The sequence below is a fragment of the Larimichthys crocea genome, chromosome VI, assembly GCF_000972845.2.
Source record: "Larimichthys crocea isolate SSNF chromosome VI, L_crocea_2.0, whole genome shotgun sequence".
Taxonomy (NCBI): Eukaryota; Metazoa; Chordata; class Actinopteri; family Sciaenidae; genus Larimichthys; species Larimichthys crocea.
In genome coordinates, this window is record NC_040016.1 from 5510616 (window position 1) to 5647116 (window position 136501).

Here is a 136501-nt window from a genome sequence, read left to right on the forward strand (position 1 = left end):
GGCGCATAGTGTCATCATAATTACGGAGATAGAAAAATCATGATTAAGAAGCAGTCAAATTGTGCATTTAAATATGTTTAAATATGTGTAAACATGTTTACGTCTATTGACTGAATTGCCATTGAATTTTGTACAGACATTCAAGGTGCCAATCATGATCAGCAAGAATTTAAAAGGAGGACTACTCCATGGACTGGCAAAAATGTGATATGTGGTTCCCAGATAATACGGATATCTTGATATAGGTAATACCTTGGGTCTGTAAAGTGAAAGTAAACACACTAAGAAATGAGAAGTAATAAAAACAGCTGCTAGATTAAAACTGAATACTTTTGTCAGTGCTAATATATATATTTTTACAAAACGTTCACGTTGCAAAAGTGAAAGTCCTTTATATGTGCCACTAAAATTGTAATATTCAGCTGGTGTGGACCAGTTTATGGCACGTGTGTGAGGCGTGGGAAGTTTGGAAAAAACACATCCACGGCCAAAAGCTGAATGTTCTTTTATTTTGACATTTACCGGATGTTGCGGGTTACGTCATTGGGTGCGCATGTCAACCACACACGTGAAAGGACGACTTGAGTGAAGTTATGTCGAAAGCAAGTATGTATTTTGTCGCTATTGACTGAATGTAGTCACTCACTAACAAAACTGTGCAGGACTTGAAATTAATTTTTCTCACATTTTACATTTTACAGAACAAAAACGAGCCAAACGTCTCGGCTTCCTCGGAAAAAGTAAGGTGAGCGCTATGCAGCTAGTGTTGTCTGTGGCTAACTCTTCGTGCTGGAGCTACTGATGGTGAACAGCTCGGTTGTCACTTGCGTGTAACAGTTGCCAAAACGTCCCTTAACAATCATTTAAATGTGGCTAGTGCCCCCTTTTCCTTCAATAACAAACCCAAATCCAAATAACAGCTGTATTTTCCAGCCCACTGTTTACCTTCGTGTAAACAAACCAAATAACTGCTGAGCTTCAGACATGTGGATTAGAGTTTGTATTGCTTGCCCAGTAACCTGACACGTTTTTCTGTCTGCAGGCTACAGATGGAGGAAGGGGTGACGCCTCAGGACTGACAAAGAATTCAGAGCAGTCATCTGTGCAACATGTCAAAGCCCACAGAAATCCAGAAGAAATCAGGAAGCAGAGGGTGAACATTTACAAAGTCGTCTTAAGTCAAATTTGAGATTATAGTGCTGATATTTCCTTTTAGGTTAACCCATGTACCAATTTGTGTTTTCCCCAACTAGCTTCAGGAACTCCAGGAAAAGCAGAAAATCTCTCGAGAACGAGAGATGATGAAGAGGAGGAATTTGCAAAGTTTCCAGAATGACATCCTGCAGCGTCAAAGAGAGTTTGAGCACAGGGTAAATGTCAGCATGAAATCAGCTGAAATGGACTCTGACTATGATCACAAATTTCTACTGTAGCGAATTCTGTTTCCTTTTTTGTGTTGTCAGGAGACGGAGATGCAGAGTTTGGAGAAGAACGTCAATTTTGAAAATGAGAATTCAAGAAAAGCATATTACAGAGAATTTAAAAAGGTATGTCCTTGCTGCGTACATGCCACACACAGTCTGATGCAGATTTTCTGCCTTCAAATCAAATTTTATTTGTATAGCCCAAAGTCACAAAGTACATTTGCCTCGGACGGCTTTACAATCTGTACAGAGTGACACCCTCTGTCCTTGGACTCTTGCTTCAAGTGAGGAAAAACTTGCCACAAAAAACCTTTTAACAGGGAAAAAAGGTGGAAGAAACTTCAGGAAGAGCTACAGAGGAGGGATCCCTCTTCCAGGACAGACAGACATGCAATAGATTTGACGTGTACAGAACAAATCAACACAAACATTGTACAATTACAATGAATGATAAAATGATTACAGTAGCAGTGGAACCTGTGATAGAGAGACACAGATGCACAGCGGCAGCAGCAAGTCATTAACTAATTATAAACTGTAGATATGGTGATATGGTAGCAATAATGAATGACAGTAATAATATATGTAGTGGACGTCGTGCAGGACCACAGCAGCAGCCACGATCCATGAGAAACTGCTGGACAAGAGAGCACAGAAACTCCAGGGAAGAAGTTTAGTTAGTAACATGCATTAATGAGACATGTTTGTTTACAGATGCCTTATAAATCACACCATTGCTTCAGCTATGATAGAAACATAACTTACAGGATTTTTGAACATGAAAATGTTTTTTTTTTTTTTTTTTTAAAGGTAGTGGAGGCCTCAGATGTGATTTTGGAGGTATTGGATGCACGTGACCCTCTTGGCTGCAGATGTCCTCAAGTGGAGCAGGCAGTCATTCAAAGTGGAACCAACAAGAAGATAGTTTTAGTGCTTAATAAAATTGGTAAGTTACGTCAATAAGTTCCGAAACGTATATCTTTTAGAAATGGTCTATATTTGCATAAATGTCATTGTGTGAAATATTCAATGAATGACTTTTGCTTTGATCATAGATTTGGTGTCAAAGGAAATTGTAGAAAAGTGGATCAAGTATCTCCGTAATGAGTTCCCTACAGTAGCTTTCAAAGCATCTACTCAGCAACAGACCAAGAACTTGGTATGCAGTTAAATATTTATATTTGGATCATCTAAAAATGCATTCAATTAATTAAAGCTATAGAATAACTTAATTTTACATCAATACTAAACAGTTTTTCCCACCGTCTCGTGCCATTTACAGAAACGCAGTAACATACCAGTGACACAAGCCACCACTGAGCTTCTTAGTACCAGTGCTTGTATTGGTGCGGATTGCTTGATGAAGCTACTCGGCAACTATTGCCGTAACCAAGACATAAAGACGGCCATCAGTGTAGGTGTTGTAGGTAAGCAGCACATCCTGTAATAACATCAGGTTCTTTCTGTGTTTAACGCAAGCTTGTCCAAAGTGAAGACATTTTGCCGCTCCTGTTTTGTAGGTTTTCCTAATGTGGGAAAGAGTAGTTTGATCAACAGTTTGAAACGGGCACGAGCGTGTAATGTTGGAGCCACTCCTGGTGTCACCAAGTGAGTGTACATTAAGTTACTGATCCTGTTCTCTTGTGAAACCCTGCTTATTTCCTGCTAGTCTTGCTGATGGCTTTGATCGATTTCAGGTGCCTTCAACAAGTGCATTTGGACAAGCACATTAAGCTTCTAGATTGCCCGGGCATTGTCATGGCAACTTCAACAACTGATGCAGCAATGATTCTTCGTAACTGTGTGAAAATCGAGCAGCTCGTAGATCCCCTTCCTCCTGTTGAAGCCATCCTTCGACGCTGCAACAAGGCACAGGTATGTCATGTCGTCGATGCAACCTTTTTGTACATTGCTTGATTGTCATACGTGCATTACAGGTGATTTATTTTTATTCCTATGGATGTACAGATCATGGAGCACTATGGGGTCCCAGACTTTCACACAGCTCTGGAGTTCTTGTCATTGCTTGCACGACGTCAGGGCAAACTAAGAAAGGGCGGACTGCCTGACACTGACAAAGCAGCTAAGAGTGTGTTAATGGACTGGACAGGGTGGGTAAAACTTAAGATTTCAAAAGTTTTACAAATGACAATCAACCAGTGTTCATTTCAGCATGTTTGTTATTTAGAGGAAGGATAAGCTACTTCACACACCCCCCGGAGACACACACTCTTCCCACGCACGTCAGTGCTGAGATTGTTACAGAAATGGGTAAAGCTTTTGACTGGGATGAGCTGGAAAAGGGAAATCAAGAGGTCCTTGCAGGTAAAAACAAAGCGTCCTTTCTCCCAAATCACTAAAAACAGATTGAACTTTGACATTTTATTACCTTGTTCCTGTCAGATTATCTGGAAACTATGCAAAAAAAAAGAAAAAAGCAGTAGTTTCTCCAAAGGTGGACTTTTCACTCTGTTTCAGAGTCTTCTTGTCGAGATGTTCAAATGGGATTCTGCATGGAAACCACTGGAATGACACAAGGCGGCCAGGGTGAACCACCTTCTGACCTGGCAATGGTGGAAGAGTCCGTGGAGGAGCCAGAACTTAAAGACGAAACTGAATCAATGGAGGATGATCAAGACCCAGAGGTGTGGGGGATGTTTACCTAATTGTGCACTTAGTATTTCTAATATGTGGTCCATTTAACTTAACTTTTTGTCTTGCTCAAAATAGTTTGGACCAATGACAGTGGAGATAAAATCTCAGAAGTCAAAGACTGACTTGGTTGCAAACGATGCTGCATCCAAGGCTCCGGGTTTGAAGGATATCTTGAATGTAGATCCTCTACAGCAAGGCCAGGCACTGCAGGCTGCCAGCAAGAAGAGGAAAAAGCAACAGAAAAGAGCTGGTTTGTATAAAATATTGGTTTCAGTTCAACATCATTTTGTCTGTGGTGAGATAATGCTTCTCATCGTAAATAAATCAACCTCTATTAAATCTGGCCTGAGAGAAACTGGTTCTGTTGCTCTGTGGTTTTTGTTTTGGTAACCTGATTTAACACAGTCAAAAGCATGTAATAGACATATACACACACACAGACAGGCATCTGTAAGGAGTAATGTGCCGCCTCTATACCTGACATGGATTTTATTTAATCATTTGAATAAAACTTTTTTTTTTTCTCCTGTTTTTCCTCTGCAGACAAAATTGCCACCAAACTGTCAGACACCTTGACATCTGCAATGGACTTTTCATTTTTTGATTTAAAAAAAAAAGAAGAAGATTGAAATAAACAAACAAAAGAATGAATTGTTTGTGGTTTGTCTTTCTAGTTTCAGGTTTATTTGTCATGTGCAAGTTAACACAGGCTCAACAATACAATGAAGTGTTGCTGAACTGGTCAGCTCAGCAACACTAAGTGTGTAACAACATTACACATGAAGAATAGAAATAAGCTACTGTAAAAACACAAAATGTACTAAACTAAAATCGATGGATGTGAAACTGTTGTTGTTATAAAACCTGAGCTCCTTCAGCCTTTTATTTGCAGTTTTTGCTTTTAGTACTAATTAGGTTGTTTGCTTTTTTTTAGTTTGTAGATATAAACTATAAAATGACACATTAATGCACCTGCACATGTACACTGTGTTTTAATAATACTCCATGAAGGCCGTTTTGAAAATGTAGGAACCTTCGCAGCTGTCAACCAGTTCCGGGTGACATGCGTCGGATGACCTCAGCAGCAGATAAACAACACTGTTACGCGCCGTAGCTAGCGGCTGTCAGAAGCTTGTCTCCATCGACTTGTAAAATGGAAAAGAAAACGTAGGACATCGGAGATTTATGGCCGTGACTACGTCAAACAAAACTATTGCCACAGTACGTTTTCATCCTAACTCTATAACACATCATTTAGCGTTAGCTTTTGGGATATGTAGCGACTGCTAGCCTGGCGAGCTAAGTGTTAAGCCGCAACTTCCTATTTTGACTTTGACGCGCAGGTACGCTGAAACACCGCCGTGTTCAGCAGAGATAACTATTGACAAATAACCATTTGTGTAACATGCCTGCGGTGTAAATAAAACTATCTTTGGCTACGCTGGATGTGTGTCGACACTTGGCGTGTTGGTGTGGGCCCGTTAGCGGCACCGAGCTGTCAAGTTAACACGCCGAAAATAGAGATTACGAAAACATCTCAAAGTAAAAGCCAGATGAGCAGCTGCTGTAACCTCATATATATCCGAGTGGCTCCTGAAACTAATCACACATGTGGCGTGTAGTGACCTGAAGTAATTCATGCTTGTTACGGTCTGCTGCTGTTAGTGTCATCCTCATAAGAGACAGCGACCCCTGCACACCGACATCACGGCGCTGTCAGCCTGTTTTCACGTCTGTGACCGGTGGTATGAAGCAATACTGACGGCCAGATATGTGCACAACATGTAGCGACGTGTTTGGAGTTGTTGTGGTGAAGGGGGCATAGTGCATTCATCCATTTTACAACCAGGAGTGACGTCGTACAAAGACTAAAAGTTACACAGACACTAAAAGAAATGCTAAATTGTTGAAGGCAAGCCTGTACAGGTTGAGGTGTTTAAGGTGGACGGAGGCGTGTGGAGGTAACAGCTCCTGGTTAAAGTTTCTGAACATTGGTTTTGTAACAGGAGGAGAGAGCATGTGTATGTATTTATCAGTCAGTATTATTTCAGTGACAGCTCAGTACTTTTGTATTTTTCTGCTGCAGTTTGATGCAAATCTGTGTTAATGTTGTCAGTTGTCAGTTACCAGGATCATTTGGACAACAGTCTATTAGATTATGCAGTGATATGAGACTTTTATATAACAGGAAATGTTTTTTTTCTCTCCCACAATTGGCATCTGAGGAAGCGTCAGCCGGAAGTGGAGCAGGCTTTATAGGCTGAGTAAGATGTTTTGGCTGTGCTGGTCGGCAGACAATTAAGAACGGTCTCTAGCCTGATATATGCAATAAATAAATCAAAGTTTAAACAATAAATAATGAAACTGTAGTTTATTGGATGTTTATCTGTGTTCAGTTATGCTGCACCTGGCTGCATTTGGACTAAAGTTGAATTTTAATATGTGAATTGTCCAGAGTAGCAGCAGCAGCAGTAGTAGATTACATGTTAAAATAATAACTCGGCCATCTGAATGACTGACATAGTGTCACTTTGATTTGAAAGGGACAGCAGGATGAGCCATGTAAGTCATATGGACCCATTAATGTTGGTGATAACATACACTAGGATACTTGAGCAGCTGGAGTCAGGTTCCTGGAGGATTAGTAGAGGAGTAAAAAAAACAAACATTTTTTTTAATTGCAGGCTGTTGATCTGTGATGTGGTTAGTTTAACACAGTGTCACACTTTCAGAAGACTCAAATCCAGAGAACTGTCTTGGTTTTACAGCGAATACAGACTGTAAATCCGGAAGTGAAAGTCAACATTTTTGAGCTAGTGGTTTCCAAATAATTTCCCCAAAGGTTCAACATTTCTAATCAGCTGTAGTAATCTCTTCTGCATTTCTTTTCCAGCTCCATCCCTAGATCTGGATATCTCTGCTCAGCCATGTCGTCACGTGTGTTGCTGCGGCAGCAGCTGATGCGAGAACAAGCCCAGGAGCAGGAGAGACGTGAGGCCCAGCAGCAGGCCTCTGCCTCTCAGCTCCGGGCCTCTGACTCCACACCAGCCATCTCTGTCACAATGCCCCCAAATGCTGCCCGTCCCCCTCCAGCACAGGTGCCTGTGGAGGTGCTGAAAGTAAGAGTGTCCTGTTTATATGTTCAGCACTTGTGTTCCCTATTCAGTGATGTCTGAGTATGTCATAACATTAGTCCTTAACAAATCATTAAATGGCCAGGTGCAGACCCACTTGGAGAACCCCACCAAGTACCACATCCAGCAGGCACAGAGGCAGCAGGTGAAGCAGTACCTCTCCACCACTCTTGGTAACATGGCAGTTACTCAGACCATGGGTGTGTCCCCTGTGCCGCAGTCCAGCTCTGCCCCTGAAGTTGCTCCCACTGCCAGCAGCGCCCCGAACAGTCCTATGGCTCTGCTTAACATCGGATCCAACAAGGAGGAAGTAAAGGAAATTCCTGCTTTGTTACCAGTGGTTTAACGTGTCAGATTTAGTTTGCTGTTACAGCATATTACACAACCATACCAAGAGTTGCCTTTCTGCAAATTTCCAGTGCATTTTTGGAGAAGTTAAAATGTCCTACCCTCTGCTCACTTCTAGCTCAATTACTTTTTGTTTGCTCTGCAATGATGTGGCTGCAGGTCCCACCGTGATGATGCATGCCTTTTGTCATCATACCCTTGTCGGCCTGTTGTCACAATAAGATGTTAAATACTGCACCTGAAGTTGAGCCATGCCAGCACTTCTCTGTCTTTGAAATCAGGCCATTCAAACTGTTAACATGGTTTAAATCTTTAGTGCGTGTGACTACTTCCACACGTTTTTTTCACTGACTTACTACCGCTGGTGTTTTCTCCTATCTGCTTTATCTAGATTGACGACGTGATCGACGACATCATTAGTCTTGAATCCAGTTTTAATGACGACATCATCACGTTGATTGACTCAGGACTTCAATTGCCGAGCACGGTATGAAGAACAATGTATTGTTTTAATCATGAATACTTCCTCTTTTTACAGTTCACGTTTGAAATGTAGATGAACGTTAACAGTAGATTTCAGGCAGGTCTTACTCACTAACTTTATATACCCAAAGTGAGGTCTGTGAATGGACGGTCTCTTTTATGTGTGGAATTCTGAAGTCGTAGGAGTAAATATACACTTTTGGCACTCGGATACTATTTGTCACAAAAGTGCTGCCTGGGCGGGGCAAAGATATCAGAAGATACAAGACCAGGAGAAGCCAGACTAAGTGGTTTGTGGTCATAAAACAAGTATATTGTAGCTGCTGGGTTAACAACGAATTTGTCAGATAAAGAGCTTGCCAAAATTTGGCTAGAAAACATAAAATGAGGATTATGGGGATGCTGTTGGAGGAAAAGAAAAAGAAGCACAGTGAGGTAAAAGCCTTTTGTGATTTTTTTTATTTATTTATTTTTTAAATAGCACTATTGTTGTTGACCTCTTTAATATGCAACAATAAAGTATTGGATTTTGTGCTTTGGCCTTAAACAGCATCTGGTATGTTTCACTGACACAGAAACCAGCTTTAATTCTGTTTTGAATTCGAGGAACTGGTCGCTCTTCACGTTTAAGCAGAAATGGGAAGATGTAATTTTGAATGAACAATGTATTTATTTAACCATGACTGAGCCGTTTCGGTGATCATTTATGAAATGACGTGTTTTATTCCTGTAGCTGCCAGGAAATCTGTTGGATGTCTACCACAGCCCTGGGATGGCAGCACCTACTCTAACTGTTAGCAACTCCTGCCCCGCTGATCTTCCAAAAATTAAAAGGGAAATTACTGGTACAGTAACCTTTTTAAGCATGTGTCATGACTGTTCAGAAGAACCGTTATTTCAATTCTAAATTTGAATAGTTTCATAGCTTGAAACACTCTTCATTTGTCTTCCAGATTCAGATGCCAAAGCACTAATGAAAGAAAGGCAGAAGAAAGACAACCATAACCTCAGTAAGTCGAGCTTTATTCCAAACAGTTTGAGCATTTGCGTGTCTTTGTTGCATGTGATTACAGTAACGTCAACGTTAACATGGATAAAATGTGACGTGCGATGCAAACTCAAACTCTGTTGTTCGCGCTCTTTTGCCTTTTGTTTCAAGACATCCCGTTTGAGGTCCGCCTATGTCCATGTGTATCAAATAATACTTTCTAAGTGACACCTGATAGTAGTAGAAGGTAAACTTAAGTGTTTTGTTTGTTTTCTGTCATTCTTGCTTCTAAAGTTGAGAGGAGACGGAGATTCAACATCAATGACCGTATAAAGGAGCTGGGTACTCTGATACCCAAGTCAAGTGACCCGTAAGTCATTTTAGAACACACATTTTCTTTTGCTAAATCTCTGCATAAATATGAAATTACACCATTTGAGTTTTAGTTTTTTGCACAATAAAAAATGTATCTTGTTTTCCGTTTATTGTTTCCTTTCTTCCACCACCACCTCTGCAATGTATATATTCGCTGACATCAAACGATGACAGTGAGATGCGTTGGAATAAGGGCACCATACTGAAAGCTTCTGTAGACTACATCAGGAAGCTACAGAAGGAGCAGCAGAGAGCCAAGGATGTGGAGATGCGTCAGAAAAAGCTGGAGCAGGCTAACCACAGTCTGATGTTACGCATCCAGGTCAGTATAAAGCGTAAAGTTGCCTGTCTCCATGCACACTTTACATGTTTTGATCCTAAAATATGTAGTAGTTAACAGTTTGTTCATTCTTAAAAGTCTAGAATTAAAAAAAGGTCATGTTTATTGTAGGAAGTTACTTTTCACATGCAAAATGCAACAGCTGCTTTAAAATAACACCAGTTATTCCAGGATATAATGTCTGAATGTAAATGTGTTGCTGTTCTTTTTAAGGAGCTGGAAATGCAGGCACGGGTCCACGGCCTCTCCTCCTCCAGCAGCATCTCATCTGGTCTTAGCTCCGATCCCTCCCTGCTCCAGCAGCAGCTAGTCCCACAGAGCGGCCAGTCTCTGCCTCCCAATGCAGGAGGAGCATCCTCCCAAAACCTCCTCGGTCTGGGTGCGGCGGGCATTGGACAGTCTCTGCAAGCCTCCTTCCTGTCCCCGTCCTCCTCGAACTCCCCAGCAGGAGTCACCATCAGCAGCCCCCTGGACCTGGGAAGCCTGAGCTTTGCCGAGCTCGACGACACCTCAGCTTCAGCACTCTACCCCGACGTGGGCTTGGGAGACATTCTTATGGACGACGGGTGCGCCCTGTCTCCGGACAGGGTGGCTGAGCCGCTGTTTTCTCCTTTATCACCAGGTGCCTCTAAAACCAGCAGTCGTAGGAGCAGCCTTGAAATGGATGAGGACTTGTGATGAGCTCCGTGTGGTGATCAAAGACTTTGTGTAGGGGCAAAAGTATCAGGAAGTGCAGTCTCTCCTTAAATAACGCAAGTCTATTTATAGGACTGTAGAACTGAACTTAGCAAAAATAGCTAACATTAAGATCAAAACTAACATAAACGTTGTATCTTGAATTTGTTTGCCATACAGACCTAATAATTACTGTTCCTTTTTGGAGCAGGTTAGATGATTATGTCTGGGTTTATAAATGCAATCTTATTAAAATGGAATATTGTATAATAGGGGCATGGACTTAGAATTAAGAAATTATACATTCTTAAGTAGTTCTTAAGATTTACTTCAGAGAATTAAGAGGGAATTTTTTGCTCATTTATAGGGACGAAAGCTGTGAGGTTTATTTTTCACCACATTGGCATAACAAACTGATTAAGAGATGCCAACACACACACACACACATTGTTTTTGTTTTTTTGACTGGAATCAGGGTTTGTTAATAGCAGTTGCATGCTCATCCATGTTGAGTTATTTCACCAGCAGCTACAGAAGGGATCGTTGTAAAGTGAATTGGCACATTGTGAGATATTTACTGCAAATTGTATATAAGAATATTTTATTTTGAGCAATTTTATTGCACCTTATTTTATGGCAGTCTATGCATTTTACGAGAGCTTTTGTCTGTTTTTTATTATTATTACACACAGTGGACAGCTAATGCCCAGGATGCATGTATTTGTAATAAACCTTAAAAGCAGTGGAAAATCACTTGCTGCTGCAGCTAGTTAGCCAAAGCAGGACTTCTTCCAGAGTAGCTACAAATTACAAATCAGCATTTTATTTTTGAATATATTCTCTCGGTCAACGGAAATGCAGAACAATTTTATCCTTTTACTGTAGTTAATTTTTTTGATACCTGAATAATAGTGAGTGTAATAATGAGTAGTTTCTCCTGACTAATATCTGTGTTGTCAGTGATTGTTTGTGTCTGTTAACCTCGGTGGTCACTGAGTGATTTTGCCGTTAGCATGATCTACCAAGATTGTTGCTTTTTTCGTTCTTTTTTTGGGGGGGCTGATCAAAAGACATTTATCTAATAACACATCATTGCTCATTGTAGAATGAATTTGGGCTTTGACCTCCTTTTTAAACCAACCACTAGCCACACCTCTATAACAATAAGATATAATTATTTGTTGTGTGAAACTTGCAATGCAATTATTATTCCATAAAATAGCCACAAACTTTACAAAGGCGTTTAATTTGTCAGATGCTTAATGCAACTTTATGTACAGTTAATGAATGTGTGTCTGGAAAGCACCTGCGTAAGTGTAGTTTCTTTGTTCTTTCAACACTGGCCTACTGTTTTTTTTTTTTTTTTTTTTACAACCTGCAGTTTATTGACATACTTCAATTTTTAACTATTCTTCAAGCCGTGCTAGCATAAAAACAAAATGAGTTAAAGCAGCCAAAAACGTCTCTACGTTTTGGTGGTTTAGTGTTTACAACAGTTGTAAGGTGCCCTCTCTTCTTAAACCTACTTTGTCTTTCAATAGCTCAATGCTGCTGATTGGTTTTGTTCCTGGTCTCATCAAATTAAGTATCTGTGGTCAGCTGTTTCCACTCATGCACAATATTAACCATGTTTTACCCTGACATATATTTGCGTGCTAACATTGACTGTTAACCATAAACCGGTAGCATTTGTGTCTTGTTCCTACAAGTTGGCTTTCGGAACATTTTAACAAATAAATGATTCCCATTGGATCATGTCTGGATGTGGTTATTTACATGCAGCCAGCATTAGTGGTAAAGCATTTGAGAGATTTCCATAGCAAGATCCAGGCACTCTGTAGCCTGAAGGCAGATGTCGCAGACAGGACAGTCACACAGGAAGCAGCGAACGCCCAGACACCCACAGAGGTCACAGTGTGGGGTGATGTTCAGAAGAGGCTGCACGGTGGTGGGCTCGCAGCCACACAGGGACGAACACAGCGACGAACACAGCGACCAAACGCACTCGTTACACCCTCTCATTGTGGCCAGTAAACAGTCGAGTGGATGACAGAAAAGACAGGCCAAAAGGATTGCAGCGCAAAGATCTCAGGAAAGGGAGGTGAGGTGAGAGAAGAAAGCTTTAATTCAAGGGAAAAGCATTTAAGAAGCAGAAGATTAAGAAGGAATACACATAAGTTTTATATTCTTACCTGCACCATCTGTCTCAGTGTTGATCCGAGGAGTTTTAAGGCTTTCTTGACTCCTGCTGACTGATGTGACTGATTTACTCGCTTCATAGACTGTGCAAGCCTCCACAGAGGATGGCAGCAGGGCATGCAGAGGCTTTGGCTGCTCTTTCTCCACAGAGCATGAACTACAGATGGATACTGTTCTGGTCATTCCACCTTTTGGATTATTATGCAAGTTGGTTGGACCAGAGGATTCTGCACCGGACATACAAATGAACAAATTGTCATGAAAACTACATTTAGATGAACTAGCTTTTAGTATATATGTTCATAATTTCCCATCTTTATGTGTCAGCCCTGTGATGAACTGGCGACTTGTCCGGGGTGTACCCCACCTTTCAAATTCCAATGCCAGCCTGCCGCAACCCTGATAAGGATAAATTGTGACAGGAAATGGATGGATATATTCAGAAATATTCAGATTAAGGTACCCATTGTTTTGTTTGGGAAAACACTCATGGAGATGTCAGTTGAAGATACTTCAGTGTCCTCAGTGGAGATCTGCTCTGAACAACTCGTGACTTCAGCCAAAGATCCTGTAAAACAAGAAAGAAGAAAGTTAATCTTTTCTAGATTTCAGTTCATGAGTTACAATAAAGCCTGTTCCCTGTAAACATACCTGTTTGACCTGCGGCGGGTACAGTGGGCGACTTTGAAGTGGCGTTTAGTGAGTCATGTGACTTTGGTTCATTGTCATTTCCATCATCCATCTTTTCATTCACATCTGTAGAATTCAGCTTGGCATCCATCTTGGCATCCACTTAAAGATGCTTCATGCTTCAATCTCTTGAAAAACTGAAAGACATGCAGTTACAAGGGAGGTTAAAAGAAACTAAAATAGTAAATATAAAGTCACCATAAGAACCTTTGTAACAATTTAATTTTACATTTTTTTCTTTTAACTGACATAAGTTATTTACTGATAGTGTAATGTAAAAGGCGCAGATCCAGTGTCAGATCTGTAGCTAAGGTTTTGTGGCTGTTAGTGATGAGTGGACATCTTGGAAATTGCAGAGCAGTTAATCTATTATTAATCACCGTTTTGGAAACATTTCTAATGTAGATGAAAGGCAGCATGCAGATATCCTGACAGCTCTATGAGACTCTATCTTGATTTTGCTTTTCATTAATAATTCATGCCTTACACTTACCTTATGTGGCATGTGGGCAGAGTTTTTTTTCCGATGCAGAGGAAAACACATTTAGTTCAGCAATCTTAAGTATTTTATACAATTTTATGAGCTTATTACCTATTTGTAAAAGGTTAGGTATACTGTAATCAGTTATAGGTTATAGGGAATTCAATGGATGTAGCGTAATGTACTATTGTGTCAAACAAGTCAACTTTAATTCAGTTCATCTAATGAATGAAGCCACAATCATGTATTCAGTTTTTATTATTTTATTCATAACTGGAATCCACAAAGCTTACTGTGTTCATCTCTCCTTATTGTTAGGTTAAAGGTTTTGTAAGAAACATATTGTACTCACTGATCATGACACATTTTAAAAGTAGTCGATCCAGCATGCCTCCTTAATCACAGACGCATCTTTCCTGTCAGCTGTCAGCAATGGAGATATAATACATAACCTAGCTGCAGCTCACAGGCTCTGTCATAGTCTCTCTCTCTCTCTCTCTCTCTCTCTCTCTCTCTCTCTCTCTCTCTGTGTGTGTGTGTGTGTGTGTGTGTGTGTGTGTGTAGGTCTGTATCCGTACATGCATGTGTATGTGTAAAAAGAAGAACAAAAAATAGCTGTATTATTAGATATGTGTTTTGTCCGCCAAGGTAGAGCCAAGTAATAGTGACGTCCAAGACAGACATAACAATACATTAAGCAATATAATTGTATATTGTATTATATTATATACAGCCTATCCCAGCTGATATTGGGCGAGAGGCGAAGTACACCCTGGACAAGTCGCCTGTTCATTACAGGGCAATTCATACAGGCAATTTACAGTCTATATTATATTATATTATATTATATTATATTATATTATATTATATTATACATATTGCTTTGTATGACAATCTAACATTGAATCCCCCTGAGCCTGAATAATAGTCACACGGAGTTGAATGGTATTTTCCGACAGGTGGCGACATTGCACCATTGGATGACAGTTAGGCACCAGAGAAGAAGAACACTGACCAATCACCGGCGACATTGTGTCCACCTTAGCATAGCGCTAGCCGTGAGCTAACAGACTCGGTGTTTCGCGCTGTATTTGTTGACTTACATTTTGTCGCAGAACGACCAAAGTCGGTACAGATTTCACATAATGGTAAGTATTAAAAACAGATATGTTTTTTTTACTTCTGGGAAATTTACCATTCGATAAACTTGGCAAATTAAATTTGGCCGTAACTTTAGGTTACATCGACCTGAGCGTGTTGTGAACTTCAGTCCGCTCGCAGTGATAGTCTGATGTGTTGGTGTAGTCACTGTACGTCCTGCTGTGGAGAAGCTAAAGCCTCGAGTTTAAATGAGTTTCACGTATCACAGCAGAGTAAGCTAGCTGGCAAACGTCACCTGCAAATGCAAATGTAGCTGATGCTAAGTGACGATGCTAAGTGAGGCACATAGGTTACAGCAGCTCGGCTCGGCTGTGTGTAAACAAAGCAGCTGGTAACATGTTCCCTCTGTCTTCACAAGCTGATGATGACACACCGTAAATACCATAATATAATATCACGGTGTGAGGTAACCACGTAGTTATAACCTCTGCTGCTTTAGGGCTTTGCTTCTTATAGTGTCACTAACATGTTCATATTTCCACAATCATTTATGAGCGGGAGAGGTGAGAGTATAATTTGAAGCATGGTCTGTTTCAGTGTAGTGATTAAGCATTGTTAAGCTATTTGTGGCGGCAGGAGCTCAGTCTGTAGGGACTTGGCTTGGGAACCGGAGAGTGGCCGGCTCGAGTCCAGTATGGACCAAAGTATGGGAGGTGGAGAGGTGCCAGTTCACCCCCTGGACCATGCCGAGGTGCCCTTGGGCAAGGCATCGAAATCCACCCACCCACGTGTGGTTGTATTTTGGGGTATATAAAAAAATAATTTCCCCTCGAGGAATTAAACTTGTATGTTGGGGAACTGCAGTGACCAAGGTAGGTAACAGTTCCCACATATGGTTGATGTGGAGCCACTTTAGACGAACATAAAATCTTCTGTTCGTCCTGCAGCTCAGCAGTCAGTGTGTTAAGTGTGATTCCATTAGTTGTACTATGGTTTGTGATGTTTGTGTTACCTTTCAGGACAGTGAGATGTCTGACGTTGACCCTGTACCAGGGCCCGAGACCAGCAGCATGGAGGGAGAGAATGCACCCCTGTACTGCATCTGTCGGAAACCAGACATCAACTGCTTCATGATGTACGTTCACAGCACCAGCGCTGTTGTTTCAATTACTTACATTGCTGCAAATGGATGGACTGATGCTCATATATGATTGTATTTGTTTGCTTCTCCCACTAACAGCGGCTGTGATAACTGCAATGAGTGGTTCCATGGCCACTGCATTAACATCACAGAGAAGACTGCGAAGGCCATCCGAGAGTGGTACTGCATGAGATGCAGAGGTGATGGAAAATAATCTTGGTTTATCGCAGTGTTTAAGCCACATTGATCATGAATCTAATCAGAAAACATCACAGCAAACATTGTTGCTTTATTCTCTCTATCACCAGATAAAAACCCCTTGCTGGAAATAAAGTATAGATCAAAGAAAAACCGAGAGAAGGATGCTGAGCCTGACCGATCTGAAAAACAGTACAGCACCCCGAGTACTCCTGACTATAAGAGTGAAAGGCGACGTGGATCCAAAGTAAGCTGTACTTTTGACCTTAATATTAAAATATCTTAAATTCAGTTTTTCTTGACCATTTTACACATGAAAACATTTAAAATAAAAGTGATAGGAAATGTTACTCTTTGTCATAGCAATGCCTTCCCATTCTCAAAACTTATAAGTTCATCGTTTGATTTTTCTCAGGTGAAGCGCTCAGTTCGAATGTGTGGAGAATGTGAGCCGTGCAGAAGAACTGAGGACTGTGCTCAATGTGACTTCTGCAAGGACATGAAGAAGTTTGGAGGCCCCAACAAAATCAGACAGAAGTGCAGGTTCAGACAGTGTGAGGTTCGAGCCAGGGTAGGTCACTTTGTCTCTGTTTTGTTTTCGAATAAGATTATGCCAAAGTTTAGAAGAATGTAAAACTGAGTTTAAATTATTTAGAATGTAAAAAATGAACTTAAAACTTTTATTTTTGGGCGATTAGTTCTCCCTGATCTCTGACTTGTTTGTGCATTCCCTTGTGGTCATTTTGGAAATCTGTTTTTTTGTTTTGTACAGAAAATGCTGCGTGTGAAGGATGAGGAACTCTCTTTGCAAGAAAGGAGGGACAATTCCTACCACAGACGAAGACGGTACTCTGATGACTACGACAGTGAGGCGGATCTGTACCAGCAGTACAAGGCAGCAGGACTTGACAGCAGCATGGTAACACAACATTTAACGCCATATTGTTGTAGCGTATAGATCTTGTTATACTATATTATTTTTCTTATACTCAATTAGCAGCTGAAACATTTGATCAGGTAGGTTTTAATTTGTTTGCTTCCCTCATCTAGGCATGGGGTAGTGATGACGATGATGAGCAGCCTTTCAGTCCGATCATGCGTAAGAAAGCTGTGAAGGTGAAGCACGTCAAGAGACGGGAAAAGAAGTTTGACAAGAAAGTAAGACTTGTTTCCTCATAAAAATGATTATGATGTATTTAAAGTGGTGCCATGCGTCAACATGGTAAATGGTAATATCACACATGGTAATCTACCATCCTGTTTTGTACTGTTTATCCAGAAAGAGTCACGGCGCCACAAACAGAAGCAGAAGCACAAAGACAGAACCAGATACACTGAGAAGGGCGACCTCCGGGACAACACAGGGCAGCGTCAGTGTCTGGGGCCGAGCTGTGTGGAGGTAGCTCGACCCAACTCCAAATACTGCTCTGAGGACTGTGGCATGAAGTTAGCTGCCAAGTAAGAACACTTTCACCTTTATTAGCAAACATCTCAAGTTAATTTAAATAGAAGTTTTATCTCTTTGCTGTTTTTTTTTTTTTTTCCCGAATGGCCATGGTCAAAAGTTGTTACCTATATTTGTAATCGAATTATAGCACTATGGCACCACCTAGTGTTTAGATGAATGTGATGCTGGTAAAATGCCGCAGGTTTATCTATTTATTAGTATTACATTAGTGTCTGGAAACTTATGAACATGAACCAGTTTTTAAACTCACAATTTGATTAGATTTGTCACCAAACATCAGTATCATAAGTGTCCTAACATCTAACAAAGTTCCAGTCAAAAGGGAAATCCTGATCACTTCGTTAGCGTGACTCTGTGTGCATTTTGATCCACAGCCGAATCTACGAGATCCTTCCTCAGCGTATCCAGCAGTGGCAGCAGAGTCCCTGCATCGCAGAGGAGCACGGGAAGAAGCACCTGGAGCGTATCCGTCGAGAACAGCAGAATGCCAGGCTACGCCTCACAGAGATGGAGCGGCGCTTCCACGAACTAGAAGGCATCATCGCCAAGGCCAAGCAGCAGGCGGTTCAGCAGGACGAGGAGGTGAGCCGGCAGCGCCTTTTGAAATTGCAATCTCATCCATTCTTTGTTCATTCGAAGCTGCTGAAGAAAAACAGAAGTCACTCATTTGATGAAATACTTTGGTTCTGTTTGCAGGTGAATGAAGGTGATAGCGAGGACACAGACCTGCAGATTTTCTGTGTATCTTGTAGTCATCCCGTCAATCCAAAAGTGGCACTGAGACACATGGAGAGATGTTACGCAAAGGTGATTTGTTTTTATTTTTTTAAATCTCTGCTTGTAATCATCCGTTATAAACAAACAAAAGCATGTGGGCTACTCGTTAAATTTCCTTTCTTCATGATTATGTCAACAGTATGAGAGTCAGACCTCCTTTGGTTCCATGTACCCTACAAGAATAGAAGGGTAAGTAAACAAAATACTCTTAAAGTGTATAGCAACATTCCCTCATTCATTTGCTTTACCGACAATTTATTTGTTTCTACAGAGCAACCAGACTCTTCTGTGACGTGTATAATCCTCAAAGCAAAACATATTGCAAGAGGCTGCAAGTTCTGTGTCCAGAACATTCCAGAGATCCTAAGGTCAGTGAAAACCCCTCAACAAAATGTCCTGCATGGTTTCCATGATTCACTAAAAACTGTCCACTTAAACGTAAAGTAATGTTTATGTTGATATATTATTTTTTTTGTCCTTTTGTTTGGTGACTAGATCCCAGTGGATGAGGTGTGTGGGTGTCCTCTGGTGAAGAATGTGTTTGAGCTGACAGGAGATTACTGCAGGGTCTCCAAAAGGAAATGCAACAAACATTACAACTGGGAAAAGCTCAGGAGAGCAGAGGTGGACTTGGAGCGAGTCAGAGTGGTGAGTGAAACTTGGTGACTGTTGTTTGGTTTTAGAATGATCAATACTTATTGGAAATTCTGCCATTTTTCAATTGTAAAAGTCAAAGATAGTCGTACTTTGTGTTTATCATAACTTCAAGTTGTGTCTGTTCAACAGTGAGTGAAGTGATAATCTTACCCGGTTCTTTCTTCACACACAGTGGTACAAACTGGACGAACTTTTTGAACAGGAGCGTAACGTCAGGACCGCTATGACCAACAGGGCCGGTCTGCTCGCACTGATGTTGCACCAAACTATTCAGCATGACCCCTTGACAACAGATCTCCGTAGCAACAAGGATAGGTAGTCAGCTACTCATCTGCTTTTGGGTCTGTGGATTAGTGTACATAACATGAGATTTGAGTGTTGAGGATTCAAACTTGTAAAACAATAACTACCATTTGGATGAACTGATTTTCTAACTAGATGATTATTTTAAGATCTTTGTATTATTATTATTATTGTTATTATTTTTAAGATGTAAATTGATATATTTTTCCTGACTGGTAGATGAACTACTGCTCATTGAAAAACTGCTGTTTTTGGTATGATCGCCCTGAATAAACCGTATGTTTGCTCCAGGATAGCTTTTTGTGTGCGAGTGATGTTATTCGTTGCACCATTTTGAGTAGCTTATCTACACACAGTGTACATAGGATACTTTGTTTATTATGAATGTTGTAACTTAGTATATGTCCTGGTGACACACATTCAGTTTGTATTGGCTCATCTTTAAGTACAACAAGGTTAGAAGGACGATTATAACGCAGCAGAACAATTGCTGCTATCTGCAAAGAGACATATGTTTGCATCAGTAGTATATGCTCACTTCACTTCAATACGCTGGTACAATCTAATGTGATCCGACACAACAGTGTTGTCATGGATTCTACTTATAAGAAGCTCATCATTTTGACAAAAATATTAAAAGATATTTTTTCACTCCAGTGTGTAACATATATGGGTATCTTTTGACAGAAATGGAATATAATATTCATAACTTTATTTTCATTAGTGCATATCACCTGAAAATACGAACTGTTTATTACTTTAGAATGAGCCAATCTGAAACTTCACCCTTAAATGTTCATGGTGGTGGTGACTGACATTTATGAGCGCAGCATTTCTACAATCTCCAGTGGTTTACGGCCGTACTATTTTATTTTAGTTGCCTTACACCAGTATACATTTATAATTAATTCCGTGGGTCTAGTTTTGAAGGAAACTTTGATGAAATAATGATCACCTGGATTAAAAACAGATATTCCCGGTGCACACTCCGAAGCAGCAGGGGGCGCTGAAGAGCGCTGCGAGTATTACAGGTTCACGTGAGTCACAGCACGGACGTGCGCGGTGCTCAGTTTAATGTTTGACGTCTGTCAGAAGAACGCTGCGTTTCATTTCAAAGCAGAATGAGTTTGGACGCAGTTTCTGAGTCGAGGTTTGGGATTTGATTGATGATGGCGGTGAACTGGGCCGAGAGGATCTCTGCTTTCTCCCGCAGCCCGTCTCGCTTCCTCTCCGGAACAACAGCTGAGGCTTTCCTGGCGGAGCTGCTCCGAGAGCTGCGAGATGACAGAGCCACGTACAGCGTCAAGGTACAAAAACAACAACAGACTGTACATATGTGGTGGTTTTTGGTGCATAAAGTGAATCTCTTTGAGTTTTGGACAGTTGGTCAAATGAAATAAACAATTTGAAAAATATCAACTTGGCAATAAATGGCTGTTATTTTTAATTTCTGCTTTTCACAGGGTGTGTGTAATTACTTGTATTAAGGACTTGGTATTATATTTGCTATTTTCTATTTTCCTGTTGTGTCTTTAATGTGTGTATAACTGTATTTTGTGTCCTCAGGTCCTCCTCTTGTCCCCACTATGTGAGCACCCGGCTCTGCTGTGTCCCTCAGACTCAGTGGGCGAGGAGACGGCCCTGGAGCTCATGTCAGTGTTCGCCCAGTGTCCTCCTAAGTCTGTCCAGTTTCGCTGTCACCTCCTCCTGGCCCTCACCTCTGTGCTCGTCTGCACTTCCTGCGTGAGCGGCCGTTCCCGTGCATCTCAAGACTTCCTGGACCTGCTCCTTCAGATAGCCGAAGACACCATAGACCTCCACGGTGATGGTGCTGCTCGTTCTGTGCGGGCCACGGCTTGTGACTGCCTGCGGGAGCTGGAGGCCTGCTCTCCGGGACTTCTCTCCCAGCGCCTCGAGCTCCTGGGTGGTCTCCGGCAGAGAGAAGCCTCCCGGATCCACCAGGCCTACGCAGCACTTCATACTCTGGTGTTGAGAAACGCCGTGTATCAGCTCACCCAGCAAACTGGAGCTGGTGCTGAGCATCTTAAGGCTCTTCTTGGAGGAAATACATCAGTTGCTTGGGAAGCAGAGCAGGACTGCAGCCTGATGAACGACAAAGACTCAGCCATCCTGTCTTCTCTCATCCTTGGACCTATGGGTACAGTGCCGACCCTCCAGACTGGACCTGACTGTAAGGAGTTGCGTTCAGTCCTGTCCTCCCTCCTGGAGGATTCCTACCTCCTGACCCCACTGTGTCAGGCTGCACTGCTTCACAGATTGACGGAGGTGGTTTCCATGGTGCCTGGTGTTCCTCCAGCAGTATTTAGAGCTCAGCTGCTGCGACTGCTGGGCACGAGCGAGGTTTGTGTCTTACTCATTGTTGCTGTTTACAAGTATTTTTTCTCTCTCTCTCATCTTTCATAGTAGATTTCCACTCACTGTGGCTGCTCCTGACTAACAACAAAAAAACACAGTGTGCCTAGGAGTTTCTTTTCCTTTTGGTATCGACAGAGGTATCAAGTATCATTTTGTTTTATAAAATTCTGCTATCTAGTTTTATATTTAGTGTTTACTGGACTTTCCCTTGGGATCTATCTATCAGACCAGATGTAAGAGTGGTATCAAACTCATTGAACTAATGTTAAGACATATTTCCAAAATGCTAAACTTACTTTAGATCCTTTATGTGAGCTTCAGAAGTCTCTCCCACAGTCAGACACTGAAAGAAAGGAACTTTGAATTATCAAATATTTCCTTAAACAAAAGTTTTCATTATCACACTGGCACAGATGATAAGAATTCATATCTCACAGTGACTTTGTTCTCCCTTTCCTCCAGGTCTGCCTCCTCCACACCACCCTGCTGATGAAGTGTGCCTTCACAGACAGCCTGTTCAGCGCCGAAGACGAAGCTTTCATCCTCAAGCGGCTGGTTGTGCTGTCCCAGCATCCGCTCCTGAGTACACCCGAGAAGCTTTTCTACATGGACTGCATCCTGCACTTTCCCGAGAACCGGCCAATCAGCTGCGGCGATGGCGACGAGACCCTCCCTGTTCTGCTGACTCCGCGTCTCGCATCGGCTCTGGTGCCCACCGTGTTCAACGACAGCGCCACAATGCTGGCCCGCTTCAACCTGCTCTCTCTGGTCTACCTGGAGGATGAAGTGGAGGGGGAGGGGGAGGGGGAGGGGAGCAGGGGGCTGGCGTACCTCTATGAACATCTCACCTCGCTGTTAGACATTGTGCAAAGCGGAGGCAGCCGCGAGATCATCGTCACCTTCTTCAGAGCCGCCTTCCTCTTCCTGTTCTACTTCTGTCAAGTGGAGCGCTACTCCAGCGGCCTGACGGAGAAGCTATGTAAGCTGTACCTATGCCACACCTACCTGGCTCCGCACCTCATCAACCTGGCCGACCAGACCCAGGACAGGCTCACTGAGTCCAGTTGGGCTGTGGGGCTCCTGAAGGCCCTCCAGGTAGTCATCACCAAAGCCCCGCTAGCCCAGCTCACCTTACAAGACCTCAGCCAGCACCTCAAGATGCTGACTCGGGTGGCGGAGGAGGGAGAAATCCCCCAGACCAACACCCTCAACTTCCTGTCCAGCATCATCACACCGTCTTCCTCCTCTCTGAGTGGAGACTGGCGTCTTGGCAACAGCCTGCTGGGTGTTTGCCGCCGCCTCCTCGTCCACCCCAGCCTGGACTCGCTGCTCCTTCCCCTGGCTGACATCCTGCAGCATCTCACCTGCCACTACGGAAACACAGACATCCAGGACCACGCCCGCCTCTACTACACCCTCCTGACCACGCTGTCCCGGGAGAAGCTGGCCGGAGTTTTGGCGCAGGGTTTGACTGAGGGAGGACGGCAGGTCAAGAAGCGATCTCTGTCCTCCATCATGGCTGAAGGTGAGGGGCTCACAAGCATGCTAACCATTCACCGGGTGGAGAAGGCGATATTCAGGCTGATTGAGGCCGGTTGTGAGCCCAGAGGAGAACCACAAACAGAGAAAGGAAGTGACCTAACCCTGAATGAGACAGAGAGTAGCCCAGGAGAGGCAAATGTGGTACTGGAAACCTACAGAGCTCAGTTCGAAGACCCTAACTTTGCCTCAGAAGTCATCTTAGACTACCAGCTGACTCATATGGAAGCCATCGACCCCCACTTTAGTCAGCTGTTCAGCGTCCGCCTCCACTTCAACCTCACTGACAACCACTATGAAGAACTGAGTGACATCAGTGTTCCGTGTCTGTTCAGAGAGAGGCAGCCACCCAAGGTGAGGCTGAGGCTGAAGCCCAGGCGGCCTTACCCCACCACCCTCCACGCCAGCGCCATCTTCACCACCCAGGACGGCCTCTCCTGGCACACCGTCCTGCCAGACATTCACGTGGCTTTCCAGCAGGCCTTCATGTCTCCCCCAGCTCCCCCAGCCTGGGGACGAGGGGGCAAACAGTGTCTGTTTGAGGGTTTGTGGGACGAAATCAGCTCTGAGGGTGGGCTAAATGACCCGGCAGACTGTGCCACCAGCCTGTTCTGCTGCCAGCTGAAGGAGGCAGCTCTGATCGCCTTGGTGGAAAAACACTTCCTCCCCTACCTGATATCAGATCTGTCTGATGAAGAAGAGTTCAAAGTGCTTTTCTTCCTCCCGCCACTGTCTCACATCCTGCTGAAGATCAGGACGGAGGAAGACGCCGTGCACTTCAACATCGCCACAGATAACTGGCAGCTCCTGCCTCACATAAGTTCTTATCTGCTGACAATCACTTCGTTACAGGAAGATGCTGACGGCTAACTGTGATGCATCTTTACTTGTTTTTTTAAAAAAAGAAGCTGATTTTAACCAAATCTCTAAAATTGTCAACACTTTAATAACTTGTACTTAAAATGAAATGACTCAAGACTGATTTGAAATAAAGTTATTGCACTTTAATTACCTGACATTGAACAAATGTGTAAAATTAAATATTTTGTAATTCACATCTCATTGGTTACAGTCTATACATGAAAGACAAAATAAATAATTTATTTGATGACCGTTATACAGACCAAATCAGCAGTTGGGGTGAAGCGCTTGGATTGTTTGATTGGCCAACGCAGCATCACCTCTGGTTCATCTCTGGCTCAACATTTGGCTGCAGGTCGTTGTGTTTTATTTATTTCAGCATACAAAAACCTGCATTTTCACTACGGTGTCTAATTTGGTCTGAATAGAGCCATAGACGGCTCCACTATATTTCCCCGCTATAGAAAAATCAAAGTTAGCCCATGAACAACACTTCATGTAGGCTGTAGGACACATTAAAAAAGGTACTCTGTGAAGTTTTTCCACTACTAGCAGTAAAATGTTAAAATCATATGATTCACATCCTGCTGTTGTTTTAACTCTATTCTGCAGTGGTTGGTGGTAACAACAGCAGGAAACGCGGACATTAAAAAGAAATGTTTCAAAGCTTTGCAGAAAATGCTTTTGTTGCGTCTGCTGAGCAGACAAGATGCCTTGTGGTGAGAAACGCTGAATATAGACAGAACTTCACGGGGGAGCTTTAAATTTCATCCTGGTGATGAATGAGAAGCAAACATTTTAAACTATGTGGTCAGTAAAACAGTAAGTTATAGTGATGTAATCTGCAGTCTGTCAGTGTGTGAAAGACTCTCTGTGACTGACGCTTTGATATCAGGGATTCCAATCCACTTCACTAAACATTGATGTCCATTAATACTACATTTGGCATCCACTCTGTGTCCTTTTGAAATCCCAGTCCTTTTATGCAGTCCAGTTCCTTTAGTCAGAGAGACCCTTGAAGTTGGGTCCTGTGAAAGGCGGTAAGGCATTCTGCTGGCAGAGAAGTTTGTCCATGATGGCCATCTCTGAGTCCCTCTTCTCCACTTCATCCATGGGGGTCCAGGACATGTCGTGTTGAAGTTTGAATGCGCCAACAAAAGAGTGAGGGCAACTCGGACCCCATTCCTTCAGAGGAGAGGACAGAGAAAGTAATGTTGTGACATGTGAAGCACTTGGAAGTCAAAAGTCTGAACTTTTTTTATTCATCAGTTTAATACAAGTTTACTGAGCTACAACCCACTACCATAACATTTTGGTTTGTGTTCAAGAACTAAAATGATTAAGAATCTATCCAGAGAAATAATGTTTCAATAGTCAATCAGCAGTTGCTTATGATCTGTATTCCAAGTTTAGTTCTAGAGAAACATCTAAACTTCACTTGAAGCCATTCATTCCCCAACAATGCATTAAGCTCCATCTCGATTACGATAACTGAAAATCTCTTGACGTTCCATAAATCCCATCGCGAAGCTTAGAAACCCTGTCAGGACCTTCAAAACTCAACTCACGCAGCTACAACAGCAACCGGTCAATTCCAACCTGAGCCGCCTGTGTTTTGTCCTCCGACTCACTATCAGCTGGTTTACATGAACTTTGAACACTTCCAACTTTTAGCATTATACACATGCTCGCAGGTGTTTGGTTAGGCATTCACATCTTTGCAGAGGGATGTTAAGGTAACAGGCTGTGTGTTTTATAACACACAGGATGACATAACATTGAATTTGATGTCAGTATGTTTCAGTCAAACAGACCTTAGGAGAAATGATGGAGAAGTATTTCTGTCCAGACGGCCGCTCGTAGAGGTAATACATGGTTCCTGGTTTTTTCACAATGTTACAGGCAGCGTGGTGGAGGTCAGCATCTCTTTTAGCTTCTTCTAGAACCTGGAAAGAGAGAGAAAAAAGTATTGTGTTTTGATATGTGACGCTCAAACACTAACATGACATTTTATCTCTTTACTACTGTCCCATTTTCAAATACGCCGTGGTTATGTCATTATTTTGCTCGAATTAGGATCCTGCAACCATAACCTACAGCGGGCCAGGTGCGTTAAACAAAGTGCAAATCCAAAACACTTTGCAAATTTTAAAAACACAAGTGCATTAATGAAAAACCCACCCCGCAACGCATGTCAGCAATATGCCATTTGGCTGAAATCTAGAAAGTGAGTTAAGTGAAAACTAGTTTGTTGAGTTAACCTCTAGCTCAGGAATCCACCCTCTTCTTTGTCAACTTCCATTCTTGTGTTGTGGCTTTTGCACTTGTGTTTAATTAATGCGTTTATGTTTTTGAGTTTGCAGGGTTTTTGTTTTTTTTGACACATCTGGGCCACCGTAGTGAGCACCTCAGCTCTTGTTTAACAGATCACAATCTATAAAAATCCACTGTGAATGCTATAAACTAAACTTGTACAGTTTACAGCTGGAGTAAAAGTCAAAAGACAAGAGTGAGTGTAGCATGTGTACATGCATGAGTAGAACAGTTCATTCGGTGTGTACTGGGGTTTTTGACGCTCTCACCTTTCTCGCCTGTTCCTGCAGGTATCTGATCTGGTCTGCGATGACTGTCAGTTTGTTGCAAGCGTTGGCTTTAATGAAATCATCTCCCTAAACATACAAAGGTAAAACATTTTCACCACTTTCGCTGTGTACAACTTGACAGTTTGTAATATAACAAATATTATATATATATATTTCTCAGTCCACACCTTCTGAACTTGTGCTGCCAGAGCCACCAGGTCCATGGGGTCTCCCACTCTGTTGGTCTGATAGGAGCTGACCAGTTCCAGCCCGCTGGGGGCGCTGCTGCTCTCGACCAGAGTCACTGCACAAAACAAGTTAAACAAGTGTGATGTAATGCTCTAATCATATACACGTTCAGTCTTTTTAACTGAGCACTCGCCTCTTTGAGCTTGTACAGTAAATCCCCATGTAACGCAGATATTACTCGGGTGAATCGCACTCTGCTATTCACTTGTAATTAAATGTGGACTACACGTCTGGTGTTGGATTACAGCTGCTCGAGCAGTCACACATGGCACGCTGGTTTGTCGTATACTGTTAGGTACTGATATAATAGAAATAAGCCCATATTAAGATCTGACGCTGTGCTTTAGATAACTTTAAGAGTTCTCAGGGCGGTGGAAACAAACACACACAGCAAGTCACTGTGTAGTTCAGTCTCTGTTACCTGTGGTGGTTTTGTCGGGCTGGTTGGGTAGACTGACCGTCCTGTCCATGTTCATGTTGTCTGTGTACTTCTCTTTACTACGAGCTCCTCTCCCGGCTGGTTGTAGTCAACTTAAACCTCTCTGTCTGTCTGTCTGTCTGTCTGTCCACCTCCTGCTTTTGTAACCAGCTAATGTTTGACCAAGAGGATAGTGGTGTGTCTGTGGTGAACGCATCGTCAATACGAACTAATCTTTTATATGACTCGGGAGTAATGAGTAGTCTCAGTGAGTGATTCGTTCATTTTGATGCAATACGTTCCCTCGCCACAAGGCAAGCTGCATGGCCGCTCAGGCTGTGCGCCTGAGTAACAGTAGTAACTGTAGTAACAGTACGTTCATTTGTCACATTTGCATCGGCCACAAGAGGGCTACAGCGTGGCACTAGTGAATGAACGAAATGAAAAAAAAGAGAGTTGGTTCAATTTACCGTCCGAGAGTAAGTGATACGAATCAGTAAAAAGACTCGAACTTCCCAACACTACCAGAGGAAGCTCCTCGGGTCCTAAATCTTCTCCTTATTTGCCTAAATGTTAGTCCTGATTAGTGCCTGCATAAAAAAGGCAAGTTTAAATAATAATAAATAATACTTTTAAAATGCTTTTTAAAAACATATTTAACATAAAAAACTTTCATCTTCATTGATATTAAATATCAACTATGTAATGTAACTTGGCTTTGTTTTCAGGCACTTCAAAAACAGCTATATAAGAAGTCGCTGTCGAGAAACCAGCAAAAGTTAGAAGATGCTGCACGTGCCACATGAACTGCTGAGGTTCAGGTTTATTAGATTTTAGTCTTACCTTGTCTTACTTTGCGATGTGGTCCATGATCCATTGCATTCATAAAACGTGTAAAACATGACAATACTAAGAGTTTCTTAATTCTTGTATAGGTTTTCATATGTGGATGTGTTGTTTAATATAGTACTATAGTATAAATTGCTGCCGTTATGAGAGAATGTGTTTATTTTCATATGAACAAGAACAAAACAGAAATATTTATATTTAATCAAAACAATAACATTACCATTTAATACAACATATCTCATACAAACAATAAACTGTTCTTATTAGATAAATGTTTTATCATTTAACAATAAGTCATAATGACAGTTTGACTCCCACGTGATCCACTGAGGTTTATTCTGCCAGTGAATGATCTGCCAATTTTCTTTTCCATTTGTGCATGAAGTGAAACGTGAAATAGTTAAAGTCAAACAGTGTGCCTCTGTCTTTTGAAGATGGAATTTCTTTGTGCTCCATAGTAGTCGAAAACATAACTATAACAAGATAACTATGTCTTCATAATAAAAAGGAGTTTTTAAACCCTGTACTTCAGTATAAAACCAAACTGTGAACACACTACACAACGAGTTCAGCATTCAAAACCTTAAGTAAAAGAATGTAAATATTATCAGCACAACTAAGTGTACTCAAGTATGAAAATGTTTAATTAAGTATATGTAAAAGTATTCATTGTACAGTAAAATGTCCCCCCTCAGTGTTTTCTTAATGTACTGTTGCGATGTTATGAATATTACTGCTACATTAATGTGTATGTTTTATTTTACTGCCATGGATGTTTAAAATTGAGATCATTTGAACTACTTTATATACTGTCAGCTAGTTTAATCTGCAGCAATGCATCATGGTCTATAACATCATTATATTTTGTGTAGCATTGCTGTCAACAAAGGTCAACTTTTCATAATTTCATAACTAACCCTAACTCTAACACCAACAGCCACGTTTTTCACCATCTATTCCAACATTGCAGTGTCGTTTAGTGAATTGAAGTTAATGTCTGAAATGTGTGAAAACAGACACTTCCTTTTCAGGTGACATGCAAACTGCTGTTATTTTGAGTTTGACATGTTATGTGTTATTAAATTCAACATGTCAGACCACAAAACTATGAAGAATTCCTACTACTTACTCCAAACAAGTGACGCAATTTCTCTGGTGGACTAAAATCGATTTTCCATACACTGTGACTAACTTGATTTTACTGGATCAGTAACATAAACTTCATATGGGAGGAAGTCAATATAATATTAATGGGGATATTGTACATATACATGTATCTCTTCTAGTACTTGATTTTTATCTTCTTTATATTTTTATTTAATGTTTGTTATGTACCAAAATCACCAGGATAAATTCCTTGTATGGGAAAACATACCTCCCAATAAACCTGATTCTGGTTCTGATGAAGACTTTTGCCTGGTTTTAATGTGATTTTATAGGATTCATCAGAAGTTGTGTTGAGATGATGTCAATATTTTTCAGTATTCTACACTAAAGACAATCCTAACTTATACTGCATTGTTTTCTTCACATTATGGCCGCTCATTGTCTGTCATAATTATAAAGTCATGTGTATGCTGTGTATGAGGGGCACAGAGGGTGTTACCGGAGCTCATCTGTTCAAACCCCACCTCCAGACAAGTGACTGTCGGAGCAAGAAGTTGCAGCTCCTCTCGCCGGCTTGCCTCTCTCTGCTTCAGACCTGTGCCCCCGCCGCAGAGCCTGACATCTTAGCATCATGGAGCTCCGTTACGCGCTAACATTTCTCTGCTTTCTGGTCCCGCTGTGCACCTCAGACACTGATGTCGGCTCTCGCTTCGTTTTGGAGCCTTATGATTTCCTCTTCGACACGGCGGTGGATGCATACCAAAAGGGGGACTGGTTGACGGTCATCCTGAACATGGAGAAGGCTCTCAGGAACAAAGCTACTGTCCGCAATGTGAAGGTTCAGTGCCGGCTTAGCTGCGCCAACCAGACCGCTTTCGGCGATCGCCTGGCCGGGTTGGGAGTTCCAATCCCCGGGGCCGGGTCTGTGGATGACCTGGGATTTTTCCAGAAAGTCCTGAAACGGGCGGATTGTGTGAACTCCTGCGAAACTGAGAAACTGGGTTCACCAACTCTGCATCAAGTCACAGAAGACGTACAGCTGGAGTTCACCAAGAGGACCCCCTATAACTACCTACAAGTGGCCTATTTTAAGGTATGTAACTCAGTATACTTGTACAGTATAGTAGTGCAAGCTACAAGTGTGCAGCTGGTGACTGCAATCAGTGCTGTCCCAGTCTAAAATGTATGACACATAACAGAGATACGTGTTTTTGTAAAGATCCAGGGCCTGAACGAAGTGAAAGATCTGACACAGTTTATTTGTAACCTCATTCAAAGCCTGAGCTGATGTGGAGTTACTGTAAATGCCCCAACCCCCCAAAAAGCCAAGACAGCCATGCCACGTCTTAAGGTGGAGCCTCTGTGCAGGCTCACGTTAGGACGTCGACTTTTTTTTTTTTTTTTGGGATCCAGCGGTTTAAAGGCCTAAAGTGCTGCCTTCAAATGCTCCTCATAAACCCACACTCTACTTACACAGATTAGGAACAAATGCTTTGTTGGATATTTGGAGTGCTTTAAGCCGTGAATTAAGGTAGAAAGACACTATCTTTGTCATTTCTTTCACTATTTTTATGTTTGTACTTGAAAATACTACTCCCAGAGAGAACTTGAAAGCAGCAAGATAATATAAAACCCTGCAACTGTAGTAATTCATGTCATAATGCCCCTACATATAATGCAAGGTTCAGAAAAAAGCATTAAATAACAACATATTTACACAGTATGTCAGAGGTGTTGATCAGCTGTGACTCATGAAGCTGATCGTCACATTTCTGACTTTCAAAACTTAGACAGTAACATGGCTCGGTGCCAACACTCCTGTTTTTCTAAGCCAGTTTACAGGCCACTGATCTGAAAATGATATTTCATTGTTGTTTTAATAACAGGCCACTGAAATGAGACAGACAGGTATGCAGCTCACAGTTTGAGCTCAAAATAACTCACAACTCACTTTTTTTGGGGGGAACCAATCTCGTTATTTTGAAGTAGGCTAAATTTATTATAGAATATATATTTCACACCTGCAGTTTGGTCAGTTTAGAAAAGACCAACTGAGATATAAAAAACTATTTTAAAACGGTGTCTTTCAGCTCCTTGTTTTGGTTTTACCCCAAACTGACTGTTTCTCCAGCAGCAAACAGCTGTTGACACAAATCACTGTCTAGCACCAAACTGCAACTACCATGCTACAAGCGACCAGGTAATGTTGCTCCATATCTGCTGGATGTGTCAATAAAGCTGTGATTCCATCGCAGGAACCAGGGTCTGAATTAAAGGTCCAGTGCGCCAGAGTTAGAGTGCTCTATTTGTATAGAATATGGCCAAAATGGAATATAATATCTATAACTATGTTTTCATTCATGTATAATAAAGAGAAAATAACAATTATTGACATTTTAAAGATATTTTTTGGCCTTTATTTGATAGAGATAGCTGAAGAGTGAGAGGAAATGTGTGGAGAGAGATGGGGAAGTTACATGCAGGAAAGAGCCACAGGTCGGATTCAAACCCTGGGGCTCCGCAGCAAGGACTGAGCCTTTGTACATGGGGCAGATACTCTACCAACTGAGCTGAACGACGCCACGATTATTAACATTTTATAACTACAGATGCCATAAGTCCTCTTCCAAAGAGTCCACCATGTTTCAACAGTAGCCCAGAAAGGACAAACTAAACACTGACTCAGGACAAGGACTTCCGTGTTTTTATGCACATTCCACAGGGAGTTTCTAATTCATGCCAGGAAGGAGAGGGTGGCATGAGGGGGCTGCAATCTGCATCTACACTGTTAGATGCCACTAAATCCTACTTACTGATCCTTTAAGTTCCAGGGACATTATTTTATAACTATAACTATTATTATGTTATTAAACTATAACTACTAATTATGGGTGGGGCTTTTAGCACTGAACTCCTCCGATTGGTCAAGTACTTGCAGGATTTCATTCATTTGGATAAAAGTCTTACAAGTTATTAAATGTGGGAATATCACTTTGCAGCAGTGGAAAGTTGTGTCAGTTAGAATGTGAAGGTTTTTTTCAGGTAACTGATGAACACCTGTGTGTGTGTGTGTGTGTGTGTGTGTGTGTGTGTGTGTGTGTGTGTGTGTGTGTGTGTGTGTGTGTTTTCAGATCAATAAGCTCGACAAAGCAGTGGCAGCTGCCCACACGTTCTTCCAGGCCAACCCAGACCACTTGGAGATGAGACAGAACCTGGAGTACTACAAGATGATGGCAGGAGTACATGAAGAGGATTTCAAAGATTTGGAAGCCAGGAAGCATATGGTGAGAGCAAACGTCTTCTCTGATGAGTTCTCATATCCTTGAGGCAAGTCTTTAGAAAGATGCTGATTATCTCTTTTTGTGTGTGGTTTTTGCAACTGGCCAACAATAAAGTTTTTAAATAGCTTTACAAACTGTTTGGTCTGCTCGGCGATGGATGGAAAGGGAAGTGTGAAATCTGGTGGAAAATAAAGGCAAATGTGTCCAGGGGTGAAATAAAACCCTGACAAGTCATTTCAAGAACCTTGTGGGCACTTTGGTAATGTACTGCGTCCCATTGCAAGTTGGAAGTCGGTATTTCAGAGTGGGTTCTCCTCTAAATGATTCCCGGTGCATTCGCTCTGGAAAAACATGGACACATACAGTAAACCGTACAGTGTTTGCACGGAGAGTCTGTGAGATGCAAAAGCATCTTGTTAAAGACACAAGATGAGTAGGGTAATGCCACTTGCCGCAAAGACATCTTTCAAACACAGATCACCTGAATGGCAATGAAAATAGCAAAGTACAAACACTAAATATAGTAAAGAAAGGTAGAAAATGTCTTTTTTTACTGTAAATTGACTGTGTACTGTGTATGACTTATGTTGGTGAATTATTATTATTATTATTATGTTAGACAGATCTTGCCCAAAGATCCGACTTGAATGACCGTTAATTGCACTTTTCTGTGTTGGAGGTTGTTTTTTTTTCAGAGTTCCGAGAACAATAAATTGCAGCATTCCTGCTGATATAGTTAATAACATGTCAAATGATCATATTTTAAATTTTAATACTAAATTTGTTAAAAGTATGTGCCTTTTTCCTGCCTGACAAACTTCACTGTCACCTAGAAATGTTACTTATATTTGATGCCCGCTTGCTCTCCCCTCAGTCCGAGTTCCTGCTGGGGAAGAGTTACTACAGCGACGACTCATTTGGCCTGGCGGCTGAACACTTCGAGGTGGCCTTAGATGAGTACTTCACTGCCGATAAGGAGTGCCGGGCGCTGTGTGAAGGAGCCTACAATTACGACGGATACAACTACATGGAGTACAGCGCTGACCTGTTCCAGACCATGACAGGTGAGACAGCACACATTTGAGGGTTGTTTTTTTTTGTGCAGAGAAGATTCACATGAAAGTGGATCATTTTCCTTTGTGTAAACCTGTTTGTGTGTGTGTGTCAGACCACTACATGCAGGTCCTGAACTGTAAGCAGCACTGCTCAGTGGAGTTGGCTTCACACACTGGCAGAGAAACGCCCTTTGAGGACTTCCTCCCTTCCCAGTTCAACTACCTGCAGTTCTCCTACTACAACAGTGAGTCACAGTGTACATGTACTTTATTCAGGGAACTTGACTGTAATAGAAGTGGAATTAAACCCTAAATGTACAGAGATCTACAGTGTCACTGATTATACAGATGGTCAGATATATTAGTTAAACATTAAGAGACAGATGTTGGTGGGATGAAGGTTCCTCCCTGCAGAGTTTCTAACATACTGAGAAAAATCAGTGTGTTTTCCTTTTTGGCCTTTAATTTTCATCTCTGTCACAATTACACAGCACAGATTTCTGTTAAACACCTTAAGGTAACTGGCAACGCACCAAGTCAATCAGCCATTTACATAACAACCAATCAGCATCCAGCATTGAAACGTCCGTTACTAAACCATGAAATCTCTCTAAATATCAATAATAAATGGACATTATAAAGTTCATGAAGAAAAACACCTTGTGATGCCTGCAGTGATGTTTGATTTATTCATCATTTAATTAATTTATTCTCTCTGGGAGCCATTAAAGACCTAAAGTAGTTTAGTATTTCCTGTTGAAAAACATCTCCTGCATTATAAAATGTATAAAATTTTCACACTTATTCAATTATTAATAAAAACCTCAGGGTTTCTCCCCGAAGAGGGCCGCTCGCTCTGCCATCCGACACGTCTCACTGGGACACTTTCTAGTATGCTCCGTCTCATTAAAGGGCCGCTGCACTGATTTACTATTGCACAAGTCAGAAGAGTCACAAGAGACAAGTTTTAAAAAAGAATAGCTAACACTGAAGCAGCAGAGGCAGAGCGATATGGACGTGTATTCCCAAATGTGGTTCGAGCTTCTTTGATGGAATCTGAATGTCTAAACTAAAATCAAATAACTAAAGTTATACATAAATAAATGAACTATTCAAAGAGCTGAAATCACTTTTTGTTGGCTGACTAGATATCAGTACTGGAAGAGAGAAAGGAGATTGTTGTTGTTCAAGGCTGGAATAACCGTTTAGCAGATGTATATTCTTTTAAAGTTTGTAAAGAAGACTGAAGCAGCACGATAGAAATTACAGCAAAATATGTCTCAGCAATTTTATGTTTTTTTGGTTTAGTCGCCCAGGTCTTATAATTGTAGGGAGAACCCTGTGTTTTTACATTGTGTTTCTTTAAAACAGCTGTTAGAGCACTCATTCCAGCTGCTCACCCTCCTGTTTCTGCTCCATCTCCGCAGGTGAGAAGTACGAGCAGGCCATAGAGTGTGCCAAGACCTTCCTGCTGTTCCACCCTGACGATGAGGTGATGAACCAGAACCTTGCTTATTATTCTGCCGTGCTGGGAGAGGACAAGGCAAAAACCATCTCAGCCAGACAGGTAACTCGCAGTCTGTTTAGGAGAGGCTTTCGTCCAAATCGCCTTTTGAGTGCGGTTATTTTTAGCTGTGTTATCTTAATCCATAACTATCAGCACTAAATCAGCCCTCGCAACATGTGGCGGGAGAAAAATGGCCTCCATTAGCACTCAAGTGGTCTCCAGGGCGTAAAGAGAGACGTTTAAAAAGCACTGATGGCAATCTAATGCACATAAAAGTTTGCTGCTTTCTAAAGAAGCAATAAGTACAATTTTTTTTTACTGCCTCAGGCTCTAAATGTCCATATTATACAGCATTTATACAGAGCTGTTGATCAATACTAATGACTAAGTGATTATTTCTGTGGCTGCTGAGATTTCTGGCGCTCACAAGTGAGATCACTTTCTAGCCTTTCTGAATAAAAACACTCAAGAAAGAAACCCCTAAAACTATGTGACAGCAATCTCCTGTGTTATTGGCTATCGTGTTTCCCATAATAATGACAATTAAACTAGTAAATGCGTGGTCAATTGCCTTATAATTAATCCACTAGCTCCACTTAAAAACACATTTAGCTTCAGATTGTATGCCTTTGATGGCATTCTGTGATTTCCTCTTCCTGAAGTAGTTTGTAGAGCAGACGTTTTGAAATGTCACAGTAGGAAAATCACTGGCTGAGTTTCATTTACCTGCTTCAGTTTCATGATCCTGCTGTATTGTGATAACAGACTTTCAGTGATCTTCAATGTTATTAGTGGCATGTGCTTTATGACGAGTCAAAATGCCTGAAGTAAATGACTTTTGTCATCTCTTCACTGCTGTTAAATGTGAAGGCAGAACAATAAAGGCGCCTCCCAAATCTTTATTTAGTTAGTGGCAGAGTCCACCTTTCAACACGGGGCACACATTTCAGGAAACTATGCCTGTACAACCCTTTTCAAATTCCCCAAAAGTTTTTTCTGCAATTATGAGAGGTCAAAGGTCACGAGCATTCAGTATTGGTTTCAGATTTCTCTGGATTCTCTGAATCTTTTAATAATATTCAGGATTTAGATGGTGAAATCCATAAATTCATTCCAACTTCATGTTGAGAAATGTTGAAAACTTTGGGTTCTTAAACTGACGCTCATTCAGTTCATACCCAATCATGATTCTCTCACCTGTTACCAATGAACCTATTGACCTATTTAAGATCCAAACAGGTGTTCTGTGAGTCTTTTGTTGACTCCGTCCCAGCTTTTTCAAGAATGTATTACTGTACCTCAGACAGGGTACAGCTCCAAAACTGACACCAATCAGAGGGAAGGGCAGTCTGTGTGTATCCTGGGAGACAAATGCCAGTTGCTACAGACCAGTAGACCTATTACAGACCTATTTTAGGCTTTGTGAGTGCTGCATTCTTGTGCTCACCAGTAGATGGCGCTTGGAACCACAGATTACTCAATGCCCATTTTTAATGTGACCGTTTTCTGCACTTGAACATTTCATTGAACCTTACATTTCATGAATGTATCTGTTTTACATTTGACTGATTTTTGACCTCCAGGTGGTGAAACAATACATTCAGCAATCCATACTGGAGAAAGAGCTGCTCTACTTTGGATATGAGGCCTTTGGAATCACCTTTGTCGATCCAGTGAGTAAAGAAATCCTTTGTTATCATCACATTTTGCTTATATGATGCGGTGGTGTCATGCAGGCTTTGTATTTAACTTGTGTCTTTCTTGTCATTTTGTATTCAGGACACGTGGACTCCTGAAGACGTCATGCCTAAGAAGCTGAGAGACAAGCAGAAGTAAGATTGAAGACATCACCTCACGCACATTTACACACGACATGAATACATTTATTGTTAAAATGACGTTATGACCTCTGTCATTCTGCCTGTCTGTGTGTGTCAGAGCCGACAGAGAAACCGCAGCAAGGATCACAGAGGAAATAGGAAACCTAATGAAGGAGATCGAGACTCTGGTCGAGGAGAAGAAAAAGGATTCTTCAGAGATGGCCATGGTAATTGGTCCACAGGAAGGTAAACATTTCAGCAAGATTACCAGTGAACTAGTACATACAGGAGAAAGCCAGAGTTTAAGTCGTTGACATTCAAACTTTTACCTCTCCTCTAGGTGGGACTCTGTTGAGTGATGACATCAAGCTGACCATGACGGCCAATCAGCTGAACGGCTCGGACCGAGTGCTGCTGGACGGAGTGATCAGTGATGATGAGTGCAGGGAGCTGCAGCGCCTCTCCAATGTGAGTTATCTAAAGGATGAAGTCACTTAGTTTTTTGGTCAGGATCTCTTTTTAATTTCTTTTCAAGCCCTAAAAGTCTCACCACTCCCCCGTGCTTAAATCTAACCAACCAGCCAATCAGAGGCAGAAAAAAAAAACCCCTGTTTCAAACACATACAGTAACATACATTTAACATAAGTCTGCTATAACTAGCTTCTTTCAGCTCATTGTTTTGTTTTTTGGTCCACAACTTAAATCAGAATTCAGTGAAAAAGCTTGAATAAAGCCATTATCATAGGTACAGATATGCACGTAGAAGCAAACATATAGCATTGTTTAATCCTTTTTGACATTTATTAAAAATCATATACATATAGCTGATATCAGGCCAGACCAGGCAGATATTGGTTTCATCATTATACATTATTCAGTATACATTCATCTTGCTGTAGTACAGCTGTACAAGTGTAGCTTCTGTTTAAGCTACTTTGGATTAATGTAACCTTTTGGAAATAGCAGGAACACAAGTTAAACAGTGCTATGGTCCTTTAAAGAAATAACATTCTGAGGTTAAACTTCACTTTTTGAAATGATTATGGTTGTTCTGATATGGTTTCAATCTTTGTAACCAAAATCAGGAACAACTGAAATACGACATTGACAGTTTTTAAATGTCAGCAACAGCTGTTTTAGAGGCTAATAAATGCACAGTTTTGAGATAATAAGGTATAAATTATTAATTGAAATTACTCTTTGTCATGTCACCTGATGCCTGTTTGTGTCCCACATCTGTGTGTTTTCATTGTGTGTGTCAGTCCATCATGTGAGAGAGTTCATGTTGTGCATCATTTCATAGGCAGCTGCTCTGAAAGGTGACGGCTACAGAGGACAGCCTTCCCCCCACTCGGCCAGCGAGATGTTCCAGGGAGTCACTGTCCTGAAGGCTGTGAAGGTCTGGAGTCCTGCTAGTATTTAACCAAATTGTGCTCATTACAAAATAACTTTTCATGAAGTTCACAGTGCTGTTTAAAGGCTCTGATGATGCCGTTTCCACCTTCTACAGCTCGGACAGGAGGGCAAGGTTCCACTGAAGAGCGCTCGCCTGTTCTTCGACCTCAGCGAGAAGGTGAGGAAGATTTTGGAGTCGTACTTCCGCCTGGAAACTCCGCTCTACTTCTCCTACTCCCACCTCGTCTGTCGCTCCGCCATCGATGGTAAGTTTGGAGCTATCAATAGAAGAAGTTCACTCTGATAAAGTAAGAATTAAGGAAGCATTTTCCCTCAAGTAAAAGCAGGAGAATTTTTAAAAAGTAATTTTTATGACAAACAAAAAACAACAACATGAACACAAGAAATTCCCTCCAACCATAAACAATTTAAATTAAATTAAAAACAGGATAAAGTGTATGTTTGTGCACAACTAACTCACAACAGGATACAAACCTTTTCTCAGAGTAATGACCTCAATATTCCTAAACACAGCGTCATTAAGGCTTTCTGGTTGTCATTTTTCATCTTTGTTTCTGACGTTATTTCTGCAAGTTTTTACTTTTTATCAGACAATATATATATACGCAGATAGCCATATATCTGTGATATCAGTCGGGTTCTGGTTGTAACTTCTCTCTGTGACTGTCGTTTATTCAGAGAAGCAGGAGGAACGCAATGACCTGAGTCACCCCGTTCATGTGGACAACTGTCTGCTGGTCTCAGAGATGAATGAGTGTATAAAGGAACCTCCTGCATATACACACAGAGACTACAGGTGAGGGCACACACACACACACACACACACACACACACACACACACACAGTACCTTCATCCAATCATGATGACGAGCACACACGTAACATCCTCATGTGCCCCCTCACTCCCCCTGCAGTGGCATCCTTTATCTGAACGATGACTTTGAAGGAGGAGATTTCATCTTCACGGAGTTGGACGCTAAAACAGTCACGGTAAGATTTTCAGCTTTTCTTTCCATAATCATTTCACTGCACGTTTGGTACATATAAATAAAATCTAATAAACACCAAGAGTCGCTGCTGATAAGTGCTCTGTATTTTCACACACCCCTCCAGGCCGAGGTGCGTCCACAATGCGGCCGTGTGGTCGGGTTCGGAGCCGGGAAGGAAAACCCCCATGGAGTCCGAGCCGTTACCAAGGGTCAGAGGTGTGCTGTGGCGCTGTGGTTCACTCTGGATCCTGCTCACGAGGAAAAGGTATGGACAATGTCTCTTGAAATGTCTAATTACCTGCCTCTAGTTCTGTTTTGTATTCTGTTCTCCCTCTAAATGTTTCTTTTTCCGTCCCATAGGAGAGAATTCAAGCTCAGGAAATGCTGAAGATGTTTTCTACCCCCGTGAATGAGGAGTTCATCAAAAAGGAGGTGACTGACACCTCGGAGCCTCCGGCACTGGCTGACCAGGTAAAAACAGAAAATAAACAAGATAATAAACCAGCAGAGCAGAAGGCAGACGCAGCAGCAGCAGCTGACAAACCAGCAGACTCGCCGAAGGACAAAGAGGAGGGGGCGGCGAAACCAGTCAGCAAAACAACGGCAGAAACTAAAGCCAAAGCTGCTCCTAAAGCAAAGGCCAAAGCCGGAGGAGACAAAGCAAAGACCAAGACGGCAGACAAAGCCAAACCTGTGGCTAAAAAAGATGGAAAACAGACGGTTAAAAAACAAACCAAGCAGGCGGACAAAAAGGACGCAAAACCAGCTGCGAAAAAGAAGGACTCCAAAAAAGCTAAAACTGATGCCACTTCAGACTCTCAGAAACAAGAGCTGTGATCTGACAGAGCCTGAGACTGTTTGACTGTGTGGTGTTGATTTTTCTACTATTTTTTAAAAAGTCTGTGAGCGGGTGAATGAGAAAGGAGTGAAAGTTATTTGTCTTTTAATGGTGGGTGATGGTATAAGAACACAGGACTGCTGTTTCACTGCGAACGTCACTGAAATCATTACTTGAGTACTTGTGTAACTGACAATCTGCCTGAATCACAGTAACAGTCTTTGTCTGGAGTCCCTAAGCCTTGTATCTGTATAGTTGGAACACATTTTTCATCTCAGTTTTCAGTCTGAATCTTCTGTAGCTATTTTATTTGTGATGTCCGTGTCTTGGAAGCCAGCGCAGGTGTGAGAATCAGTGAAATAAAAGTGATGTTTCTAAACTGTGGTGAGTGCAGTACTGTGAGCTGGCACTGGGTGTCAGGATGGAAGCACTGTTCAATAATTCAATAAAGTTCAATAAAGTTCAGTTTTTGAGAGAAATCCTCTCTCAGGTTGTGAACTTAAAGATTGTGTGAAATTCGGCCGCTCTCCTGCTGTGATTTTATTTCGGCCTGAATAATTTAAAGCCCGAGATCTTGTTGTTCTACTGGCTTCCTTGAAGCTCAGCACATTTCTACACTGTCACATTAGAACTCGCAGCCTGCTTGGGGAAACTAACATGTCTAAATCTGCATGCGTAAGCATTTGCTCTTGACCAAAGGTACATTACCACTGCTCTCAATCATCATGTTTTCTCCACAGCTAACACAAACAGTCATGATGAAAGTAACTTTTATCAGGTACTTGTACTTCTGTATTTCCATTTCATGCCACTTTATGCTTCATTGCAGGGAAATATTTCACTTTCACTGCATTTATTTGACAACTTTGTATCTATAGTACACACAAAACATATAATCAGTCTAAGATAATATGTTCTCAATTAAATCACCAAAATGTTCATACATGTGCATATAAAGTAGTTTAAATGAGCTCCACCAGCTACAATAATCCAACGATATGATATATACAGTAGAATATTATAACTCTCTTTACTTGATAGAGACAGCTGAAGAGTGACAGGAATGTAGGCAGAGAGAGATGGGGAATGACATGAGGGAAAGAGCCACAGGTTCGATTCAAACCCTGGGGGGGCGAGGACTGAGCCTTTGTACACGGGGCTCTACCAACTGAGCTAAATGACACCCTTGTTCTATGTATTTTTACTTTTAATAGTTCAAGAACATTTTGCTTATGATATTTTATATTTCTGTGCATACTTGACTCACTTGACACAGTTAGTTTAAATGATTTCACATAATTTTTTGAGTTTTATGACAAAAAGTTTTTAAAAACTAGAAATTCTGCTGCTTAGAGCTCACACTTTTGGATGTAAGTACGTACAGTATGTTTTTTTTTGTGGAGCACATGTCAAAGGGCTTCACAATAGAAAACAAAAGCAACAGACACATGGAGAAAAAACGTCAAATCCAAACTAAATACAACTAAACAAATCATGATTCAGCGCGTGGCTTCAGGTTTAAGAGAGTGAGACAATCACATGACAATCAACAAACCCTGATCAGAGGATTAGACAGACTGCAGACCTGCTGCTGATACAGATCTGTAGCTGCTTAATGTGAGCAGGTGCCTGACCGTGCACAAGACTCATGAACAGGAGTGTATTAAATGAAGAGCTGGTGTAAAGACGTCATGAGGGATATCATGAGATCTTTTAGGAACTGATCAAGCGTTAGCAGCAGGGGGTAGTTAGGGGGTATTACGTTTTTCATACGTTTCACAGCCACTATAGGCGAGTTTGAAGCAAAAGGGTTGCAATCCACAGCTACAAAAACTAGATGCCACTACACCCTACACACTGCTTATATTTAAGTGGAATTGGTGAAACAGACATCCAGCAGTTAGTGAGCAACAATCCTTTTTATTTAGAGTCATGTTTTTGGACACCTAAGTCCAATATTCACCCTCTCTTTTTAGACTGTACCTGAGGAAGAGATCTGTTTCTTTCGCTGTTGCTCACCAGTTGTCTTAAACTGCGTTTGTCTGCTGTACAGTGGATTTTTAGAGCTTCTCTCTGAACACAGCTGCCTGCTGTGGCTTGGAAATGACCCTATGAGAGTCAGTGAGAGTGGCATAAAACAGCTAAACAATGAGCTAAAACTCACTAAAAAGCTCAGTGAAGCTGCAGATTGAATCAATAATTCTCACTTTTCACATTGTTATAAAAATATCGATCATAGCTTCTTTAAGTATCCAGTGTTTGGGAAGCACAGGTCCAGGTGGAATGAAATAAAGCTGTGAAGGATCACCTCAGCTTGATGAGAGATTACAATTTCATGTCTGCATTAACATGAGGATACACGCTCCCTTTATAAATGTCTGCTGGTGCGGAGGCAGCTATGACTCTGGGACATGTGATGTGATGTCTGTGTAGGTTTAGCATGTGGATGAAGTCATAGCAGCACGATGAGGCCATCTGGACACACACACACACACACACACACACACACACACACACACACACACACACACACACACACACACTGGGTGCAATTATGGTAGGCTGAATATCTGAAACACAACACAGTACTGGCCAAGTCATTCAGAGAAGAGTGCAGAGGAGGTGTCTGACAGGTCCACTGCTTCCCTACATATGAAGCCTGTGTCCAGACTGTCAGCATGTGTGTGTGTGCGTCAAATGTCTAGTGAAAAATTCCTCTGTTCAAACACTGCAGTCAGTGCTGACACAGAACCCTTACACTCGCGTGCAGTGCATATCTGCACACCCACCTGTCCACCAACACACACCCACACACACACATACTAGGCGCTGTCCATGTAAATACACACATCAACACATGGGCATCCTGTTAAAGACGTGGAAATAAGTCTCTAAATGTTCATTTATCTTTAGAAAATTACTCATTTTAGTTTGATGGCAGTTGTGATTAATGTGAAGGGCAGATGAACTCAGCTGTCATGCATAAACCAGCTCGTGTCCTCCATAGAATACATGAACAGGACCCCTCTGGTCTGCTGCAGTGTGTGTGTGTGTGTGTGTGTTGTACTGTCAGTGCTTTCTTTGTATCTTCTTACTCTTGTTTGATTTAAAGAGAGAGAGAGAGAGAGACACTGGCCACTTTGTTTTTCTGTGTATTTGTGGCCTAAGGATTTGACCATTGTTTCCCCGAAAGAGAGTGGGAGAGAAAAGGGGGGGGGGGGGGGTTACAGTAGACAACGAAGGTCTAGTCCGTGATTGGTACAGCCGTCTCTGACTGTTCTGCCTACAGCCACACCACATTTTGATACATTTTCATGAGCATCCAAAAGTTCTTTATTTTTTCTCTTTAAACACCACAAAATGTGTGAGCGAGTGCCCGTGTTTGTGTGTGCCGCATGGTTGGTCCTTGTTGCCATGGCGACGTGGCAGGCATGGAGACGGAGGTGGCAGGTTGGGGTCAGGCACAGTGGGGCGCAGAGCTGAGATTAACTGTGACTGTGACTCTGGAGAGAGGAGAATAAAACAGCAGGCCATCAAGGACTGACATGACCTCCGCCTCTCCGCTCCTCCGGCTACCGGCGGCACATCCAAAGGAAACCTTTCATTGTCCAACGTTTTGGCTGCAACTTTCAAGATCAGCCTTTCACTTATCTGTGTAAACCCTTGCTCAGCGCTCTGCGGGATGTGTGTGTCTGTGTGTTACTGAGAAGTGTTTTAGGCTCAGAATACAGTTTCATTTAGTGACTGGAGGAGATACCCTAATATTCATCCAACAGGCTCGCTCTCACTGTGGAGGACTATGAGGTGTTACAGTATAAGACAAGGTCAAACTGTAGCTGTCAGTTCCATTGCTGCTGCCGGGCCATCTCAGCACTGTCCGGCCTCTTGTCTAAAACCAACCTTGTGTTAGCAGAACAGGGGGGCCCATTGTTTTGGTGGCTGTTCTGATGGATGCCTGGTTGATGACTTCAGCTCCGCCATGAACTGTCTCCTTATTCTCCTATAGGACCGGGATCACAGCCGTGCCGGTCTGGGCATGGGACCACAGCTGAGAGGGAAGCAGAGATCCAGTAAGATACTGGTCATGTATAGATGACAGATCTATACGGACTTACAGGAAAATAAAATGAATGTTTCAGACTGGACTGTCAGTTGCTTCCTGGCAATCATTTTACAAATGACAGCACAGGTTTGCTGAAAAGCTCTTTAAGATGATAACATTTCACAAAACACTGAAATGTTGGTATGTTGAGGTACACTGAGGCAGCTTTGTCAGATTCAGTGACAGTACACAGAACACAGAAAACCTATGAGTGTCGCATAGGTGCATCATAGGTTTCTAAAGAGCCATGTTGGTAGCCCTGCTTCTTCCGCCCTTCATCTAATCTTAAAATCAGCAGACATGGATCATCGGCTGACCTGGGACAGGTTGAATGATGCTTGGGTGCTCAAACAAGCCACCTATAACAGCACTAGCTTGTCAGTCAAAGCAGCCACACTGTTAATTATGCATACCGTCAAGCCTTAATATAATTTGAACAGGTGAGTTCTATATAAATTCAGCCTCAGTACAGCTGTCATGAACGGGGAAATTATCTGTAGAGACCAAAACTGTTTTTCTGTATCAGGCTGTAAACATGTTTATTTCTGCTGTGAAGTTGAACACTTTAACATGGGGACTTATGGAGACTGACTCATTCTGTAGCCAGCCTCAAGTGGACAATTGAGGAACTGTGATTTTCCATTTAGTAATAATGTAATTTAATCTGAATACTTTGAGATTTTAGGGTCAACACTGAAAATATTACGCCTTGCACTAAAAAAATGAACAAATATTTGAGTTTTATAGATTTTATTTTCTGTTTTTACACATCTCAAATAAATGATAAATATAAAATGGATCTGGTTAAAATCATGTTTCTGAAAAGGAATTAGCACGGATGTTAGTTTAGCTCTGTGTGGAGGAGCTAATGGGCTTGAATAAACTACAGCACTAACAGCCAACTGACATTTTTATTGGGCCTCATAAAACAGGATGTAGAAATAAGGATTCTTTATAAATTCCACGCACTCCGCATTATCACTCAAACGCACTGTTTCACTGTGAGTGAAAGCAGAGGTGAAAGCCTGGCTCTTTGGGGAACAAGTTTGCAGTGCTCGGGGGTATTTTAGGGAGGTTAAACTCTGTGTTGATGTATAGTGCTACGCCTTCCAGGCACCTCCACTCCCCCCATTCCTTCCCACCTGTACCTTCCTCTCCAAATCTCCAGCTCTCAGCCTGTAGGCAGCTGGCTAGCACCCATAAACCCCCGGGGGAACAGCAGTGATTCTTGGAGGCCCTTTTGTCCCATCAAATGAAGACGTCTCAGCTGGTTGTTACGGTGAAGGCAGACCGGGCGATGCTTGGCTCACCGCCACCAACTTATAGAGAGACAGATGGGAGAATAAAGTTGGTGGGAGGGAGAGGAAAAGAGAGAATTTTGGAAAGATAAAAAGTCAGGTAGGGATAAAACGATAGGAGAGAAAACAGAACAAAGCATAATAAGAAAAAGTATTTTTATATGTGACAAAGGGTGCAGGAGCTGGTGGGAAGACAGCAAGATGGGGGAAGTGAAAGAGACAGAGAGGGGGAGGTTCTCCTTCACGAGACAGCAGGTACATGGCAAATTTTTGGAATAGCAGCCAATAAAAAGGTGGCAAAGAGTGTGAGAAAGGTTCTGTAGACACTAGTATCTAAACAGTGGGATAAAGACTCCCAGACAGTCTCAACACCTTGTCACATTTATCCAAAAGTTAAATGTAACTTTCAAGTGAGCTATTGGCTTTTAAGTGCATATGGTATTTTATAAAGGTTTATCTTTGCTCATGCAACTAATCAAATATCATAGACTGCTTGTGTTTTTTTTAAACCCACAGCAATCCAAATGCCTTCAAACTTAACAACTTTTAACTTACTCCTCTTTCTTCCTTCTAAACATATCCTCTAACAAACAAGACAAATAGAAGCTAAATTTCATTTTGTCCATTCATTCAGCGAAATCTTTCACTTCACCACTTTCTACTACCCAGTATTTGTCTTGGATCCTGGCCAAGGCCATGGCTTTGTAGTGCAGACCCTTGAGTGTGTACATCTGACACACTGTGGATTTGGTGGATGTGGGGAAACGTGCTGGTTTCAGGCAGGTGGCACATATTTGAATGTGAGCCATGAGGAATTCAACCTACTTCTCTCCTGTAACTTACAAAAAGACGAGGTGATTTAGATCTCTATTGAAGCTGAGCAAGCATCAGTTTGTGGTTTATGGCAGGATATACTTTGTGAATAATCAACCATTTCCAGGAGCTGTGGAGGAGGTTGAAGGTGAAGATGGGGAGTGTGCAGAGTTGGTAGCGGTTCGAGGGTCGGAGGGCCTGGACTTGATCACAGTTGAGGAGCTGTTCAGTGTTTGGTTAAGACCAGATGGCAGGAGAATGGCGTCTGTAGCCCCCAGTCTGTGTGCTGTGTAGTGAGGGGTTGCGAGGAATGCTTGTCTTTTCTTTGCTTTCTCTCGGTGAGTGGAGACTCAGGGGACTGCTGTATAACAGTGGATTAAGTCCCACATTCCCTTTTTAATCTCTCTATAGTCACCCTCAGGCCTCTGCTCCTCTACCTCCTGTCTGTTGATGTTGGGCTTGCATACAGTATACACACACACACACTTTGACCATTGACACACACCAAAACCACATCCCTCAACCGAATTTCTCACAGACAGTGACTGAAGGTCATCTCAGCGTAACATTTGTGGTACTGTACCCCCATCATCACTGTGTTGATAGTGTGCTGATATTATAGGACTCAGACTTTTGGCTTGTCATATTGTGTCTACGGATCAAATGTGAGCTTCAAAAATCATTATGTATTACCAAAGGCATCCATTGAAAACCACTGAAATAAAGAATAAAGAAGCTGATTAAATGTTTTCACTTTGAACTGCAGTGCTTAAACTGGCAATGTGATTATTAACAAGAACTGGAAGCAAACAGAGAAAATGTCTGATCTGAAGTAATCATTATATTTCATCACCCAACCCCCTCTGTAAGGTTGTCCACTGGTGCTTTGAACTAAATGCTGAAACAAGGTTGGAAACATGACGATGCTAACATGCTGATGTTGAGTAAGGATAATGTGTGTGTTATGTCAGCATGAGATTGACACTAGCTAATTAGCACTAAAGACAAAATACAGTAGTTGGATGTCGGAAGTTGATGGATTGTTTGTGCAGGAGTTTAACCAAAGTATTGGACAAGAGTTTGTAGGGGTTTAAAGTCCTGAAAACTTTCTTCCTTCCTGACCTCACCATTGACCATTGATTTCCACAATTTTTCCACAACACGTGTACTCACTTCAAGTGCAGTGGTTTAGGTAATCTGGCTAAACTGTTTGTTTGCAACCAGCTGGATCAGAAATGTCCCTTCTCTTAGGTGTCATTATTACTACTATATATAACTACTCATTATTACAACATGGTATAAACTACAAAAATAATAGAATCTTAGCAAGTTTCTATTTGGTTTTCTTTGTTTGATGCATTGAGGCATTAAAATCTGCGGACTGAAACCCAGCATTCGCTCCCAAATCCATCAAATTTTATATCCCAGGTGGGCCTACTCCAGAACTCAGAGGCCCCACTCCAGACCAGAAAGGCTTTTTTCACAGAAGTCTGTTAAAAGCAGTCATTTTCCAGAGCCCTGGGTTAAACTTAGGCTACAATAAAGGTCTTTCCGGCTCCAGATAAATGCACACCCATAAGGGCCCTCCCCACTACCTCCAACACTACAGCACCACTAAAAGGGTTCCTGCTCTCCTTTCTGTTTCTGTTTTTTTCCCTTCTTAGATCAGCACAGGGCTTTCAGAAATTCGGGGAACTGGATAGAGCCTAGACATGCAGGTGCAAGAGATTTGGTTCCAGCAACTGTATGGTACAAGGGGAGGCGAGTAATAAGGTGCCAAGAGGCGGAAGGCAGGAAGGGAATGACGGAAGAAGACGAAGACAAAGCATGGGTTGGATAATTTCTGTTTGTATTGTGGATCAAAAAGAAGAGATGAATGGAAGGAAGGGCAAAGTAACTAATACAGTATCTAATATTTAAAAGAGTCAAATTCATGCCAATCGATAACCCTGACTTTGTTAAAGTTCACACTTGCAGCAGAAAATCATTTTCTCCAAATCTGTTTTTTAATTGAGCGGTTCACACATCCACTGCATTTCAGACAATCTCTGTGAATAGTCTTCGGTATCGGTGAAGAAGAGAAATCTTTAGTCATTTACCAGCTTTTTCCAGAGCTTTCATCTATATGTCACTGCCTTCCTCTGTGGATGCAAGTCATCATTTATGACTATATGTCTAGTGTGTAGGATTTAATGGCATGACATTGCATATTACAGCCAATGGATTACCTCGCCTCTCACCTCCTCCTCCTAAACATAAAGAAGAAACTATGATGGTTGCAAAACCTGCAAGACACCCTATCTAGAGCTAGTGTTTAGTTTGGCTTTTCTGGGCATCTGTAGAAACATGGCAATTTAACAATAAAAAAAGTTTGTTGTCATGTTAATCTTTATGTAAGGCAGTTTTACAAAGTGAGCCTTATTGTTATCCATCAATTACTTGGTACAGAATCCAAAATGCCTTCTTGAATTAATTCTAAAATGAATTCATGTAATGATTATCTGTTCATCATCAGCAAAGGGAGTAACAGCAGCCTAATTTACCAAAAACAGGGCGTGTAAGTCTGAAAGCTTGTTGACATGGTGTATTTTTTTTCTTTACAGATCAAATAATTCACTTATTTTTTATTATTTTTTTGGCCTTTTTTGATAGTATAGCTGAAGATAGACAGGAAGCAGGGGGCAGAGAGAGTGGGGAGTGACACGCAGTAAATTAGCCGTCTGATGTGGGATTCAAACCAGGGCCAGCCAACTACTACGAACATGTACAAGAAGAAATCATTGCAGAGAATTTTGGCTTCATTCCTGCTGAAGTTCCTGCAGTATACACCATAAAAGCAGTATAGAAGAAAAAGGTCATGAAGGACAAAAGAAGAAATGGGTAACAAAAGGAGGAGGAAGAGGAGGGAAAGCCTGCTAGGGCTAATTAGAGTGATAATAGGGGGCCAGAGCCCGCAGAGGCAACTGGAAGGGGTCGACGTGACGAGGAGAGAGGTAAAAGGAGAAAATGGACAGGTTGGTGGGGTGAGAGGGTGGAGAGTGGTGGGAACAACACCTTGGCCTTCCCCACGCATAAGGAGTTGGTGGGTAATGGAGGGTGGCTCTCTCTGCAGACTTAAAATAACTAGAGCAAGCTGCAAAACGTCCCATGGACCCATGGATCAGCCTCTGCAAGAATAAATACATTTTCTCAGCAAAACAGACATCTGTGTACATCTACCACATGGCTACTCATGCAGTCACGCAGGCAGACTGTATAATCAGATCGGGTCCTTCCACATCGATTCTAGTTACAGTAGGTCTATGGTGGTGGAAAACCCCTGGGAGGTCCTGTGTCGTTGGGAACTCTCGCCTCTTGTTAGCAACTACATGGCTACGGTCTTTGATCAGCTCAGCTGACTCCTAAGCTCAGCTTAGTGCGGCAGGGGTCTGGAAACTCTGGGGAGAGGGAGAGAGGTAAGAGGTGGGGAGGTGGAGAGACGATGGAAAGAGAGAGCAACTGATGGCACCCATTGAACTATGTGTCCCCTGGTAAGGAGTTGGAAGGAAGGAGGAGGAAGGAAGGAAAGACAAGAAGGTGATGGGGGTAGCAGGTTGGAGGGTCAATGGGTGGAGAGGATGGAAAGGAACTGCCTCCTTCCATTCTTCCGCAGGCAATCACACACTTCATACCATCACCAGAAGGCGCTGACCCCTGAACTGAAGCCAGGCATGAAAGCATGGTTCACCATAGTGAGTTTAGGAAACAGTGGGATAAAAAGAAATTGGTGCCTCTGTAGGCCATGAGTACGTCATTAGACTTTAGAACATTCATGGAAAGTGCTCCCATCAACCTCTCAGAGTAGTCTGAAGATTTAAGTATCCAAAATGACATAATCAAAGCAATTAGGACATCAGTCAAGGACAATAACCTCACAAAATATTCGACTCTCAAACTGTTTTTCTCATCCACATTCTCGATGCTGTTTTTTTGTGTGTTTCACAGCGCTTGGTGCTGCTGTCTACTTTGGGGAAAAGACGCCCTGTTCAACTCCATAATGAGCAGAGCCAACAGTCTCTTCAGGGGCACTTGAGCCAGACCAGAGGAGCTCTCCTTGGAGGGGAAGCAGACATACATTATTCATTTCTGCGCTGAGTTAGCATTCATTCAGACGCCACCTTCTCATGTGGGCTCTCCGGGTGAAAAACATTAACAGGAAATGCTTGACGTACTGTAATTATAGTTTAGAGGAGAGCACTACAAAGTCTCTGGGAATACTGCTAACTCATGTGCAAGTTCCTATCCCGGTGATATCAATTATATGGTATCTTTCAGATGTATGACTGCATACAAATTTCCTTCATGTGACATCAAAGTGAAGCTGCTTCACTGAATAATGTGTTTCTTGAAACACACTAATCCACAACCTACCTGTTGTGTTACATAATTCTCCTGCGATAGTGTTTACATGTCCACATGTGTCTCACAGTAACCCTGACAACACCGTCTAATCTGATAGGCCCCTGATGTCTTAGTTATGTGTGCATGGGTATGAGGCTGTGCTAACCACATTTGCTGGTTTCCTGTTTGGGGAGAGTCATATCAAAGAGATAAGAACTGAGAGAAGAGACGGGATATATCCACGTTGGTACCGGTGGTGAATCCCAGGATGATAGTACAGGGATCTTGGGGTAAAGTCAGATGAAGTGAGGGAGCATTCCCGTAAGCTTTATCTGTAATTACCCCTTGCAACAAAGTAGCTTACAGCTGATTTTGAAGCAGAGCAGTGATGCGGTGCCTGGGTGCTCAAACTGTAATGGCACCTACCTGTCAATCAAAGCTGTTCATTCTGCATAACTTAATATAATATGAACAGGTGAGTTCTATAGAAATTTACCCACAAAAAGCATCAAAAATCAAAACAGCTCTAGCAATCCTTTTCTTCAGTCATATTTTTACTAAAATATGACTGCTTTTGACACTAGCATGATTACCTGCTTAAGCTGCTTATTTACTGCCAACAAGTAAGCTAGTTGTAGACAAAACAGCAAAGAGTTGCTGGGTCCATGTTATCGGCTATATCAGCTGTTTTAGATCACCTTTTCAAGGAGACTGGTCTCAACAAAAAACACTAAAGCATGTTCTTCGGTTAAAATTCCTAAAATGACATACGTTTGCATCTAAACATGATAGTGATAGTGGTTGTCTTTAAGAAGCAAAGGCAAAGGCAGGAGTAGTATGATGTTGATACAGCTCTTTGATGCACAGGAGGCAGCCCCAATCAACAGTCCAAGTTGATTTCTTTACAGCATCACAGCCATTCCCCCCCTAATTTTAATCAAGTTGCCTTAATTCAACTAAGCTGGCAGATCAGAACACATGAATACTTTTTTAAATGGTAATATGACTTTTGGGAGAAACTGACAGATGTGGCAGATCAAGAACTCTTATATGGGTAATTTTGGAAGGAAATGACAGACAGCCCATTTTGTCATTCAGGCATGAAGATTTTAAAAGCCCACAGGCAGTGAGTTTTTTCACTTGAACTTGTACCGCCATGACTCCACCAATAGCAGTGTGTTGTTAGGATTCAAAATTGGAAAAAACTTCCAACGCCTCATAGAATCCCCCTTTACCCACACTGGACCTGAGCACTTGTTTTTCCCTCTCTTTCATCTCTCCTCGCCTCTCAAGCTCAGCTGACCTCTGTGCTCTGACCACAACTTACCCCATATGTCAAGCCCCTCATTAGACCCCGCAAACCCGAGCACACAACGGTTGTCGTCACACATACACACACCCTGAATATTGAAACCCATGAGAGCAGCGTGGAAGAGAAAGGAGGAGAATAACAAGCCAAGGTTAGCTAGAATGGGTCGACCTCCATGTATGGCTCTTTTTATCCATATATGTGTGTAGACTTGTGTCTGTGTGTGTGTGTGTAGTGAAGGGTTTTCAAAGACATGCTTGGTGCTGGATAAATGAGGTCACATGCATGGTCACATGTTCTGGTGTTTTTTTGATGTTATGATAGAGGAAGTTCAAGTTAAAAGTTGGTTTGGTTGGAGAGGCGAGAAAAGAAACAAAAAGGCAAACAGAAAGAGCACAATGATGTTCATTAACACGGCCACTCTTTTCCAAGTGTGTCTTTACATTTCTAGAGCTACAACAATTAACTGATTAGTTGGTAACTATTTAACAGTTTAGTTCAACTTAATTCAGTTCAAAGTTAGTGCGTAGATCACCCTCCTGTTTCAAGTGTAAAGGAGAAACTGTGGTAGATCTTATCTGGTGTATTAATTTGTGTGTTGTGGGCTACTGTAGAAACATGAATGAAGACTTCTTACATCCAAAGTCTGTTAAAAACACTTGTGAGCGTACACAGGCAAAAACATGGTTGTTGTGTAGACAGGCTGTGTGTGTGAGCAGGGTGGGGGTGAGACATGTCTCTTACAGATGTGAGAAAACGGCCATGTCTCTCAGACCCGAGTGTGTGGACAGTCTAATTGGCAGAATAGAAATATTGGGTTAGTTAGTTAGTCAGTTAGTGAATTGAAGGTAATTTAATGAGTTGAGTTGAAGCAGAGCTGTGGGAAAGCAGGCTTCTGCACTCTCCACAGACACAAAAGACTGGAGTGTGTCTGCATTTGCAGCTCGTAAGGATGTACAGTCGGGTGAACTCTCACTCGGTCGCTCTCTTTCTCTCTCTTCATTTGTCAGGGGTTGCCATGGTGATGGGGTAGGCTTGCCACGGCGGGCCCATAATTTCCAGAGAGCCTGTCTAGATGTGACACGTCCTTTTCAACCGGGCATTGTTTAGATGCTGATTTACGTGTGTTTGTTGCACTTTACCACCACCTCCTCCACACCTCCAGCGGGGGCGGCAAACTTTTAAAGGATCCCGGCATCCAACAGCAGGTAAAACAGCATGTCAACATTTTGTTGAAGGATTTGATTAAACGATCAAGATGCAAATACAAAATTGGTTCAGACCATTTTGCCAAGAAACCAAGAAATGCTTGACTGTTTTTCATGAATAAACATTACCTCTGCTTACGATTTCTTGAAAATTTCTTCTTTTGCTTTTTCTTTCCCTCTCTGTTTGAAACAGTGATTATTTTCCCAACCAACCCATCTCTCTTCCCTCCCAGGAGGCGTTCCTACACCACAGAGTCCAATCCCAGGCCAGCCCTTTACCCCATCCCTCTGTGTTCAGCCTGTTAAGGACTTTTTGTGTTCAGGGTTTTTTTTCTTCTTCTTTTTTTTTTTTTTTTAAACTTTTTTCTGCTCCCCCTCATTGAGCCACTTGAGCCTGGAGCAGATGGAAAGATTGTAGTGGGGGGAAAGTAAGCAAGCAGCAGAGAGTGAGAATTGGAAGAAGCCATGCAGAGAGTGAGGCAGCCCAGTGACGATGCTTGATGAACTGAACCACTGACCACAAGAAAGTCTTTCTTCCACTTTGACTGAGCAACCCCGAGAGACCAAGGAATCAGACAGGACGACAGCCCAGAGGGAAGACATCAACTCATCCTCTCAGCTGAAGGGCAAAATAAAACCCAGTGAAGGACTTGGAGAGCAAAAGAAAGACAGAGAAAGTTAGAGACAAGGAGGGGAGTTCTACAGATGAGAGTTAAAGCAGAGAGGTAGAAGGAGATGCTCAGAGAGGCCAGATAGTGAAGACAAAAGTGAAACAAGTAACAGGATTTGCTGCAGGTGTGTCCACAAAGACTGCTCAAAGAAAGGGCGACACGCCAGAGTCACCCGAACAAAAGCTGCTGCAAGTGAAACAGGGAGTGAAAGAGTGAGAGCAGACAGACGCAGAGGGAACAGAGCTAGATAAAGATGGCCAACTCAGGTCTCCAGCTGTTGGGTTATTTCCTTGCATTAGGTGGTTGGATCGGCATCATTTCCACCACCGCCTTGCCCCAGTGGAAGCAGTCGTCTTACGCTGGTGATGCCATCATCACAGCCGTGGGTCTGTACGAGGGGCTGTGGATGAGCTGTGCCTCGCAGAGTACAGGACAGGTGCAGTGCAAGATCTTTGACTCCATGCTCTCGCTGGACAGTGAGTACCATGTTTGAATTTGTCTCTGCAAAAACTTGCCTGACCTGTTATACTTTCACTGGCTGTTTCTCTGATCTCCCTGTGACTGCGAACTAATGAAATTCTACCAACAATTTTAGAAAGCTTATCACATTTGAAGCAAAATATTATTGACGAAATCTTAGTGGGTTGAACTTCATAGGGTACTGTGTGGACGATTACTCCAAAATTCAAGTATCAAAGCTTGAATTCAAGCAATAATCTGCTTGCACAGCATCACCAAGGAAGGTTTCTCTAATCTTTTAATCACACTTCACACTGTATTCTCATACTTCTGTTCTTGGCTGCTTTCATTGATGTTGCTGTTCTCTAAAAATTGTACTTTGACAGTTCTGTGTGAGTTTTCATCAGCCAGGGCGACAAAAGGAAGATTCAGCAGAAACTTTCGCCTTCAGTTCTTCCCCAAAGCTAACCCCCCTTAGAAATATCTATGGCGTCTTGTTACAGTCACAACAGTTATTGCAGCTGGCCCATTCATTTGGCCACACGTACTAATCAGCAGCAAAGACAAGAATGAAAACAAGACTTCCAAGCCCTCGCTATATCTGGGATGCATTAAGTTCAGACATTGTAAATCTCAGTTAAAAAACTGCTGTTCAAATCTTTAATGCAGTTCAATTAAATCTTCAAAACATCACGAAATATAATACGTCATAGGGGGTGGGGGCAGGAATGTGGGGTTCAGACATAAATTAGCTTGAGCCTGCTGTCATCTCAAATCTGTAAGTAGGACCAAGTGACTCATAATTAATGGTGCAGAGATTATAGGAATCCATCCATCTACTGTCTGCTTAAATCACCATATTAACGATTCTAATGAAAGGCTACAGGATGTGGACTCAGGCAGAAGTAATTTTAACAAAACAATTGAAGGCTTTTGAGTTTGTGTTTTTCCTTGGTGGTTTCGAGTCCTGCTGTGGCACACTTGCCTTAAAGCAACAAATGAGGCACTTTGCAAACATTTTGGTGTCTTGGTGAGTGATTATATCGAATATATTTTCTGTGGCATTGTCTGTGAAGGGTGCCTGAGCTGATCTCCCATCTCCTTTGGTTCATTGCAGTGATAAGAACAGTGTATTGTCCTGACGGATGAATAGGGGCTGTTTGGAGAAGAAAAGGGCAGTGTTGCGCCAAACACCAGAGATATTCCCAGAATGCGCTCTGTCTTCCCCACACGCGCGCATTGTTCCATTTGTTCCATTAACACACCCAAGTGAGTGCAGATTCACACTGAAGACAAACACTGAAGAAAACCTTTCTGAAGAGTTAACTCTATGAACACAGAAGAGGAACGTTGTGACCAAGCATTCTTGATCAATCACAGGTTCATTCAGGTGTTTCCCCAGACAGATTATGAAATGGAGTCAGATCAGCATACAATCATGTGTCCGGGGTCAGAGAAGGCACTCCATGTCTGAATCTTGATTAAACACCCCTCTGGCGTTGGTTTGATCTGACCGTAACACTGATTTGAGTTCAGAAGGATCTCGCTTCCCTGGTTACACATTCTCAGCGGGAGCAGCATGTGATGGTGGGTGTAATTGTTCACCAGACTGTGTGCTGCACTTTGCTGATGCAGCCAAGCAACCGTAGTGGAAAGTGTTGGATGTGTGGCGGAGTATTTTGCTCAAAAAGGAGATGATGAGCAGGATAATACACGGTTGAGAAGGTTGGCTATTATTGTCAAAAGAGTGTGGATGGTGGTGCTGAAAGGACAGCTCTTTAGAACAGGAACATCTGAGCATCATAACAGAGAGCTGCCTCTGTCACTTTACCTCATATTCGCTCAATGTTAAACACAAAACAGTGTACAGTACAGTGTTTGTTGTAGACATCTTTGTGTCTCTACTGTACATTCACGTAAAAATGTAGTTTTGCTTGCTGAATGTAGCTTTAAATTCAGTAGATGAGGGCAGTGACACTGTTAGTTTAACACCACTATATTAGTATTTCTCTTAGTTTACACTCCTACTCATACTTAATTTAACATTTATATCATATTGTGGATCAGCTGCCCAAGAGCCAAATCTGCTGAAACAAGCAGCTGTCCAATACATATAGTACATCATCTGCTGTAATTGGTTATCTGGTGTTATTGGTGGATAAAACTGGTGCTATTATATATGTTCCTATGGTCCAAATCCCATAAAAAGACCCAAACGAACAAAGTGTTTATGCTACGCATTACTCTTTGATTTCCCTACTTACATATCTCTGGCACTCATTGGTTCCTACTAAGGTAAAATTATCTGATTTTACCTGATAAATCCCAAAACAGCTTGCCACCGTGTTTTTTTCCCCTTTAGCAGACGTTAGTTAAGCAGGACATTTGTTTGGGACTATTTTCATCCGTGGACAAATACTCAGTTAGTACACTAGTGACACGATGGCATATGTCAAAATAATTTAGAGTTTGTGTATGTGTGTGTTTGTGGTAATGAAGCAACATGTCACCCAGTATAATTGCGTGGTTTATTGATGACTTGTTAGTGGAATGAATTCGTTGTTGGTGTTGGGGCAAGAGATTTTTTAGCAAGACCAATTTAGAATATCACCATCATTATCCTTTAATACTAGAAAAGTATCCATGATTTGCTGAAAGGTTCAGTCATAACTATGACTAATAGTTTCATAATGGCAAACATGTGTGGAGTTCATGTAAAAAGAGCAAATGAGGTGGTGTCTCACTGTAACACGTTTGTCTTCGCTCTTAAAGAATTGAGTCTTGACCAGTTAAGATAATCGGGACACCACCCTGTTTACTTAACAGTAAACTGCAGGGAGACTCAATTTACGCCAAATAAACTGTGGAGATAAAATGAAGAAGATTATTTTAGTGAGTTTGCGCTTTCAGTTTGAGGTGAAAGTAGTTTGTCAAAGGGCAGAGCTGTCAGATATGAGATAATTTTATAGTTTGGTAGTGAGTGGGCAAACATATATTACGTACTACAGAGTCATAAGTGACCTCACAAAAGGACCTTACAGTGCCTACACACACGCCAGCAAACACACACACACTCATTGAAAGCTTGTGGCTGGCACTGCCAACCTTGGCACTGGAAAGAGAGGACCTAGTGGGTGAGCCAGCCCACCCCCACCTCCTTCCTTTTAGCCTCTCCTTCACCCCAAAGGCCCCCCGAATAGCCTTCTGGTTTGTCACTGACAGAGTGCTCAGAGTAGTGTCATTTAGCATTGGCCTGAACCCCCGCACACCCTCAGAAGAAGAGAGGAATGCCCAGAGTGGATGAAAGAAAAGAAAATCAGACCTCTCTCTGTTGAAGACTATTCAGATCCTCCATCAAAAGAAGCACTGGGACCATAAATCAGACTTCAAAGATTGTTCCATCCTCTTTCCCTCAATCATAAGTCCCTTCAGATCATCTTCTGAAATGCTACTTCACTGCTACAACATGAATGATGGTGTGTGTATTTCTGTCACAATGACAAATGATGGCTTCATGTTTCTGCTTGAGCTTGTTACTCAATAGCTCTAATTGAAGTGATTTTTTTCACATATGGTCACGTTCTATTGTATTCAAATTTGTCGGAATTTAGCGACAAATTTTACATTTGATATTTGACACAATAATGTAAAAACAATCCTAACTCGAGGTACAATTACTACAAGACTTGAAGACCATGAGGTGTGAAGTGAAAGCTCTTGTCAGGCTGGTTAATTTCCTTTTCATGCTACTCTGTTCTGTTCTGATTTTATTGTTGATCTTGGAAACAGTAGTTTGACAAAAATAACTTTATTAGAAAAAAAAAAGGTCCACCAACTAGTTATATTTATATAGGTAAATGGTAACCTTTCTAGTCTGCTACACTCAGAAAATTACACAATAATCCACCTTGCTAGGCTCTTTAAGCTATGCGCTTGTGTCCCAACACAGTTTTTTCGGGCCAGTCAATGTTCTGTGAGGAACCACTGGTAGCTACACTATCAGTTATGGCCACGTTTTAACTTTAAGTGTGTGACGGTGTGTGCAAGTTGTGACTGTTCACCCAAAAACAACAATGGCAGCTGCTAAAGAGGTTAGCGTGGATGCTGCTAGCATCATATATCAGAACTGTAGAGTACTTCACTGAAAGAAGGAAAGAACGACACTGAAGGCTTTTCTGGATGAAAGAGATTCTTTTTCTCTTTATCCGACCAACTTCATGAAGAGTTTGACTTCGTTACAGCGACAATGGCTGTTTCAGATAGTTTGTTACACAGAACCATCTGGAACAGTCAGGTTGAAGTAAATGAATTCTGAATTAAGGTTTTTATTTTTTTAAATAATTCTAGTTGAGAGTAAAAATGATTTCTTGATCTTGGGAACAGTAGGTCGATAAAACAACAGCAACAACAACAAAAACCTTTCCCTTAAAGCTATGAAGACCGTAAAATGCAGTTGAAAGCTCCGTACAAGTCTATTCAATGATGTTGCGTTTGGGGCTTTGATTTAATTTGATTCTCACTTGTCTCCTGTGACGTACAAACACTGGCTTACACTTTTCAAGTCATTGTTATCTGAAGCAAATGCCGGTGACCTCGGCTGTTAAACTGCATGAGAAGCTCTGTTATGTTTACTTTAATTACCATATTTGTCAGATATCACAATCATGATATTGAACTGTTTTGCCACTGTTGGGATTTCAATAATCCCCCGGCTTGTTGTAAATAAGACACACTGTCAGTATTTTGACAGTATCATTAAGCGCTCAGCATTCGCTTTGGCGTTGGTGAGTGTTTGTGTCTGAGGCAGTAAAGTCTGATCGCTGTGGCGACGGCCCCTTGAAAACAATCTTGCTTTGTGACAAAACCACACTAATCCCACTGTGTGAAACATGCAAAGCAGGCCCTCCCACAGCTGCTCCATGAGAGAGAGGGAGAGTTGTGTGTTTCATCCGTGTCTATTCCACCTACAGTAATTGTGTATGTGTGCAGATACTGTTGCATCTACACATATGTGTGAGTGTAAATATGTGTAAATATGTTCCTCCCACTAAGTTATGTGTGTGCTGAGGCCTGTGTGGGCAGCACATTAGATTTTTGAGAAGGCAAAAACCGCAATGGAATGATCTTGAGAAGATTTGGAGGATCATTTAAGGTCCCAGATCTTGGCCAAGAAAGTCACCTCTGGACTTTAAAAAACTGGAATTAGCCTGCTGGAAAATAGGACAGTGGTGGACTCTTTCCTGTCGTAAATGAATGTGGTCTCCCATCAATCCTGCATGGAGTGTGTAGCTTCATTCCATTGTAATTATCACTTTAATGTCCAGAAATGTTTGCTTTATTCCAATGGACGGACTAAAAGACTTGTGTTCTCATCTCCTCACCACTCTCCTCCCTCTCCTTTCCTTTATTTTTTTGCCCTCCCTTTCAAATCTCCGACTGTATCATTCACTATTCTGTGCACCCCTTTACTATCCCTGCCTCCTCCTTTCTTTTTCTTTATCTAGTCCACATCCAGACATGTCGGGCCCTCATGGTAGTGTCAGTATTGATGGGCTTTATCGGCATCATCGTCAGCGTGGTGGGCATGAAGTGCACCAAGGTGGGAGATAACAACCCAGTCACCAAAACCCGCATCGCTGTGACCGGAGGAGCTCTCTTCCTGCTCGCAGGTGTGATTTCTGCTGTGTTATCTCTATATTTCATTTAGTATACTAATACTGCAGTATCTCCAGCAAGCAGTGCATTTAGAAAGAGTAGTCTGGCATTTTTCTAGTCTGAGTGTCTCACCAGGGGTGTTTTGGGTAATTAGAGTCCCTGCTGTAAACAGGAAGTGGTCATTTTAGAAGCATTAGCTCTTGACCTCAGACATAAACCACAAGCCCAGGGGAGAAAATTAGCCAGACACGGATTCCCCAATTCATTTGTGTGTTGTTTTAGCTTCAGTGAATGTTTGCAGGATTCACTGATGGGCTGCAGAGAACAGCCACACTGTTGTTAAGCTTTTCTCCCTTTACAGGTCTATGTACACTGGTGTCTGTGTCCTGGTATGCCACTCAGGTGTCCTATCAGTTCTTCAACCCAAATACACCGCCCAACGCCAGGTATGTGGAAGAACTGCTGCCAAGCTCCGAATTATATACAGTACTATACTTTAGATTATATACATGTACATAATATATTAATGTGACACATTTTATTCAGCATGCATGGATAAAAAGGCATTTTGTGTATACAGTCTAGAGTCAAGATATCTATTGACGATTAACCTCTATTTAATACTGCCCCACCCTTCTTCTAATGTGTCAAAGGCAACAGCACTCAAATCATTAGAAAATGTGCTGTTTCTTTTCTCTCTCGCTTTCTCTTGATTGCTCTTCAACTTTTTATTTTGTTCACTGACATATTTGACAGTTCCTTCACTATCTCTCATTATCACACCAGTCTGCTGCTAGATACGTAGCAGTTGTTTTACAATAAAATAAATGGCCATACCTTTGTGACAAAGTAAATCAGTACTGTAGTATTTGAGTTTAGCAGTCATTGGTGTTCAGTGCTGCATAGTTACGGGACCATTGGAGTGTATTACGTGAGGAGCAGGGTCTTTTTTAGGGGCAGGAACTACAGCCTAAGAACCAAGGTTCCTGCAGTCATGTAGGTAATAATCATAGCTACATGGCTGGCGTTAACTGCTAACACTTTATAATTTACAGTAGAGTCATAAAGATGGCTTGCTTCAGCTGCTAACATTTCTGTAAACATGTAAGCTAATAACAGCTGTTAATTATTGTCGATAAACATGACTAATACTAGCTGCAAACAGTTGACAATTATGCTCAATAAACATAGCTTGGCTGAGCTGTTAAAAGGTCCCAATTATGGCTAATAAACATGGATAGCTTTAGTTTTTAACAATTCGTAATTATAGCTAGCCAATATTTGCTTCTAAGATTTCCTAATATCGACCTATTATGAACATGGATAGCTTTAGCTGCTGCCAAAATAAAGTTTAGGTTTTTGTCCATGCATGTTAGCATGAAGTGAGATAAAAAGAAAAAGAAAACAATGCTTGTCTTATTTTGAAAATACTTTTGCACTGCCTAAGAGATGGCCTTTTTTGAATATTTCTTGTGTCAAACTGCTTGAAATTTCTTGTTTTTTGTCATCCAACGAGTTGGAGCTAATCACAATAATTCCTCGGAAGAAATGTAAGCAGACTGTAGGCCTATACCTCTTTGTAACCTTTTCCTTCATCTTTCTTGCACAGGTATGAGTTTGGCTCGGCCCTGTTTGTGGGCTGGGCGGCGGCCAGTCTGACGGTTCTGGGCGGCTCCTTGCTGTGCTGCTCCTGCTCTAAAGACGACATGCGAGGGCAGCAATATTACCGCCAATCACAGCCTTCCACAGCCAGGGAGTACGTGTAAAACCCACCCCCTTCCAGCAGCCACCCAAACAGAGAGCATCAGACATGCTTGGCACCACCCACTACTTCTTTTTTGACAAATTAAACCTGCTAAAACAAAACAGAACAACACAAAAAGACTATCAAGAGTACACACATGCAATCAAATTGTACACTGAACATTCATTATTTATGAGCAGACAACATACATATTTCATGTCAATCATCCAGCTAACATATAATGATGAGCTCATGTGAACAGAAACCTCACATTTGCATTATTGTCATTATTTAATCTGACCACAAAATCACAGCTACTGACTCTGAGTTATCCATTTTCTGAGAGATAAAAAGTAAACAAATAACAAACATTTGTTTCTTGAAACAGCAAAACTACATTTGAAATGTACACAAAGGCAAAATATAAGGTGTATCACAGCAGATACCCAGAGAGAACGGACATGGAGCTAGAAATATCCGTACTGCAACACATTTATTAGCATGTCCTATGCTTCCTGGTTGGAGCTGCATGCGTGGTTTGTCTCCATATTGCTTTGTGTATTCACACTCCACTGGTGCAGTTATGTTGTGTAAAGGGAGAGCTCCAAACCACTGAGCAAAACCAAAAAAAGTTACTCAGCAGGCTCCTCTGCTGTGGTGGGAGAAACAGAAGGTTGGCTTGTACAATCTTATCCAGGAAAACAAGACTGTTAGGCCGTGATCACAGAGGACAATGATTCCTCCTGCTCAGACTCAAAGCAGAGTCGCAGGTAAACGCTGAGCAAAGAAGGCACAGAGGAATGACATTTTTGAAACTAAAAAAGAGCCAGCTTAAAATGAACTGCCTAACTGTGAAAAGGATGAGGAGCCAAAATAATGAAGATAAAGTTTATAGAACTTTTAGAGACCATTCTGGTGACGTGGTGGTGATTTTTCTAGTGAGCTTTAATTCAGTTCTATTTAGTTAAATTTTATTTATATACTGCCAAATCATAACATATATCATCATATCTCATGACACTTTCCATCTAGAGCAGGTCTAGACCGTAGTTCTCTTTATAATATTATCTACAGAGACTCAACAATTTCCACCATGAGCAAGACTGTGGCAAGGAAAAACTTCCTTTAAGAGGCCGAACGTCAAACCTTTAACTATAATACGTCTAAAAACACTGGACTCTGCTGAGAAAATATCCACCAGGTGGTAGTTTTGAATTGTTGAGTGTAAAGTCGCACCAAGTTGCTAAACCACCACCCCAAAACTCCAGAATAATATCTCAGAAGATCTCATTAGCTGTGTCCAGATGAAGACAGCGTACTGTATGTGTGATTAAACCAACCAAAAAGGCAGATAACGGTGAAGAAGCAGGTGTGTTCAGTGTCCTGTGTCATTAAGGCCTCAGGCGTCCATTTTCTAACAGCTGAGGAATCTCCTCACTTTAAAAGAAGCTAGTTCTTTACAATGTCCTGTCTTAGATAACAGTCACGTGATGAGAGCTGCCCATGAAAGCACAGTCTGAACTGCAGGAGTGGAGGTGAACTGTTAGTAAAAGGTGTTAGCTCGTACGGAGTGTGAGTGTTGTTAATGATTTCACCATTTTACTCAACACTAAGACAAGGTGGAGGTTCTCATGAACATGTACCATACTCCATTTACTAACACCATCATTCCAGATTTATACGCGTCTTCATCTCATAATCTCTTCTATAACCATCCCAATGTCTAAGATCTGTGTTATTTCATATACTTCTCACACACACATAATCATCATAAGCTAAAGGACACTAGTGGATTAAACATTATTTCACAATAGATCATAAGCTAGCATGATTCTTAAAACAGAGTTGTAAATATTATAAACCATGTCATATATAACTTTAAAGCAATAGAACTGAATACAGGTGATTTGGCAACTCCATGAGAATGAATTTCAATCAATAAAATCAGCATTAGAGCCTGTAAACCTCAACAGTGGGTCTAAATTGGCTCCCAAGCTTCCCCTCCCACATCACTTTGCTTTCATTTGTGTCTCTAATAGAGCGGGTCCATCACTGTCCCACATAATAGAGCCATTAACTTTTCTTAGAATTGCTCCAAGTCCCCCCATTTCCCAGTCATACAGCCTCTCTTCTTGGTAGGAACTTGTTTGTGGAGAGCTCTGTTATTCTCAGATTGGGGGGTTGTAGGTCTTTAGGAAATTCCTTGTGCCCTTTAAATAAAGGGGGATGTCAGGCGTCACTGGTCTGTCAGTAGCAGCTGTGCTTTGAATAGGGATAGTACAACAACAAGTCTGATAAAAAACTACCTATGCTATGTCCAAAGAAAAATATACAATAATTTAATGATTAACATTTTGGGAAATGTGCTTATTTGCTTTCTTGCCAGATGAGAAGATTGATGCCATTTTTGTTTGCCTATTATTCATGAAGCTATAGCAAGTTAGCTTAGCATAACATACAGACTGGAAGCATTGGGCAACAATTAGCCTGCTCTGTCTGAAGCTAAAAAACAAATAACAACAATTTTTGAGATTTCGAGGTAAATGGTGTTTCTTTTTGACTCTAGCTTCATGTTTAGTGTACAGACATGAGAGCACTATCAATCTTAGCAAAAAAACAGAAAAGGTGTTACCCGAAATGTAAAACTAGTCCCTAAAAACAAGAGTACAGTCAGAGAAATCCGACTTAATGTGATGTATTTCACCTTTATCAATTAGCACGTCATGACTAATATTTATTTGAAACATGTAATCTTTAAACCGTACATTATTTGCCAGCTGACATGTAGCATCACCTGCCATGTTCCCTCCCACTGACTTTCCTCCACCCTTTTTGCTAATCATCAGTGTTTTCTGTCTAATAACTTGTTGTGAGAATCTGAGAGGTCTTGATGTGTCTCTTATTTCCCCTCCTGTCCTCTAATCCTGTTCTTCTCTGAATGTCTTCTTCTCTCCTCTAATTCAGGGCAGAGTTGTTGAGTGAAACTAGTTTCCCTGACTGATCAGCCCCTGCCTTTTTATCGAGGACTGTCCGACTGTCCAACCACTGTCTTCCCCCATTTTTTCCCCTTTTTACCTCTTAGACCTTAAATTTGGACCTCTTGTAGTAGAATATTCCTCTTCCCTCAGTACTACATCTGCACCTTATCAGTTTCAATGGGAACCAAGATGCATTGGCTTCTCCCATTTTTTCCCTACCTTCTGAGCCTTTTCTGTAAATATGGACTCTTAAAGGACATGTGATCAGACCTTCTATTTAAGAAGTGCGGTGGTCTCCATTTCAGCCTGTCAACCCTCTACTACACCTCCCACAACCCTTTCTGTCCCATTATTGGCCAAAAGTTAACAATGAGTTGATTAAAGCCTTTGTGGTTTTGTTGCGCTGATTTATGATTTCACTTATATCCTATGACCTCTGGGGTTTTTTTTGTTTCTTTTGTTTGTAAATGTATCTTTTGCGTTTATTTTGTTTGCTGTGACTGTACTTTGACTGAAACGTGTCTTTTTTTCCCTTTTGAATTGCAGAGCAAATGTTAAAAGTACCCCACCAGAGAAAAGGGAGCAGTACTTGTAGTTTGGGAGAGTCTTCTGGCCTTACCATGGTTTAGATTCTGTCAACAGACAAAACACTCTCACTGAGGAATTCAAAACAGACAGACATCATTAAAGAATGAATTTGTGAACAGCGACCTTTCAAGTGCATTGCAGCAATATAATCTTTGTTGGATTAAAAGAAATAGTTTTGGGGAGGTTTGATGACGTAGTTTCAGGGGGATTGACAAAGATGATATCCTTGTCTTGTCTGTTTTGTTGACTTTGGGAGAGACAGTCATTCAGGGTATGTTTTCTATAACATGTTAAAATGCCCGGGTGTATATACCACCTACTCTATCCTTTTTTTTTCTTTTTTTTTTTTTTTACTACATATATATAATGTTTTACTACAGTGCCTTATAACACATGTTTGTGCACATGTATGTTTTTGACATCATGGATTCTTCATAGTCTCACACCCTGTTTGAGGGATGTGTGTTCATAGCTCCTCTGCCAGCAGTTCTGTATGCCTTTATTTGTATTATTGTTGGATTTCTGAAAATGAATGTGAAGCTACTCTGCAGTACCACTTACGAAACAACAAAGACATGCAGTACATATGATAGATCTTCAGCATAGTGCCTTATGCCACTGTTTGTAAGAAGCTCTGTACCTGTTTCCACGTAGCCTGGATTGAGGATATACCCAGTACATTCATTTTGTTTTGTTAAGTGCCAATATGATTTTGTGTGAATGACAGAGTCGTTGTATTATTGACTCTAAAGGATGTACTGTACTGTGTGCTGTCTCCTGTACTAAGGAACACCAGTTTGCTGAGTGTTCAAATGCCCTTCTGATGCCTGCATTTATTTACCATGCCATTCCTTTCTCTAATATTTACCTCCTTGATGTTGTGTATCATCTCATTTACAGTATAGCCCTGTCTGTTTCTTTTAGAATAAAGTAAACAGAGACATAAAAATGGATTTGGCCATGAGTCAGTGTTTATTAGTTGTTTCCTAACTTTTCACCCTCAGCTGACTTTCCATCCACCCCCCTGCTCGTTCCTACTTCTTTCCAGCTCAAATACTTCTTTTGCACCCTGTTGTTCAATAATTGCAGACGTGGAATTTCACTTCTGCTCCACTGGACTGTGGCACATTCTCAGAGGTGGACTCACAAAGTTAACTTGCTCACCACTGCTACAACTGACAACAAGACTTGAATTTTCCTTGTTGAGTTTTAACTATGAAACAGTTGTAAAATCATGAGCTTGGAATGAATTGTTAGTTTCTGTCTGGGTGGATGCAGATTTTTACATCCCTGCTGGTGAACCAGAATTTTTCAACCAGAAATCCTCATTTTAATTACTTGTCAAAAGCAAGTGTAAATCCACTGTCTGCGGACAACCATTTAGAAGCCTCAAGTTTGGCATTGTGGCTATTGCCATCTGTTTTCTTTTGTTTTTTGTTTTTGAGCCAGAAGTGACCATATTCAGATGAGAGTACTGAGCTATTGGGTCATTGCGGGTTGCTTTCGACTCAGCAGGTAAACATGTTTTTTGAAAACATCTTGATTTATTTTTGATCAACACTGCCTAATTTGGCAGTTTAGCTGGATGAACTCTTCACAAGGATAACCAGCGTTATCATCTATGTTACTCTAAATGGGACCATTGTTTAGTAAATGAACATCATGCTGTATGGAAGAAGACTTGGAACTAGTGACTAAAAACCTACACTCATGAGAAATGTGCATAAATGAAGTGAGAAGTAGGATAATTTCTCAATAAGTCTCAACCCTCTACTGGCCATTAGAAAGAATACAGGTTGAAGACCCACTGTTGGATTCACTTCGCAGACCTGGAAGCTAAACTCTCAATGGTCAAAACCTGGTACCTGCATTACCCACAATGCAACTCACCGCCAGTACTTCAGTCAAAGATTCAGGTGTGTTGCTAGTAATGTCTAATGTAGCCTTGAGCTATTAGCCTCAAGCAGAGATGATGAATGGGCTTCTGAGATCTCCACAGCCTGGGTTTCCCATTCTCAAACCAGGCAGGAGTTCTTCTTTACTTTTGTATTTAAGAAGGAGTTAGCCAGATCAAGTTAGGCTTTTTAGAACAAAACCTCATCCTTTCCTTTACAGAGCTGTAGATACATGTGAAATAAAGAAACCCTTACCATATAAAGACCCTCTCGATTCAGCTAATTCAGAGTACTAAAGGCTTGCATTAGTTCCGGATGAACTTCAGAATGCGTTTTTTCACACAGAACAAGAGCTGTGAACGCAGAACATCTTTCCTCGCCCCGCTGTTCAAAGTCTTCAATTCAATTCAATTCAATTCAATTCATTTCAATTCAATTCAATTCAATTCAATTCAATTCAGTTCAGTTCAATTCAATTCAATTCAATTCAATACTTTATTGTCCCTGATGGATAAATCTGGTGCAGCTTAAAAAACACATAGGATAAACATACTGCACATACAACAACAAAAATCACTATTACAAGTAAGTAACAAGAAAGACAGTGTGCATACTGCAGCAATGACGACTAAACAGGTAATAAAGAACTTTAAGTTGCACCAAGGAAGAAATAGAAACATGAAAGACATTAGAGAGACAGTTCCCAAGGACATTAATCTAACTTAATGATTTAATGTCATTGTGTGAGAAAGTACAAAGTGAGGAGTGAGCAACATAAGTTCAGGTTAATGTGTGGCCAGTCCTTAAGATTAAGACAAAACAGACAGTTATAATTGATTCAGTGAAGGATCTAATACACAGAGTCATAACTTTTTTTTGTTTAAAATAGTTTAAGAGCTTAAAATAGATTAACTTAAAAACTGCCATGATGCAGCAGGAAACTTGCAGACCTGCTAACTTGCAGGTTTCAGGCTTGTGAGAAAAAGGAGTCTGCAACTTTCAGTCAGAAAGTGCGAACGGATGTTTAAATTGGAGTCATGTCAAGAAGAGGTCTCTTCATGGCTGGCATGGTGAGGAGGAATGATTACAGTGACCAGTAACCTTCAGCATACATACAGACATGTGGGAATTGTGGGTCAAAATGTGAACCCTGTCTTTAAGAAGATCACATAAGCATGAGCAAAGGTCTTGAATTTGTGGATGATTTGAATGAATTACTACCAATGCCGAGTTCACTAGCAGCTCGGGCAGTCCACAAAAGCCAAGGTTCGTTGATAAAAAAAAATATATATAATAAATTGAATAATAAAGATGTTTTTACTAAAGAGACAGGCTGTCTGTGAGGTTGTACACAGAGTTAAGATAAGATAGTTTGAGAAAAATGCATAGTGAAGACACCGGTGATGGGAACAGAGCATGGACGTGAAATCTCACATACACCTGACATGTACATGTGGATTCACCTACACTACCCATGACTATACAGTCTGTTCCACAATACTGATGTGCACCACTGACACTATTTAAGACTGTCATGCAAAAAAAAACAACATTTCCATTTGCTCCAACTCTGGGTACACTGTACAGAAGCATTTCACAACAACTGTGATTTATAGCACATTCTTCAAACTCACATCCAAATGAAACATCTGCACCGTCTCTGCATTTTGCTGCTACGCTCGACCACAGTGAAACATATTTTCTGCCCTCTTATCAGAGATAAATGTTTACTGATGTGAGATATTCAGCAGCAACACACATTTATAAATTCATTTTTACTGTAAGGAAATATGTTGATACACACAACAGTGGTTACTTACATAATGAACCCTGTGAGCCAAAGCTTGCAGCAGAAACCAAATCATTATAGTAAACACAGGAATGTGTTTTAGCACTCTGAATGATGGATCGTACCACATCGTGGTAATAAAGGAATGTGTGACTGGAAATGATCCCCTTTATTGCTAAACTGTAAACATCATTACAACAATATGACTTGTTTTCATAGTGAAACCTGTCATTCATCTTGAGGTGAAAAATGAGGGCACACATGAGGACTTTATTGAAAAGTAGCATGGACGCCAACAACAACACCAGAAGAATATCCAAAGTGCTAACATGTGCATGTCAAAGCTAAAAGATACACTGTACACATTTTGTCATTTCTAAATGTAAGTCTTGTAGCTGGAGGTAGACTGTGGTGATACGACAGCATTGGTTTGACTGTGAGCGAATTTCGGTTGCATCCTGATGGCATCACTGATATGAAACACACTCCTGACTGTCAGCAGAGCTGAGGCAAGAGAGCAGAACACACTTCCCACCATCAACCAGTATGAGAGCCCAAACTCAAACGTTATTCCTGGCATCCCCAGAGTCACCTGTTGGAGAGAGAAAGATGCAGAAGTAGTGACGGGAGCACATTATTTCTTACTCTGAATATGCCTTCAAGGCATGAAAACTTTCTCCCTCTGATTTTTCCTCCTCCTGCCTCTAATGGTGTTATTAGAAATGCAGTAACTGCAGAGAAAAAAATGGATATTGCAATTTCAAAATAACGTCTACCCTCATTTCTCTTTGTTTTGTTTGTATCTTCTCCCTCCGTGAGAGCCGTTCTCTGTATTCCACTGCCTGCTAGCTACATTAGTTTGTAAAGTGTCTACTGGACCTCAGCTCTTGCTGTTTATTTTAGCTTGACTTAGCAGGTTTGTCTCTGAGTGGGATATTAAGCTTCAGTTTGTGCTTTCCAGCAAAACACACTGTGGCTGGCACACAGCAGATTCAGGAGCAGATGACTAAATTATATGAAAAAAAAAAAAATCATAATGCAGTTATCATTATCTCCATGGACCTCTTCATTATGTGCAACCCTTTACAGAAAATGTTTTCTGGTTTTGGCTCCTCTGGCTGCTTTACCTCAACCCTAATGGACAGTAAAGTGAACTCCTGCAAAATGTAGCTGCTTTTAGCTAATGCTAGCTCAGTTTGTTAGCTGGGCTGTCTGGAGCTGGTGGCGTGAGCACCAGAGGAGTGTTAATGTTTATACCACAGGTGTTTTGGACCACTGGGAAGAAGAGGCTGATGGGGAGTAAAGCCAGTGTCATGCCAGAACTGGAGCTGGCTGAGAGGGCGATGTAACTGCCTCACGCTCAGCAGCCTCTACAGACATAATGGCTGATGCGAAGAGGACTTTGACGAGAGGAAGCTAAGGAGTGAGTGACCGAGCAAGAAGATGCTGAAAGAAAACACCAAGGTGGGACTAAGCAAAATGTCTATGTCTTGTGTTGTTGTACTTACTTGTTGTTTGGCCTGCTAGCAAAGTTGTCGACTCGCTAGTTTTTGATCAATAGTAATGTAATCACAACAAATACTTGTGTGCAGCTGTCCATATTTACAGAAAGTGGTATTGCACTCTGAAGCTAAATAGCAAAAATATCAATTCCTTGGCAATTTTGCTTTAATTGATGAGCAAAGGAAAGGAAATTACGACGTTTAACCATATTCTGTTTGGTATTGGCTTTAGTTTTTTTTAAGGAATTCAGTAAAATCATGTGAAATGGTGTCGTGTTGTGTGATGACACCTACTTCCTGTCTGTATCTGGTACAAGTGTCCACACCATACCACAGCAGGCCAGCTGCACCACACACACCTGAGACACACACACACACACACACACACACATGCTCATAGAGATAGAAGAGTCAGAAGTTCAACACTACAACTGCTGTAAATAACAACAAACTAAATGGTGTGGAAATGTATTTGAACCAGAGAATGATATGAATCTGAAGTAGTCACCCCCTGTGTTGAAACCACAAACCAAGCAAACTGCTTCTGGCTGGATTTGATTAAAGCTTGTTTTTGAGAGTGAGCAGCTGCAGTACAGACCTCCAAACAGGCAGAGGGCGCCAGAGATCTGCAGCAGCCTGCCCTGAGCCAGCACACTGGGGATCAATGTAGTGCACCTTAGGCCAGGTATCAAGATCAGGATGGAGAACACAGACACTACACTCATCCCTACCAACGCTACTCTCATGGCCAGCAAATCAGCTGTGGGAGGAAACATACACCGGACTGAAAAGTAGCTCATGGCAGGGTACAGTACACCCAGAACCTAAAATAGATCCTGACATTTAAAAAATGCAGTCAAAACAGTTTATAAAGAGGGATCACAGATGAAGTCAAGAATAATTTCCTGTTAAATTAAGATGTGCATTTGCATGAAGGCCCATAAGGGACAGGAGCAGCAAACAAACGTGTTATGAAAGTAAATGTTTTAACTAGCTATATCCCAAGTTCATCAGCTGTTATACTGTAAACTGACATATACTACTTACATATTCATATATCAGGAATAATAAACCTGAACTAAACTATATGATAATCTATATAACAATACCAACAGGGGCATTGTGTTATATTTAAGTGACCCAAAACTGAAAATTACACAATACAGTGAACAGCTATTAAAAGCAAGCACAACCTTTTGCAAAAACATTTGAGGCCATGTAGCGATTATAACAGATAAAAGTTAGCACTGTTTCATGAGCAGTGAACAGTGATGAGAGTGAACAAAAACCAAAAAACAACAACAAGCAAACTATAATTTTTGATCATTTAGACCCTCCCATCTCCACTGAGCATTAAGGTTTCAGTTATCGTCATCCAATGACCGGCAGTTTCCTGTCCTGTATTTTGTATTTTGAATGCTGGTGGTTGATATACTTTAAATCACAGATAATAGCTTTGAACAACATATCACATCAGACACCTCTGCAGTGATATTTGTGGGATTTAAACATGCAGTGGATGTGCTGCTCTTCCTGGCAGATTCTCCATGCAAGACACCAACACGTCACATGTCCTCAGGCCCACCAGGATGTCATGAACACACTCCCCCCACAGTCCTCGACAGTGGGAGCTCAGACCTACTGAGGTCAGCTGATCTTTAGCTCCTTGCTGGACCAGGAGACACATTCACATGTGTGAAAAGTCTGACAGCTAACATGAGAATTATGATTAAAATCAGTGAAGACGTGGTAAGAGACTACACAGTAGTGCAGTCTAGTGGTTATTTAACTCTTTCAACAACCACCACGAGGGTTAGCATTGCTTGCAGTTGAGAAGTTCAGTGTGTGCGTGTGTGTGTGTGTGTGTGTATGTGTGTGTGTGCAGACATGCTCCTACCCTCCAACAGTCCTTTCCAGCAGCAGCGATTAGCAGCAGCAGGCTTGCCAGTGCTATCAGCAGCCCCAGGACCTGAATCTATCCTCTGTTCATCCTGTCCTCCATTCAGTTGGCGGAAAAATTAACAACTTCCATCATAAAAACATCACAAGTGACTTTGTAAATGCTGATTTCCAGAAAGGACCGTGTTTCAGTGATGAAGAGAAGTATTCTCTGATGGACTTACCAAGCACTTCTGAAATAATAGGTTTTATATGGAGTTAATGACCCATGCTCTCATGACACCTCGTCAACACATGTGTGAAGAACAATTCAGATCCTTTAGTTAAGTCAGAGTATTTTGCAGGAAAAAGAACAATAACATATGTATTCAGAGTCAGAGCTACCACTGAGGACACCAAGACCTTGTCCTCTGTTTTGTGAATTTTGTGAGCGTTAGCAATCTGAGGGGAGTCTACATGCTGCACACATGGTCAGCTTTTTAGAATTGATTTCAGTGTTTCCAGCACTCGTAGACGCAATATTTTCAAATTTGATTACTTTTAGGCCAACAGAACAAATAAACGTTTCAGCATTTCATCCCAAGACTTTTATTCCTGGTACCTTTGGCTTTGAAACACCTTCAAACATTCCTATTGAGAAATACAATTTCAAGACAGGTAACCAAACAAACAAACAAAACAAAAAAACATGAAAAACTCAAGAACTGTTGAGGGGTGAATTAGACATATTTCTAAAATTCAAGCTATATATACATATATATTAGATTGTTAATACAATACATAGCATTTTACTGTTATACCTGGTCAAGGTGGAACTAATTTTAAAGGAAATGTTAAACATTTTTCTGGTGGAGAGATCGATGAGAAGACTCCACTCTCATATCTATCCGTTTAATATGAAGCTACTACAGCCAGCAGGTAGTTATCTCAATTTAGCATACATTCTGAAAATGGGGAAACAGCTAACTTGGCTGCAACAAAATTTACCTATCAGTACATTACACTGTGTTAAATTTTATAAGCTTTATATGTCTTATATGTTACGTTTTTTTTATCTCACGGCTAAATGTCACTGTCAGATAAATGTAGTGCAATAAATACACAATATAAGTAGTTTAAGGTAGCATGAAATGTATATATATTCAAATAGAAGTAGCTAAGATCTGTACTTGAGTTCTGTTGCCTCCCACAGAAATCCATCCAAATTCATGTGTACACGCTCTTTAGACATAAAAATGTCCATTATTAGGGCAGATTCAGAAGAATTGTTTTTATAATAGGTATAACCAAACTGAATTTTGATGGGTGAAGATCTGTGGACAAGAGAAGATGACTGTGGTCAAACTGAAGCAAAAAAAAAAGAAAAGAATCTCACAGCTCATGATGAAGTGAAAAAAACTCAGTCTGATATTATACAACTCCAATTTCGAATATGAAAAGATAATGCTTAAAACAACTTCCATAACTTCGATGGTTACTGTACTTCTAAAAAACATTTTATGGCAACAAAGAAATTGCATTAGGGCCTATCTTTTAATGAGCACAGTTTCTTCAACTGTTTAAAATTATCTCCTCCTGTGGTGAAACAGCCTTTCTTTAAATATCTGGGGAAAAAAAAAAATCATAGTAGTAATCTTGCAGCTGTCATGAGGGTAATGAACAGTGCTGTGGAACTATTGGAAAAAACACTTACCTCTCAGAAAATGTTTTATTTCAGGACTGGCACAAAGTGGCTCTGTTCATTTCCCAAAAAGAGAAACGTGGGAGAATTTTTGGTAGAAAAGCACAGCATCAGAGTGTGTGCACGAGTGTGTGTCTTTGCCCTTGATCATTTCCAAATTAAGTGGTGTAGGCCAGTGTTAGCAGGGTTTCGCAGAGGGCTGAAATTAAGAGTCTAAACACATTAACCACGCATGACCTTCATAACTGCACTATGACTTTCCATTGTGCTCTCCTCTCTGTGAGAATATTCACCCCTGTCTCAACTCTGACTTAAAAGAAGAAGAAGGAACAATCGGAAAGAAAATCTGCCTCATTTGAAGACATTTTCTTCCATTTAACACTGTTCAGATGTGATGAGGAGATATGTGTGAGGAGATGACAAGATAAAAAAGGAAAACATTTAAATGCATCATGGAGGAAGGAGGGAGAGTGAGAGACAGAGAGACAGACGGAGGGATAGACAGACACAGAGTGAGAGAGGGAGACTCGAGCCATATTGAGATGTTCAGATGGATTATGGAGTGAAAATGCCAGCGGGCTCGGTGCCAGCTGCCTGCGAGCTGCTGCTGACAGGCTGAAGAGGGCAGTGTTTGTCTTCCTACTGCAGCACACCTCACTGAGAAGACTGATAAAAAAAAGAAACTGCTCTTATCCATAATTACTTTCAGTGATATACTGAATCCAGAAAGCTCTCTGCATATTAATATGGAGCATTAATAGGTTTCACAATAATTAAAAGTGAAAAAAAAAATCATTTAGAATTTACAAAGATTAGTTCAGGTCTTATAAATAAATGTGCTTTAATATAAATAGAGGGATTTGGTTGCAAGCGTTTCTGCTGGGCTGGTCATTAGTAATGGAGTTGAACGGAAGTCACAGTGACAAGTTAGTCATCTGTGTGTGTGTGTGTGTGTGTGTGTGTGTGTGTGTGTGTGAATGTGTTTGAATATGGATATGGGCAGTTTTTGTCCTTGTATGCGCGTGCATATCTGTCGCTTTGTGTGTTTTTGTGAATCCACGCAGGTGTTTGTGTGCTATTTATGCGTTTGCACGGACACACGTCGGGATCTGGGTTTCTATGCATTGCTGTTTCTGTGTGTCTGCCTATATTTTCACGTCTCACTCCTTCCCAACCTTCTCCTTGCATTACTGCACTCTGTCTCCTAACAATATGGCTTAAAGCTTCATAATCACCTATTGATTCCTCATCATCATTACCACAGTTAGACCTGTATATGAAGCCTGATCTGAATGGGAGGCTGAGGCGGAGCTGTATGGGACCATTGCACCCTGCCTTTGATTCGAACAAGGTCAGAGGAATCGATCTCCTTTGATCGGAGACTTGCTAAAGAGAAACAACAATTTCCACAGGCGTAGCAGGCAGAGCGCACGGTCTGGAGCTTCTCTTCACTCCAAAGTGGAGTGGAGCTAGTTAGAGACCACACATGGAAAAAGAAATCAGGTTCTTTCATGAATCTTTCTGCTTTTATTGCACATTTTTAAAAAGTGCACACTTTATTGTATCAGTGGCCACCTGCTGTAGTTTCTTGCTCACCTTTTCACCAAGTCAAAATGTAAATAAAACATTACTGATTTTATTTGCTAGCTTTATGACTCTTCTCTGTCTCTGCTACTGCTACATATTTAATTAGTTACGATTATACTATGTTATGTGTTGAAAAATGACTGCGACTGTATGCTGCAAGCTGGATGTGAGGGTTTACCTGTGATTCCCATGTGAGTGTGTTTTCCTGGTATGCGGTTGGGTTGAGGGTGGTAGATGAGTGTATGAGGTAGGTTTGACTCACCAATAGCCACGAGACAGGACTCTTGATCAACCACGTGACACAACACCCTGCTGTGAAGCTGGTGCTGAAGAGGCTGGTAGGTCTCTTCTGACTTTGGTCAGCCTGTTTTTCTCTTAATGTAGATCGCTTAGATTTGTTTTATTGCTACACAATCCTAGACAACAAGTCTGATGGGGGGTAATATAACACATGAAAACAACTAAATTGATACAGGAGGACCCCGGACGTAATATCTAATTAAATTCTGGTTTTAATCACTGTATTTACATTCGCTGAGTTACAGTAACATGTCTGCTTTAGACTTAAATGAACAATAATAGATAGAAATACATTCAATTAGGTAAGTGGGCCTGTTAAAATGTATAGTATAGTATAGTATAGTATAGTATAGTATAGTATAGTATAGAGTATATGACCTATTGCTGGCAATGGACTGCATCATAGCTGATGAGATGAAGGGAAAAAAGTAAAAAAAAAAATGTGTTGTGTATTAAACTGGGCCAACTACACTTTCAAAAAATGATCAAAAAATAATTTGACAGCCCCACTGCAGTAACTCTGAGTGCCCCCATGGAGATTGTAGATTCCCTGTTGAAGGTTCAGCATCTATTATGCTCTATTATATCTGTTATATCATACCACTTACCTCTGCCTTATTATTATTAATCGTGCCACTTTCACCTTTAGTACTCATCCTTGCACACCTGTACACGTGTATGTTATTTGTTATTGCTTTACTGTATAGACTAAAGGATACTTTGGTCTGTTGTTGTTTTGCCTTTTCTATTTTTATTTTTATCCTCTACAGTATTGTACTTCTGTAGTGTATGTTACACCCTTGCTGCAGGAACAAAAGAATTTCCCAATTGTGGGATAAATAAAGTCTAATCTAATCTAATCTAATCTAATCTAATCTAATCTAATCTAATCTAATCTAATTTATATTTTTTGAGTTCTTGTCTTCTGTGTTGAACATCATTAAATGTTTAACATCACTGAGAGCGGCTTCCTGTCGCTCATTCCGAGCTGCTTGCCACAATGTATTATTTTATTGTATTCTCCACAACCATTACGCAACCTCCAGAAATTGTCTGTCAACATGCTTGAGGGTCCTGACCCCAAGCTGAACCTGAAGAACTTCTGTCCTAATCAAAACAAAAAGACTGAAGGGCACCACACACTTGAGATGTGTGACGCACACCCTGCACCCACTGTTTTCTACATAAACCCACGCACTGGTGGTGTCTTGACGTGTGGCCGATGTGCAGACCTACAACGTGTCAGAACACGCCGCTGTCACATTTGTCAGCACTGACGTGCATCACTTTTCCTGGCGTGCAGCGATTTTGCTCCCCAGATCCCCTCGACTACCTGTCCTACTTCTTCTGCATGGTATTCATCGTGTGCTACAAGTATGTCAGTGTGTGTTGCACTTTATTATAACTTGGAATTTTCCTTTTTAATGAGATCATCCACATTGTTGTTGTGAGAGAATTCAATTGCATGTGTAGAAACATGAAACAGTTCCAGGGAAAACTTCATTCTATTGCATGATGTTTTCAGTGCTATAACTTTACCACTTGGCTTCACCAGAGATGGAAATATTCAAATACTACATGTAGTGATGTCTTCAGACAAAGCCAAAAAGTCACAGAAGAGAAACAGAGAAACAATAAATGTCAGCTTGCTTGGCAGGAGGAAGGCGGTAAGATGCAGTTGAAAGCTATTATATGGACCTTTAATTGATTTTGTTGTCAAACTCCAGCTTCCAAGGTCAGGAAGATGCTTTAGATTTTTTTTCCTGAACCCACTGCGACAGAAAAACACAGAGTGAAACCTTAATGCCAAAAATCAGTCTCTCGCCATTTGTGTCTCATCAGCCTCTGAGAAACAATTAGAGGATTCAGAGGAGATGAAAAGTAATGTAGTCCTTCAAACTTTCACGATTCAAACTGTGACGTGTTGCTGCTGCTCGCGGCTCTGTTGCCTTGGGCAGCATCACAAATAAAGACATCTCCGCATCTGTTCTGTTGTCTTGCTGATCTTTGAAGTCTTTCCATTGAGAGACGACAGCGCTGAAGATTCAAGCTTGTTTTTTTATTTATTTTTTATTTATTATCATACTCTGTGTTTGCTTGAGACTTTCCTGAGATCTCTTTCTGTTTTTTTTTTTCTATATGGCTGAAGGCAGAGCTGTGCCTACCATGCTTCACTGCACCTATACAATCCAAAATAGCCTGAGGAATTGGGAATAATTATCTAAATTTGCCTCCACTTGTCATGCTGGACCACAGATGAGGCCTTTCTCGATCTGTTCTTCAAACACAGCCTGAAAATGAAACAATGTTTTCTCACGTAACTGTTACCTGCTTGCCAAAGGTTTGTTGTAGCGTTAGTGCTGACTCCAAGGACTCCAATCATTATATTAGCTGCACACAAGTGATTACTTCCAGTTGCAATCACCAGAATCAAACGCTGGCAAGCGTTCATGCACAGATGCACACACACACTCGTTCGGAAGTACAAACACAGTTGAACCCACAATAACTTAGAGATCCAGTTAAAAGCGTGTTTGGGAGATCTCTACAGCTGCACGCCCGGCAGCTGACAGCTGGAGTGTTTGTGTGATAGAAAGAGTGTTTGTCAGTGTGCGTGATGTGCGACCGAGTACGCATGATAAGCTGTGAGTGATTATCATTGTTGTCGTATCACAGTTTATCACGCCGTGGGAGAACAGTTACACTCACCTGGCCATGTTTTCCCTGGAAGCATCATCATTCTGATATGCACACACACGCACACACGCCACACACATTTAGAGGCGCAAAACGTAATCTAATCTGTGTGTTTTTTCTCTGCTGCAATAATACAACGGCCTAATTGGCTCTGACAACTTGGCCAACTCAATTCCAGCCAGCCTCGTCCAGAATTTCTCTCTATGTCTCTAATTAGGTCCAATCAGCTGGAGTGATATTTATCGATCCACCTCATCCCTCTTTCTCACTCTCTCTCTCTCTCTCTCACACACACACACACACACAAACACACGTACTATCTCTCCCTCCTTCATACCGTCCTCCCTTAAGTCTTCCTGCATCGCTTTTCTGAAGGAGACTGTGTTCCTCCTCTCTTTGGCTAATTTTAGTATGAGTAAAATAATTATGATTGATGCAGGTGCCTTTCTCTTCCTTCAAAGCTTTTTAAATAGATAAACTCAGCACACACACACGCACACACACAAAAAGGAAGCAAGAAGCTAATTAGCGTGCGAGGATGAGCGAGGAGAGAGGCCTTATCGAGCCGTTATCAGTTCGCCTGCCCCACAGCTTTAAACATCATATTAGATATCTTAATCGTTCATTCTGACAGGGACGTCAGGGACAAACTTTCTCATTTTCGCGGCCAATTGATGTGCTCTATTTTTCCACCCTCTGGTTCCTAACTCTTTTTTTTTCTCTCCTTTTCTTTTTTTGAGAGACACACAGCCGTCAGCGACGTGTTGGGAATGCTCGATGCTTTAATTCATCTAAACAACCTTTCAGCCTCGCTCCGAATGTAAAGCTATGTTTGAGAGTCTGAGCAAAGTCGGTGCTTGTGTCATTTCGGGGGTATTGACGTGCCAGCCCCGCTGCTTCAAGACACGTCTGCAATGACATTGGAGCTGATGGTTGTTTCTCCAAGTCTGTGATAGGATAGTGGGCAGATAAAAGGAAAGGCTAGGAGAGAGATTAACTGCACATACAGTGTGTCAGAGTGCAGCGCTGGCTATGGGTATGATTAAGGTGAAATCAAGTACATCTAGACCACACTACATATGACCGTCCTGGATGCCCTAGTTGGTCTAGCATGACCAGTAGATTATTGTGGCTAGAGGGAACCCACACACAGGAAAGTTGAAAATATAAACTCACCAGGTGAAAGGAAATGATTTTAGGAGAAGTCAGGCGGGTGGAAAGTACAAACACGGGAGGATACCAAGGACATCAGAAGAACTACTGTTTGTATTTCTTCACAACAAAAGGCACTCCATTATTGTATTGGAGTCAATACTAATAATGTAAAATAAAAAATGTGTTTTTTTTTCTGTGTATTTTTACACTATTTTTTTCTTCATCATTTTTAAAAAAAAGAGTAGTTTTTCTTTTGTTTTGCTGGAATGCTGGATTCATCAGAATATAATACATAATACATTGGAAATACAAACACATTTCCTCAGTTGTGATATTTTCATTTGGAAAAGAGTCTGTCTGTGTGTGTGGAAAATCTCTAAATTAAGCCCCTCGAAGGTGGCCAAAAATGTGTGCCACAAACCAAAAACCGTAATGACCATCAGCATTCTCATCTCGTAGACAATTTCCTTGCTGATTTTCAGGCAATAATTCTATAAGCTTTGGCCCCTGGGAGTTAGAGAAAGAACATGTGCTCCCTGCTCTTTTTGGAAATTTCTCTTCTCAAATTAACATGGGAGTAGATTGGTCAGTAGATGCGTGTTGCTGGCACATCTTTGTGTATGATCCCAAAACTATAAAAATGACAGCTTCAGCAGTGTTATCACTGCTACCGCCTCGAATGTTTTTTGATACCTTTTTTGTGTTTGTGCGACAAAAACTGTGGGAGGAGTAGCATGCCAAAAAAAGGGCATAAGAATCATAAGAATAGTATATAGTCTGCTCTTTCAGGCACACTCAATGAACAGATTTTAAATCATGTCAATCACTACACTGACTTGTAATCAAGTGAAAGGTGTCTGTCATTCCCACTTGGACAGTGGATCAGGACAAATGTGTAATGCTTTACAGCATAAGGTCACACAACATCTACTATTTCACTGATTTTGGTGAAACGATCATATTTTATGGAGAAAATGTCCATGCGCCATCTCAACTCTCTGTGATTTACAGTCTTTCCTGATGAACAGTGAAGTAAACTGTACGGTCTAGACCTGCTCTATCTAACTTTTTTCTCACTGTGTACTACTTGCCCAGCAACAAACAGCAGACAGACAGAGCTAACTGTTAGATCAGGAGCGTTGGGTGACTTTCATTTGTCATCTGACCAGAATCACCATTTATGATTTAATGATAGGATCCTGGCTCAGGGCTAGATAAACGTCAGATGAAAAGTCATGCTCCCTTATTTAGAATGATGGTACCTGGATCAAAAGTTTAAAGTCTAAAGCCACGCTTCGAATCTGAAGCTCCTGCGTGTCAGCAGTGATCCACAAAATCCTGACAGGGTGGACAGGGTCACCTGTAAACCTCAGTCTAATTTTGAAGGCCAATGCAACAAAGTCTTTTTTAATAAAGCAGCAGGTTGCTGTCATCACTTTCTCCCAGTTGGAGGAGTCCAACCTTTAACTCTACTTTCCCTCTTACTTACTCTTTCATACTGAGGTGAGTAAGAAGCAGCGCTCGCAGAGGCTTTCTGACCTCCACATAACCCTGATTTAAGACAGAATGATGCTTTCTGATCTCTGCTGCTCGGCCCAAACCTCCCTCTCCCTGTCTGTGTCAGTGTCTCTCTCCCCCGCTCTCTCTCTCTCTGTTCTGTGCTGTGTGTGTACAGGCTGGCTGTTTGTGTACCTGCAAACTGACAGACTCTGCTTTGATCAGGTCCGAGCCCGGGGGGCAACACACCGCTGGCCCTCCTCTCTAGTTGTCTGTATGCAGACAGACACACACACACGCACACACTCAACATTCACACACACACATTACAGAGGTAGAGCGAGACGATGTGAGATAGATAGGGAGAGAAAGAGGGAGAGAGCAAAGCCTTTGATGTGCTCAACATTTTCTGTGTTCGGGTTTCAAACGGCAGCCATCAGAACGCAGCAGAATGTAAGAGGAGAGGCTCAGAAAAGATTGGATGATGGCTGATTGACCCTTCAAACCTGGACAATCTTAACAGGGTATGATGGGAAAAAAGCACAGGGGCGGGCTCGTCGTCTCATTTCCTTTCCACTTCGACACTCGGCCCCCGATCGCCACGACGACTGACAGACATCCTCCGCCTGGCTCTTAAAGTGAGCACCCTGCTATGGTGATTAGCAGTTTTGCCAGTGTTTGTATGTGTGTGTGTGTGATGTGACAGAGAAGGGTGCTGGTACTTGGAGAGATTTTAAAGTGCCAAAATTGGCTGCTCAGATGCCCCAGCTTTGACCCCTCTCCAACGAGCCAACAAGCAGATGGCATTCAAGTAGTCAGACGGCGAGTGGATGGAGCGGAGGTTGAAGGCGTGGTCGGTACCAATGAAGTGGCAGGTTACCTCATTTCTTCTTTCCAATCCTTTTAGGACAGGCGTGGAGGGCCGAGTTAAGTGATTTTTTTTGGGCGATTAAACTGTCTATTCACTGAGCCAGCTGAATTCCGCCCCCTGCTGCGCCACAGACACAATTATGGAAGTTGCGGATGTCACTTTTCTCCCACGGATCATCTCCTACCATCATCTTGAATATCCGCTCATCATCCGTTCATCATACTCCATCCGTTGCATCAGCCCAGAGTCGTAGACTTGTCATTTATTCCCCCATCCCGATGCCTCACTGATGTAAAAATGATTTTGTGTCCAGGTAAACGTTTCATGTTTGAGACACTGATCTCGTTGGGGAAATTAAGTCTCCCTGGATATTTTTCCTGGCTGCTGAAACACTTGAAAGGTCCAATCAGAAATAATGATCCCCAGTGCCGTATTGAGCACACATGATGGTGATTCTGTGCTATCTATCTGGCGTGGAGCAATGCTTCCTCCCAGGTTGCCGGTTATTAACTGACAACACAGGGTGATGAGAAATGAAATATAGCCGTAGCTTCCACACTGGATCTAGGTCAGGCTAGATCTAGACGAGGTAGAACGTTCTGGTACAAGATGGGCTGTGGCAAGGCCCAGAGAACATGGGATTTTATTTCTTTAAATTTCCCCTGCTCAGTAAACCACTCGCAGCCTGAAGCCAGATGGGACAGAGCCAGTGTATTCTGCAGAGAAAAAGCAGGTGTCTACTGTATTACTCTGAAATAACACACTCCCATCCCTCTCGCTCACAATTACACCCAATTTTGGTGAAATGAAGGGAGGAGGAGTTCATTAAAACAGCCAAGCTTTTCCAGATGTAATACCACAACTGATAGCATGACATTGTCTCAGCTGACCTTCTGGACATTGCTCAAATCAGCTATTGTTCTATTGAGGGCTATGTTCATTCCCCACAGTGTCAGTTAAAAACAGATATGCAGCTTTTCATTCTCCCCAGAGAGTAGACATATACAGCACAGTATATCTATACTTCACTACTTCACCACCTGTATGTTTCTTTATTGTGCAACAAGACTAACAGCTTGATTCCACCGGGCAAGGCTGTGTTGCATTCTAGACAATGCTTGTGATTCAAACAGATGCGCTGCAGTGAAGCATCCCAAAAGTGACGTCTATATATAATAATATATAAGATAGATATATATATATAGATATATATATATATATATATATATATATATACACACACACACTCACCGGCCACTTTATTAGGCACACCTGTCCAACTGCTCATTAACGCAAATTTCTAATCAGCCAATCACAGCAATTCATTGCATTTAGGCATGTAGACATGGTCAAGACGATCTGCTGCAGTTCAAACCGAGCATCAGAATTAGAAAGAAAGGTGATTTAAGTGACTTTGAACGTGGCATGGTTGTTGATGCTAAACGGGCTGGCCTGAGTATTTCAGAAACTGCTGATCTACTGAGATTGTCACGCACAACCATCTCTAGGGTTTACAGAGATAGGTCAGAAAAAGAGAAAATATCTAGTGAGCGGCAGTTCTGTGGGCAAAAATTCCTTGTTGATGCCAGAGGTCAGAAGAGAATGGCCAGACTGGTTCTAGCTGATAGAAAGGCAACAGTAACTCAAATAACTACTTGTTACAACAGAAGAGCATCTCTGAACGCACAAGACGTCGAACCTTGAGACAGATGGGCTACAGCAGCAGAAGACCACACCGAGTGCCACTCCTGTCAGCTAAGAACAGGAAACTGAGGCTACAATTCGCACAGGCTCACCAAAATTGGACAATAGAAGATTAGAAACACGTTGCCTGGTTTGATGAGTCCCAATTTCTGCTGCAATATTCGGATGGTAGGGTCAGAATTTGGTGTCGACAACATGAAAGCATGGATCCATCCTGCCTTGTATCAACAGTTCAGGCTGCTGGTGGTGGTGTAATGGTGTGGGGGATATTTTCTTGGCACACCTTTGGCCCCTTAGTACCAACTGAGCATTGTTGCAACGCCACAGCCTACCTGAGTATTGTTGCTGACCATGTCCATCCCTTTATCACCACAGTGTACCCATCTTCTGATGGCTACTTCCCGCAGGATAACGCGCCATGTCATAAAGCTTGAATCATCTCAGATTGGTTTCTTGAACATGACAATGAGTTCACTGTACTCAAATGGCCTCCAAAGTCACCAGATCTCAATCCAATGGAGCACCAGCATATAATTTTTTTTGATGAAAGTAGTGTCAAGCTGTACAGAGCAGATCAAACCGCATAGGTAGTCAGACTCAGGAATGCCAAAATAAAACTTAACCATGGTAGAAACACAACAATCACGGAAAAATGGCCAAATCAGCAAAGTCTGAGCAAGTTAACAAATCCGGACACACAATACACTCCGCTTCAGATATGAAAGCCGCACGTCACTGAACTGCATGCCCAGTGGAACCCGGATAGACACTACAGCCATGCCAGAGGCTCTGTGATGATGTATTTAGTGCAATACTTCCATCAGCAAGCTATGGCAATGCGAACCTGCTAATGTTTAGAAGGTATAATGTTTACCACAGATTGTCACACACAGTCACCATCTTAGTTTAGCGTGTTTTTTTGTTTAACATTTGCTAATTATCACAAAACACAAAGTGTTGTCATTAGCCCTTCAGCTGCTATCTCGGCTATCTCCATATCATGACAACAGAGACTGTCCTCACCAGAAAATGACAGCATTGGTCGTTCTTTCAAACACTTAAAATGACCTGTGCTGCCTTTCCTGACAAGTGACCTCTTGAGGTTATGGGAAGTGACTGTGACTCCCTCACATGAAAAGTGAGAGCCTAGTGAGAATGTCAAACGGTTGGTTGTACAGTACAAAGTGTTTTAACTCCCTTTGTGAAACTGTCCAACTGTTCATGTAGATTTTCTGTAATCTTTATCTTCTTGTGTGATAGTCTTTCAAGGGCTTCGTCTGACAGGATGTACAATTCTGATGAAGTAATACTGAATATCTAAAAGTTCAAAACTCACCACCTGTAATTTGTGTGTAATTACACAATGTCCTTTCCTGTGGACATGTCTTTAGTGGTAGCCATTGTTGTAGTAAGATCTGTAGTAACTAAGTCTTAGTATTAAAACCAAGACCACTACTGTGATTAGATTTAAAACAGTCCTGCTTCAAATGGAAACAAGAACTCAGCTTACTACTAGTTACATTTTTGTTACTGTCACCCTTACCCACTCCACTGAAAGTCAAAGTGGCTGCCCGGAAGGAGGTCTCAAATGTACTGAGACGGCTGGGAACATGTCAAAGTTTTACCGGCACTTAGAAAGGGATGCATAAAGAGAGGTAAGCTAAGTCTAAGTGAGGGTAGCAAAGCTAACTAGGTAGCCAATATTAGCAATCTGCCACTGTACTAAAACTAAAAATGTTTTCTCAAGTTATATAGATGTATTCCATACTGTACATGTATTCATTTTTAGGTCACTTATTAGGTCTTTATATATAAGGATGTATGGCCCAGTTACAGTTGGTACAGGTATCATGGGTTGTATCCATCTGCCACATTCAGGTCTGGTTCATCACGTGAGTGAAGAGTGTGAGAGAAAGAGAGACTCATAGTCATTTTATCATAAAGTGAAACATTGCATGTGAATATATGAAACCTCTCCTGTTAAATATAAAATCATCATTGACACAATGTATTCTGATGAATGTATTCCGAGTTTTATCTATTTTGTATTATTATTGCAATTGCTTTTCACTCAGTGCATCAGGTCAGAGTGCATTCTCCTGCTTTGATTGGATGCATAGACAAACAGTTTGTTAAATGCAAAATACAGTTAAAAAAAAGAAAAAAAAAGTTTAAATAGTTCCTTTAATGCAGAAGAAACAGTGGAACAGGAAACGTTGTGAAAGAGGACGTTTACATGCCCATATCGATAACATGTTCATAGCATAAGCAAACATTCTTTATACACCACAAAACAGAAAAACACTACCTGGAAAACAAATAAAAAATGTTCTTTCCTTTCTTCAGGTGTCACTTATATTTTATGTGTTTACACTATAAAATGCCTGCAAACGCCCTCACAGAAAAACACTGTATCATCCAAGTTAGATTAACTAGGGTTCACCTCTCCGCCCCACAGGAAAGTTGTTATCTTTGTTCTGTCCTCTGTCTCCTTTCCTGTGCAACTTGTTTTTCTGTGTCTTTTCTTGTTCTTGACTGTGAGGCACTTAGGGAACTTTTTGTTCTATTATACAAATGAAGTCATCACTGTGTTATTATTCAAATCTACTGTCATAGTTCCCTGAAGATAACACAATAACTTGTGCAAATTGATGTATTTGGTTCAGTGTGTGATCCCATGGCAGCAGAGATGCAGCTTCCCTGTATAATTAGGACAATATTGATTGATGCGCTATACACCTCAATCTCTGTAATCTGCTGTGATCTTGAGTTGCATATGCTCCATCACAGTTTCCGACGATTGCAGAGCTGGGCGAATCCTGCGGCTGACTCCGCATCGGTTGACAGCATCCCTTCAGGTGGTCTGGACTTCATTATAGACGGGGAGTCCATCTGCAAACAGCAAAAGTTCCCTCATATTGCACTCACACATGGCATGCGAGACTGGAGACTGAAACAGATGCACGGTAGAAACACTATGTGGCTGCTCAAAGATTATCTCTGTCTACAAGATGCATGTAAATGTTGCAATTTTCTCTTTCTGTGATTCAGAGTTCACAGCTGAAATGGAGGCCGTTGGCCTTTTGAGCTTTTGGAAAAATATGAAACAGCTGCGAGTGTGTGACTGCCCGCTACTCTCTTGTTGTGGACCCAAATAGAGACTGCAATTAACCTAAGTGAAAAAAAATTCTCTTTACTTTAAATCATGTAAATGAGTGAGACCATGAAATAAAGGCTTGGAGATTTCCCTCATCACATCTGGCTGCGAGTAGCCAGCCAAGGGACGTCATGTCCCTTTCGGGGGGTTAGAGGTCAAGTTACTGAAGTGGAAATCAATGGTGGATTCCCAGGTGGCCCTAAGAGGACTAGAAAGGAAGGTACATTTCAAACAAATAAATAGCAGCATTTTCAAGGTGCCCTCCCTACTTCACAGCTGTGGATTGATCTCACTGGTTTAACCCAGAGGAGGAGGCAGAGAATGGGAGAAGCAAGGAGAGCCTCCCTCTGACTTGCTCTCTTTTATGTAAATGCTACTTTTTCACCTTGCTGCTGACATGCGTTGGTGCCAGCGAGGGGACTGGGACTCTGTCCAGATTTACAGGTGCCTAGTCAAGGATAATCTACTTCACACGCAGCATAGGCTGGTGTACACTTTCATACGGTCTAACAAGTCAAGTTTCAAAAAAACAGCTTTTAAGTTAAATTAGCAAGACTAACTTTCTGATGTAAACTGAAAGGCAGCTGGGGCTGAAAATGTATTCACACGAGGCCTCAGTGGAAATATGTCCTGACCAGGGACAAAAAAATAAATAAATAAAATACCAATTGCGATGAGTTTCTCCAATAAATTGCATCAAGAGCAGTGATTTAATGCTATAAACGTGGATAAACTATTTATGAACCTGAGGTAATCAGGATGTAAAATTCAATTGTTGCATAAAATACACCACAAATGCACTAATTTATGCTTTTTTGCCCTTTAAATACTTTTAAATGACTAATTAAAAAGTAGTAACTGTATTGAAATTCTCATAATGATGGTTTATGTCAGTTCAAAAAGAAGGCTAGATCCAGACCAAACTGAGTTTAGTTGGGTTTATCCCTCGCTACATCCCTGATTAAGAAGTGATGTGTTTGGCAGTGATCCCACCTGCCTTCCCTGCAACAAACCTTGCATTTGCATCTGGGTGCCACTTTCTCTCAGATTGTTCCCGTGAGCTGATATGTGATGTGAGGTGTTATCTCCCTGGGGTACATGCATAGATCAGTTTAATACCAGTGCGCTGACCTGCGAGACCTCTCTTTAGAGTGACATCTCCTCTCCTGCTCGGCCTCAGACAGATAAATATCAGGGAGAACAAAGAACCTGCATCTCATATCCGCTCTGACACCAGTGGACGCAGCATGCTTGGGTCCTTCCAAATTGTTTTTTTGTGGTAATCCATGCCCTTGGCGGCAGCGAGCCCAGGCAGAGGGGGTTTGTGTGGATTGGTATGATTATGGCTATCGGTAGCCTTAAACACTGGCTCCAGCCAAGGTGAATGACAAGCCACACGCCTCATCCCCTGTCCGCATGAATGACAACCCCCTACCCCCACCACCTCAGCGTTAACCATATTGCTGAAGTCATGACAAAAAGGTGGACGATGCAGAGACCTAGCATTAAGATGACACAGATATTTCTTTGGTTGAGGAAGAGTAAGTTTTACTCTGTGGACTGTGTTATTCTGTGATTTTACTTTTACTGTTGGACTATTTAGCTAGCAAGCAGTTAACATTTAAAGATATTTTCACTTTCCCAATGAAAGAAAAACTAGTGAGACTTGTTCAACAGGTGGGGAGAGAGATGAAAAAAAAAAACTGACATACAATGGATACCAAACTGGACAGGACTACAGGTCTGTCCTGGGGCTTTCTGAGCAGAAGACATTCCAATACATTATATAGTTTCTGTTTCTGTTCATATGGGTTAAACATTTTATATTTTGGACAGAGGTAGGTTAGCTGTTTGCCCCTGCAGTCTTTATTCCAGCAAAATAGCAAGGCTACAGCTCCCTACTGAAAAGACATTAGACTGATATTGTTGGGAAAGAATTCAAGTAATTCCCAAATAGTAAGAGTTTGTCTTCTTTAATGACAGCTGACCTATATTTATTTCACTTTAGTCAGTAGCAGGTTAAAGGTGAAATTCTTAATAACTTTTGTTGGATCAGATTCCTTGAATTCATTTGCTCTGTCACTGGTCTGTATTTTATTATAGCAAAGGGGACAGGTTCAGGTCAGCATATTGGAACAATATCGGACTATTATTGGAACTTGGATATCACAGATGTCATCTGTTGGAGCTCTCTGACCACAGCTGGTACAGCTGATAACCTTTTTTTATTTTTTGTAATTATGTTTCTGCCAGGTGTCCGACCAGAGGAATTAATCTAGCGTGACAAGAGTAAGAATTTTCTTCAGCCTGAAGGATCAAATGTAAACCTAACATGATGACCCCTTGGTTTGTAGACAACTGAGTTTGCCATTATGAACGCTCGAAATTTAGAAACCAACCACATGACCATGAATAAAGTATACCCTGCTATATCATCTATTTTACTCTAAATGGGACCATAGATTACCAAATGGACATTATGCTGTATGAAAGAAGACTTGAATCTAGAGATTAAGGTCATAAATCAAGCTGAAGTAGTAGGGAGCAAGGTTCAAGGCTTCACTTTTCAGATCAATGTGTGTCAATGTGTAAAACCATGTCAATGTTCAGCATGACAATAGATTAAACATTTGATAATTAAAAGTTTCTGGTTTATATGTATTTCTAAACTGAACAAGAGCTGAACATGAGAAGTGATGGATAAAATGGTTGAGTACTGAATGTTGGAAACAGCCTTCAAAAAAACAGTGTAAGATTATCAATGGACACCCATTGTCTCAAGAGGTTAAAAAAAAAGATTATTAAGCAGCCTTTTAGAGGCTGAAAAACTACATTAAATTTGACACTCAGAATTAAATGAGCTCTGAAATTTGATGCAACAACAGCAATACCGCAGCAGACTAGGCGTGTGACAGACATGCACAGCAGAGGGTTATGAGTCTCAGCAGGGCTGTTTAGACAAGTGTAATGTCCCATTAGAAGAGGCTTCAGTTACATTATACTCCAACAGATGAAGCAACAACACACCTCAAACCTTATTTACTGTATGTTAGTGTTGTCTTTGTACAAGCATTTGGACGCTTATAGAGCTCCCTGTATTTCCTTTCCACAACCTTGAGATTTATGTCCTTTTTCTTTGTACACAGAATCTTTCTTGACTTTGAAAAGGATGCAGAATGGTGGGTATAGGTTTATCTGTCACAGATACACTTTACTGGGGACTCACACAGGGGACGTAAACACCGCGGAACGGCTGTGCCGCGGTTTAGCTGCGTCCTCTGCCCGGCGTCAACTCACACCAGGCGTGTGTTGGCAGCGTAACAGCAGTGTAGCGAGCTGGCTGTATTCACGCGAGATCACGCGAGAATCCTGGACGTACGTGAGAACCCGTGATAAACTGTGTATAAAGAAAACAGCTGACTTTGCTTCTCCGACGTAGAAGAGATTATAAAAAGGATCTGTTGTGTCATAAATTATTGTGTGTTGTTCCACTTCAACAATCAATAGTCTCTCATCGTCCATGTTGAGACCCTTTGATTGATTGACTGCTCATCTCGTGCTACCGGTCATGACGTAACGTTGATGAGAAGTTGTAATAAGCTACATGAACTGCGTATTGTGTTTTATTTTGAAAGGGGGTGGAAGTTTATTACGTTGATTCTGTGTCAGATTGTCTGTTGCAATCTGCTCTGTTGAGATTCAGCCGTTCCATGGCGCTTACGTCCCCAGTGTGAGTGGGCCTTTAGTCCATAGTTAACTACCTCAACAGCTACTGCTTTGGTCTTTTAGGGAATATTCATGTTTCCCAGAAGATGTAATTAATGATTTCACTGACCCTGTGACCTTTCCTCTGACATCACTGCAGGGCTAAAATTTCTACTTGTACACAATAAGTATTCAAATCTAATGGATAAATTGCCCATGAAATGTACTGAGGCCATTTCTGCCCCCACAGAGGATAAATGTTTTCTATTTTGGAAACAGCATGAGCTACCCCCGTACTACCTGTCCTTATGTGTCATCCTAACTGTGTGTTAACACATACAGATGTGGCGAGTTCCCTTGAGTCTCTAATGGGTCCGCAACTTTGGTACATGTTTGCAGTGAGCACAGTTATGTACTGGGCACACACCCTTATTTTCAGACAAGAACGTAGATGAAATTAGACGATTGGTTTTGTCAAAACCCAGATATAGGTTCAATTAAGTCTTTTTTAAGTCAAGAATATGCTACATAGTTCATTTATTTCCCTTTTGGCTGTTTTTACAACGATTTTGTAAAGATTTGACACTGTCTCTACATTGACCTCAAGACATATGCTTGATCCTGTTTAACCCCATATGTGGTATGCTAGAGTAGGAATCTACTGGCACAGAATGTTGGCAGCCGACATGAATCGTGAAGAATTGTCCAAATTTCACATAATTTCTCAGGATACCTGGGCAGCAGCTCACTCTATACTGTTATACTGGTAAACAAGTTCATTCCAGACTGGGGTAATCTGTTTCCATGCATGGCTATTCTTGTTCAAACCTTGGTAGCTCATGCAGTGACTATGTGCTTCAGTTTTGTGAGAGAATCAGTACGAGTGGGAACTGGTTGTAGCTCCTCAGAGAATATTTGCATGAAGGTGAACCTTTCTCAGCTTCCCCATCTCGTGGGCACCATACACCACTGACTCACCACAATCGCGAGTAGTGGCTCACTCTTCTTACAAAGGTTCATCAACAATAAATGTTGTCACGTCTCCAGTTTTTGAGTTTGTACTGTCTGTATAGCGCATTATTTCAAAAGATCAACTTTGCACACCAATTCATCTCATAATTCAAATGATGGATTGCTATGACGTTACAGAAAACATTCCTTATCCCAACGGGATAAACACTGTTCACAGTAATGACCCCTGGGCGTTCCCTGTGGTGCCACCCTAATGACAAATTTGTCGCCCTTACTGCTGGTAAAGTTCTTAAATACTCATTAAGCATTTTAATTGATTTTTATTAAAGACATACTGTAAGCCAACTGTAAAATGTACCACACAATTAGTTTAGATTCATGCAGTGATGGAAAATAATCTACAGTGCACTCAACCTGTAGAAGAAGTGCATCTCTTTTGAATTTAGCCAGAGTTCAGTGGGGTCCAGCTGCAGTTCTGCAGAGGTCAGTCGTCCATTCTCTCACCCTCCAGCCTTTTCATCTGGTCACAGTCCAGAAGCCCCCCTTCAGTACCTACCATATCCCAATTCAGCCCCTGGTTACTCTGCAGTCCTGCCTAGAATAAAGTATGGATCTCCCGCTGCAGTGATGTTATGCTACAGTATGGAAGTTAGCTGGATGAACTCTCCATCAACCCTGTGTGTGCGTGTGTGTGTGTGTATCTACCTTGCTGCGCCGCTTTCAGGGGTGTCTGCCTGCCTTTGCCTCGTCTCCGTCCCTGGCTCTGAGGAGACTTTGAATTAGTCTAATTATCATCGCCTGTGTCACGGAAACATGAGGAGGAAGGTGTTGTCCCCAGGAGGCCTTCTTGGATTTAACACCGTATGTGTGTGCGTGTGTGTTTATGATAATGTGCGTGCGTGAGAGTATCTTTTATGAATTGCCACAGCTGTGTTAGACAGCTGCTAGAGGGGCTGCATTCAGCGAGGGCGCCTCCCCTTTCGCTGCTGCTGAAAACATGCCCCCTCTTCCCATACACAAACAATTATGGGCACAGTCTATCGCATACACTCAGGGCTTCACATAATTACAGAGTTCAGCGCTTACATTGAAGAATATATGCAAATTCATTCTGATCACCCTCGAGAACAGTTTGAGAAGATGATGGCAACCGTTGTTTGAGCACATTTATGTTTATGCGTGTGTGTTTTCTTGTTGATATTGGCTTCTTGAGACCATTTCATCTTTAGCCTTGGGACATAGTTCTGACAGAACCTGGAGAGAGTGCGGTGGTGAAAAATCCTCCTTCCCTTGTAGAGGTTGTGTGACATTAGCTGTGGGCAATGGTGGCTGCTGGGTGTCAACACCAAAGACGTTTTCCTCTCCCTGCTGTGATCTGTGTGCTGCAGACTCAGCAGATTGCTCTGTCATCTCATGGCCCGTGAAAAGTTCATAATGTTCACCGTTCACAATACCCCAGTTGCTCACACTGGACCCCATATGAAGGATAGAAGAGATAAATTCTCTCCTCGTGGTGGAGTTTGGGAGTGCTCTGCTGTTATGTGTTGGTGTTAAAGTGGCTCGGCTGGCAGCAACATTAAAGCTCCATTTGTGACCCTGGGGTTTAGAAGATAGCACAGTGGGCAAGTGGGCTGATGAAAAGGGCTTTTCATGTTTATGTGTGATTCAGCACTTTTAAACCAAGAAAGCACAAGTTTAAGTTGTTTCTCAAATGCACAAAAATGCAGCATCCCATGTGCTGTTTTGTTTTCACTTGTGTATGCAGCTTTGCATCTTTCTGGTGTAATAAATTTAGCTTTACAGTTATAGGTAGGATAATTGTTGATACATTGTGGGCATTGCGTGTAGTTGTTGTGGCCTGCAGTGACTCTGTCATGATATGAAATGACAAAATAATTGAGCAGAGAAATCATCAGTAACGTAAACAGAACATATTAATCAATGAGGAAAGATCATGAACAGTGGCTGGTGAGATAGACATGGATAGTTAAAAACTGCATTTCTTATTGGAGATAAGTTCAAACACAGAGACGCATAAATATATTGTTTATGTTGTTACCTGTGTCCCATTTTTCAGGGTCCTCATCATCAACACTTTCTTTTCAACGGTGAACCTGAAGTCCCAATACGAATTGTAATATTTTACTCAGAATAGGATCCTGACCGTGAATCTGAACACAGCACAAATGTTCACGTCACAGCTGATAAGCCATTTTTCAAAAATTTGTCAAATGACTTCAAAATAGCATTTCTGTCTCTAATGCAGCATTTTGACATTATGGATATCTGTACTCTATCTGGTCTATATCCCATCAGCCTGTGATCAAATTCTTACCAAGTTTCTGGCAGCCGTCTTCAACATTATTGGAATAATCTCATTGACAGTGTAGAATCCGTTGCCTCTGTGACAATGGATATATTCTTGATTTGTATGGCTTCAGTTCAACCCTATTTTAAGTTCAGATTTAAACTTGGCAAGAGGCGTTTCTTTCTCTTATAGCAGGCAGCTGTTGTAATGATAGTTGTCACGTTATTTAAACATGCCCTAATGGGTTGGAGGTGAATTCCTCCCTGCTGCCTTTCTCCACCCACAACCCATTTTGATGCCCTAATGATTTCCTCCATTGCAATAGTCAATGCTGGAGGGGAGATGTGCACCCTGCCATGATACCAATTTCCAGGTGCTGCCATGCTGTGGTGAATTACATAGCTGTGAAGCATATCTGTATGTTTTGGAAATAGACTTTAACTAGATTTTTACTCTAAGGGAATCGATTGCAGGTCACTGGATTGCGTGAACCAAATGTATTTTCCAAGTCCAGATATAAAACTCTAAATCTCTCTTCTGTTTCCTATGTTGACTTTCATTTGTATCTGGTTAAAGAACAAAGAGAGGACTTTATTTGTGGCTTTTTCAGTATTCTGTCAATCAGTCAAGTACGTTATAATTGATCTGTCATCATGCAACACTTTGCTCTGCCTGCAATAAAATGTCAGGTTGTTTGTGTCTCGGATGCTTCTTTTGTGAGCTCCCATAAAGTCTCAAACATCTGGTGTATTTGTGCACCTGAGAGAGGCCTCCACTGTGCCCCGAGGCAAGACAATGCTCCTGCACAGTCTCAGTTTTTTGCTTTGGTTCTCTGGCATGCGTTGCAGAAGTCGTGTGTCTCTGTGCCTGTGGCTCTCTGTGTATCTTCTTTTTTTTCTGCTTTGTTGCCTGCAGAGTAGCACTTGTCCTTGGTGAAGAGTAATTTGACAAATGTAAAGGGATGCTTGTAAAAATCCTTGCTCAGGCTATCATTTGTCATTCCTACCTGAGTTTTTCTGTCCTCCTCAGCAGACCACTCAAATAATGCCTAAGTTTGCATCTGGTACGATGACACCAACCTTTTATTAGCGACATTCCCTGTTGTTTTAGCTGCACTGTAACCCTCAAAGTGTTAATGCCACGTTGAATCTTTATCATAGCTAAGCCCAATCTTACAGCCAAAATGTAAAACAACCATTTGCCAGGTTCAGGTACTTTTAGGCAACACAGTCTACTCTGCAAAGGTTAGAGAATGATTGTGGTCATGTTTCAGGTTCAGTAGGGATATATTACCGTCAGGGTTAAATGGCAGTCACATTATTTGCTGGCCCAGCCATCCACCACGACCATATGGTATGCCGTCATCCTACATCTGCCATTGCTATTTAGAGAGGAGAGGCAATAATATACAAGAGATCAGCTGGGAGGAAAAGGTAAAGTTAAGCCTCTGAATAAATGACCAGTGGTGTCATCTTTCTGGTGAGGCTGCCCTCGAATATCAGTGCTCAACTGTTAAAAGGTCTCCCATCCGTTTTCTCTTTGTTTTTCTTTACTGAGAATTTAAAGTGCACAAGTCAAAACCTCTGTCCAGCTGTCATATGGCATGCAAATAACAGAATGATACTGCGGAAGACTCATAACCTTACATAAATAGACAGTATAAGTTATTATTGTGTAGGTGTCACTGGCCAGACATTATGTTAAAGTGTATAAGATCATTGCTTTTCACAGATGAGGCATCAATTTATCCAACATTTAATGAATAAACTGAAGGCTGAGGAGGAGAAAGAACACCATATCCATATCACAAATTCATATAAACACAGATTTGATCAGTAATCAGATGATGATCAGAGATTGATCAGAGTCAGTACTTTTAATTCCACATCCCTTGTACATTGGTCTTAACATTAATCTGCTTATATTTTGCTTAATAATGCAGTAATAATATGATTTCACAAAGACAAACAGCAGATGTTTCCTCTCCAGAGATGGAAAGTCTTGTTTGTTTTTTTTTCTTTGAATGACAGCTGGAAATCAAAGTTTTACTCATAGTGGAATATGAATTCGTGTAGTCAGAGTTTGAAAGAAGTAGAAAGATGTTTCACACAGACACCATCTGAAATGCTTATTCGGAGACTAGGATTTGACCAACTTAGAGCATTATTGGAAGCTTAGTCTCAAGCGTGGACTTCCTCAGCTGGGACTCAGATAAGCTCTCAGTCATGGAGTCTGATTCAGTAAGAAACAACAAGTCGTCTGGCTCAGAGCAGCTGCAGCGCTGTTTCAGTATCAGATCTCTAAAACAAATGCTGCTCAACAAGCCAAACAAACTGTGATACTGCTGATTGACTGTGAATAACCTGAGCAAACTATTACAATGACACAAACAGACAATTGACATGCATTGCACTGTAACAGTAGAATATTGGCATGCATGATTCTACAATATATTTGTGTCTAAGTAAAGATACATTAAAGCAGTCGTACCAATCAGGTTCTACACACAATGTGTATTAAACTGTGATTGGTGCAGTGTGTTGAGAGGTGTTGTTGCAGTGCAGTTATTAACTACTGTATCTAAGTAACATGCATAACTATTAGAAGAAATGGGTCCAAAATCAAACTGCAGAAAAAACACTTGCTTTAGCAGGTTTAGCAGGTCATCTTGTCCCAGATTCAGTGACCAGGAGTTATTTTTCTTTCACACGAAAAACATTCTGCCAGTGGGGTAATTAGATAATTCTCATGCCTCCTCTTCACGTAAAGCCTTCACAGTGGGAAAATTGATTTTGTGCACAGAGCTCCTATTTGCATTTACAGGCGTCCTGCTAATTTTGCAATTTTTCAGGACACCGGGCTTAATGATTCTACTCCAGAGCATTTCAGAACAAAAGTTTTCATGCATGCAACATATAAGCGAGCCTTGGCGCTGCCATGCACCGATATGTCTGACACTTTAGTTTTCCGTCACGATGTCTGCTGGTGAAAGGTGGGAGGGGAACTTGAGAAAAACTCAGACAGGAGTTGAGATGAGATCTAGAAGCTGGACGTCCACGTTGACTGTGTACTTTTTTCTCTCTGGCCTCACACTGTCTATTGTTTGAGTGACAATATACTCAATTTGGTCCACTTTACTTATGTTTCACACAGACATACACACAGACGCCACTCCCACCCACACGCCGATGCTGGCACACACACATACAGATGAGGCCGAGACTCCTCTCCCTGCCTGCTCTCAAAGCCCTTGGCGCTGCTTGTTTACCCTTCACTGTGACAGCTGTGTGTGTATGTGTGTGTGTGTGTGTGTGTTTGTGTGTATGTCGATCTGAGGAAGGAGATATTGCGTGTCAAGTGCTCTCCAGGGCTAAACTATCATTTCTGAGTGTTATCACACCATCCTACTTCCCAGGGGCTGGCTGTCTTTCTCTCTGTCTCTCTTTCTATAATACACACACACACACACACACATGCACACACACGAACACACACACAGGAGGAGCTCCAGACAGTGTTAGCCCAGTGAGGCGTGCAGTCAGAGAGGAGAGAAGAGACTGGAGTAAGTTGACCAGTTGGTGAGCACGCTCGCACTTTTTCAGACTGGAAAATCAGTCATGCAATGGTCCCATTCAGACACACAGCGCAGCAAGACCTTTCTGACCTGCAACTACCACACAGAGTACAACATGGACTGTCAGGACCTTTAATGTATAGTATACATATAAATAGGATGAAATAGTTGCCCTACACTTCATACTCCAGTGCATCTCAGAGAACTCAGCAGGAGTTCAGCTCAAGTTTTGAAGTTAGATGCTGATACTTTAATCTCTTTTTGCATTTTTTCTGCCATATTACACCGGCCGATTCTCGGAACAACAGTCCTTATCTTTGCTAGCGTCCTTTGTTGACATGCTGAAGGACAGCACACATCAGTAGACTGTCCTCCCCACTAAAATTGACAGCATCTGTCGTTTCAGCAAATGCAAAAGGATGATGATGTACAGTGTTTGTTTTTTTCAGAGCCACATAGTCTGTCCAGGGAGGACATTAGGTTGGTTAGATGGGTCAAGAAATCATCAACAGTCAGCACTGGTTTCTTTTATCCATGACCATGATTGCCCCCGTACCTTAACCAACAGTTTATTACCAACCAAGGCCTACATGTCAGCCATGGATAAGCAATGTATTTTGTCGTTTACTTTCGGCGACTTGCCGATGGGTTGACATTGGTCATATCATCACGATACACTTCTATCTCATATCCCAGCACTGATGTGTGTCGCCTTGAAAAAAGCAGCAATTTAATAAAATACCCATTTTTCACCCATACAGGTGACTTCTCTTGTTTTTGCTGATTAGATTATTGCTGATTACTTCCCTAACTTCCTTCTTAGCTTTGTTGCAACTCCTCAGGTGGGATAAATTACTCATTTATCATTTGTATTGATAGGTGGAGTACAGTGACCTCACATAGCACAGCTCAGCTCAGCCCATCTGAGGAGAGGACTAACTGGCCAGAATAAGTGAAAGCACCTGTCTGTTTCAAACTTGATATGTGTCAAATGATTCAACGCTCTGCAGTGGCCCCTGTTGTGTGATGCTCTTGAAGGTGTAGACAGATTCCTCTCCCATGGAGTCGCCAGCTGCTTCTTTTTCACCTGTCAGTTAAGAGTTTCACAAGTTGAGGTTCAGGCCACCATGATCCCTCACCAGCTTCCAACAAGAAAACCAATTGTCTTTAATACAGTGCCTCCAACTTTGCTCTTTTCAAGATTAGAGAAGCTGTGTTTATACTTGTGGATTAAGAGGTCAAGGTGTATATCTGGGTTACAACAGCTATGGTCTTCAGTGAGATTTTCAGCTTTGGCTGCTTGTATTTTTGGATACAGGTGGAAATTGTTGAAATTAAAGACAAAGTACAGCAAGTTACCGGTATACTCATAGCAATTGTTGTTCTTTGTCACAGAGTGAATGAAGTGAAATTGTTAGGCATGATTACTTTTGTGGTTACTTTGGTGTTTGCTGTTCCTAGACAGGGCAAACATCACAAACTAACTGGCACATGTCATGATGATTCTATCGACGAGTAAAATCTGACTCTTAACACAGCAGGACCACCACGAAACCTACATTCTTGGTTGCCTAGAAAAGCCTTTTAAACAGCATTTAGACTAAGAGAATCAAAATTGTCCTCTGAGACAAAATAATGGTGGAAAAACTGCATCATACCCATCAAGGCCAAAACAAATCCAACCCTTCAATTCCTGTGGATCGACAGCCCTCTGGAGCCTCCTGGCCTTACCATCTGTTCGTATAGCACATCATGGGGTGATGGCATGGACATTGCTTGTGCTTCTCAGACAGTTACCAATAAGCGTGGAGGTCCATGCCAACAGACGAAGGGGAGAAAAGCATTACTGATTAACATTACGTTATCAGCACAACAGTCCATCCATTGTTCTGTAGTAAGAAGGCCTAATCCTGCTCCTCGCAGTCTGGAGGAGAGATGGAGGCTTTTGTGTTTTTCTATCCTGACGGGTTTCTGGGCTTGATGAGTTTGCCCTTCGCATGTCTGCAACTTTCCCTTTCACACACAGTGATTCATCTGTGGCATGCAGGAATGGAGTGATGCAAACACACACGCATGGACCCACACACTCATATCAAATCACCGTCTCAACAGATAAAGTCATGGTGTGGAATCCCTTCAGAAGCTTGTCGCAGAAAACAACCAGACATTCTGCTCAGCCTCGGACTGCCGCGGAGAAGCACAGATGCCACTGTTTGTCCAAGGATTGTGCATGTGTGTGTGTGTTTGTTTGCAATTGCTCAGGAGTGCAGCAGATGCCTCTGTTTGAGATGTCCTTGAAATGTGTCCCTGACCGCCAATTAGCACCGCCTTATTTGCCCACTGCAATGCCGCCCCAATTAGCATCAAACCAATACCTGTTACAACCTGCCATGAACCGCTATGAGCCGTCGCCACACCTCTGCTCCGCCACTTAAGGCATCAAGACCCCCGGGTCATCACTGTTAAATGGCTGTCACCGGGCATTTAATTATACTGCTGCTACAGCTAATGGAAAGGCTGCTACTCTTGTTTGTAAAAAATAAAGTGGTTAATTTTTTTTATTTATTTTTTCTGTTTATTTCACCACAGGAGTACGGGAACTATGGATCACCTGCCGATTATTTATTGGTTTATACACCACAGTGTCTCATGCTGCACTGATCAGATTGTGAGAAATGATGCATCTCAGAAATCTGAAAAAGTGACACTGATTGCCCCAAAGGGTGAAAGTGGGCTGGGAGTGCTGAAGCAGTAAGTCCAAAACTTTTCATTGTATTCACATTCTCATAACTGGGCAGAAACATGAAAATCTATTTCTAGACATGTTAGTAAAGCTATGACATCAACCAGTACATATGAGAAAATGTACTATGCAAGTTTGGCTACAACTGATACACAAACACAAAAGATCCAAATCAAACTCTGTGGGAAATCTGTCAAAAAACAATCTTTTCTAATGACTCTTCCACTGTGCTCTTAATGTTAGTATGTGTGTGTGTCAGTGTAGCTATAGCTAGTCCTATACTGCAGAGGTTTTTCAACGTGGGCCTATCCAATGGGGGTCAAAACAGTTTCAGGGGAATGGAGGCCAAAAGAAATATTAGATTAGTTACTACATTAGTTATCAAACAGAGATCACACAGATTAGCCTGAATGTGTGTGGTTTGGTTAAAGAGACAGTTCAGAGATGCAGTAGTTTGGGGGGATTTTACTGGTTTACTGTGCCAAAAATTAGAAACTAATAAATGCCTGAGGAAAGACATTTTGTATGTATTTGGTGTAGTCTCATGTTATGTCAAGAAAATATGAGGCTATCTTGGCTCAGTTGCTGAGTGTCTATGATCAAATAACAGTCATGATCCCATAAGCATCCAGAATTTTGTGAAACAAGCAAATAAACTGTTGGGAGTGAGGGAGTGTGTCAGACTTTAAAAACCCAGCCTACACTGAAAGAAATGGGCAACTCTTGTCTACCACAATGAAATCTTTTTTAGTCTGCAAAACTCACCATACTATCTTAAATCTTGCTATGTACAAAGGTGATGTGCATCCTCATGGAGGCAGGCATTTTAGTGTAGCAGCTAACGCTACTTCATAACTATATATTGACGTTGAGCTCCTCCGGGCTGAAGGCAAGAATTTATTTCTATTTCTGTTTTTAGATGGTACTATACCCAGTCAGTGGAATTTCAGTAAAAATACCCATGTAATGGGAAAATGCCACATACATATATTACATAGCATAGTAGCGGTGTTCACAATTCCAAGTAAATGAGAATCGACTCGGCACATGAGTCGATCCAGACTAATCGGATTGAGTAGTGTCTCAAGAGGTCCATGCATCAATATGTGTAATACCCAAAAGGATCAGAGTACACCAGCTATCAGCTCTGATCACATGGTGCATCATAATTATCACAGGAGAAAAACATGTGTTTACTGAGGCAGATGGAGAGTGTGAACTGTGAAGTGCAGGAAAAATGAAATGCACATTGCTCTTTTTGACCGCGGCTGCTTGTTAATTGGTGAGACATCATGCTGCTGCCAGTGTTAGTGTTCCTATATCTGGGTCGGACTGTCCATGGGGTCTCTTTTTGATTGAGGCCAAAATTTTGGACCCGTGAAGACCTGTAGGGTCCAGCTGGGTTGGAAAGCAAGTGATTAGACTAATCAGACAGGTTGTAAACAGTAGGGGAGTTTTACCACTAATACAAGAGAAGAGTCTGGCAAAACTGGAGGTTTTTGTTTATTACAGATCTGAGCAATCACAGCATTGAATTAAAATGCTATCAAGATCAAAAGAAATAATGACCCAAACTACAAACATAATCCTGTAAAAACACTCAATATGTTTTCATAAATGAGAAGAAATGAGCTTCATAAGCTTTATTGCTCTGTGTTTTTAATTAGTCCTCATAATTAAAACAATCCTGCATGTTTCCTTGAATTAATAATAACATAGTACTGTCATCTCTCATATTACTCGCTACTGTGCTGTTTGTGTCTGTGTGCATCTAGAACTCACGTGAGTGTGTAACTGTCTGAGGTTTAAGTGCCTCCATTCACGTTTCTGTGTGTGGGAATATATTTCATTCATGAGCATGACCCTCTTTTAAATGCTGGTCCAAAGCATGCCTCAGTCACGCAATGAGTCACACACACACACACACACACACACAAAGACTGAATAAGAGACAGACATAGTAGTAGTAGTAGTAGTATCATTATTGTTATTATTTAATATGTGAGGAATTAACTGTCAGATGAAAAAGATGTTTTGAGTTAAAAACAGATTACAATATTCTACTAACAGTGTATCAAAGAAGACGTAACCATGGTTAATCCTGAACAAATCCTCATTTGTGATTGTGTTATATAATGAGAAATCACTGATTGTAAGGCAGGTGCTGTTAATTTTAAGTTTATTTGAGATTATAGGTATGTCTTTGATAGAATAATTAGAGACTGAATGATTTGGGTTTTAATGCTTGATTGTCCAAGAAGGATAGTCAGCAATAAGATGTGAGAAATATTTTATATCATTTATTTACAGTCTATTTAAACTCTTTTAAAGTCTCTTTCAAGGAATTACCATTACGATAATTTGGAAGCTTTTCATTTGGATTCACTAGTCTGCACATCAAATATTCCAGACGCCATCATTAACCCATGGCAGTGGAGATTTTGTTAGATCAAGACCATCTTTTGACAGCTGCAGTGTCCAGAGCGGCAGCACATTGTTTCTTTGATGTAGACTATGTGAGGGAAGAAATATTGCAAATAAGTCTGAAATCTTGTCCCCTTTTTAATAATCAAACTTATCATCATATATATGTAAAAGCTAAGTTGAGCTTCCCTCACCACATAAAGATGATAATGGATTTGCCCCGAGTTTACAAGTAGAAACTCTGAGTGGTGTTCTATTGTACTATTTGTAGTAGGGGCCAGTGATGCGCGGGTTGATCCAAGTTGAGCAGGTGCCCGCGGTCACCTGTGGTCACGAGTCACCAAAAAATATTTTTAATGATATTCGGGTCGCGGTCGGTCGGGTTGTTTGAAATAAAGATGCTGAGTAAAGTTTTGTAATTTATGTAATAGACAAAATTCTCTGTGAAATACACAGACTTTATTGGCTGAATAACTGGGGCAAAGAAACCACATTTTAATAGGGTACTTTTAAATGAATATAATAACTCAGTAATGCCAGTTTTATGTAGCCCAATGACGCTACAAAGTTAATCAAGAGTATAGACTACTTTTTAAAATGCGGGTCAGGAAGCGGGTTGGGTACAATATTTCACAATTATTTGCTGCGGTCCGAGTTCGGGTGGGTTACTTTAAAACGTCGGTCAGTGCAGGTCGATCAAACATGGACCCGTGCATCACTGGTAGGAGGTTGGAAATGTTTCAGGTTGCCTTGAGACTTTACAGATGTGATGTCAAAAAGGAAGATGTTTTATAGGAAGTGTAGATGTAGTATTTTTTAGAATTTGACCCATACTAATGGACTAAAATGTAGGTCTCTACTGCATCAATATCGTATATGTGTGTGTGTGTATACAGTATTGTCAGTTATCACAAAAGGAGAGGCATGCCTAAAGGACTGGAGGTCTAATTCCACAATAGCAGGCTGTAATGATCAATTTACACCAGAAAACTTGGACAGATTAAACATTTAGAGACACCATGTGTGTCAGGTTCAGACAGACAACTGGACCCACAGAGCAGATCAGAGACAGGTGTAGTAAGGCGGTTTATTGACAGTCCGGATTCGGTACACAAAAGGCAGTCAGCGGGGCAGAAGTACAAAATCACGAGGCAGGAAGAAAGTCCGAGAACAGGCAAGGGTCAAAAATCCAGAACACGGAGCAGACAGGCAGAGGTACAGGACGCTAGGCAAAAACGGGTCGAAGAAACAAACAGGGTTGGTACACGAGGAATCTATGATGAAAACGCCAGAGAGCTACCCACAAGGAAGGAGACAATCTAACAAGGACACACTGGGAGAGACAGGCTTAAATACACATGAGGGGAGGAGCAAACGAGACACAGGTGAAAACAATGGGCAATCACAGGGAGTAAAGACACCAGGACAGAAACACAAAAAGAAAGTGCGGGAAACCAAAATAAAACAGGAAGTCTACCCACAAAACTAAAAGCCTGACAGTACCCCCCCCCCTCAATGGCCAGCTCCAGAAGGCCCAGGATCATGCGGGTGGTCACGTTCGAACTCCCGTATGAGGTCAGGGTCCAAGATGTTCCGGGAGGAGACCCAAGACCTCTCCTCCGGTCCGTAACCCTCCCAGTCCACAAGGTACTGAAGACCCCTTCCCCGGGGGCGAACAGCCAACAGCTTCCGGACCGTGTAGACTGGACCCCCATCGACGATCCGGGCGGGAGGAGGGGGCCTGGTAGGTGGGACCAACGGGCTGGTCCTAACAGGTTGGACCTCACTGACATGAAATGTGGGGTTCACACGAAGAGACCTGGGAAGTTTGAGTCTCACAGACACAGGGTTAATAACCTTTGACACAGGGAATGGTCCGACAAAACGAGGGGCCAACTTACGGGACTCCACCTTAAGCGGTAAATGTTTAGTGGACAACCACACCCGTTGTCCGGCCTGATAGAGTGGTGCACATCTCCTCCTCCTGTCCACAAACTTTTTGTGGCTCTGGGAAGCTCGGAGGAGGTTCAGACGAGCCCGAGCCCAAATCCGACGGCAACGGCGGACCAAGGCAAGAGCGGAAGGAACAGAGACCTCCCTCTCAAGTGCAGGAAACAGAGGCGGCTGGTACCCAAAAACACACTGGAAGTGAGACATGCCCACGGAAGTGCTGGGGAGTGTGTTGTCAGCATACTCCACCCACATGACGTACTTGCTCCAAGATGCAGGATTCTGGGAAGCCAGGCAGCGGAGCCCCTTCTCCAGCTCCTGGTTTAACCGCTCCGTCTGCCCATTGGTTTGAGGATGGTGGCCTGAGGTCAGACTAACTGTGGCACCGATGAGTTGGCAGAATGCCCTCCAGAACTGAGCCACAAACTGCGGACCCCGGTCAGACAGGACATTCCTGGGAAATCCAAAAACTCGACAAACATGAGACATTAGCACCTCTGCCGTTTCTTTGGCAGAAGGAATGCTAGGTAAAGGTATGAACCGAACCATCTTGGAGAAACGGTCAACCACTGTGAGTACAACAGTGTTACCCTCTGAGGGTGGTAACCCGGTCACAAAGTCAAGGGAAATGTCCGACCAGGGCCGCTGAGGCACAGGAAGGGGCTGGAGAAGTCCAGCACTGGGGACGTTCTTGCTCTTGTTCTGCTCACAGGTTGTGCAGGCTGCCACATACTCACGGACATCATTCCTCATACCAGGCCACCAAAACCTCTCCCCGACCCGGGTCAGAGTTCTGCGGAAACCAGGATGACAAGAGATCAGAGAAGTATGAGCCCAAGTAATCACAGGGCCCCGCAGCTTGGGGGTGACAAATAATTTGTTGGGTGGTACCTCCGGAGGAACCTGAATCCCTTGGTTGGCCCTGTTGACCCGCTCCTCTATCTCCCAGGTGACACAACCTACCACCAGCGTCTCAGGGATTATTATCTCTGTCTCCTTGGGAACGCTTTCACCCTTAAATACTCTGGACAGGGCATCGGGTTTAATGTTCTTTGAGCCGGGGCGATATGAGATGGAGAAATTGAATCGGGAGAAGAAAAGGGCCCACCTGGCTTGTCGAGGGTTTAGTCTTTTGGCTGTCCTGATGTACTCAATGTTCTTGTGGTCCGTCCAGACCAGGAAAGGATGCTCAGCCCCCTCCAGCCAATGCCTCCACTCCTCCAAAGCAAGCTTAATGGCTAGCAGTTCACAGTCTCCGACATCATAGTTCCTCTCCGAAGGCGAAACCCTGCGGGACAAAAAAGCACAAGGGTGGAGCTTGTTGTCCTGTTCGGAACGCTGAGAGAGCACCGCCCCAGCACCCAAATCAGAGGCGTCCACCTCCACCACGAACTGCCATTTAGGGTCAGGAAGAATCAACACAGGGGCGACGATGAAGCTGCTTTTGAGTCTTTGAAAAGCTGACTCCGCCTGGGGGGACCAGCGAAACTGCACCTTGGAGGAGGTTAAAGCATGCAGCGGGGAAGCTACGAGACTGAAGTTACGAATAAACTTCCTATAAAAGTTTGCAAACCCCAGAAACCGCTGGACCTCTCTTCTGGATGTGGGTGTGGGCCAATCTTGCACTGCCTGTACCTTCACGGGATCCATGCCGACCCTCCCCTCAGACACCACAAACCCCAAAAAGGACACTGTAGGCACATGAAATTCACATTTCTCAGCTTTGACAAACAGTTGATTACATAATAACTGTTGCAGTACCTGCCGGACATGTCTCTCGTGAGTCTCCATATCGGGAGAGAAGATCAGAATGTCATCTAAATAGACAAAGACAAACTTATTCAAGTACTCACGAAGAACATCATTCACCAGTGCCTGAAACACAGCAGGGGCATTGGTGAGCCCAAAAGGCATTACCAGATACTCATAATGTCCTGTGGGAGTGTTAAAAGCAGTCTTCTACTCATCCCCCTCCCTGATGCGGACCAGGTGGTAAGCATTGCGTAAATCCAATTTAGTAAATACCTTGGCCCCCTGAAGGAGTTCAAATCCAGAGGAAATGAGTGGAAGGGGATACCTGTTCTTTACAGTAATGTTGTTGAGTCCACGATAGTCGATGCAGGGTCGGAGGGTCTTGTCCTTCTTCCCCACAAAGAAAAACCCTGCTCCAGCAGGAGACGAAGAAGGACGGATAATCCCGGCCTTAAGAGCAGCCCCGATGTACTCCTCCATGGCTTTACGCTCTGGTCCCGACAGTGAGTACAAGCGGCCACGGGGGGGCGAGGTACCAGGAAGTAAGTCTATGGAACAATCATAAGGTCGGTGAGGGGGAAGTGTAGTGGCTTTGGTCTTGTTAAATACCTGCTTAAGGTCCAGGTAGCAGGATGGAACTGAGGACAGATCAGGAAACTCCTCTTCGTCCACCTCATCGGGCGAGGTGAAAACCCCCTCCAGGCCGGAAATGGGAGGACCTGAAAAACACTGCGTCTTCAAGTTGCCCCCCCATGACAGAACCTCGCCGGAGGCCCAGTCTATGTGAGGGTTGTGCAGAGTTAGCCAAGGAAAGCCTAACACAAGTGGATGTTGCGGTGCCTCAAAAAGGTGGAAAGTTATCCGTTCGGTGTGAGAGTCGGGAAAAATCAGAGTTACAGGAGAGGTACAGTGGGTAACCAGATACATCACATGGCCATCTAGGGCAGTGGCGGGCACGGGGGTGTCTAGAGGAACAGACGAGAGGTTAAGTTTCTTGGCCAGGTCTACATCCATGAGACTAGCATCAGCACCAGAGTCAATGAGAACAGTATGGGGGAGAGACAGAGATTCTGAGGAGAGTGTGACATGAGACAACTGCCGGCAGGATCTGTTCTTACTAGGGGAGGCACATACCAGCACAGATGTTGGACGGGAGGGAGTGCTCCGGGGAATGGGACAATTCTCCAGGAAGTGACCCATCTGGGCGCAGTAGATACATCGACCCTCGTTGCGTCTTCGTAGGCGTTCTTCGGGAGTAAGCCGAGTGCGTCCAATCTGCATAGGTTCCTCCGTGTCAGTTCTGGTGTTGGTCGTGAGATCTGGAGCCGGAATGCGTCTGGGCGAGGACCTCCAAGAAGGGTAGGTGCCTGATTGCTGACCTGAAGGGAAGTTCCTGGTCCGGTCACGCTCCCGCAATCTCTTGTCGATCTTGGAAGCTAGGGACACTAGCGCATCAAGCTCAGAAGGCAGGTCAAGAGGAGTCAGAAAGTCCTTTACCTGCTCCGAAAGCCCATTGTCCTGAAAGAAATGGCATAGTCCATAACACTCCGCCTGCCATAGAAACCAAGGCCTTCGCGGCCTCTCGACCCGGAGCAACAGTCTGAAAAATCTGTGTAAGAGTCTTTAAAAATAGTGGCAGAGAATTACAGATGGCCGAACGGCGGTTCCATTCCGCTGTAGCCCAGGCCTTGGCTCGATCAGACATGAACAAAATCATGTAGGCTATCTTGCTGCAATCAGTGGGAAAGGCTGCTGTATGAAACTCAAAATGTAGCTCGCACTGGGTAATGAACGGCCTGCAGTCACCAGACTCACCAGAAAACCTCTCAGGTCTAGACAGCTGTAAATTAATCATTTCAGGAGATGCAGCCGCACAGTCGCTGGAGGGTGTTGAAGATTCTCCTTGACGCTGGCCGACCTTCAGCTGGCTTAGCTGGGAAGCTAACATAGTAAATGCTGCCTCCTGGCGCTTGCTCGATTCGGCTACATCCCGTTTCAAAGAAGCCACTTGTTCTTCCTGCACACGAAGCCACTGGCCCTGAGTCTTCAGTGCTTCGCGGACAGCCTCTGAATCTGCGGGGTTCATGGTCTGGTTAGATTGTACTGTCAGGTTCAGACAGACAACTGGACCCACAGAGCAGATCAGAGACTGACAGGTGTAGTAAGGCGGTTTATTGACAGTCCGGATTCGGTACACAAAAGGCAGTCAGCGGGGCAGAAGTACAAAATCACGAGGCAGGAAGAAAGTCAGAGAACAGGCAAGGGTCAAAAATCCAGAACACGGAGCAGACAGGCAGAGGTACAGGACGCTAGGCAAAAACGGGTCGAAGAAACAAACAGGGTTGGTACACGAGGAATCTATGATGAAAACGCCAGAGAGCTACCCACAAGGAAGAAGACAATCTAACAAGGACACACTGGGAGAGACAGGCTTAAATACACATGAGGGGAGGAGCAAACGAGACACAGGTGAAAACAATGGGCAATCACAGGGAGTAAAGACACCAGGACAGAAACACAAAAAGGAAGTGAGGGAAACCAAAATAAAACAGTAAGTCTACCCACAAAACTAAAAGCCTGACAATGTGAAGTTTGGCCTGAAGACGTAAGCGCAAGCGTAACGGCTGCGCCACGTTTTAGCTGCGTCCTTTGCCCTGCGTGAACTCACACCAGGAGCGTGTTGGCCGCGTATCGGTAGTATAGCGAGCCGGCCGCATTCACTCGAGATCACGGGATCACGCAAGAATCCTGGACGTATGCAAGACCACGCGATAAACTGTGTATAAAGAAAACAACAACAACAAACAGCTGACTTTGCTTCTCTGACGTGGAGGAGATTATAAAAAGCATCTGTTGTGTCATAAATTATTGTGTGTTGTTCCACTTTAACAATTAGTCTCTCATCGTCCATGTTGAGACCCTTTGATCAATTGTCTGCTCATCTGGTGCTACCGGTCATGACGTAACGTTGATGTGAAGTTGTAAAAAGCTACATGAACTGCGTATTGTGTTTTATTTTAAAAGGGGGCGGAAGTTTATTATATTGATTCTGTGTCGGATTTCCTGTCTGGTGCGATCTGCTCTGTTGAGATTCACGTGGTTTAGCAGTGGCTCGCGTCAAAAATAGAAATGCTACGGAATGCTCGTGCCGTGGCGCGGAGAGACGCTTCTGAGACGCTCCGCGGTGTGCCCTGTGTGAGTGCTCTCATTGACTAGACTAGCAGCTATCTGCTCCGGTGACTGCGGTGCAGCCGTTACGCAGCGCGTACGCCTCCAGTGTGAGTGGGCCTTAAGAAGAAGAAGCCACAACCTAAGTTAAAAAGGGTTTATCCTCTGATGTGCATGACAATGTCCAGAGATTTGCACGGTAGCCATCCTTTATATATTTTGACTGACCTCACATGGAGCTTATCTTCAAGTGCTTGAATTCACAATAATACATTTTTCAGAGTCCTAATCAAATGTAAGTCATTCTGATTAATTATTTTCAGCATTAAATTAATATGGGCTCATGTCATTATACTTCCAACATGGCCAAATGTTTGCGGACAAGTAAACATTACACCTATACGTCATTGAGCATTTCATTCCAAAAGTTTTTCTAGTATGGTGACTACAGATTATTCAGTGTTGTTACCATTAGGAGTGGAGCAGTTTTATGGAAACAATCCAAATGATTAAAACTTTATTCGTATGCCTGCATGTTGTCAAAGAAAACTTAAAGTAGGAAAATGATGGCCCAGTTTCTTTTTGTCTCATTAATACTAATCTGAACACCAAAATGAATCATACTGTAAGCACAGTCATGAGAAAGATTCCAAGACAAAGCTACAACTGTTTTTTACAACACCATTATACTGATAACTTGTACATGTACTTGAAGCCTAAAACAAGTGACATGTTTAGAGATCCTATTAGAGACAGTTGCCAGTTCTGTAATACTTGATCAGAACCATGGAGCCTGTCCTATCTATATAGAGATCCACATAGACAGACAGACAGTCAAAGGCAGACAGATTTATCAGAATCAGAAGTACTTTATTAATCCCCGTAGGGAATAGTTTTTGTTAAACAGTAAGTGATAGCAAGAAAACAGTAGTAAGAAAACAAAACTTTAACAATATACTCTATGAATGTATGATGAGTTGAGGCAGCGTACCTGAAGCTGGTTGGTCTTATAGATGAGGCTCGCCTCCAGAGCGTCACACCTGCTCTTTCACTGCTGTTCACTCTTCTTCAGTTCTTTTTCTTTTAGAGTCAGCTGGTACAGGGGATCCATGTGGGCCTGCGTTCTGTTCCGCCTTTTCTGAATGGCCCTTTTGAGGAGGTCATCTTTTTGTTTCAGCTCCTATTGGAGCTGGTTCACCTCGGTCTGCTTGTTTTCCAGCAGGCCAACCTGCTCCTTCAGGTCTTTATTTTTATCTTTGAGAGACTTGATCTCACTGATGGCAGAGTACAGGGCTTCTCGGAGTCCCTGCACAGCTGAGTTTTGGAACTGTTCAGAGTGCTGCAGCTGCACTGCACACGGCCCGTTTGGACCGTAAAAGGCAGAACCAAACTCAGTTGGCACAAATGGCTGAAATCCAGAAACATGCATTGTCTTACTCTGACATTGGATACAGAGCCAACAAGTTCAATTCATGCACGTTCTATCAAAACTAAACATTTTTAGACCATAAACTAGAATGGAGCCTATTTTTAAAAAAATATATATTTTTTATTACCAAAGACACACCACTGACATGCTGCCATATCAATTTTTGCTCAAAATTAAGTTTGGATCATATTATCTTGGTGCATTTTTTTTATTCAGGCCTTACACACATGCTTAGTCAGTTATGTTATGCAAATTTCACTTTTTTTTTCTCTTTTAATCCAATGATTAGCAGCACTGACAGCAGAAGTAGTCTGTTCTGGCGTGTGGGGTGAAAAAATATGGCACATTTTTTTCTCCTCCTCTTTCATTTTCTCCTCCTCTTGAGCCTTTTTCGCCAACCACTTCAATTTCTGCTTCTTTGAGTTGACAGTGAATTCAGGGCAGTGTTGTAATTTTAACCAATCACCGCAACTTCCGCGCAGTTGATTCAACTCAGCGGGGCAGGGATGGCCGCACGATGCGGGAGGATCCCCTCGTGGGACCTCTCCCTGGCGCTGGCTGGCCTCCAATTAATTAATGTGGACCACAACTACAACAAATATGCACTTACATCCTTGTCGAGGATGTCATTTCTTCGACTTCCGTGAAGCGCTTCAACCAGAATAACTGAAGAAGTTTATGCAGATGGCTGTCCAGATCCTCATAGTACTTACTGATGTCTATACACTTACAGGACCACCGCATTGAGGGGCAGTTGCCCCAAACAGCAGAGCCTACACTGAAGTGAAGTAACCCTGTACAGAAAAAACAAAGAAAAAAAAAACACATATACAACCGTTATCACCACAAAACACACTAGGTTCAGTTTCCTTATTGTGTGTGTGTATTTCTAGATGTGCAAAATACTGTGCATCACTAAAAGTTTCTGAAAAATTTCACAGTTCAGATTTGAATGTAGCCTAACATGAAATAAACATGAATTTATTAGAAAGTGGTCCCACTTGGCCATTTCTTTTCTATTTTTAATTCTATTTCTATTTTTTTATTCTATCCTCTATTGTACTTCTGTAATGTATATTACACCCTTGCTGTTGAAACAAAAGAATTTCCCCGTTATGGGATAAATAAAGTATAATCTAATCTATGTCACTCATTTGAATGGTAAGTGATTACATTGTAAAAACAGAAGCCACATGGCACAGAACTGACAAGACAGCATGACTCACGTGATGTGTGTGCCATTACACTCGGTGGGGAAGCGGCTCGTGGTTAGCGTTGCCATGGATACCGAGAGCACACATATTACTACGCACATGAAAAATACATACATAAAGAAAATATAGTCCATACACTACAGCGGTGCTCAGTGTTTTTTCCACTCGTCTTCCCCACGGACCATGAGTTGCTCTGTTCTCGTTGTCTTGTCAATACTGTGCCAGGTTGATTGAATGTGCGCAAAGCTTCTTGTACGAGTCGCAACGTCACGTAAATTAGCGGGTTAACCCGCGTATGACGTGTTCCCACTGTTCACACATTTTTCAGTAATAATGAGGACAGGTCTCACACTGTTTAACTCGTATAAGAGTATATTATTGGTGCCAAATACTTGTTACAGTCGAATATGAGGCTTAATCTTACATTAAATATTTGCTGTTTCACTCACTCACTAGCTACATGCTAACGTATTTCCGAAAACAAATGAACATGAACTATTCATCCCAGGTTATGTTGACGGATCATTTGAAACAGAGAGACATTAGACGATCAATGCACACTACCAACAGATGAATTAACTAAGCTAAAATTATTTAAAATGTACTTACTTGAACGTCACCTTTACAGACATCCCAAGTTCCAAAAAGTCATTTCCGGGAGATGGGGGGGGGTGATGAACTTGGCATACCTCGACATGTCGTTTGCAATCATTAAGTCCGCCGTGGGAAATGCTGAAATCACTGTTGCACACAGTGCACCTTGCCATGGTGTCATCATTCCTCACTTTAACAAGACAAGGATATATTTTCGTATACTCTGCTGTAAAATGAGTTTTGTATTTTTTTTTCTTACTGGAGGATTCGCCCTCTGCCATTTCGCGAGCTGCATTGATTGAAGGAGTGAACACAGAATTTTTAAACCTGTGGTGATAAATAATAAGTCGGAGAGAGTACATCGAAGTCCCTCCCACAACGAAAGCTTATTGGTGTATTTTGCTGACCAAACCAATCGGCGCGCTCTCTCTCGCAACCAGTCGCCCTGAACACGAGAACACGCTGAACAGAGTTTTCGCTTGAATGCATGCACGGGTGCTTCATGTAGCTCATTGTATCTCAGTCTCACGCGCTCACCCCCCTCCCCTCCTCTCGCCTATGCCTGCGCAATGTAACTGAAAGTAATCCGAGCATGATGCGCGAGGTACTATCTTTTCTTTATGCTCGCACTCGCATTTTTTTTAATCTCTCTCGCGTAATCCAAAATCCGGGATGTTTTACCTAGCTCCCGGGCATCAGGGAGCCACTGTTAATATCAGGGAGACTCCCGGAACTTCCGGGAGACTTGGGATGTCTGCCTTTACATATTTTCTGAAGTTAACTGAACGCATTATTGTGGGTTTTTAACGAGTTTCCTCTCTTTTTTTAAGTTGAAGTTGTAGTAACTCTTCTTACTTTGTTGTAATGGGCAATGAGTTCTCTCAACTTGACAACAGTCCTTCTGACTAAAAGCCCAAATCCCTTTTAACAGTGTGCTCCTTTGTGTTGACAGTAAGCTTCTGAAAAGAGGAAAACGTATATTTTTTACTTCACGTGCAAAATCTAATTTTGAGTCAATCTAAATCAAACTGAGTCCCAACAAGTCATTATTTTGAGGTACAGTGATGAGTCGAGGCAGCGTACCTGAAGCTGGTTGGTCTTGAGATGAGGCCTCCAGAGCGTCATGTAACCCAGGTGAATATGATAATAAACTAATAGAAACCTCGATACTGAATGTAAGCAATTAAAATAACAATTGTGTTTAAGTTAATAAGAAGCCTTAAAAATAGTGAAAATGTCTTTATCATTATTTTTATGTGTATTGCTCCTTTAACTCCTTTTGTCCTTTTGCTCCTTTAACTCCTTTTGTCTTTCTACAATTTATGGGAAGATATCTCACCTGCTGTCTGCACTGGATTTTGTTTTGTTTGAAAAAATTTTAGCGCGTGTATTAGCAGGTTATTCCTTTGTTGTATAAGCTCAATGTGAAGACGATATTACTAGCAGCTAAGCTAATGCAGTCTGAACTGGTTCTTTTTCTAACTTCGCTCGGTGTTACACTATGGGAATCGCTTCTGGCGAGACCATTACGGAAGCTCCAATGACACGTCTGTCTCTGACAGAAAGGTCGACGTGTAGGGAAGGCCCCGCCCCCTCTATATACAACGGTCGACCGCCCCGTCCGGGCCATTCTCGCTTTCTTCCTCAGCGGAATTATGAGAGCTCCCTCAGTTCATCCGGTTGTCAGGTTGGTTGCTAGCTTAACTGCTATCAAACGTCCCCGTTAAGGGTGCTCACATTAGCTTGTGTGCCACCGTCATTTGGAGCATAGTTAACGCGTAACGGCGAACTATTCTCCAAGCGACAGGTTATAGTTAGGCTCACACCAACTATATACCCCAATAAAAATTTTTAAACTAGGCTCACCCCTACTACCACATTTCTCCCCAGACTGGCATGTCTGTCCCCGCAGCCCCCGTCATAGGAGCCGGGCAGACGGAGGGGAAGGGCTCTTCCCGCCGTTGACCCACGTCATGTGGAGCAACGATTTCGGGCAGAGACCCCCACCCTATGTGTATCATGTGCATGGGAGCTAAGTACGCTCAGGCGGCGCTAGCGGACCCGCAGGTTTGCGCACATTGATGGAGGAGGTTGAGCCCATACCCCGCTGTTCGAAGATGTCTTCAGACGGGAGGGAGATGACGATGCAGACGGTGAGACCGGTTCTGACATCCTCGAATTGGATGACATGGAGGAAGGAGAGGAGGACTCTACCTTCCCCACGCAATCCAGACCTCCTAGCTCAACCGAAGCAGCCGCTCCAGTGGATAACAACCTGTACGAGGTTTGCAAACGAGCCGTGGCTAAACTGAATATTCCCTGGCCGGCGGCTCAGGACATGGAGGGGGCGACGAGGGACCTCTACGATGGTAAAAGGCTCCCTCCGGCCAAGCAGCTGCTCCCAGTGGTCCCGGCCTGCATGACCAAGATGAGTCGGTTCTGGTCGAGCCCGTTCAAGAGCAAGGTAACCACACAGGGCTACTCCAAGCTAGAAGTGCATGGCATGGCGGAGCTGGGGCTGGCCGAACCCCCGGCTGTGGAGCCTTCACTGGCCTACCACCTCCATCCGAGCCGCCGATCCATCTCAGTGTCTTCGCGCATCTCCCTGCTCGGTAAAACGGAGCGTACAGATGTAGCAACTTAAAAGTTCCCGTGTTTCCGTGACGGAACCGTGACGGGACCGTGGCTGGTCCGTCACAGGTCCTGTCAAGGTCCTTGGCTGGTGCGTGACCGAAATGTAATCCCCCGCGATGACGTAGTCAGTGAGGCCCCGACTGGAAACGCCCCTAAGCAGTCTGTTTGAAAACCAGCTGCAATGCCTCATTTGTCCACGGGGAGGAGCAGTGATGTTCCGCTCTCACCGTCGACTGTCTAAAGACACATCTGAACAGATACGCCGGGGTGAGCTGATCAGCTGATCAGCGGATCAGTTGATGGAAAAAAAAAAGTTGTGATAAGATAACACTGAGGCAGCAACAAGAACATGCCAACATAAACGCGTTATTAAAGAAAACTCCGCTCGTAACGTCCGTAACATAGCCTAGATGTTGTTGATTTAAACAGTGACCATAGGCTAAATGGCGTAAAGCGCAAATCGAAAGAATTACGGGTGAATCAAGTATGAAATAAGTCAAGTATTTTTGGTTTTAATAAAGTTTGCAGTATAAGCTTACGAAACCATCAAACATATATTTAGGCATTCCATGAAAGACTTTATTCGCAAGGAGGCTAAGCCAGGCACAAAACAGGAGCTCGTCGAGGACATACAGACGTTTTGGCAAAGGAGAGTCACCGTGGACTTTTGCAACAGACTTCTCTCTGGACTTTAAAAAGCTGTGCCGTGTATTATTATAATGGAGGGAGGCATAGTGGAAAATAAACAGTGGTGTCCATGTAGAATAAAAACATAACATATATACTGCAAACTTTATTAAGACCAAACATACTTCACTTATTTCATACATATTGTAACGGGCTGTGTATACACTGTGGCTGTTGAGTTGTGTTCAGTAAGTTAGGCTGCAGTGTATGGGGTGACGCCTGGGGGGGTGGCGTTGTTAGAGGCTGTGAAGCCTGTCAGTCATGGCAGTTGCCATGGCGATGAGGGGCACGAAGTAGCTAATGTGTTAATGTTATATGCTGCTGTGCTTGCCTGGTTTTATTGTTTTTTTGCCGTTGGCTACGGCCACAGGAGCCTGTGTTCCAGATTAGGAATAAAGTCCAGCAAAACCAGTTGCTTCGTAGTTTCATTGTTCCGGGTCACTACAATATTCTTTCCATTTACGCCATTTAGCCTATGGAATGGACGAAAATGAAAAGGAGTCATTCATGTTCATGAACACACTCAAATCACAAGGCTACTGTATAGTATGCAGTACTCAAACCAGCTGCATTCTCCGCTCTGTGATCTGTGACACTGGGAGACCAAAAAGCCCATCAAGTGCAAACAATGAGATGCTAATGAGGTTTGTATGGTTTACCTGGCCTAAAGCGTGCACTACAGTAAATACCTGCATAACAAAGGGCTTCCAAAACGCTCGTCTCTGCAGCTCTATGTCGCACAACAACAACGAGCCCTCCCCTCCAAATAAACTGTTAATTAAAAATAAACCATCGCTTGTATCTGCAGGTCTGACACACAGGCCTGGCAGCCCTGAGACGTCCGAACCGTTTTTTGTAACTTTTTTAAGGGTTAGTTTGTTGTTTACATGCAGATAAACGAGAGAGAGGCGCGAACACAAGAGAAGAGACGCTCCTGTAATTATGCAAAGACTAGTGGTGGCCATAGATTAGTCGCGCCAATCAAACAGCTGATTGCGCCAATGCCGGCCGGCATTAGCGCGATCAGCTGTTTCTCTGAGTAAACAAAGGCAGCTGTCCAGGTGGAAGCGGCATTTAAAAAACATCACCAAGAAAAACCACGAGAAAAACATGACAAAAGCACAAAACTCTCTAAACTGCTATAGAGATCAGGACTCCACGGAGTTACAGTGAAGAAAACAAAAACGAACAAAAGAGAAAAAAGTAAAAAAGTAAAAAAGCGACCTGAGAGGCTGGAACAGCTTTGCAAATAGATTAATGGTGATATTTTTTTATCGCCCGATAAGAGTCTCACGTTAACGCAGCACGTTAACGCCGATAACGGCCCACCGCTAGTAAAGACAGAACAGCCTAGATGTTGTTGATTTGGTGAATGCTGACATGTTAGATATAAACACCTTAAATTTAATTTCAATTCATGAACACGCTCAAATCATACGGCTACTGTACAGTATGCAGTAGTCAAACCAGCTGCATTTTCCGCTCTGTGATCTGTGACACTGAGAGACCAAAAAGCCCATTACTGTAAGCGCAAACAAAAGGTTGAGCAACGAGAATGCTAACGAGGTGTGTAAGCTACGTCATCTCCAGGTAGAACAACTGTAAAAAAGTTCTGTGAGAGAAGCGCCATCTCCTGGTCATACCCTGTAATTACACGAATGGGTGGAGTTACAGTAAAAAATAGACACGCCCGGGAGAAGGAGGGGGGTCTCTCCTTTCCCGGGACTTTGCAGGGAACCGGCTGGAACTCAGCTGGAAGACGGCTGCCATTCAGCTGGCGTTCAGCTTGAACGGGAACTTTTAAGTTGCTACTACTGTACAGCAGCAGGTGTGTATCAGCGTATGTACAAATATGCTGCGCAGTCGGTCTGCTCGCTAAATGCCGTCACGCTGTTGTCGGCTTATCAAGCGGAGATTTTGGAGGAGATAGGCCGGCAGTTGGATTCGGGGGTCCCGAACCCGACGCTGTGGGACGAAATCTGTGTGGTGAACGACCTCCTCCTGCGCTCCTCCCGCGGAGCTGTGCAGGGCTGTGGGCGCGTCATGGGCCTGGCAGTCGCGAGAGAAAGAGCTCTGTTGCTCTCCCTGTCAGGGCTGGGTGACACTCAAAGAGCGGAGGTCATGGACACCGCATACGACCCCACCAAGGGTCTCTTCGGCCCAGCTCTGGAGAAAATGTGTGAAACCAGCACACAGAGAAAGCAGGAGGGTGAGGCATTCGAGCTGTGTTTGCCTCGAAAGCAGATCCCGCGGCCCCCACCTCGCACCAGAGGAAGACAGGGGGACGCGAGACGGGGTCACAGACCGGGTGCCGGTCGCGGCGACCAGCAGCCGAGAGCGGGCAATAACAAGCCCTGGGGCAAGCACTCTTTTGCCGCAGTGGCGGCGAAACGCAACTCTGCCCAACCCCAGAGGGATGGGAAGAAGCGGTCTGCCTGACGGACCATGCCCCTCATCTCCTGTTCCTCCTCCGGCAAAGAGGAGAAGAGAGGAGTTCAGAGCAGCGGCTCCAGTTTGGGTTTTTGGAGCCAGCAGCCACGGTCCCTCCCCGCTAGTTCAGAAAGGCGGGGGAGAGAGACTGTCATGTTCGAACAAGTGTCACCAAGCACCTGTTGTTCTCTACAGCCAAGAGCTGTCCCCCTGGGTGTCACCAAACACTCATTTTCATGTTCCCATGTTCAAAGAAATAAAAGTGACAGCCCCACAGCCAGGCCAAGAGCCGAGGGCGATTTGCCACAATCGATCTGGCAGATGCATATTTTCACATCGAGATTTTCCCTGCACACAGGAAATTCCTCAGGTTTGGCACTGGGGCATAGCCTACGAATACCGAGTGCTCCCGTTTGGTCTCTCGCTGGCTCCAGGGTTTTCAGCAAATGTGTGGAAGCAGCACTGTCTCCGTTAAGGAGCAGAGGTATCAGAATATTTTCGTACATAGACGATTATCTGATATGCTCTCATTCACAGGAGCAGGCACTTAGGGATGTGGAGACTGTGACATCTCACCTCAGCGGCCTGGGTTTCAGAATAAACTGGACCAAAAGCCGGGTGCTTCCCGCACAATGCATCTCCTATCTGGGTGTCAGTATAGACTCCCTCAGATATCGTGCCATGCTATCGGAGGAGAGGCTACAGTTGTTCATTCAGTGTCTGGCCCGGGGACAGCGGTGCAGTTCAGACTGTGTCTACGGCTGCTGGGGCTAATGGCATCTGTCATTTCAGTAGTGAGGTTGGGCCTCCTGCTGATGAGGGCTATGCAGAGATGGGTGGCATCGTTAAGACTGTGTCCCCGCCGTCACCTCTCTCGCTCGGTGACAGTTTCACCAGAGTGCACGACAGCTCTCCACCAGTGGAGAAATCCTGCGATTTTCTCTCAGGGTGTAAGCCTGGGGACGGAGGCGTCAAGGGTTGTCATAACAATGGACGCGTCCATGACAGGTTGGGGAGCGACATTCAGGGGCAGAGCAGTGAATGGCACCTGGTCAGCGGAGCTGGCTCAGGCGCATATAAACTATCTCGGTCAGCGGAGGAGAGCAGATTGAACACTGTGCCCTGTGCGTGCATTACGTGTGTATGTAAACAGGACAGCCAGCTTTCGGGGAACCGATCAGCTGTTTGTGTCTTGGGCCACGCCCCACAAGGGGAAGCCACTATCCCGACAGAGACTGTCACATTGGATTGTGGATGCTATAGGGCTAGCTTACAGGTGCAGGGGCCGGCAGCCCCCTGCAGGTTTGAAAGCTCACTCCACCAGGAGCATGGCTACGTCATGGGCTCTGTTTAAAGGAGTAAGGGTGGAGGACATTTGTGTGGCGGCGAGTTGGGCTTCTCCGCACACTTTCGTGAGATTCTATAGGCTGGATGTCTCAGGTCCATCCCTAGCTCATGCAGTACTCGAGTCTGGTGCTTCAGAAACTGGTTGATGTCATCCCAGTCAGGGGCCAGATGACTTCGGGAGATTATGCATTCCGGGAGTGGTCTATATCTCCCATAGTGAAACACAGAGCGAAGTTAGAAAAAGAACGTTGGGTTACTTAACGTAATCCCTGGTTCTTTGATAACAGAGTGAGCTGTTTCACCAACAATTCCCTCCTTGCATGTATGAGGGAAGAAACCGATAGGAATGGCCCGGACGGGGCGGTCGACCGTGGTATGTAGAGGGGGCGGGGCCTTCCCTACACGTCGACCTGTCTATCAGAGACAGACGTTGTGTCACTGGAGCTTCCGTAATGGTCTCGCCAGAAGCGATTCCCATAGTGAAACACCTCACTCTGTTATCAAAGAACCAGGGATTACGTTAAGTAACCCAACGTTTTAAGCTGTGTATTTTTGTTTTTAATGGTGAAATGTGTAGCTAAATGGGAGCATGTACACGGTCAAGTTGCTCGTAGTGGAGTAAAAGCGAGAGCCGAGCCACCATTTCAGGTCGGGGTTTGGCTTTAGATCAATGTATTTCAGTGCTAGGATTTTATTTTCATTTATTCTTCTGATATATGTGAAGCTAAAATGCCTGTTTGTGCGTTGCCTTGTTGTATGGCAGGCCAGGTTTTTTAGTTGGGATCGCTGGGGTGTGAAAACACCTGCAGCTGTGGAAAGAAGATGGCGAGCCACCCATAGGAGAGACACTCGGGAGTATCACCTGTTCTGCAAAACTCACCTGCACGCTGTGGGCAAAGACACTGATTCTGACGCTCGTGGATCGTGGGAGGACAAAACAGGTTTTGCAGAGACACACAGTGAATTTCATTTGGACTGAGAAAGGACTTAACTAAAGGACTGGTGATCTTATTATGTGAGATCTGACAATTGAGTTGGTTTTGATATTTTATTGAACTGTGTTTTGTTGTGGTGATTCAAACCACCCCGAATTCTGTAGACCTGATGTAGAGCAGAGAGATATTGAGTTTAAAGAAGACAAAGACAAGTACTCCAGTTTCACCTGTTGCAAGAGGGAGAACACAGCTCTCAGTTCTTACAGACCCCGCGATCTGCACACCTTCACGCCCTGCTGAGTTCTGAGCTCTCTCTGGCTCCAGCTAGTTTTATTAAATCACACAAACGGTTACATATTTGTTATTATCTTCATACAGGGTAGTCTGCTGAGTTCAGCCGATGCCCGGGTGTGTGTGTGTGCTCTTTTCTTGGACCATCGTGTCCTTGGGTACACTCTGTGCCTAGATTCAGATGCCTTGTAACAGTTTCTAGTTGTGCTCACACACATACCTCAGGCGTGGGATTGCACTCAGACACAAACTGTAATCTGCAAAAACACTCTGCTGGTTATACAACATTCTTAAAAGCAATAGTTCAACATAATCACACAGTTTAATATCTTTAAATGATTATTAGGCACTTCAGATAATATAATCCACAATAGTAAGATGTTCTGTGTCTGCTTTCAGTTCTAACCAAGGGGAGTCTCCTATTTCTCTGCTTATCTGCTCGTCTCTCTCTCTGTGTGTAGGCCTTGAACCTGCAACTCCTGCAAAACACTTATACTAGTTACACAACACTCAAAAGCAATATACTCTGTGTGACCTTATACTTACCCAGATCCATTTAACACACATCTATTTTAATTCAAACATTATGATACATTTCCACAGTTTCTTTATGTATTCACTTTTCCCTTGTCGTGTGCCAAATTGGTATTACGTGAATGGGTTGTGTAAAGTGAGTAAGGTTGAGCTGGTAAAAAAATAGAAAAATAATACTAACCTCATAAATAGGCCTAACTGAGATCAAATGAGAACTTAAACTGAGTAAACTCAAAGGAGATACCAGAGACTAAACAACCAATATAAGAAACATAGGTACAAAATTATACCTCAAGTTAAAAAGGTTGTATTGAATCCAAACAAGATAAATAGGGGTCAGTAACTTTATTTTCCTGAGATCTTGGGTTCATTTTGGTGGAAGGGCAATTGAACAGTTTCCTTTGTGTGTGTGTTTGCGCATGTACAAATGTTTGGTACCACCATATGATTATTGTTTTCCATTCAGTTATATATAAACAAGCCGGCAGTTACTACTTATTCACTGGTCTGTGGTCTGTTATTCCTAAACACTAGTATCAATCACTCACCTGAACCTAGAACCTAGACTCTGGTCCTAGTAGTCATACTAAAAGTGCTACAAATAATTGGCGAGCCAGCCAGGAGTGGTTGCTAGTTAATCGAAAAACCCACTAATCAGACCACACAGACCTAAAACTATTTAAAGTCCGGCAATATGGAAGTCGTAGAAAAAGAGAATGTTAAAGTGCCAAACTCAGTCATTGTTAGTGGACTCACCGATACTGAGTCAGATGAGGAATTAACTGATTTCTTGAACAAATATGGGCACATTGCAAGAACAGTAAGAGTAGATAACCCCCAGTCTCCATACCACAAAAATGCCATTGTAGAGTATGAGAGTGGAAATGCAGTGGACACTCTTAAGCCTCTACTTCCATACAGCTATGAGAGCCTCAGTCAGTTCATTTACCAAATAAGAGCCCTTTCAAGTGAATACTTGCCAATTGTGACTGGTAGCGCCACCCAGTGCTTTTTGAGTGAACTACAAAAGATTGCTAAACTCAGTGGCAGATCCTTTGAGGAAATTTTGCATGAGCAGCTTTCTGAATGCAATAAATCTGTAGCTGTCGAAACAGAGCCCATAAGTGAGCCTTCCACTGCAGTGCCCCAAAGCTCACCGACAAAATCATCAGCTTCAGAGCCCGAAGTAACTTATCCAGCACATCCAGAGAGAACAACAGAGCTTGTAGAAGCTCCTTTGAGCAACATACCCAGCCACACCAAAGGAGATGAAACGCCTAAGGGAGCCACAAGTTATGTTAACCCTCCAGAGACAACGTTGTTGCTGAATTAAAGAAACAGGTTACTGAGCTTCAGAGCCAGCTCACAAGCCTAAGAGCACAGAAACCTCCAAAGACTAAGACCAGTGTAACAAAATTGAATGCGAGGCAGCCGACTAAGTCCAAAGAGTCTCCTTCCACTGCATAGCAAAGGCCAAGCAACAGACCAAAGCCATGGTACTGTTTTCAGTGCGGTGAGGATGGCCACATCGCATCCTCATGTCCTAATGATCCAAATCCAGCATTAGTGGCTGCTAAGAGGAAGCAACTAAAGGAGAAACAGTCTCAGTGGGAAAGTCAAATTGGCTCAGTTGCTACCTAACCTTTAAACTAGACCCAGCCCTCATTGCGGGACAAATGAGAGCTGAAAGCAGTGATACCAGTCCCACTTCTGATAATGGGCACACAGCCACACACAAGATGTGAAAATGCCTAAGGGATTGATTGGAGCTAAGTACACTGCTAGTGTACTTGTTGATGGACAAGCTTCCACCTGCCTTCTTGATACAGGGTCACAGGTGACAACAGTATCACAGGTGTTCTATGAGAGCAATCTTTCCAAATTTGATATCCATCCTTTGAATGAGCTGCTAGAGATAGAGGCTGCAAATGGTCAAACTGTGCCCTACTCAGGTTTCTTAGAGGTAGACATCACCTTTCCCAAAGGCTGTTTTGGTTCTGAGATCACTGTGTCTACCGTTGCGTTAGTTGTTCCAGACATAAAGTCTAATTAACTTTTGATTGGCACCAACACATTGGATCTAGTATATGAGGCTTATTCTATGACTAACACAGCCCCCCCAAGACCTTCCATATGGTTACAGGGTTGTTCTGAAGATAATGCAGCAGAGAAACAAACAAAAGGAGAACAGCAGCTTAGGGCTAGTGAGACTATCGGGGAGAGATCCTGCAGTTGTCCCCGCAGGTCAAAGCTGTGTTTTGGAAGGGTCAGTTCATGTCAACAGCCAGACATCAGAAAGGTGGGTTGTAATCGAACCCCCTCGAATCATCATCCTTGCCAGGAGGCTTGATGATCACCAACTGGTTAATCAGTCTCCCAGACAGTCCCTCCAAAAGGTTGCCAGTTGTGCTGCGAAATGAAAGTAAGCATGACATTATTATTCCAGCAAAAAGTGTCATCGCTGAAATCCATGCCTTGCGGGAAGTGATCTCCTGTAAACAAACCCTGACTGACACAACGCCACCAACTAGCGTCCCAGTGTCACCTGAAAATGAAGGGTTAAACTTTGACTTTGGTGACTCTCCACTTCCTCCTGAATGGCGAGAGTGAGTGGAGTGGAAGCTGAACGCTATGCCAGAGGTGTTCGCTCAACATGATTCTGATTTCGGTCGAACAGACAAGTTAAGAACCAAATCAAGTTGGGTGACAAACCCCCTTTAAACATAGACCTTGGTCCATACGTCCACAAGATCTTGATGCTGTTCAGAGGCACCTGAAAGAACTCAGCGAGGCAGGAGTAATCCGCAAGTCTGAATCCTGTTTCTCTTCGCCCATAGTGGTAGTTAAGAAAAAGAATGGAGACATAAGACTCTGTGTTGATTATCGGAGGCTAAACCTACAGACGATCAAGGATGCCTACGCTCTACCTGGTGGAGACCTTCTCTGCGCTCTCAGGTTCAAAGTGGTTTTCGGTGCTGGACCTCAAATCTGGTTATTACCAGATTGAGGTAGATGAGGCTGACAAATACAAAACTGCCTTTGTATGTCCCTTGGGTTTCTGGGAGTTTAATAGAATGCCCCAGGGCTTGACTAATGCTCCTAGCACCTTTCAAAGGTTGAAGGAGAAGTGTATGGGTGACATCAACTTAAAAAAAGTCCTTGTGTTTTTGGACGATCTGATTGTATTCTCAGACACTCTTAAGGAGCACGAAACCCGTCTTCTCCATGTGCTCAATCGTCTTAAAGAATACGGCTTGAAACTGTCCTTGGAGAAATGTAAATTTTTCCAAACATCAGTAAGGTACCTAGGACACATTGTGTCTCGGCATGGTGTTAAGACAGACCCCCAGAAAATCGAGGCCCTTAAAACCTGGCTAGGTCCGAGAAACCTCAAAGAGTTGCGTTCGTTTTTGGGGTTCATTCAATATTATTCTAAAATAGTAAAGCCACTGAATGACCTCACTGTTGGGTACCCACCCCTTAGGAAGGGTAGTAGATCAAAGGAAGACAACAGTCAGTACTTCCAGCCTAACAAACCTTTCAGTGGAAGATGGACAGACAGCTGTCAACAAGCTTTTGAAACGATCATTGGCAGACTCACTACAGCTCCTGTGTTCTCATCTTTTTGTTTCAGCTCCTTGGAGCTAGTTCACCTCAGTCTGCTTGTTTTCCAGCAGGCCAACCTGCTCCTTCTGGTCTTTATTTTTATCTTTGAGAGACTTGATCTCAGTCTCAGTCTCTGCAAACACCTTGATGTTGAGCGCATGGCTTAAAGGGCCAGACTTCCTGTTGAAGCCAGACAAGGATGAGGTTGATGCAGTCATCCTTCAGTCTGGTTGATCCTGACTCCAACCCCGAGGTCCATCCTGTAGTGATGTCCTGTGCCACTCGGGTTGTAGAGTCTCCCTTGGATCCAAGACGTTTCGAGTCTTTCTCATCCTTGAGATCACTTTTGAGAACCATGTCAAGGCTGATCCACATAGCGAGCACCTTCAAGCGAGAGAATGACAAGACCAGTTGTCAAGGTTGGCATACATGCAAAGGTTCCCACCCAGAAGATCTTGCGAAGGCTAAGAGGTTAATTCAACATGCATCATATTTGCAGCGGATAAATGTGTGTAAATAATTATTAGTTAAAATGTATATAACTGTATAGAATTATGTCTTTATGTTGTATAATTTAAGTATAAGTATAAATGCGGAACAGTTGAAAGAATTCGGGACAGCTATGTGCCCTGCAAACACACACACACATGTACACACAGTCACAGCAGCATTTGAATGCATTAGCAAGAAATGATCATCCACGTGTCCAGACAGTCCTGAATTTGTGTGTGTGTGTGTGTGTGTGTGTGTGCGCGTGCATACAGCATTTTTTCAACCTATAGGATCAGCCCAGATTAGACTGGCTTTCATGTCATGCCGGTTGAAACACCACGCAAACACACTTACGCACAATCAATAAAATAGTGATATGTAAGATGTAGAAAATTCAGAGCAGAACAGACAGGTGAGAAATGAGAAATGAGAAGAATATTGTGAATAAATGAGAAGAGAAACATGACAAACGCATGAATTATGAAATGATGTGAATCATATTCTGTAAAATAAACTTTTGTAGAACTTGGAAAGTTGTTTTAGACAGTGCTCTCCACCAAATCACCAAATCAGGGTAGAATGCTAAAATGTATTTAATTGCACTCCTGCTGAGTAAATTCTGTGTTTTAAGTTTTAAATGTATTTATGTTTAGACTTTATCTTCTGCTTTGCATCATGTTTGTACATTCAAGTGTATATTATTGTGTATTATTTGATATGTATTCATATGGTCTCCCTTGCAAATGAGAGCTTAATCTCAATGGGACTTACCTCATGAAATGAAGGTTACATATGATTTGTATCTCAGAATATAACAGGAACATATTTACTGTCAGTTGAGACAGTTATTTAAACTGGAACATTAGTTATTATCTGAAAAAAAAGTGCTATGCAGGTACAGTATACTGTCAGAGGAGATGCCTCCTACTGGTTAAAACAAGGTTGAAGCTCGCAGTGAGACTGAATCCAAAAGTAAAGGCCAGAAAATCAAAAACCACACATGTCTTAAAAATTATAACTCTGTTTCTCTGTAGAGTTCAGGGGAATTGCTGAAAATCCTCTGTGGGTTCATCACTCATGAGTAACACTTTTCACATTGCACATATTTGACCCATTGTTCATAAAAATGTATTACTTAGTGCCTCTTTAACCTTTTTCTGTGAATATCTGCTTGGCTCTGCTTGAGGTAACACAAGGCAGAGCAGATGTTAAAGTCATAGAAAACAGGCACAAGCTACTGGAAATCAGCAGTTTCACTGCTAAATAACTGGTATCGGCCTTCAAAGGCCCATGTTGGTTGAACTCTAGTGTTCAGCTGTGTTATTCGAGGAAGGCAGGAATCCTGCTGATGTTGGTCATTTTTATTTTGGGAGCGATTAGTCTCTCCATTTGCATATTGGTAGCGCCTGATCTCCCTGGCACTCGTTCATTCATCCATATGCAATACATCTGGAGAGGAATAATTTTCTTCTCTAGCTTCAGGCTGTTGGAAAAAAAACACAACACCTCAAGAATGGTGTGGTGCTTGTGTTTAATGTATGAATTATATGCATGAAGCCTTATTCCTTTGCTTTTTTTTTTTTTTATTTTTTTTTTACAGTGGATTTGAATTCCAAATTAACTCAACGATATGAAAGGAATGGGTCAACTAGGTCTGTGCTATAAAAAAGGAGAGGCTTTAATGTGTTTCTTATTGATCTCCTGGGGTTTAGTGGGGAAGAGAAGGTTAAAAAATACACATGATCAAACAGATCATGTGATCAACAGCTGTCTTGATACCGTGCTACAGTTCATTTACTGATAGAAGAGACAAAGTAGAGCCCAAGTTTTGAAAAGTATGTGTAAATCCATGGGTCAGTCTTACTGGATATCCAAATACTGTACTCTTACATTATATAGCAACTACTTCTGCCCTTTTTTTCTGATTGTTCCTCTTCTAACATTGGCATTAATCCAACTTTTATGGAGGTCCAACATTGATGCAGTGTCTATTCTTTGGATATTTGACTGTATCTGAGTCCTTTTTAATAATGTAATGCAGCAGAACTGAATGTGCACAGCATAACATAACACAGGGAATTGTTTACTCAGAGATGAGTGGTGACTATAATTTGTAATAAGTTTTAAACAGTTCCCCTAAAACAATAACCTGCAGCAATATTTTGTGAAGCAAATGTTGTGGTTCCGTTTAGTATGTCTTGGTTGTTGTGTTTTTTCTTTTCTGTTCCCCCTCTCATTTCTGTTTCCTTGCAGAGCCTGTGTGTGTCAGGGTGTGTGGCTGGCTCCTCCTGTATTCACTCAGCCAATTTCCTCCACCTTTTAAGCCTGGTCTTCACTCCTGCTTCACTGTCAGATTATTCCATGCTCTCACTCTGCATGCTTCAGAAGATATCCTCCTACCAGCCTGCTTCCTGCCTCATCAGCCTCCCTTGTCTAGTTTTTTGGTTTGTGTAATTAAAGTATTTTCAGTTCTACTCACCAGTGTGTGTGTGTCTCTGCTCTGGGGTCCACATCTTAAAGAACTTAACAGCAAACTTGCAGCAAAACATTGGAACGTCAACGGACAAAGCAAACATCATGCTACATGCAACAAAGCATGAGTCAAATCACATTTTAACAAAATGGTAATAGCTTCCCTTAAAGGTGCGATCAGTAGTTTAATATTTTAGCTCTTTATACATCAGGGGATTGCCGATCAATGTCTGTCACTTCTCTGTTGGGCTGCTTGTATTTGAAGCTTTTAGGAACAGGCAGAGCTGTGCTATGGTGACAAATCTAATACTCTGTAGTTTCGTCAAGGTCTTGTTTTTCTTCACGTTCATTAGTGTGTAAAGGGGTGAAATGCATTTCTTATTTTTACTAAGTTCACCTTTACTGGTAGCTCAGAGGGCAAACTGGCATGGCCACTCAGTGGTTGGCACCATCATCACCTCTCAGCAAGAAGGCCCTGAGTTTGGATCTGGCCCTGTAATGTTGGGGTTATCCTGGTTTCTTTATGGCAGTCCAATCATAGGTGAACTGGAAACATGACTTTGCTCATGCTCAAGTCTCCAGAGTCAGTTCCTCAAATAATTTTAAGTTGCTATCTCCTATCACTGATTATTTAATTGCAAATCTTATCAAAGTTGGGATGGGGATTTTTATTTTATCAGCCACCTCTTGGTTAATCCAAAAAATGGGCAAAGATGTGGCGCATGGGTGGCACTCAGGCGTGCTGAATGAAGCCTTGTTGCTCAAACAAGCCTCTAATGGCACCTACCTGTCAGTCAAAGCAGCCTGTTAATTATGCACAAATGTAAGCATTAATATAATTTGAACAGATTAGTTATACAGAAATTCAGTTGTCTTTTTATATCAGGCTGTAAACATGTTTATTTCTGCTGAAGTTGGACATTTTAACACAGAGACTTATGAAAACTGACTTCACAACCACTGAGGTGGCTACTTGGCCTTTAAGTTAGCTATGTGATAGAATAATATAGGACAATATTGCACAAAATGATAGTCAACTTTAACTATTGTTATGAATTAATTCAAAGATATTTCATGCTGGCATGTCTTACAATACATTAGAAAACACTTTTCCATCCATAATTCAGAATGAGGATCTTAAAATCTGTCAGTTTAAAGACGGTTAAAAGGCATGAAAATACATGGAACATTTAGCTCAGCCTGTGTTGAAAATGTGAGTTAATCAATGTGAGTGTGAAAGAAAATAACTTCAATCTAATGGATCAAAAACCAACCAGAGCCGCTGCTGGATAACAGTGTTTATCAGCATGCTCTAATACTGCAATTCACCCTCTAATAACTATTTACACAGAGGAGGCCATTTTCTGTTATTCCCCTAAATCATCCAAGTCTGTACAAGCTTATTGATGTACTGTATCTGTTCCATGCTCGTGCCTCTGTGTGTCTGGGTAACTCTGCTTCACTTGGCATGTTCCCTCTGCTCACTCTCCTCTCAGACAGCAGCAGGGGTGCAGTCACACACTGTGAACACAAACTATTGGCAAGATCTCTGGTTAAACTGGGACATTCCACGCACTGGCTCCTATAGAGGAACACACGAAACATCCACACACATGCTACAGAGGCATGCTAATACACATTCAAACATTCATACACCTGCAAACTTGCATGCAAGCTTGCATACATGACATGAAACGCTGACACAGGCACACTGCCTCACTCTTCTTCTTCTGTGGATGTATATATATATGTGTGTGTGTGTGTGTGTGTGTGTGTGTGTGTATGCATATATACTGTCCACCTGCCTCGTGAGCAGTTTCCTTTGTATTTTCTACATTATTCTTCTTCATACTTTGTGTGTATGCGTCTGTGTGTGTATTGTGTGTGTGCAAACTGCTTTGTGTTTTGTGGTTTCAGTACTCACCCACGTGAAAAACCTTTTATCTTTAGTGGCCACGTGTCCTGCTTTTATTTAAGCCTTTTATTGGATTCCAGCTCTTTTCTGCCTTCGTCTTCTTCCGTCTGCACTCAGTCAAACTTCTGCCTCTCTTGTAGACACTATACAAAAAAATGTATGAAATAATCTCACGTCATTTCAAAAACCCATTAATGTCCACAGTGGAAGTTTATACTCATCCTCACAATACTAGGTTACAGCATGTTTTCCTTTGCATCTTTTTTGTAATCATTAGTCATAAGGGGTTGCTTTTTTATTTTATCTTCCAGAGAACAACAGGTTATCAGGATTCTTCATAATTTTTGATACATATATTTTGGACTGATTAAAAAGAAAAAAAAAACATTTTAGAATGTATTGCTATGGGATGAAATGAGTATCTCCATGTGACTAAATATAGTATGATATGACTGTATCTCAAAAATTCAATCAAATAATTTGAACAGCTGGATTCAAAACATCTTCAGTTTTAATTAAAAAGGTTATTTAATATTAATATGAAAATGTGCTTTGATCCAGTGTTTGTTTCATTTTAACATTTATTTTGACATGTGGGGATATATGTCTCGACAGCTTCCATAACAAATATTTACATTTAAATTTACATTTTTCTTTAATTTTTCAAATAATTTTTCTTAATATAAAAAAATATAGTCACTTATAATGAATGGGTTAAGTTGGGTATGTGATATTTACATGTATATTTTTAATTAAGCATCCAAAAGTTTTTAGTATGAAGTTAAAAAGGCAATTAAATTAATTTATTGAATTAAATTGATATAAAAGTCCCACAAATGACAAAAAAAAAAAAAAGTATTCTTCGTGTATTTTAGAGTTGGTCATTTCCTGATAGATGATAAAAAGTTATTGTGTACTAATTTTACATCCAGTAAAATCCTTTCTTTCTAATGAGTACAGTGCTTCCTGTTTCATACAAGCTACATTTCAACACTGCTACATTTTTCTATGGCCTCACTAATTACTCTACAAAACCACAACTTTATAAATTTATTCAGCGATTTTAGTGAAACTGGATCAGATTTTATTCAGAATATATCTGCTGGTTTTCCCTCTGATATCCTTTGGCTGCTCAGCTTCAACTTTCTATGATTTACAGTTTCCTGATAGACAGATATCTTCAGCATAATGACTTGCTAAAGTAGCTAACCACTAAACTGCTCCTAACTGAATCTGCCATTAGCAGGCAACAGAACTGGGCTCAGCAGTCGGACCAGACCCAGTTCGAGCACAGCCTCTGAGACCAACAGTAAAGTTACTACAGTACCAAGGTGATTTACAGGCTTTCCTGAGGTTCACTGGAAGGTAGACACTGACACTAGATCATAGCTGCAGCTACCTGCAATGCATAGCAGTGGGGTTTGTAACACATGTAGTGCTAACACATATCTAGTGCTATTGTCTACTGTCATTATCGCTGCCTATTTTTTTTTTACAGGAAACCCGCAATAATCCACAGTTAGGGCCAAATCGTGGTTGATCTGTACAGACCTAAAAAGACAGAACACACCAGCACTGGCAGCAGCATGATGCTCCACCAGTTAACCAGCAGGCACGGTGGAAGAGAGCAGCAGAACATGTTATTTTCCCCTGCTCAGCACATGCTCTGTCTGTTCAAAGACACATTTTTCTGCTGTGGTGATTATGATGCACCACGTGATCAGAGCTGAGAAAGAGTGCACAGATCCACTCAGGAGCGTCTGAGTCCTGATTCAGGTCCTGGTTCAGTGGAAATCAAATGTGTCCTGTTTGATACATACATTTATTTTTTACACACACATGTCTGGAGAAATAAAAGAAGAAAACCCAGTGTCTGACTGCTCTGCAGCTCCTCCACACCACATAACAAATCTGGTTGTTTTTCTCTACTCCAGCACTAAATATGAAACATGTCATTCATTTCAGTTCTGACCTATAAATCCTCATAAACTCATCTTTGTATTCATTAGTCTCGTGTATTCTTACTGAGATCTTGTATACTGCATTCACATTCATTTCTCCTCCTCTGAACTCTTCCTCTATCCTCTCCTCACCCTTCCTGTTTTTTCCCCACACTGGGAAGAGTTAGTTTAGTCAGGGCGACATGCCTTTGGCAATGCTTGAAAATCAGGTTTCCATTAAGCTTCGGAAAGTTGAATCTGGGGGCAGGATGTGTGCGATGGACTTTTTGAGGAGTTCTTGGCAGAGAGAGTGAGTTTAACGCCAGCAGCCTCTGAGCGGCTGTTTAACAGATTGCTTGAATTAAATGTAAGTTATATAAGAATAAACATGGTGTTGCAAAAAGTGCCCCAACAAAGTAAGAAAGTGTATCATTGAGAACATGAAACAGATCTTTTGAATAGGAGAATATGTATTCTATTCATCATGCATTATCTTTAGCTGTAATAATGCTGAATTAACATCATTTAAAAGGTAAATTCAGGCAAAGTAGCTCTTTATCTTCACAGGGAAGGTGGGGGTATTCAGATTTAACATTTCACCCTCGAGCAGTTCAAACCGATAAATGCTGTTATCAGTTCCTCCACGTCCAGCCTTTTAAATCTCTGCCCAGTTAAAATGACTGCGAGCGCTGGCAGTCGTACATGACACATTGTGAAATGACAGACAAGAGTCTTCTCAATCCATCCCCCAGCTTTTCGTTGCAATATTACATCCAAGTTCATTGCATTGATTTTTGTTGCACCTTAATCTTTCTGCCGGGTTGTGCCAACTGTTCACGTTTTTTAAGACGTTTGCCTCCTTGTGTGCTTTCTAAAATCCCTAAAGCAATCCCCTGTAACCTTTCCTCAATGCAAAAGAAAGGTTATGTCTGTGAAACTCTCTGGGTGTTATTATAATATTCTTGCCATCTCATTTCAGTGGCAGTGTCGGCTCGACATCTTTGGTGTTCATTTAGCAAAATGAGTTTGAAAGTCACCTCTTGTCTTTTCTTTCATTTTCCTCTCTTGTTTTCTTTCCGTCCGCTTTGGGCATCTGAACTTCTCATCACACTAAGTGTGCTGTCAAGTTGGATTAGTCCATGAAGTTTAAGTTGTGGGTTTTTTTTTTATTACAGGAAAGACACTCTAGGCTTATGTCTGAAAAATAAACCTTTGCTGAGTTGCAAGTTCAAAGTTTATCCATTTATTTTCTGCAGGCCATTTCACCCACCGATTATTCCTCCTGAATCTAAAGTTTTCTGCTGCAGCTTAGCGATGCACGTGTGGCATCATCAATAGTCAGGCAATGGGGGAAAGAGGGGCGAGAGCAGAGTGGGGTGACTGGGAGGTCAGGTCCTGCTTCTGCCGTGATGGGGGGGGCTGTACTATGGGGAGGAAAGAGAGGATGAGCAGGAACAGAACCAAAAAGCAACCAGAGACAAGTTGTTTAACAAAATTAAGGAGATTGTGTGAACTCACAATTAATGTCAGGAAGTTCTATAGTTATTTTGATCTATTGCGTACTGTGTGTACTTCTAGATGTATCGGTTTGTTGTGTGAGTAACATTACACTTCCCTTTCTGCGTCTGTCAAAACATCAGGCTGCTATGATTGAGCTATTTGATTGACAGGTCTTGATGCTCATATAACAACATTATGTAACTTTTCTTAAAATAACAGGTTCACTATCGTAGTAATGCTACACTGACTTGTAATAGGTGTTAGGAAATTGGTGTCTCTGTCATTCCCACTCCTCCTTGTACGCCTGTTCTCACATTATGTAGGCTGGTTCTGGGCAACGGGTTGGGAGAAATGCGTGACAATTCATGGCACTAAGTCACACACATCCCAACTATTTCACAGATTTCTGTCAAACTGGATCATATTTTATGGAGAAAATGTTTTCTGGTTTTCCCTCTGATGTTCTCTGACTCCTCTGCCTCAACTCGCTGATTTACAAAGTTTTCTTATGACCAGTAAAGTAAACTGCTGTCAACTGTAGTTGCTGTTAGCAAATGTTAGCTCAGGTTGTTAGTCATACTGCCTGGGACAGAATACTCGTTGTCTACACTAGTAGCTCAGGAGCTTTAGTTTTCTTGGTCTAGTAAGTAATATTAGCTGGCTGCTATGTCTCGTGTTGTTGCTTTGAACTAAATGCTGATGTTTATATGATAATGCTACCATGCTGTTGTTGAGCTCAGTGTTACCATGTCCAACTCTGTCTGATGTGTTAGCAGCAGCCAGAACACTGACTGTTAATTGCATAAAATGAATCAAGTGTTGCTACGTTTGTCAGATATGAAGTTGGAGGTGGCTGTTGTGGTCGTTGTGCAGACATGGTAGTGCATCTTAGGCCAAAAAAAAAGGGTGCTAACAGATTATGCTAGTGCTCTTATCAGTGTCGGACAAGGTTGCAGAGTTTCTGAATTTGCAGACCAAGTACTTGACAGAGAACTCAAAAGTACAAGAGTTTGTTGTTTTGTTATTTTGACAGTTTGAGTCTGACATACACAAACTCTCCCCTCCAGTGTTCCCTCCACTTCCTGTTTTCGCTCCTCAACTCTTCCTTTCTCTTCCTCTGCGACTCGACTATCTCCTCACGTCCAACCACATTTGTCCCCCCCCCCTCTCTCTCTGATTCAAGACTGCCCCTTTGGCTGTGTTGCAGGAAGACGAGTTTATCATCATCATTATCACCATGTTAATTCCAGAGCCTTATCTTCCTAAATAAAGTGTGGTTTTGTCTTTTTGTGCTGACATCCTCAGGCTGCACTTGAATGTAGCTTATTTCTATCTTGCTCCACTTAGCATTGAAATGAACCGGTTTTTGGGGGGGACTAGCACTAGCGTAGCTTGCATCAGCTCCGTGCAAGCTAATAGGGGTATCAGCAGTTCCCTGCATTGAGAACATCAAAGCGAGCAATTCCCTCTGAACACAGGATCTGGGTGCACACAGCGGGCACAAATGCAAAAAAAAACATACGCTCAGGCATGCACGTACACACAGGCGCAGGCTCGTGCACAGACGGGTGCATTCAGCGGGCATGAGGGAAGGGGTAGCTTCTTGTTTTCACACAGCATTTCCATATATGTTAATAGCATTCTTGTTATTGTGCAGAAACAGCCAGTGGTGTGATGAAGTGATGAGCTGTCCTGGCTGCAGGGAAAGAGGACAGACAGGGTAAGAAAATAGCACAGTCTGTGTAAAGTGTTTTTTTTTTTTCAGGCATTTATTTTCCCCCAAAAACATACAATCTGTACACACAGAATGCACATACATACAATTGATTTCCCGCCATTGTCAGTGTTAGTGCTGATATGAATGATGTGTTTGATGTGGAGCACATTGAAGCGAGTCATTGATGTTTCTGCTAACACCACATGATTACCCTGTGAACGGCTTCATTTGATGGCGCTTCTGAAAAACCAGCATGGGAACTGGGTCATGAAATTTTCCAACGTTCAAACAATCATACTCCAAAGCTAGATGAATGGGGTTTATTTGGAAAAAGCACATTTTTTGACTGGCTAACTGATGTACTATCATGTGTGACTGGAGCAATCGCTGCTCCTTTTATCCACACACCGCCATGACAAACGAAACACATTAGGGCTATCAAAGTGCTGTAATCATGTTTGGTGGAGTTTTTTTTTTTTTTTTTTTTGTTCCCATTTGTTGTATAATTTGATTTGCTCAGTGAGTGGCCATGGTTTGCTGCTCATTATCATCTGAATAATTCATAATGAATTATGTTTGTAATTTCTGCTTGGTTATCAAATCTCTTTGATGTCATGAAACAAATGGATTGGACAGAAAGAGGTTAATATCTTTTACGCATATCATTTTCAGCTAGTAGTGACCCAGTCTCATCATGATTTCAACATACAGAATCAGGGTCGTACAAACCAGGCTTTTCTAAAAACAGGAACGATGGGAAGTGCTTACAGACTGGCAAATACGTAGACACAATTATTAAGAGGAATGAAGTGAAGAAATGACTTCAGCCAGTTGCTCAACTTTGGACTGTTGAACGTGGATTTTGTTTTGGTCAAGGAACTGTGATCTTTTTTCTTGGATGGA

The 136501-nt window shown here is 42.2% G+C and overlaps 7 protein-coding genes across 9 annotated transcripts; 6 read left to right on the plus strand and 1 right to left on the minus strand.

The window, feature by feature from the left end:
• The first annotated feature begins 500 nt into the window (after positions 1-500).
• Positions 501-4730, plus strand: gnl3l (G protein nucleolar 3 like). Its single transcript, XM_019271958.2, has 15 exons — positions 501-606; positions 702-745; positions 1043-1153; positions 1254-1370; positions 1464-1547; positions 2235-2370; positions 2480-2583; positions 2707-2851; positions 2945-3032; positions 3122-3299; positions 3393-3535; positions 3613-3749; positions 3903-4069; positions 4155-4329; positions 4623-4730. Exons 1-15 carry the CDS (start codon positions 594-596, stop codon positions 4706-4708), a joined length of 1728 nt encoding a protein of 575 aa, XP_019127503.2. The 5' UTR covers positions 501-593; the 3' UTR covers positions 4709-4730.
• Positions 4731-5109: 379 nt separating this feature from the next.
• Positions 5110-12174, plus strand: tfe3b (transcription factor binding to IGHM enhancer 3b). Its single transcript, XM_010756042.3, has 9 exons — positions 5110-5300; positions 6973-7198; positions 7299-7523; positions 7953-8048; positions 8778-8889; positions 8998-9054; positions 9327-9402; positions 9582-9729; positions 9961-12174. The coding sequence occupies exons 2-9, from the start codon at positions 7007-7009 to the stop codon at positions 10423-10425; spliced, it is 1371 nt and encodes a 456-aa protein (XP_010754344.1). The 5' UTR covers positions 5110-5300; positions 6973-7006; the 3' UTR covers positions 10426-12174.
• Positions 12175-14795: 2621 nt separating this feature from the next.
• Positions 14796-19730, plus strand: cxxc1b (CXXC finger protein 1b). Its single transcript, XM_019271929.2, has 14 exons — positions 14796-14940; positions 15913-16028; positions 16134-16234; positions 16343-16479; positions 16648-16803; positions 17005-17151; positions 17283-17390; positions 17512-17690; positions 18075-18282; positions 18397-18507; positions 18617-18666; positions 18749-18845; positions 18973-19125; positions 19307-19730. Exons 1-14 carry the CDS (start codon positions 14938-14940, stop codon positions 19451-19453), a joined length of 1713 nt encoding a protein of 570 aa, XP_019127474.1. The 5' UTR covers positions 14796-14937; the 3' UTR covers positions 19454-19730.
• Positions 19731-20429: 699 nt separating this feature from the next.
• Positions 20430-24409, plus strand: ap5b1 (adaptor related protein complex 5 subunit beta 1). The gene is made up of 3 exons (XM_010756052.3): positions 20430-20744; positions 21004-21798; positions 22276-24409. Exons 1-3 carry the CDS (start codon positions 20604-20606, stop codon positions 24220-24222), a joined length of 2883 nt encoding a protein of 960 aa, XP_010754354.3. The 5' UTR covers positions 20430-20603; the 3' UTR covers positions 24223-24409.
• On the minus strand, positions 24335-27694 carry cvih1orf50 (chromosome VI C1orf50 homolog). The gene is made up of 5 exons (XM_010756062.3): positions 27466-27694; positions 26984-27099; positions 26796-26882; positions 26028-26159; positions 24335-25398 (listed from the first exon to the last, which is right to left on the minus strand). The coding sequence occupies exons 1-5, from the start codon at positions 27518-27520 to the stop codon at positions 25213-25215; spliced, it is 576 nt and encodes a 191-aa protein (XP_010754364.2). The 5' UTR covers positions 27521-27694; the 3' UTR covers positions 24335-25212.
• A 2041-nt stretch (positions 27695-29735) lies between these two features.
• Positions 29736-40791, plus strand: p3h1 (prolyl 3-hydroxylase 1). The gene is made up of 15 exons (XM_010756073.3): positions 29736-30511; positions 32550-32702; positions 33574-33763; positions 33868-33999; positions 35182-35321; positions 36845-36934; positions 37041-37093; positions 37200-37327; positions 37422-37549; positions 38386-38481; positions 38593-38743; positions 39177-39294; positions 39414-39489; positions 39613-39753; positions 39849-40791. Exons 1-15 carry the CDS (start codon positions 30050-30052, stop codon positions 40323-40325), a joined length of 2535 nt encoding a protein of 844 aa, XP_010754375.3. The 5' UTR covers positions 29736-30049; the 3' UTR covers positions 40326-40791.
• A 12980-nt stretch (positions 40792-53771) lies between these two features.
• Positions 53772-66484, plus strand: cldn19 (claudin 19). Of its 3 annotated transcripts, none has more exons than XM_019271979.2 (5): positions 53772-54583; positions 60071-60235; positions 60583-60667; positions 61831-61977; positions 64930-66484. In XM_019271979.2, exons 1-5 carry the CDS (start codon positions 54361-54363, stop codon positions 64964-64966), a joined length of 657 nt encoding a protein of 218 aa, XP_019127524.1. In that variant the 5' UTR covers positions 53772-54360; the 3' UTR covers positions 64967-66484. The 3 variants fall into 3 exon arrangements, with proteins under 3 accessions (XP_019127524.1, XP_010754390.1, XP_010754384.1); XM_010756082.3 differs by having other exon boundaries at positions 53773-54583; positions 65490-66484; XM_010756088.3 differs by lacking the exon at positions 64930-66484 and having other exon boundaries at positions 61831-61987.
• Positions 66485-136501: the final 70017 nt, after the last annotated feature.

Coding starts and splice junctions, on each gene's coding strand:
- gnl3l (XM_019271958.2), top strand. Junction 4,070..4,154: donor AGGATGATCAAGACCCAGAG/GTGTGGGGGATG, acceptor TGCTCAAAATAG/TTTGGACCAATGACAGTGGA. Junction 4,330..4,622: donor AAAGCAACAGAAAAGAGCTG/GTTTGTATAAAA, acceptor TTTCCTCTGCAG/ACAAAATTGCCACCAAACTG.
- tfe3b (XM_010756042.3), top strand. CDS start 7,007: ATGTCGTCACGTGTGTTGCTGCGGCAGCAGCTGATGCGAGAACAAGCC. Junction 7,199..7,298: donor TGCCTGTGGAGGTGCTGAAA/GTAAGAGTGTCC, acceptor TTAAATGGCCAG/GTGCAGACCCACTTGGAGAA. Junction 7,524..7,952: donor TCGGATCCAACAAGGAGGAA/GTAAAGGAAATT, acceptor TGCTTTATCTAG/ATTGACGACGTGATCGACGA.
- cxxc1b (XM_019271929.2), top strand. Junction 18,667..18,748: donor TACCCTACAAGAATAGAAGG/GTAAGTAAACAA, acceptor TTGTTTCTACAG/AGCAACCAGACTCTTCTGTG. Junction 19,126..19,306: donor ACTTGGAGCGAGTCAGAGTG/GTGAGTGAAACT, acceptor CTTCACACACAG/TGGTACAAACTGGACGAACT.
- ap5b1 (XM_010756052.3), top strand. CDS start 20,604: ATGATGGCGGTGAACTGGGCCGAGAGGATCTCTGCTTTCTCCCGCAGC. Junction 20,745..21,003: donor GAGCCACGTACAGCGTCAAG/GTACAAAAACAA, acceptor TTGTGTCCTCAG/GTCCTCCTCTTGTCCCCACT. Junction 21,799..22,275: donor GACTGCTGGGCACGAGCGAG/GTTTGTGTCTTA, acceptor CCTTTCCTCCAG/GTCTGCCTCCTCCACACCAC.
- cvih1orf50 (XM_010756062.3), bottom strand. CDS start 27,520: ATGAACATGGACAGGACGGTCAGTCTACCCAACCAGCCCGACAAAACC. Junction 26,883..26,983: donor TGGCAGCACAAGTTCAGAAG/GTGTGGACTGAG, acceptor TTGTATGTTTAG/GGAGATGATTTCATTAAAGC. Junction 26,160..26,795: donor TGCAGGAACAGGCGAGAAAG/GTGAGAGCGTCA, acceptor CTCTCTTTCCAG/GTTCTAGAAGAAGCTAAAAG.
- p3h1 (XM_010756073.3), top strand. CDS start 30,050: ATGGAGCTCCGTTACGCGCTAACATTTCTCTGCTTTCTGGTCCCGCTG. Junction 30,512..32,549: donor TACAAGTGGCCTATTTTAAG/GTATGTAACTCA, acceptor GTGTGTTTTCAG/ATCAATAAGCTCGACAAAGC. Junction 39,295..39,413: donor TATACACACAGAGACTACAG/GTGAGGGCACAC, acceptor CTCCCCCTGCAG/TGGCATCCTTTATCTGAACG.
- cldn19 (XM_010756082.3), top strand. CDS start 54,361: ATGGCCAACTCAGGTCTCCAGCTGTTGGGTTATTTCCTTGCATTAGGT. Junction 54,584..60,070: donor CTCCATGCTCTCGCTGGACA/GTGAGTACCATG, acceptor TTCTTTATCTAG/TCCACATCCAGACATGTCGG. Junction 60,236..60,582: donor AGCTCTCTTCCTGCTCGCAG/GTGTGATTTCTG, acceptor CTCCCTTTACAG/GTCTATGTACACTGGTGTCT.